The 144,179-nt window shown below is 38.1% G+C and overlaps 3 protein-coding genes across 3 annotated transcripts; all 3 read left to right on the top strand.

The window, feature by feature from the left end:
* The first annotated feature begins 83,259 nt into the window (after positions 1 to 83,259).
* Positions 83,260 to 90,567, top strand: SPON2 (spondin 2). The gene is made up of 6 exons (XM_071447344.1): positions 83,260 to 83,850; positions 84,656 to 84,881; positions 85,245 to 85,468; positions 85,736 to 85,927; positions 86,889 to 87,063; positions 89,072 to 90,567. The coding sequence occupies exons 2-6, from the start codon at positions 84,659 to 84,661 to the stop codon at positions 89,248 to 89,250; spliced, it is 993 nt and encodes a 330-aa protein (XP_071303445.1). The 5' UTR covers positions 83,260 to 83,850; positions 84,656 to 84,658; the 3' UTR covers positions 89,251 to 90,567.
* A 1,914-nt stretch (positions 90,568 to 92,481) lies between these two features.
* On the top strand, positions 92,482 to 100,901 carry LOC139599776 (transmembrane emp24 domain-containing protein 11-like). Its single transcript, XM_071447372.1, has 5 exons — positions 92,482 to 94,459; positions 95,317 to 95,417; positions 96,125 to 96,250; positions 98,330 to 98,476; positions 99,348 to 100,901. The coding sequence occupies exons 1-5, from the start codon at positions 94,330 to 94,332 to the stop codon at positions 99,495 to 99,497; spliced, it is 654 nt and encodes a 217-aa protein (XP_071303473.1). The 5' UTR covers positions 92,482 to 94,329; the 3' UTR covers positions 99,498 to 100,901.
* A 1,254-nt stretch (positions 100,902 to 102,155) lies between these two features.
* Positions 102,156 to 119,273, top strand: RNF212 (ring finger protein 212). Its single transcript, XM_071447374.1, has 12 exons — positions 102,156 to 102,267; positions 103,703 to 103,764; positions 106,377 to 106,451; positions 109,184 to 109,240; positions 111,819 to 111,877; positions 113,277 to 113,338; positions 113,432 to 113,501; positions 114,314 to 114,359; positions 115,104 to 115,167; positions 116,719 to 116,791; positions 117,514 to 117,704; positions 118,919 to 119,273. The coding sequence occupies exons 1-12, from the start codon at positions 102,156 to 102,158 to the stop codon at positions 118,954 to 118,956; spliced, it is 909 nt and encodes a 302-aa protein (XP_071303475.1). The 3' UTR covers positions 118,957 to 119,273.
* The last annotated feature ends 24,906 nt before the right edge of the window (positions 119,274 to 144,179 follow it).

The following is a 144,179-nucleotide window of genomic DNA, read 5'->3' as shown; positions in this document are numbered from 1 at the left end:
ACTGGGCCACAATAAAATTAGTTTTGGAATTCCCCATGCACAAGCACATGTGCATTTTCAGAGTGTTCTTGATATCTCTATCTCTATCTATATATATACATCTATATATATATATATATATATATATATATAATTGAATTTTATGTATATAATTTAATCTCTTATCATTTACCTATCTACATATCTATCAATCATCATAGAGTGGCTCCTCTGGGTGCTTCTTGGGTCAATATTTGTCCTTTTTTTTTCTCCTGGAGGGGCAACCCCAGAATCCTAATGACACAATCAGACACAATTCATAATCAGAACTTTGCTTCAGTGGATGTTGGGAATTTACCTGCCTGCAGTCAGAAACAATAAATACCTCTACAATCTGGACTGGGAAACCAGGCAGCTGGAAGCAGATGGTAATAAAAGAAGAATCAGAAAAGAAGAATCATGAGAAGTGACCTGGAAATCAGGCTTGGGTACACCAGAAAGATTCAAAACTCAGAAACTCATGTAGGAAGAATAAACACCAAATGTTTAAAATCAGGATGTTTCAAAACCCTCTCACTTTTAACCAAGGATGGGATTAATTTTTTTACTAAGAGTGTCCTGGATTCAGTTGTTGTTCTCAAGATAGATGTTGGTTATCATTATTTTGGGATAGGATTAGGGTTCAGCCTGTGCTAGGGCACATGTGGTCAGGACATCTTGCCTCTGAGGGCAGGAAGCAGATAACCAGCTGGTCAGTACAGTACATCTCTCTGCATCTGCTTGATTAATGCAGGATATGGATCTGCCACAGCTTTTGCCTTCAGATCTTGGCACTTCAGTTTACTCATGCTTTCATCCTCAGAGAGCCTAATTTCCCTCCCAGATATGATTTATTTCGCTCTTTTTTTTTCCCCTTAAAAATGCCTCAAAATCCCCCAACAAAACCCAAACAAGCTTAGAAGTAACTGATTACTGGCACCAAACTCATGAACTTTTGCCCCATTCAGGGTTTTCCATTTCCCATTATGTTCACTTTGACTGGAGCCACATGCTGTCCCCATTTCTAAGCTGGCCATTTCCTGCTGGAAAAGGCAGGGAAAGACTCTGCAATGATTGGGAAAGAAATAATAGCTGCATGTCTCTTTGTAACCTCTATGAATATTATATTAATGTATATGCTACAAACATTTGTAAACCCCTGGAATTTTAAAAAGTAAGGCTTGGAAACTCTTGTTTGCATCTGGCACTCACTGTACCATGGACCTCTGGCTTATTGTTATGAAATTATCAAAGCTTCACCTTTCTGTCATGTGATATGAAAAGTCCTTATCAATGGAGCCTGCCCTTTAGCAACTGGATTTTGTCCTGCACCCTGCTACAGACCCATCTCCATATGTTTTATTTCAGTTGGGATAATTACAGATATAAATTTAAGTGTCTGCCCTCTTTTAAAGTTGTTGACTCCTTGTTCCCTCCAACATTTTCATAGCTGTTAGGCACTGTAGAAAATATTTCTTTGGCACTGTTAATAGTGAACTGAAAATATTTGTTAGGCACTGTAGAAAATATTTCTTTGACTCATTTAAGAATTTTTATGGTATAACTGCCTAACATATAGTGAAGACTCTAGGAAAAACTAAACACCTAAATTTACCCTATTTGTCCCAAGTGGTTCTTTCTGTTACACCTCTCTGTTCTGTCCCTTTTTACTTGCTTCCCTCTAAATTGCAGGCTGTTGTGCTGCCTTAAACCTCTCTGCCTATGGGAGTCTTTTTAGGCTGCTGAACATTGTAATTAACCACTTTGGACTTTCCAGGTCTCAGTGCATGTATGCTCTGCTGAAACTCAAGCCCGGGTATGGCAAAGAGAGTTGCAGATGAAGCCATGCTGTTAGCCAACATAATGACATTATTCATCCAACAATGTTCCTTGTTAATGACTCCTGTTTTTACTCCTGCAGTGCAGCAGTCACACACATCTTTTTCCTACACATTTTGGCAAAAACCAGGCATTAACTTTGAGGATCAAGGTCCTTGAGCTTTTTAGGTCGAGAATCCATTTTATGAAAACCATACTAGTTATATGAGTGTGAGTCTCCTAAGGGCTGAGGAATCCCCAATTCACCTTTAAATTTGTGAGCTGTTCCTGGTATTCTTGGGAGGGACTCTTGGCTAATGCAGCTGGGGTGGCCTTGGTTTCCTCCTGGTGGCAGTGGGTGGAGGCTTCATCCTGCGCCACTGACCTGGACCTGAGCTTTGCACAGTGCTGAGGAGATCCACAGCTCCAGAGCAACCAGTCTGGCACCTCTGTGCACCCCAGAACTGAGCTTTATGTGGGGATGGGGACTGTGGATTGCATGCTGCACACCTGGGGAGGGAGGTGGCTTCAGGGGGACATGGGAGATGCTCTGCTGCCATGGCTGAACTGGGCTTTGTTGACACAGCCAGAAATCGTGAGCTGAGACTGGCTGTGTCCCAGCACCTTCTGCAAAAATGTGCTGTATTACACAGGGACTGCAGCAGAATGAGGCAAAGGTGTTGCAAACTGTGATAAAGTACACCCTGTACTCTGGGAAGGAATCTAGCAGTTCCTGCTGAAGGACTCCTGAAATGATCCACCCAGCCAATGGTTGTGATAAAAACAGGCAGATAAGACACTGGTATGTCCTACGAGGTGGCTAAAATATGTATTTAAAAAAATAGAGTGGTGCTGTGCCTGTGCATGAAATACAGGCTTGCTAGGACTTATTAAAGTGCTCAGTGTTTGCTTTTTTGTGCTTTGGTCAAGGCCATGAATCAGTGAATGACTTGGGTTGGACAGCTCAGCCAAAGGCAGCCACAGAGATTTCAATTCTGACAACATCAGCTAAGGAGAAAACCTGAAATGATGCTGGCATTAGTCACAGAAATCTCTGGTGACACACAGCAAGTACATATGAAATTACAGGGGATGTGGAGTAATCAGCACAGATAGGAGGAAGGAGGAGGAAGGTTTCCCCATCTAGGATGGGGAAACCACCAGATGCAAACCCAAAACTGTGATGAGGAGTGCACATCGAGACCTGTATTAAAATTCTCCTCCATCCATTTGTGTGCTGCAAGATGTCTTTTCCCTTGAACGAGCCTGGAGGGGCCATGCAATACCTAAAAGTTCATGATCTGTAGCTGTCAGAAGAGGCTCTGACTTTTAAATAAGCCAGCTGGTGATCAGATGCTGTGACTTGCTATTTATTTTGCAAATCATACTTGCGGACATGTTGCCTTAGCAAAGTCACTGATTGTGACAAATGTGTGTAACAAGTGCAGTCTTCTATTGATTCTCACATTCTATTTTCTGCTTTTGGTGGAAACAGATGGAATTCAATTTTCTCACAATTACTATTAGCCAAGAATAACATCACTTAAATCGGTGCGGGGGAGGTGGAAAGTTGCAACTACAAAAACACACAGCCTAAAAAGCTGGATATTGAAATGAAACTTGCAAATAACCATAAATGATGTTATATCCAGGGCCCAATTCAGAAACACAAATTAAGCATTTTCTGGACTCAAAGCTTTATGTCCTACTGATATTATACATGTCTGCTAAAAAATGGATCATCCAGATTGTTCTTGTGGGTTAGTCCCATGGCATGACTGATGCTTAAAGTGTAAAATCTCAAGACATTCTCTGCTAAAAATAAATGTAGGATAAGGTTGGCTGTAGCTAATCCTAACCTAGGGATATGCAATCCTACAAAATTATTGCTTACCATGCAAAACATTAAAGGCAAATCTTAAGAAATTAAAATAATAGTCTGTCATTAGAAAATAATCATTAAGCACACAATAAATCATCTCCAAATATTCAGGGTGTTTCAGATCAAAACACTGTGAATTTAGAAAAGGTGCATTGTATAGCTAATGCATGAGTACAATAAAAAATCCCCCATTCTGTGAATTGGTTAAGGGTTGTTTGTAAGATTTGAGTGTTTAAGGTTAAGAAATAAAATAATTAAAGATTATTTTCTAAATCACGGATTTACACTAATTCTTTTGCATCATGCTGAACTCTTAGCTGATGTGATCACAGGTATTTTAGTCCCATTTAAAGTATTGCCTCTGGCTTAGTTTAGCAACTAATACTGGCTTTATTTAGCAGCTAATATGGGATTATTAGTTTCCTCCTGGACTTCCTTCAGTCCTTCTCATTGTTACAGGATCTTATCAATTCTCTCAAACTACTGCATTTCTGTTCATAAACACCTTGTAAAGAGGCATTAATAGACAAATCATACAGGTGCTGAGTGGAGCCAGACACCTCTGTGCCAAAAAGGCACCAAGATAAGATGATTATGATGTTCTACTTCAGAGTCTTTAGTATTTCACAGTTCTTCATGTGTTCAGAGCAAAGATAAATGGAAATCAGAGAGCTGGTGTCTGTAGTAAGGTGTCTGAAAAAATAAGAAGGGAGAGTTTTCTCTCTCATCCAGGGAAGACTTGTCCTGTGATGCTGTGATGCCTGTGCCCATTACCCATTTCTGAGGGCAGTTTGCAATATCTAGCTCTGGAGGGCTGAGCAGCTCCAGTTCTGTGCCTATAGACTGGAAGTGGAGCTCCACAGCTTTTTGGAAGTTGTACTTTTACACCTTAATAAGTTCACTGTCAGTTACTGTAAGTATCACTCTAAGTTGACATGGCTGTTTTGGCCAAATTTAGGCAAATATTCATAAAAGCAGCAAATTGTCTCTTCTACCTCTGAAATGATGCCCTGGAAATATTGAGGCGACATGGAATATTTCATTTTGCCTTTTCACATGGCCAAACCAATATTTTTTTCTGTAGGAAACACCAGAGGAGCTTTTGATGAAGGTTTTTCACTAGAGATGTCAAGGCAAAAATCCCCCAAAACCCTGCCATTTTTTTTTAATTAAAAAAAAAAATCTGTGAGTTTTGAAATGCTAATCAAGCTACCTCTGCTCTGATTGCACACCCCTTTGCATGGTTGCTGGCACCAGCACGAAGTGGCTGCACTGGGGATGGGCTGCTGTGGCTGGGGTGGCACTTCAGCCTTCCTGCATCCTCTTTGTGCCAGCAGTGCTTGTGGTGACAAGTTTCCTCTCCTGCAGCAACAGAGACTGTGAAAGGCTGCAGCTTCAGCTGAGATTGTATCTTTGCTCTGCCCACTGGTTTCTGTCACTGGAATGTTTCCTAAGAAATTACTTTGCAGGCTTCAATTTCTGCATCTGATGCATATTAAAATAACTTTCCAGTGCCCTTGTTTAATTTTGTTTAATTCACAGTTCTGAATATTCACTGAAGCCAAATTATGAAACACATTGGTGTCTGGATATTTCCATACCATTTTTTTCATTCTTTTTTTTTTCCTCCACTTGTAGCTTCCAGTTCTAACCTCCCTGTTGGAAGAAGCAAAAAAAAAGGACAAAAGAATTTGAATGTTTCTTTCTGGGATGGTATTTCTAAGCAAAGAGGTAACAGGCTTAGGCTCTATGTACACAAGGCCTGCAAGAATGGAGATGTTAAAACAATTGCAAACCTTACAAACGAGACAAAAGCATAACTCTTTTACTGCTCTTGGCATTGCTTAAATCCACAGAGGAAATTGAAGATTTTTATGATTCTATTAAAATTACTGTTCAACACATTCAAAGGGATGATAGAAAAACATAAAGGGCAGTGTCTCATACGTTAATGTTAAGCTGACAATATCATTTATATTGAAATTTGACTTGACTTTCAAGCACCATTTGAAAGGTTATTGCATGTGAAACTGAATTAAACCACATGGATGAAGTTTGCCCTTTTGTAATTTAAAAGAAGAACTATATTTTTTTTTCTTTCTGTAGGTCCATTCTCAAAAATGAAAAAATCCAGGGTTTTGCCTCACCCTACCTTGCACCAGCACAATCACTAGTTTGTTAGGGGTGGAGAAAACCAAAGCAGGTGAAAAAGGCATCCCCCAAGGGCAGGCTCTGATGCCAGAACTGGCTTATGCCAAAGTGCACATTAACAAGGCAGTTTCACCTTTACACCACAGTGCCTGAAATTAGATATTTCTCCACTCTCTAGTTCCTAAGTCTTATGTTTCCATCCCTGTTTTTATTAGTTTTGGGCTGATGAAATCCTTTCCCATGTCGTCCCAACATTTACCTCTTAGACTGCTCTAGTTATTTGAAGCATAATACCTTGTTTAGCTAAGCTGGCCTGCCACCTACATATGAGCTGGATCAAATAAGCCTGCTTCAGTCACCTCTTTAACTTTTCCAGGAATTCTGTTGAAAACTTACATCCATCTCCCCAAGGGGTGTGTAGTGCACAATCTCTGCAAGCCTATGGAATTTTGGTTAGTAGCTTGGAAATACTAGGATTTGCATGGAAACACTCAAGCAAGTGGGACCCCAGGGGGAAAAAAAAAATCCCAATCCCAGCCACCCTCATCCTCAGATGACCCCAGCAAATGCAGCTTTTAAACAAGGCAAGTGAGTTCAACAGAAACCATCAGGCTTTTCTGAGAATTTCACCACTGCACTCCTGCCAACCCTACCACTCTGGGCATGCATGTAGCAGATTTTCAGGCAGCTGGAAAGCACAGACAAATGGTCACTGTGCTCCAGCCTTGCCTCTGCCCAGCAGCCAGGCACGCCAGCCACCTGAAACTGTGAATATTGGCGTGTTTGTGCCTGCTGCACTCACAGGGAGGCAGGAACACTCCAACTTCAACACAATGCAGAGATGGGACGGAGAGAAATACAGGGATTTATGGTCTCTACAACCTGAATGTTTAATGGAACAGGGAGGAGCTGTCATTATGAAGAATGATTTTTATTAGACTCCGAATGGATTTTCCTAGCTGAGGTGCTTGGCACAAGTGGAGGGAAGATTTGGAAGTGGGAAAGTGTTTCTCAGAGGTTTATTTTTGTGGCTTTACCTATGTAAACTATTTTGCAAGGAAGAGGCCCTGTTTTGGGAAGGAAAAGAGAGCATAGTCAGGAAAAAGTTATAAGAATTAGGTAAAAATCTTCTTTTTCCCCTAAATATGCCCCCCATAATTCAAATGGATTTTTGAGATATATTTGCATATTGGGAGGTACATTCATGAGGTCCCTTCCAGGCCAAACTGTTCTATGATTCCAATTGTGAAAAGAAAATAGAGACAGAACAAATGTATTAAATTGTCTGCTTGTGAGCTCAAATAACCCTGTTGCCACTGCATATTTTTTTAATTTCAAGTGAGTATAAATTCATCTGTCTCTGTTCATCTAAAATTTTTTGCACAGTGAACAGACCTGTCTCCACTTCCACCAAAGTCATGTTTCCTGTGATTCCAAAAGTAAACAAGTTCAGAGGACATGAATGGCAGCAAACAATGTAAACAGGAATTCTCATGCTAAATGTACCCATGTTCTGCTATACTTAGAAGTGGAAGTCAGGCCAGTGTTTGGTGAAGCAAATCTCCTGCAACCAAGAAGGAAGCAGAAAAATAATCAACATATGGGTCGGTCAGTCCACAGAGGAAATCCGAGGTGCAGTTTCACAATGCATTAAGCCCAAAACAATATTGGTTCAAAAGTTCCCTTTCTGCCTGACCTTGACCTTTTGGGAAGGGTTGGAAAGAGGAAAGGGTGTGAGAAAAGGGTGTTTTAAAACCAGATACTCCAGGAAACTGATTTTGCCTTATAAAAATGTGTGCTCATACAATTGGGGAGGTGATACAGAGAGGAAACAAGCCTGGGCATGGAAAGATCTCCATGACAGAGCCATGTGGGCAGAGTTTACTGCCAGAGCCAGACGGGTGTGGAAGCAAATACCAAGAGTAAAACAGCTATTGGCATGTTCTTTAATTTCAGATACCATGCTTAGTGAGAGTAGGTAGAGCCAGGGTTTGTGGACAGCCTCATTTCTGGAGGGATGGCCTGATTGTTTCAAGATGAAACAGTTCTGGTGTCATCTCTGCTTTCTCCTTTCCTGGTGATGTTGCTGTGCAAGGACCATCCACCACGCTCATGTGTTCGTGAGTTGGGGCTTGTAAAGAAACAAAAGGATAAGGAGTAGGTGGCAGCAATTACCACGTAGCTGAAGTTTTACTTATTACTGTTATGGTCAAATCACACTTTGCTATCCAAATTTTTATTGCCTTTAGTTGTGTGTTATTTGTCCCGGATTTTTTGTCTGGCTTACTGCATAGAGCCCGGTGTTGACAGCTGCCCCCGGCATCTCTCGATGCCTCGGTGCAGGTGAGAATAATAACATTCAGCAACACTGACATCTTGTGGCTGATGAGAAATGGCTCAGACACGTCAGAACAGCCCAAACCACCTCTTCGTCCTGCCTTCGTCATCCCCTGAAATACGGTGATGCTCAAAGGGATGAATATCAGAAGTCTGGAAATCGGGAGGTTAAAAGGCAAAACATGTATAAAGGTGCTGATTTTGATTTATTAGCTGGCTGAGCCGTGTGTGTGGATAATCCGGCTGCATGCTAATCCTTTGGGCTAATCTTCTCCATGTGAATGATTCCCTCCAGAGGACAGGGATAGAGCCTGGCATGCCTGACGTGACAAACGAAGCTGTCGCTCCCTGCAGATGATCCTCTTTGTGTTTACCTCCTCCACTGGGAAGCTGGGAGAGAGAATACCTCTGGAGAAGGCCCCAGGAGGAATCTCTCTCATTACCTATTGTTGCTGCCAGAAATAAGACCAGCAAAGCCAGACTCTGAATTCCTGCCTCTCAGCCAGTGGAGATTTTTTGGGAAAAGGGGTGGTAGGAAGTCTGTTTGTATGAAAAGATGTGGAGGAGCAAATCCTGGTTGGCTGGAAGGCTGCAAATATTTCTGCGTGCTTAGAATAATATTATCCCCAACTGCCACATCCTTTTGGACACTTCCAGACCTGTCTTAGGCCACTGAGACTTAAAGATATCCAGTACAAAATAGCCTTACTCTTGACATATGGGCAGAAGGAGAACATCCAGTTTGGACTCCTATGGATGGTGGAATGGTCAGATTTCTTTTTTTTTTTGGTCTAAAGAGAGATGTTTGTGACTCTGCAGCACGTGATGGTCAGCCTTGGACTTTTCAGTTGTAGCAGCTTCTTGGAATGCTTCATTGTTTGCCTGTGTTCCCATTGCTAATGAACATCTGTATCCACTTTATCATCGGAACCCACTGACGAAATTATTACTGAACACTAAATTAAGTGTTATGCAATGGTCTTTTGCAAGTATCTAGAGAGCTTTAATGCTTCCTTGTGGATGGTGGGTCTGGGATTGCAAGGAGTAATGACCATGTGTTCTGCTTACAGCCTGTGCTCCTTGAAATTAAAACAGTTGTCTGATTTGGGGCCCATATTGCATAAAATCTTTTATGAAATCTGGGGGAAGAACTGTAAAATGCCACACATAGCTAGTAGTTGGGACTAATTTGATTAGGAAAATATTAGAAGTCCAAGACTGAAACTGATTCAAGCTTGGGGATCATATTTGCTAATTATCTTGGGAAGTGGAAAATAACATCCGTTTCCTAAGGATTCTGAAATTAATTTGCTTTCCCCCCACCCTGTCCTTGCTCTTGTTTAGTGCTACTTTGATTAACTTTACCTGTGAAAACAAGCAATAGAAGTGAATGATTTTGTGGCTTGTAGTGAAGTGCTTGGCTGCACTGCATTTTGTGCCTTGGCAACTTTCAAGTCAATTTATTAAGTAATCTTAGACCACTGGCATACACAAATGCTGTAGTTTAGTATAAAAATTCCAGCTGAAAATGGTTGTTACCATATATTGGTAACAAAATACCCCTTTACATGCTCTGTTGACTTCAATTAATAATATAAAAGATTATTCTTTTTGTAGGAATAATCTGCAGAGAAATCTGTTATTCAATAAAATTAAAAGTGTGGGAGCTTGCAAGAATCATTCATTCATACTGATTTTTTCCTCTAAAAAACATCTTGTTGTATTGTCTAACTATACTGAAATCTATCACACTGAATCACAGATATTTGTTTCAAAGAATAAAAAGTGCTCAATTCAGTAGAAACTTCAGCAGTATGCTGAGTTAGCACATTTCAAAATTCCAGACAACTTGGTGTGAATTTTGTTTCTTTAGCCCTTGAAAGTATTATTGTGACTTTGAGAGGACAAAGATCTCTACTTCCCTCCTTTCTTGAGCACAATTTTCATACAGAGTTTTCAATATATCTTCTTTTCATTGGTTGCTGGCAAAAAGGAAAGATACACCAGCCTGTAGCAATTGGTCTTACATAAAACAATATCTTCACTTCTTATTTTATGTATAAAAATAACTTTTTTTGCTTATCCGGTGGAGTTTTTGCTTTTTTTTCAGCCCATATTGTAAGAAGGGCTTATAAAATTACTATGCCTTTTTGTGAACAGCAAAGGAAAGGATTTTATGTTTATGACCTCAACTTTGACATTAGCATTTGAAAAAAGGGCACCAAACGGTAAATTATGAGTGAATGGAGGGCTTGCCATGAATTTGAATGGATGCATTGTTTCCAGAGCTGTAAGCAGGGAAAACTGGGATTGCTGTTGAAAATTGCAATATGCCCTTATTTGTTCTTAAATAATTACACTGTACTCACTTGAAGCTTGGTGAAACAGCTGAAGGTACAAACATGGGACATTTTTGGTAAGCTGTAGGCATTTGTAAACTATTTTTCTTCTCATCATCAGGTGAAGAGGAGGGGTCCCTTAGGTTTTCACCCATATTCAGCCATCAGCTCAACCATGTGTTGGTTTACAAGACAACAACAATTCTGCATTGCCCAACAGCCCTACATCACTCACCCCTTGTTGGAGCAACATTGGTGACAGGATTGGACTTGTGTTAGCTTTGACCTCTCCTTGTTTATATCAGTCTACAACTGTCTTTTCCCCTCTCACACTGTATTTTTTACAACATATGGTCTTTCAGCTGTAGGGCTAGAAAGCCAGATGTCCTCTGCTCTTTTGGTCAATACAATCAGTTATGCTGCCAATCACGAGCCCTTTAAACCCTGCTACACGACATTACAGTGAGTTTGTGTTCATATCCTTGGTCTAAACCTATTTACCAGACTCATAATGATGCTCTAAAACAATATCTGTGCCTCGCCCAGTCATACACAAACTGCTGTATTTCAGTTGTTAAGTAATGGACAAGCAATGAAGCAGCTGTTGGAACATCGTGCTGGATTTGTCTCTCTCAAGCTGAATGACAGAATTTGCCAGGTCATTTAATCAATTTCATACTGATTTAAGCTAGATAAAATTAATCATCTTAGCTCATGGATTTGGTAGCTGGAAAGATTGTCTCATCAGCATTGCAATGCCATACTTGAAATAATTTTTGGGTTATAAAGGAAAAAATCCTTTCCAGAGTTCACAGCATAGCAACCCAAACCCTGCTAAGCTGCTGCGTGCAAGACAAGTAAAACTATAATTCTGAAATGACCAATTTGTAAACTAAGAGGCTTTGTGATCAATCAAAATATGAATCTGAATGGCCATTTTTCCTCAAAAGTGAGTTAAAATAATCTAATCAATAGGGATTAGATTATAATCTTGTTAAATAGGGGAAAAAATCCATGCAAGTTTAGAGCTGATAATTTTTTGTGTCTGTTTTTTAATAAACCATCTGGTTTCTGTATTTCACTGGCAACCCGTGCATTGAGAAATTAAAACAAAAAAAAAAAAGGGAACTTTAATTAAGGAAGTTTCATTCTCTGTTTACAATATAAACCAAACTCAATCTAGATTGTATTTACAAGAAGGCATTAAAGCATTTGTAGTGTTTTGAAAGGAGAGTTGCAAACTTTGATTTGCACAGGGGATCATGAAGGTGTGAGGAGAAGGAAGAAAAAGTAGCCTGCCTAATTAGTGTGATTTTGGGAGCCAACATCTGTAGCCTTTCACTGAGCAGGGTTTTCTTTCTGATATAGTAAATTTTGTCCAATTTAAAACTTAAAGAACAGCAATTCAGAACCAATGTGCCCTCACTGAAGATAAAACATGATGCAACATCAAAAGGGGTCAAGACATCGAGGAGGAATGTACTTGTCTAATATTCAAGCACAAGACTACACCCTTAGGTGCCCAACCTCCTTGCTTGTGGTTGGCAGAAGCCACATTTGGGTACTTTGGTTGCCTTTACAGTGAGAATTTGTGGGGATTTGTGTGCCCCAGGGTGACCTCAGTGACAAGTCAGGCAGGCAGGCATGAGTTTCCAAGCCATATATCAGATCTTGGTGTGCTTTTCCCACTTAATTTGATACTTATCCTCAATGTGGACTTCATAAAGTCTGTACTGCCTCCTGCATGCTTCATAAAGTCCAAATCAGGGCCACACTCCAGAACAATGGAGTGTACCTTATAAAGTGCAAATTGGCTATGCAAACTTTATTAAATATAAAACCCTGCTATTAATTTCTAATCACTCCCCAACAATTTCATCATGCTACACGAAAGCATTGTTTTTCATCATGTCCAGCAGCTTAAAATCATTTTTGCTTTCCAATTTCAGCATTTTAATGCTTCATGAGCCAAATAAAACTAGGAAAATGTCAATGAGGTGAGAATACCTCTGTTGTTCAACTCCCTTGGTGAAAGTATTCAAGCACATGGCTTGGTTTACCTCAAACTGTGCAGAGAATTCACATCATGATGTTGGGACTAAATCTACATAGAATTTGAGGCACATAGATTTTGATAAGTTGAATCAGGAGCCAGGATTATTTTTCAAAACATGCAATTCTGTAGTGAGGAGGCAAATGCCTGCTTAAAGATTAACAACACCTGGCACTGGATTCCCAAGAGAATGTAAAACAAATTAAATCTTCCACTCTTAGCACGTTGAAGACACATTTTTGTTGTCCATTGATACTTCTAAATCCTTCCTACAGATATTTTATAGACTTACAGACATTTGCTTGTAACCATGTACAGAAGAATTGCCTTTAGTCTAGAAAGAGAGCCATGCAGTGAAAAGAATTTAACTTAAAAGTGAGCTTTCTCCATCTCAGCAAGTCCTCTAACCCATCTAGCTGTGGAGTAAAAGTGAGAAAAGACACAACTCTTCCAGGCTAATCTTGTGCTAAGCCCATTATGGCAGATACATCTGGAGAGTGCAACCACATGTGGCCTTGAAGCCAAGTTAAAAGGTTGGATTTGTCTCATTTGTCATTGTTGCAAGCTCTCTGCTGAGTTTCTTGGCATTTTCCAGCCTTAGAAAACACTTAAGTGTCTTCAGTAACAAACATTCAGATAAATTTGTAAGTCCTAGAAAAAACTGTGAGTACTTAAAATCTCAGCAGAGAACCAATAGAAACTCCATGCAGTCTGCTAATGCCTTTTTGTAATATATTTGTGTTTAAATTTTATTATTTGTAAGACTGGATGGTGTACGGTGGCACTTGTGATCAGTGAATTGTTGGTGTTTGAGTATCTTCAACTCTCCATAGTTTTGGATTTCCATTCCACAGGACCATTTAATCTGCTCTGGCTATCTGGAGGTGTTTCTTTCAAGTTGGCAACCAGCATCTAAGGCCATTCCTTGCTGTCTGCTGCTTGTCCCTTCTTCCAGTAACCCTTAATTTTTCTGTTTCCTCTGTCTTACTGCTCAGTGTATTCTGTGGCTGTGGCAGCCACACAGACACAGCAGCATTCTTGGGGTGCAGCTCTAGCAGTTGTACTCAACTCTGAGGCCCTGGTTACAAATATATTTGAAGGAGAGGAAAACCTTCAGGTAAAACATCAGGAGAACCTTGAGAACATCATCTTACCTGGATGGTCAAAGGGCTGGAGAACATGCCAGAGATGGCAAAGGGAGATCTTGCTCAACCAAGTTGAGAGTATGGAGAGGACAAATCTGGAGTCCTGTGGCCATGGACTTGAGCTGAAAGAGAAGAAACTGTGATAAGATAAAAGGAGAAGGGTTTTCACCATGAGGTGGATTTTAGAGAGATTTGCAAACACCAGCTTTGGATATATGCAAAACTCAAAAATTATTTTGTATAGGCAGATCTATCTGGACCTGCTCTGAACTCTTTTTTTGGGCTAGTTGATGTCCTTTCAACTCATATAGTTTTCTGTGGTTGTGTAAGGAAAGGAAAATCAGTATTTACCAACTGCAGAATTACACTGAGCACTATACAGAGAAAAGTGTTTTGTAGACTGAAAAGTTTATGCTACAAATGAAAACAAAGTCATGTGTGTGTGTTTGTCTAGGGACTGGGGGTGCACTGAAATGAAGTGATTTGCTGATGTTCCACTGAAATTCTGTAGAATTCATATGCAAGAAGAAAATTTTATCTCAGTCTCATTCTTTCCACTGTTAGGGTTCAGACCATGGTGAGCAGGAAGCATTGTAAGGTTACACAGGATGGAAGGATTGCAAGAGTCAGATGAATATTTGGGTTCTTTCACTTGCAAAAGATATTTTTGGCTATGACATTTTGCAACAGTTAAGGGAAAAGTCCCACTTGCATCAGTGTGATATCCAGATAGACACCCTATCACTGTTACTGGAACCATTTTTTATCAAGATGCAAAAAAAAAAAATTCTTTTTATTTCAGTAATTTCCTCTGATCACTCCAGGCCAGTTCTGGGCAGTGGGCTACCAGTCATTTTTCTGTGAAATCCCTAAATATCCCTATGTTTAAGCAGCTCCAGTGTTACAGAATGTGAGAATAAGTTAGTTTGCAAAAGTTCTTTGAAAAAAGTAGATCTCTATTTTCTCTCAGTGGACCACAAATTAAAATATAGTGAGAATATTGAATAACTAATTTCAAAGGAGATTCACAGTGGCTTGCAAAGGAAGACAAATAAAAAATGACCCCTTTACATATATGATTCATTCTGATTCCTCCACACTCTCTTTAATAATTAGAAGCACGGCTTCACTGATACACTTTACAAAACCATTCTGGGGATTCATGAATTTAAAAGAAAAAAAAAATAAACTAGATGTGAATAATTCATAGTTAAATAGCTCTGGGCCAAGATATGGCTTCAGTATTTTCAAGTATGCAGGTTTTATTATTCTCTTAAAGTATGAATAAAAACAAGGTTGTTTTATCACACTTGGACTAATCAATGATATGCCTGAAGCACAGTTGGCAGTAAATGATCCGTTTTAGTTTAAAACATTATTTAAATCGATGTGTATTGTAAGGGAGTCATAAAAATCTTCAAATTAAAGGGTTTTGAGCCATAAAAATAAGTAATATTTTTAAGGGTTTTTTAAGGCAGTAATGTTTCCAAGTAAATAGGAGATGGGCCAAGCAGTTCCCTCTGAATTACCCTTCATCGGGTTTTCACACCCTATTAAGGTACCCTTCATGAAATATCTTTACATTACACTTCATGATGTAATTTGAATGTATTAGAATTAATTTGCCAATAAACTGCAGGGAAAATATGGAATATGCTACCCCCTAAAGCTTATGAACTCTCTCTGTTTAGCTTGGACCACATACATGAGGGTTTCCAATGCAAAGTTTGCAGGTAAAAAGCGACCCTTGCAACTACAGTGCTTTATTCAGGAGTGAGCTCTTAGCCCAGGGAGGCAGAGCTGTAGGTCTGTACTCTGGAGTCAGGGGTTTTAGTTTGCTCCCTGAATGCAATACACTGGGATACCAGTGAGTCAGTGATGGCTTTGTAGACAACTTCTTGAAAATATTCCTTCACCACCAAAGGCAGGTTCCATGTCTTTTTAAGCTAGCCAACATCCAACACAGTGTGCTGTGGTGCCAGCCCACCCCTGAGTCCTCTTCCTTGTCTAAAGCACGGGTTACCTGCTATAGAAGATCAGGTAGGACACAATGGATCAATTTTAGGCAATGTGAGCTCACTTCATGTCATCAGATGTCTTAGAGATGTGAGGAAAGATTTCCAGGGCAGTGCCTTTTAGGACAGGGATTTTTGCCTTGTCCAGTTTTTTATACAATATTTAAGTTTGCTTTAATACCTGCCACTCTGATGCTGAGGATCTAACAGAGCAGCCAGGGAATCACATGAGAGAGCAGAGGAGAGAGGTTTTGAAGTTTCCTCATTCTTTACTTCCAACTCTCATTCCCATTTGCTGGCAGCTTCTCTGTCTGCAGCTCTAGAGAACTTCTCCTTGCAGATTTTGGTTCAAAGGCAATGAATATTCCATATGTGTCATGTCAGACATGCCATGCTGAGGCTTGGAGTCCATCCACCAGAGGCGAGACTTCCAGAGTTTATTCCCACTGCCTTTGATTACAGGCAATGAGAGTGAATGGAAACACTGACAGCAAGATGTATTTCATAGTGGAAAAACTGGCATGTGTTATCTCACAGTCTTCATAACTACTATTTTCTTTTAAAAAGTTATGTAAAATATATGAGTTAAGTACATCAAGGGGTGAGTTCTTCTAATCTTCAGCATTTTATGCAAGCTAACTGGCAAAACCTCCCCAGCTCAGCAAGAAATCTTCCTCACTAAGTAGAACCAGAACTGGATGTGTCCAAACATTAGGAGGCAAAATTCCATTTTTTAGGACTTCCATTCAGTAGTGGAAAGAAAACAAAGAGATCCTCAGAACCAGGAATATTCTCACAAGATTTCTGAATTATTTACAGACCCAAGAGTTCTGCATCACCAGAATGGAGTTTGAAGCCTGTCTTCTTCCTACAGTACATTTTCTGCAGCTCTCCTTCAGCACAACCAATTCCCACAGGACTGAGGTCTTGCAATATCCTGTTTGTAAATGGAGATAGTGAAGACATGGCAAAGCTTCTTGGCATTTCTTCCTTCTCTGTGCTCAAGAGCCATCTCTGATAGCCTCAAAGCCTAAATTTAGCAGGGCCAAAGTGTTCAGGGCTGAGCTCACCAAACCACAGCAAGCTGACCTGTCTTCCTGCTCTCTGAGGGTGCTGGAATTTCCCAGCTTTGCTGGAAACCTGGCATTTACTACTTGCCCAAGGTCCCCCAGGAGCTGATGGTAGAACTGGCAACTGAAACTCAAAGGAAATTTGATTATGCTGCCTTGGGCAGAACAAAGGGCTGGAAATTCAGAACAGGTTAAAATTTGAGCAGTGAGGTGAGAGACACTTGGCGTCACCCACTCTATTCTTTTCTAGGATGGAATTTTGCCATCATCTGTCATTTCACCAATAGGTTTGAGAAGCTGGAAGGCCAAATTTTACTACATTTGTGCAGGTTTTTTTCCCTCATGCTGAAGGCAGAAAGAGAAGAGAAGGCAGGACATGTATGCAGTGTTTGGAGATGTTGTGAGGGGCTACAAAGTGAGGATCCTGACTTTTAATCAGGCCAGTGGGAAGTTTCAATGAAGTTGCTGCTGTGAGTATCTCCTGGCCAGTCTCACCTTGGTTCTTCTTCAGGTTCCTTCCCCTATCCCCAGTTCTAACCAAGCACTTCCTTATTTTAGGGCTACAGTCCCCTTATCTAGAGGATGCTCTGGAGCATGAGAACGCTTGGTTTGTTTTGGATGATATTTTCCTTAAAAAGAAATGAGTCTGCCCAAAGTAGAGAGCTGATTCTCTTATCCATTTTCTTGTTCCTCTGGTGGAAAAATCTTGGCACTGTCCTGAAGGAATATATTATGTTTCCAGTGAAAGGAAATAATTCCAGTCATTCTCAAGTAATCCCTCTTATCCACTATTGCATTAATACTACAGGTCCTTAAAAAGAAACCCATCTAACTTTTTTTTTTTGCTAAAATGGAGTCACTGAATAAAGAGACAGGAAATTTGAGATTTTTTTTTTTGTTTGCAGGAGAAACTATCTCCTCACACTTGCTGCCAGAAATCCTGAGAAAAATTTCAAACTAATAAATAGCGTTATTCTTATTGAAAATTTTGCAGAAATATTTGGCAGTAAAGAAAGACCAGTCAGATTCTTTAGAGTATAAGGTTTAAAACGGAAAGTCTGACACATTCTTCAGCTATAATAACACAAATGGGATCACTGTAATTTTCAGTTCTGATTATATGTTACAAAATCACTGCCAAACACCCATATATTCACGAGCCTGCAGAAAACAATCTGCAAAAATAAATATGGAGAACTACTGAAGAAAAGTACAGGCAGCTGTGAATGTTGGAAATATAATGATAAATCCAAACCTAAAATCAAGATACTGTTGATAGCTAGTCAGAGGAATTTCACTCATACCCTATCAAATTGAATTTAATCACTGACAATTTCCATTATCTACGAATACAGTTATTTATTTGCAGACATTCTAAGACAAAAAGCTTTTCTAAGATGGGATTAATTTTGAGAAGATAAGTACTAAGCAGGAAAGAAATTAAAGGGGTGTTATATCCAAACTGCATAATATAAACCATGAAAATTCAGACTCAAGGTTACATCAAGGAGAAGAAACCAAGTTCTAAAAATTCATTAGTTTCAGTCACATGAAAATTAATAATTTTCTCATTGGAAAAGAGGTATTTTGTTGACAGTGCAATTCAGAATACTGGGATTAAACCAAGATAAGGAGAGCTGGTTTAGCATGAATGCAGAACAACTGCTAATGATAATATCTATCTATCTATCACTTCCTGATGAAGGAATTGATTGTGAGACTGCAAAATAGAAGTAACAAATCGGCCTTTCCCCATGAGGTTTCATATTCCTTTGTGACTGCTTGTAGTTGGAGTTTGCAAGAGTTTTGCTGAGAGAGAAAAATGAAAACCTGTTAAAAGATGGAGCCCTCACTTCTTTGTGGTCAGAAATGCACAGTAAACTGCTAACACAGATTTCTGTAAATTGGGATAAATATCCTCCCAAATATAACAAGATGAATAACAAAATATAAGGAGAGAAAAATTTTCCAGTGTGAATGGGCAGAAATTAATGGTTTCAAATGCAATAATTACATTATTTTGAGCAAAATTCTCTTTGGATTGTAACTGTCCTTGAGTGCTTGAAGTTTCCTCAAGACAAATTTGCATTTCATATTTTTCTTCAGTCAGCCTGTCATTTCATTTCAGTCTGTATTGGCTTAGCAATGAGCATCCTTAAAAAGAGATAGCTGCAGGAATGTGGGCATAGGAATGTGACTCAGTGTTTAGGACATTGTAATTTTGCTGCTGAACCATTGCCTATGCATTGGTGGCCCTTGTGATCGGAGTAATTAGTAGAAAATAGAGACTCGAAAATTACGGTGAGGACCATATGAGTTATGGTCATCCACCTCTCCCTTTGTGATAGCTGTGGTGAGGTTTGAATTAAAATTATTAATGTCTCTGGGGGGTGATTTTCTATGTGTAGTTCATGCATAGGGTCTGTTTTTCACTAATAGGAATTCCTCTTCCTGAACATTCCTCCAGCCTAAAAGCCCATTTCCAAAATTTCCATTTCTCGTTCCTGCCTGCCTGACTGTGTCTGCTTATGTGAATGCTGTTTGTAGAAACACCAAACACTGAAATCCTTAAGCAAAATATGTGTTTTAATAGCTGCAATTATTGCAGAGCTGTAAACTTTGGTGGGGCTCTGCAGCTGGAAGTTTTCGAATTTTCCAAAGAGTCAAGTTGAATGAAGTTGTGTCTGATGGGTAAAAAGATCTCACTGTTTTACAGGGTAAAAGAGAAGTACCAAGGAAAAAACCCTCATGATTCTGAATTTGAGGACTTGAAAGGTTATGTTGGCATCTAACGAGTTCTCCTTTCTTGTTTCTTTTTGGAAGCAAAATTGGGCTTGTGGCTCCAGCACACTTCATTAAAAAGGCCCTCAGATTCTCACTGGAAGCTGAGGAGCCTGCCAGATGCTAGCATAAAGGCATCTCATTTATTTTAGGAAAAGTGGGTGTTGCTGTTTAATATCATTAGATCTTCACATGGTCTTGCAGAGAATTGCCCAAGGTCATTCAATGCCTGTGGGAAAGTCCTGAGGTGTTTTTGACTCACTTCTTCCCTCTGCAGCACAATGAGCCCAGCAAATCACTGCTGTTTGGGAGACAGAAGGTTATGCAAAGAGAAACTTCCTCCTGAACAAACCCACCAAAAATGAAATAAATGTGCACACAGAACTGGAGAATGATCTCTTTTGGTTTTCCCTGGCTGCTTTTGAGGCTGCAAGTATTTTCATACAAGTAATGAAATTCCAGAAACACCTCCAAGCTTGATTGGCATAGATCCTTTAGTGCCCACTTTTTCAATGCATACAAAAGTACTGGAGAAGCCAGACCTCTCCATAGACCTTTTTAAATAGTAGTTTTGGGGAACCCTCTGTTTTAACTTTTTATCTTGCACATTTTTCAGAAAGAATTGGAGGTGCAAGTGCTTGTTCTGTATCCTTGACCAGTCTGAACCACAAGCACCCTTCCCTCTCTCTACTGTGTCGTGTAACTGATGGAATAGTCTTGTTTCCTGAACATTGGCATCAAATATGTCCTTCCAGTCCTCTTGTAGTGATGATAATACACAGGCTGTCTCTTCTTCCTTTTGGGCAGCAGAGAAGGAAAAGAAAGATTTCAAAGTGAAGAACAGGGGATTTTGTGAGGGGCAGGTGATGCTCCAGAGCCAGGTGCAAGGAAGAAAACTGTGCCTGCAAGAAGGTGGAGGAGGCTCCTCTGCATGGCAGGATACTCATCTGAGCTGATGTGGCTGGAGGGGGCATCTGGCCAGCCTGCTCTGGGGTTGTTTAATGGCTAGTCCATGAATCTGGACTTGAAAGTGATCCTAAGATAGACCTAAACACAGAGGAGATCTTTTCATCCCTGCATCTGTGATTTCATGAGGTCATAAGCAGCTGAACAAGGACAGCACCTTCCATGGAACAGAGTTAAAAGCTTCTGGTTATTAGATCTGGGACATTAAAACAGAGAGCTTAAATTCTGGCTGCACTACTTTTATCTCTTGGTCTGAAAGGAAAAATCTGCTGCTCTCAGAGGCTCCCAAACTGGCATGTCAGCTGGGGCACCAAATTCCTTGGTCTGGCAGCAAAAGTAGCCATGGGAGGGAAGAAATGCCAACATTTAGATCTGGGCAATGTGTGAGCAACCAGTGCTGAACCATTCTGGAGGGAGCAGGGTGTAAAGGTGTGAAAAACTTCCAGACAAGTCTTCCCAAAATACCAGATCTCTGTGATCAATCTCTCATGTGTTGTCTCTACTGCAAACCCAGAAGCAAATGAAAGATGGTGAGGAAAACTCATATGATTTTTAAATTACTATGACATTAAAAACAAAACCAAGTAATTATCTTAAGTTTCTATGAGTTCTAGGATGATGAAGTCTACTATCAGATTATCACCTCAAAAGAGCTGTGTAGTAGAGGGCTGTGTTTGGTGTGATTGGGTTTTGTATTCAGACTCATCCCCCACTGAGTGCAGGAGGGGAGACCAAGGGATCATCTCCAGCTTGGTTATTAACAAATTAAAAAAAAAAAAAAAGGTATGAATTCTGAATAAAAAGATAAAAAAGAGGGGGAAATGTGTTCAATGTGTTCTTTTCATCTTTGAAAAGGAGGAGGGAGATGGTTTAGAGTGGAGTTTCTGAGACAGAAGAAGCAGGCTCAGCTTACCAAGTTAGTTTTGGAGTACAGTCCTGAACAGTAACACTCAGGAAATGAACTTTTGCTGCTTTTGGTCTCAGCTTGCAGAGTTGGATGCTGGGGGAAATCCTAAATGACAGCTAGGGGAGGAGACTGGTTTCTGTGCTCTCTCTCAGTCCTGTTTCCAACTTAATCATCATGCTTCACAGAGATGAAATTTACTCATTTTTAAGCTGCTTGATGGTAAGATTTGTTAGAAATTAATCTCAGAAGTACAAGACATTTTTTTTTTTCTTGTGGGAGTAATGATTTATTACTCCCACAAGAAAAAAAATTATTTATAAGAATAAATCCTTCAGGTGTTTTAGCTCCTGCTGACATCTCCCACCTCACTGCAAGGATCTGTTTGGGGCTGACTTCAGGCACCACAATATGATGGTGCATCTTTCTAACTTTGCAAATATAAGAACATAATTTTGTGTGCTGTGTTACAGCCAGTACCCCCTTAGCAAAGTGCATGTGGTGGGCAGAGACCCTCAAAAACTGGGTAACTTCCAGTAATCATAATTCATACCAGCAGGCATCCAGCAACAGCTGCTGCTGCCATTTTTCTTTCCTTACCCACCAGATTCCTGCTAAAATAAAACTTGTTCTTGGCTAACCTGAGCTCTCTGGATTCTAGCTGCCCTCCAAAGTTGTTCTGAGAGTTGCCCAGTTTAATGTATGACATAGCCTTTATTTAGCTCCTGCCAAAATTTACTATGTTTAATTTTCTGTAAATCACAGTACTGCCTCTGAGTTTTTGGGGACTGTATTTCTTGACACCTTTTCCAAATTTTAGGTCTGCACTGTGGTTCTCTACCAAGAAAAAGAAGACAGATGTTAGATGAAAGCACTCTGGAGGAAAAAAAAATATTGAAAATATGATGTATATCAAAAGATGAGGGAGCATTTAGGAGAGCAACTGGGCATCTGAAGTCAAAAATGATACAATCCTAAAAAAAATCCATCTTCTGTTTTCAGTTATAAAGGAACAAAACTGGTAAATTTCTTTTGAACTTTTTTTGTTTTCCTACTTAGAGGTGCTATGTTTAGGAGAGGAAGGAAGAAGTGATTTTATGTAGCCTCCAGGAAAACGCCATGTTTTTCATACAATACTTTCCTATTCATTCTTGTTTGCATATTTTAAAATATATTTTAGTTTTTGGGCTGCTCATACAAATGATTTAAAAAGAAATATTCTTCAACAAATCTCAGCTGTTTCTGTATTTCCTAACATTTTAAAAAGAAAGGTCTTCTGTCTTGTATATTTACATAAAGCCTGAATTCCAGATTTGGAAGATGTAATAAAAATATGCTTTTCTGGGATTAGTTCTTAGGGAAAGAGAATTCCCCAAGACCAAAAATACCCCAGTAATAAGCATTTGCTCTGTACTGGCACCACTGTGACCTTAAATTATGAGTTTGCCCCCATTTGTAGCCAGTTTCCCCTCTTTAAATGCACTATTAAGTCATTTGTAAATATCATAACTAAATCTGGAAGTGTAATTTAGTGACTCTATTTGAGGATTAAGAGGAAGAATAACATTACTTAGAACCATATGCAATCTTTTCTGCTTTGTTTAATTTAGTTTACTCTATGCAAGCCTTATCTTACAGACATTCTTCACTCCAGCTTACTTGATATATTTGCAATGCTGTTAAAAATGCTATCAAAAAATAGCTAATTTTTTTTCTTTACAAAAAATAAAAAGTATATACTGTGAATTACAAAGCATTAGTGATGTGGAATCACTGTCCCTAGGAAGGGCAGAAAGGAAGAAGGTTTGATTTATATTGTTTTCAGAGGAGATTTAAAATTGCAGGAAGAATGTATTGGACTTTACACTCAGCCATACTGGCTGCCTTTATTAAACACTTGGAGCAACACTCTAGTTTCCTTTACCAAGGATGCCAAAGAATTGAAATTCTCTACTGAATACAGTCTGCATTGTGGTCTTCAGTTCATTGAGGTTTTATTTGCCTTTTTTTTTCAGTGGGACCACCTCACAGATTCTGTGAGTATTTGATGTTTGATTATTGTGCCACACTGGCAGTTGCTGATTAATTTGTATATCTTATTGTTAATTACAAGTCTCACAAGTTTTATTTGTGCTGAACCCACCTTGTGATCCCTTATGGTAGTTGAAGTCACATTTTACTTCCTTCAGACAGAGTGGATGGTGAAAAATTTTTAAAGTTCTGAGCAGCTGCTTTTGAAGTTATCCTGACTCCTTTTTGAATCAAAATGTCTTAATTTTTAGCCTTACTTTTTCTTTTTTTTTTCTTTTTCATGAAAACTTACCATATGGACCGACTGTGCTGTCAACAAACATAATTCTTATATATTTGGAAGGAACATGGGGCAGATTCTTGCCTGGTGCAAACACTCAGAATTCTGTTGATTGTGAAGCCCATTTCAGCCTGGAGGGAAATTCTGCAGAGACCACCTTCACTCATTGCTTGGTGTGGAGACAAGCACACAAAAGGAAGTGTCTGAAAGATTACTCTGGACTGGGCAGAGCAAGGACATCTCCTGAAATAGTGAAGTCTCATGTCATCGACAGCTAGATTTGGAAAATCTGAGTGAGATAAAAGAGAGGCTGAAAATCAGGCGCTGGAGCTCAGCAGAGCTGACACAAAGCTGTTCCCAGCATTCCTTACCTCCCAAACTGCTCCTTCAGTGGTCTAACCCAGTGCCCAAAACCCACAGACCCATAAATCCTCTGGCTCAGCAGGGCTGAGGAACTGAAATAGCTGTGTCTCAGTTACCACAAGGACAGATCGTCAGCCAGCAGCGGCCCCCAACGCAGAAGACAAATTGAATGCAGAGAGACAGAAATTAAAAAGAGAGGACAATGATTCATTGGGGGGAGGAAAGATCAACCATCAAACAACAGCTGTGAGAAAAATGACTGGGAAACATATATGCCACATGCACACACACACACACACACATTGATACATGGGACCAATCAGAGTAGAACATGAAATACGTATAAAAAATAATTTACTAGAAAGTTTCAACCCAATAAAAAGTCCAGGTGATCATTTCCCACAGTAACATCAAACAGAGATTCATTGTCCTAAAATCTTTGATTTTCCATATTATTTCCTGTGTTTTTTCCTTTTAGATCTTCATCTATCCCACACTAAAACCAGCAGGAAGACCCACACTTGGACCTATAGTTCAGTCTAACAGATTTAAGAATGTTTACTTTATTGACAAGGGAAAAAGCATGATGTAGAAAAAGGCCTTGAACTTGTTCTTGAGTGAGGAGTACTGTAATCAGGGTTGTTATGATCTTGCCATGTCTGGAAAACAATTTGAGAATTACTGGTCATTGTGCAATTAGCACTGGTAGTTACACTCTTTAAATGTGGAAAATTGCAGTGGTTGAACTGGAAACAGGACTGCACTCTAAATTATCAGGGTGAAGTATCTGGTGTTCGATATAAAAATTAGTTTTCATTAAATTCAGTGTTAACAATAGAAATTAATTGTTTCACCAGCCACAGGACTGAAGAGCACATTGTCAGGACATGTAATCAACAGCAGCTCTAGCACTGGAACTGGCATATGGGGAGCATTTGTCCACAGGTAATTAGAACTCCATCCAACCCTTGTTGAAATAAACTTCCCATTGATTTTAATAAGAAATGCATTAAAGTCTGGACACCACAGTTCATTGTAATGTGGTATCTTTCCTTTTAAAATTTGGCGCCAGATCAAATTCTCTAATTTGGCTTACGAGTTTGCTACAGGGAATGACCTGACTCGTATTATGTGGTATGACAGCTACAAAACAGCTGCTACCAGCTCTGAAGAATGTGAATTTTATGAGCTGGGAAAACAGTTTTTCATGATGGATTGTTACATTGAAGTAGTTAGGAAGTTCAGGAAACATGGCAAAATTAAATAATAAAAAATAGATAAAAAAAAAATTGCCCCCCAAAAGAGCACTGTAATTCTTTGTTTTCCTACCTGTGCAAGAAAGCAGCAGTTTCAGTGACTGAATAGACACTCTGAGGAAACTTTTCAAAGTGCTCATAATGACATAAAAATTCAAAGAGAAGTCTTTGAAGATTATCATGTTCCTCATCCACATAGCGATTGATATCTCTGAAATCACCAGATAAAGCAGTTATTCTAATCAACAGGGAGATATCTCTTTCATAATCTTTTTTCAGCCCAAGTTTAAAAAATGGCTTATTTTCAGTATAACTACCCATTGTGCAATCCACATCTCTGTGAAGGCAACAACTGAATTTGGGAGTTCTTTGCAGATTTTTTGTAGGATTGGCCACTGTTCCAAACTCACTGCCTAAGCCACTTCTTGTCATACTTGGTGCATGGAAATGAGTATCACTATAAAAAAATGGCTTTTATTTTTTTTTTCCCCAGGCCACCTACAGCTACATCCTTCAGAAAGTCACAGTGTTTCTGCAGCGCTTAAACATCTGCTGTCTGACTGGCACTGGCTGCCTCCATAATTTTATTAATGCCACTGAATATTTTGGCACATTTCCTCTCAGACCATTAAAATGGCAATCGTTGGAGGCAGCAGCCACAAGGATGATCAACAGGAAAGGGTTGCAGTGCAGATGTGTGCAGATGTTGCAAGGGCTTTTTTAGAGGCAGAGGGGAGAAATGGGCACTTGCAGGTTGTGATTCAGCTCACCCTACAGAAGACATCTAAAATAAGGCAGATGAAAAACTGTGCAGTGACATAAAAGGAGCTGAAGCTAACTGCCTTTGATAGAAGGGTTCACACTGCAGATGGATACAGTCAAGTGAGATAAATCTTGTCCTGCTGGAACAATTTTGACCTGGTAGCACTTGGGATCTCCCTGTGATGAAAAACCAAGCATAGCATGGGGTTATTATATAAAATATTGAGTTTCATATTTCTCATTCAGGGAGAAGATTTAAATCACTTTCTTGCATCATGATCTGCTCTAGGTTTGAGTCACCAATAAAATCTCCCTTATTGTAAAAAAGTGCGTTTCTGAGTTAATAAACAAAATGCATTATTAAGTAATCGTTTGTAAAAATTATCCCTGTAAATAAGGCTAACACTATAAATAAGGATATAAATGGAAGTAAGGATAACACTAGCAATTGCTGCTGTTCCTTGAAATAACCTATTTACCAAACCACCAAATAATTTAAACCATTTACCTGCTTTAGGGGCTGAGTAATTCATGCAGAATTAGCAGTTCTATCTTATCTTGGTGTGGGCTGGCTGGTGATGAATATGTTCTTACTTTATAGTCACACTGCAGAATAAAATGCATGCGAGGAGAAATCATTGCTGCTGGCCTGAAGTACCAACAGGGTCTGAAGAAGTGAGTTTAGAGCTGGCTTGGTTGTTTCTGTATTATCCTTTAGTTACAATGAAGTTAGAGGCACCCTGGAAAGAACGGGGTACCTGGGTGTGCTCAGACAGGAAAGGTGTGTGTCTCAAAGATGGACTCTTCATGGAGTGTTTTCAAATGCTGAATGATGGTGTCTGAAAATAATGAAAAAGAAAACAAAAACAAACCCCCCGAAGATAAATACTCTTGAGCCATGAAACTTTCTTGGCAGAAAAGCCTTTTTGCTAACAATCAGGTGCTAGCCAGGCTCTTGTGAAAACCCAGAGTGAACAGATTTGTGATTGCTGGGGATGGTCAGCAAGAACTATGCAAAAATTCTGTCTTTAAATGAAAAGTGGGTGATCACATTCGAGTATGCTGGGATGAAGTGTTTCTTACTCATATACCTGTTGGTGGGCTGGCCTCTGCCTGATTTGAGTAAACTCTAAGAATTAATTACCATCTGTGCTCAGACTGGCTTCCTACTTGAAATTCAAACCATACATAGTTCTCAGATTTATAGGTGGGAGATGAATTTGAGTTTGAGAATGGGCTACAGTCACATTTGGCTGTCATTGCCACTGCAAATGTGCTCCACAACGTGGTTGATGCCCCAGTAGTCACAAGGGTTTGCCAGGGCTTGCCTTTTTCTTGCAGGATTCGGGCTTTCCCTCTGGACATTGCACTGCCACCTGATGAGAAATGGTAGCAGCTAAACGAGCTTTGCAGGGGTTAATGGTATTTTTAATTGACCTGCCTCCTGTCTAGGTGCCTGAGAAGAAAAATGTGCAGGAACTCAAGGGGAATTGAAAGGGTAATCCCAGAGAAGGGAATAGAAAGATCTAATTAATAGATTGTAAAACTAAAAACACTACTGTGGCCATCTGATCCTGTGTAACAGAGGTCGTAGGTCTTCCCTGATTTAATTTATATTTGAACTTTATTTTTCTTTTTAAAAGCTATCCAATGCTCATACAGGAGTTACTAGTGATGGAAAATCTTGCAGACACCTTTAAGCAGTGGCAGTGATTAATTTTCAATGTTTAAGAAAATAAAAAGGAAAAAAAAGAGGCCGAGCTTTATTTTTGGTCTAAATTAGTCTGATTTCACCTTTCATGAATTTCAATTGTGAGTTGCTACAGAACATATTGAGTCAATTTCCATTCTTTTGGTCCTCTTCCAGCAAAAGATATGGTTGTGTTTTCCTTGGAACGTTATTTTAAGGTCATTGAGAAAGAAAATGAGAGAGAGAAAAAAGAAAAGGAAGAAAGGAACTAATGGTCAGTGCCAGTATGAGACTTGGGATTTCTTGCTCTGACACTCTCCACTTCACCCAGCTGACAGGAATGATTCAGAGCCATGTTTTGGAACAGTGTTAAGCATGCACAATGCAGCCAGCATGCAGGGAACACAAAAGCAACTCTGCACACAGGTCCTTGTATTTCTCATGGGTCCAGGCACTTCTGAAGACCCAATAACAATTGAGTTATTGTACAGTACTGAACAGTTCTTTCCCTCTTCCCTCCTCCCTGCAACTTTTAATCTCTCTGCCTCAGCTGCCCAAAGAATATAGAATGGAGAAAAATGCTGCAGGGTTAAACACTACAGGACTGGGAGCTGTCTGCATGCAGGAGGAAAAGCAACCATATGAGCCCCTAAGACAGAAGCAAGGGTTGGTTGGATCACTTCCATATCACACTTAGGATCACAGGATCACAGAACAAGCTGAGTTGGAAGGAACACCCAAGGGTCATCCAGTGCAGCTGCTGGCCCTGCACAGCCCCATCCCCAGGAGTCACCCCCTGTGCCCCAGAGCATTGTCCAGACACCCCCTGAGCTCTGCCAGGCTGGTGCTGTGACCACTGCCCTGGGGAGCCTGCTCAGTGCCCAGCCACCCTCTGGGGGCAGAACCTTTTCCTGATATCCCACACAAACCTCCCCTGACACAGCTTCAGGCCATTCCCTGGCTCCTGTCCCTGTCACCAGAGAGCAGAGATCAGTGTCTGTCCCTCCTGTTCCCCTCACGAGGAATTTGTAACTGCACTGAGGTCTCCTCTCTGTCCCCTCCAGGCTGAACAGACCAAGTGCCCTCAGCCTCTCCTCACACGGCTTCCCCTCAGGGCCCTTCACCATCCTCGTGCCCTCCTTTGGGCACTCTCTGAGGGTTTCATGTTTTTGTTATCTTGTGGCACCCAAAGCTGTCCCAGCACTCGAGGTGAGGCCGCCCCAGCCCCGAGCAGAGCGGGACAATCCCTCCCTTGCCCGGCTGGCCATGCTGGGCCCGATGTCCCCGGCACAGGGATGTCCCCGGCACAGGGATGTCCCCAGCACAGGGATGTCCCCAGCACAGGGATGTCCCTGCTGGCTGGGAACGTGAACTCCACAGCTCTTTCTGAGCTGCTGCAAGCCTCTGCTCAACCATCCACTTGCTCTCTGCAAACCCCAAGGAAGAACATGGCCACAGCCTGCAGATCCTCACCGTGGATTTGGAATCTGCTCTGTGCCAGCAGAAAGGCACTCCTGTGTCCCAGCAGGCTCTGTCCCCTGGCAGGTTCCCCTGACATTCTTCCTGTTGAGGAAAGCTTCTAGCAGCTTATCATCAGGGCAGGCTATGTTTTTTGGCTGGCTGGTGCATATTTGAACTTCAGTTCTCACTCTTGGGACCTGCAACCAAAAATCCCTTCCAGTAGAAATCCCAAGTCTAAAAACAGCAGAACAGATGTGACCATTTTTTTAGTGAATGAGCTCTGGTGTGACTAGATTGTTCCATTCAGGTTTGCTGATTTTCTCTCTTATTCTCTTTGCCTCTTTTTCCCCCTCTTTCTCTTTTTTCCTCTCTCTTTCATTCTTCTGAGTAAAATAACCTTGCTCTTGGATTTGAAGAACTCTTTTCTAAATTCTCTTCAATGAAGCTCCAGTTTGAGAAATAAAGGCTATAATATTCAATAGAGATTTTGTGATTCTGAGAAATACTTCTTTGACTAATCTGACAGTATGATTTCCAATTTAAATACCAGAAATGAAGACATTTGCATGACTGCTAGATGGTAGATATTTTCAGAAAGAAAGAAATTTGATATGAAATATAGGAATTGTTTAGAACAAAATGACCTTAGTATGAATCTGGTAAAAATCCAACATGAATGAGGATTAGAAAGTAAAGTAATTTATTTTTCTTTCTCTTCATTTTTCAGTCTGAAAGGAATGCTGCTTTTATAGGTTTTAACTTAGCTGTTTCATTTATCTGAGTTGTGCTACCATGATAAAAATAAGGAAAAGGATGTTTCAGCTTTTTTTTTGGCCAACTTTTGTTGTGAACAATCTTTGACCATGCAGCAGAACAAACTATTGATTTTTGACTGCTCTAGTTTGTCAAAAACAGTGCATCTCTTCAGTTTCTTATTATATATTTTAAACCCAAATTAAGTTTTGTGGGCCCAACTAACAGTTCCCCATGTACTCAGAGACACCTGAAATCCTTCTTAATTTTCTTAGTCCCTCTTGATTACTGAGGAAAAGGTCTTGTTTTTCTTTAATGGGAGCCTTGCCTGGGAATCAGTTTTAGGATGAAGGTCTGTCTTTTTATTCAGCTCTCAGCTGGAGACCAGTTGACTAATACTGCAAGACAGTATTAATACTTTGCTGTCAGAGCCTGTCAATCCAGAGAAAGCAAGTCTGACTCACTGGAAAATATCCCCATGAGAAAGAGCCTTTCACAACCTCCTATCCCAATGCATGGAAAGATAAATGCTAGGGTTCAGATTTTCCCTCCAGAGACTGTTCTTCAGGAAAAGTCAAAACAGACACATGCTCAAAGTAGGCTCAATAGATTTTACAAGATATGACATAAACGACAAAGAATTTCTAGCAGTGGCTCTCTGCAGACAGATTTATGGAAGATTGAGGGTTTGAGGATTAAACTCTCTGTTGGCTGGTGTGAGACAACCTGATTATTCTGTCCAGCTGGAGAAGAGATGAGTAGCAGGGTCCATCTCAAGAAAATGAATCTATTTAAATGATGCAAAACTGTCTTCATCTGGAAGTGTCAGGGTGACACTGAACATAAACACTCATGGATTGTGGCTTGCATTGATATTCTTAAGTGAACAGAGGCGTGAGGAAAATGGTACCAGGTGTTAAATTCATCACCTCAGAAATGGAACAAAGTGAGCAAAAAATAAATTGAAGGGATGACTGTATAGCAAGGAGCAGGCCTTCAGCAATATGCAAAATGAAAATGAATGCTACATTTAATTCAATTAAATATTTTTTATATAAAGGCATAAATAAAAACCACTGCTGGCTTTTATTTTTCACTTTCACTGGAAGTCACGCAGCCAAACAGATCTCTGCTGGCACCTAGAATATTCATGTGGAGAGGAAGGAGGATGGAAGGAAAGGATGGGAAAAATTATGTGAGTAAAAATAAATGGGGAAAAATCCAGTATAATGGCATTTTAAAAAGATGCAGATGAAATTTAAACTTAGCTTCAGATGACTTGCCTTTTTCGTGTTTTAAATTATTTAAGGAAAACCATCCTGGAAAACAGGAATTAATTCTTTGTACAAATTTCCTAAGTGTCACCTGACAGTATGTTTAAAGTATAATTAACTCATGCACACAGAACCAGAAGATGCTAAGGAGAAACACATTTTCTAAAAAGTCATGCTGAGGGTCATGTCCTGAACATATTTGTACATCTTTTCCTTTGTAGCACAACTGCAGGCAGAACTGACCTAGATCAATATCAGGATGTTAATATTGATAAGTCACGTCTAATTTTTTCTTCTGTGAGTAGCCCTGATGGCTTCAGTGTGGCTGTCAACACTGGTGGAGGGCAGTGAATCTGTTTTCCTTCTCCAAACCATGGAGCTCCCTAAATACAGGTGTGAGCTCTTCTCCCTGATGTTCCCTGTCCTGCAGATTCCCCAGCAGGGACTGCTCCTCCACGGATCATCCTGGAGGGCACCCAAGGGCAGCATCATCGTGTGATGCCATCTGGACACCCTTTTCTCTGGCCTGTTCCCAGGGTGGCAGCACTGAAGGTAATGTGCATGGCCCTGCTGTCCCCGTGCCAGCCTGTCCCTCTCTGTCCCATGTGGGTTTCCATTTGGCAGCTGCCTTTACCCCCTAAGAGATGGAAGAGCTGCAGATTGATGGGAGAGTTGAATTGCTTTTGGACAAGCTTAAAAACTCTTACAGTAACAATGCCTGTCACTGTTTTGGGGGGCTTCGGTGCCTCTAAATACCACTGTACCCCCAGGCATGACCACACTTCTAAGAGGCAGCCTAAATCCCAGAGTTTTCACTCTCTGCTGCTGGGAGAGGAGTGTCCTAATGATGTGTAAAAGGCAGCTGTCCCCAGGTCAACTTTCTCTGCAGCAACAGGGGAAATGTAATGTGCAGGATTTCCTCCATGCACTTATCTGTGGGGAATGATGTGGAACGAAAATAATGAGTAATTTTTCTTTGGAAAATGATTTACTGACAGTAATTAAAATGCTTTGCTGTTACCTACTGCTTTTCATCAATTAACCCCAATATCCATGACGAAAAAACATTGGTATTCTTGTCACCATTTTATAATTCAGATATCAAGGTCTGGGTGTCGTATGGGCAGAAGTCTTTGATTTTTTTTTAGCTGGAGTTTAGGACTGCAGTGCTTCAGACAACTGTGTCCAGCAATATGTAACTAAGGCCAAAGGCAAGACACAAGCTGTTTTAGGTTCATCATAAAAATCTCCAGATTTTCAACTCTTTGCTCATTCCACTCAACCATGCTAGCCCTCTGAAGTGCCAGTGGTGCGGAAGGAAGAGGATGCTTTATGATCCTTGATGACTATAATGTAGCACATAAAGCTCTAGGGTGCTTTCAAACTCACAGTGATCTTGTGGGGTGGAAAATTAATCATGCTGCAGCTACTAGGAGAATATATTTTTTTTGTACATTAGCTGCTTGGGTCTTTTTCCAAACCAGAAGATGATAAAGTGCTTCCCACTGCTGGATGGAGACAAAAGACAGTGTAATCAACACAAGCAGTAAAATAAGCTGAATAAGCTTCTCTGGATTCCTGATTACTAATGTAATTCTTCTACAATCATTTTTGGCTCCAGAAATAAGAACCATTTGCAAAATAAGCAATTTTTTTAAAATGCCGGAGTCAGATTGTTGCAAATGTTGGATCTCAAATCCTGATCTACTCTCTCAAACTTAGCTGCCAATCTTTCCTTACTACAGGATATTGATGTATTAAATGTAAATTTTTGGAAAGTGCATGGAAATTGTTCCCCGTGGTCAACATGTATCAGCAAATGCAACTAAAATAAAATATAGACAGTGGTTTGAGGTTTCTTAAGACTCCTGATATTCCTAATGAAAAAAAAAACCCCTTAGTCAGCTTTCTTTCTTCCACTTTTTTCTTGCAGACTGATTTTGTCTTCTTACAGCAGAGATCTTTCCAAAGACCTTGTTCATATGGGAAATTTTGGGGGATTTTATGATCCTGGATTCACCATGCATAGCATAATTCACAAATGCTGCAGGTCCATACTTGCAGGGTTTATTTTCCAGCTGAAAACTTGCCCTTACATAAATGAGGCCCTCTGAGGTTTCTGACATGGTTGTTGTCTCCTTGTAAGCCCTTTTCACTCCCTGTTCCAGGCTGCAGCATTGGGATTTCAAATGCTCTGAGCAAGGTCAAGCTTTGCATTTTCCACCTTGGTGTCACTGCATCACTGAAGGGATGAGAAAAGGGAAATAGTGTAGTTGTGACAGCAAAAAGAACTCTCTGGTTCTGCAGTGCAGCCACCTTTTCCTCACCTTGCACATCTGTCACCTTCTTGTAACCTGTGGGTCAAAACTCAGGTCAAAGCCTGATACTGAACTTGGAGGGGAAAAGAATTTTTCTTTGAGTAGCAGCAGCCTTCACCTAATCAAGTGCTGTTTCTTAAGACAAGAAAAGAACCAGCTGAAAAACTATTGATATTTACCTGTTCTTTACATTTCAGCAATGGAAGTATTACCCTAATTTAAATCAGGTTTGTACAGTATCTAGTACCTTCTGATTGCAGCTTTTCAGTCTGAAGAAGATGCTGCACATCATCATCCCTCTCCATACTCTGGCACCAGACTACTTCCACTGCAGTCTCCTACAAAGTGGGAAAATTGGAAGTTCCACAAGAATAACTTAAAAATAGAAGGAAATAAATTATCATGAAATGAAAGGAGTGCTGAAAACACACTCAGAAAACCCTGATTTTCATCATTAGGCTTCTCAGCTCTTCCTGTGCAAAGCTGCAGCATTTGCTAGAGTGTGCTGAGAAGCTGTGTGCAAGAGAAAGGTCAAGTATAATTGTGAGGGTTGGCACCTTCTCAAAGATTCCCATGAAATACTTTGTCTTGCAAGTCAGCTGTTTCCTGACAAAATCTGGGCACAAGCCTTGCTAGCCCACTGCTCTACCACAAATTTAATTTGGAAGATCATAAGACAGCTTAGTAAGGTGAAAAAACCCTGAATCATTGTAGTAATAATATTTTATGGTAATTTTTCATTATTTGCAGAATGGTTTAAGTTGGAAGGGACCCTAAAGATCACTTGTACCAAGACCCTGCCATGGGCAGGGACACTTTCACATAGACCAGACTGTTCCAAGCCCTATCTAACCTGACCTTGAACACTTCCAGGGATGAGGAAGCTTCTTTGAGCAATCTGTGCCAGTGCCTCACCATCCTCACTCTCAAGAATATCTTCCTTATAGCCAATCTAAACCTAATTTCTTTCAGTATAAATTCACTACCCCTTGTCCTGTCATTATGGTGCTATGGAAGTCTTGAAATTGCTACTACAGGGCTTATTTTTATCATATATCAGGTCCTGTATACTTTTCAGAAGTAAAAAATGGTCTTTGGAGTTGAGTAAAGATGCTGTAGCTCATTGCCATCACTGAATTTTTAGAAGTAAGCACAGTGTAACTGCAGAGCCTTGTCCATGGCCTTATGGCTGCCTGTGTTTATTGCCATTATTAACTATAAGTGAGTCAAATGGAAGTCTCTGCCCCAGTGCCAGCTTATTTGGGAAACCTCTTTCATTGTGGTATCTGGCCCCCTAAATATTCAGACCCAGCTGGAGCAGTAATACCCTCACTCAACCCTTCATCTGCTCACTGAAACGTGGTGGCTTTGCTAGGTTGGTGTGACCTGAGTCCTCACTGGGGTATATTTCCAGCTGTGTGTCGTTCCTCAGCAGTTTCCAGTTCTCCCTAGGAAGTGGTGTCCCCATTTTCTGGTGTTTCCACAGGAAAGTACATCTCCTTGGACAGTCCTTAGGGAGGGGGGAAGGAACTGCCAATTAGAGTGAAATCCTGGGAGGGTGTGGGGTGTGAAGATGACATTCAATGATATTAGTGCAAGGCATAAGCAAGTGCAGAGGATGGAAGCCTCCAGTGGTGACTTCTGTTGCTCTCCCGACAGATGTTTAAGAAACCCCAAACACAGCAGGTTCCATGGATAGAGCAGAGAGAGTAAAGCTCATGGGGGAGTAAAAAAGCTTTCCTTACCAGACATGGGTCACTGTCTGGACTCATGCAGGATTAAATCCCCTTCCAGATGCAAATCAGTGTTTTCATGCTGCCATTAAGTGGTGCTTCCAGAAGCACAAGGAGCATAGAAGAGATACTGAGCAGCCTGAGGATGGATGCCCAAAGATGAGGATGGATGTTGTGCTGTGGAAAGTTTTTGCTTGAAATGTACCTCACCAGCATCACCCTGATCTTCTCTCTAGTGAACATTTTTACCTGTTTTCCCTCCAGGTATGCACTGAGAAGCACCAACAGTGATGTTGGAATGTGAGGCAGAGAGAAATTTGAGCAGCATCATGTGCTGCTGTTCTCCTGGTCCCATCCCTGTGGCATCTTCTGTCTCTTTCCTGTACTCCATACAGATGCATAGATGTTGAACAGTCTTGGAGATAGGATTGTGGGTTGATGGAGTTTGTCACTAAGGGCTCTGTAGAACAGAAAGGAAGAGACATTGCAGACCATCTTTTTTAATTTCTGCTGTCTCCTGGCGGTGAAGTGAAGTAGATTGCCAGTAAATAACAAGATTCTGCAGCTATTTGTATTTCAGTGACACAGAACTTTTCCTTCAAAGTTGCTTAATATGCCATTTTCTTTCCCCTGCTTTTGCTATGACAGTGTATTGAATTTCTTTTCCTCCCCACTTTCAATTAATGCAAGATGAGTCTTTTTTCAAAGGCCTTGTAGGAGTCAGGCACCCATCTTTCATCAATTTTCCATCTGAGCTGGCACCAAATTTACTTAGACAAGTCTTGAAATCTCACCCGTAGAGTTTGATGGTTAACTAAAGAGTCCTTATTGGAAACTATGATTATTGCAAAGGTTACTGGCAATAAACATCACTTTGTTATGCCTGTGACGTGTGTGCAGTTGATTCATTACAATAATGACACTCTTCACCTAGGTAGCACTTTTCATCTGAACTGAAGGCTCAGAGTCAATATTTCCATTTTCCTGGTGTTTCATATAAATCTCTGCATTTGTCATTGACAAATGAAAGAGCTTCAGAAATGTTTTCCCCATCATTTGTCTCCTGGAACATAAAACAAACAAGGAAACCTCGTGTTGTATCACAAAGAGTAGGAAAAAAAAGAGAGTGTTTTTTTGGCTCAGAGAACTTAGTGATGGCAGATATGATGAAATAGCTGGGGGACACACTGGGCCCCAAATCACTGTGGGGGAAGGCATCAGTGCATGGACCAGGATGCCCTTTGTGGGTCCTGGGACATTGTGTGTGGGCCTTAATAGCACGGCCTGCCCCTCGCCTTTGCAGTGCCCTGGTACACAGATAATGGGGTTTTGCTCGTGTGCTCTCCAGCATTCACTGAAAATCAGCATGTAACAGTGAATCATTGTGACATGATGTTCCTTTTTCAAGCACTGCAAGAGAGAGATTTTCCAGATAGAGTTCAGTTTGTTTTCTTTTATGTGTGATGGGAACCACACTTGGTATTTGCACTGTTTTAACACTTCCCTGCAACCACAGCTGTTCAGGCTTTCATTACTTGTGAATCAAATATGTCTGACACACTCCTTTGTCAGCCAGAATGCAGGTAAAAAAAGTAGTAAGTGCAGGAGAAGTTCTTTGGGTAAAGGTTGGCAGAAGTACTCCTCATGCCACCTATGCTGAGTTTTCCTTTTGCACAGCAAAAGGACAAGATTTTCATTATGGGTTACTCTGTAAATAAAATTAACATATGAGCCTAAACCCTCTTTTTTTTTTCAAGCAATCAGTTCCTAAGGACAGCACATAATTTAATCTGTTTGTTGATGCGTCTAAAGCTGTAAGAACTGCATGTGCTGGAAAGTGCACAGACACACAGTCCAGAGACAAAACCCAAAAGCCTGGGAGGGAGGCAGAGCACTTTGTTTTATCATTAGAAACTGTATAGAAATATAGGTTGCAAATTCTGGAATTAATATGAAAAATGTTTCCCAACATTTCTGGCCAGTTGGGTCTGTTTCCCCTTCTGTCTCTCACTTTCAATGTAAAAAAAGAAAACGTGATGTCACAGAAGTAAAAGCTACAAGAAAACCACACAGTAAAGTAAAAATATAGATAATTAAAAGCATTCCAGTGAATGACTGTTCTGTGGTTTCTGTAATGTGGACCCCATAGGAGGATGCAGTGTGTGAGACTCTGAATGCAGCTACAACTTTGGAGCTCTTTTTCCCTAACTCCAGTGATGTGTCCTCAGGGCAAAAGATATTCTTCCCAGGGATGGTTTAAAAACATTTAATGGAGTTTTTCCATGAGAAGAGATACAAAAAATACCCTTCAATAAAATGAGCATAGAGTTCATGACGGGATGCTCTTACTGAAAAGAGCCTCCAGCAACAACAACAAACACTGGCTGTAGAGTCAGAGATGAATAGAAGCTCTTCAAAAGCCTAGAAAAATAAAATCATTCAAAGACTAATGGGTCATATGAACCTTAGCTGCTTGCCATGAACTTGCATTACATGTCTGATGTTTTAAAAAAACTACTGCTGCTGTTGCACTATTCCATGGTTGTAGATCTCTTCTTCCAGCTATGCTCTGCAGAAATTAGATTTGTTCCTATCTAATCCACACATTGCCATTGCCACACTTACTTCAAGGAAGAAAAGCTGTAAATTCTATAAATTTTCCTCATTTTAGTCACAGTTTTTAGAACAAAAGAAAAGTGCTATAAGAAGACTTGGGTGCTTTCTTGCAAGGTATCAGAAGTGGAGAAGGGACATGGTTTCATGATGGCTTTGGCATTAGTGGGTTAGCAGCTAGATTTGGTGATCTTAGAGGTCTTTTCCATTGATTTCCAATTGATTCTATGATCCTATGCATAAAATGTGTGAATGCACATATAAACACACAAATAATATGGATGTGTAAGGAAATTTGCCTTGATCCTTGCTTTGAGGCCACCCTTATACCTACTGCCTTGCAGCTAAAAGGGCAACTAGAGAAAAATACAGAAAAATGCTTGTTCTGCTTTAGAATAAACTGAGGAGGAAACAACCCAGAGAGTTTATTTTCCCTCTCTGATTTTGGTTACTTTCCTTTGAAATGGAAAATCCTTTGAAAATCAAGCCATGTTTGGAAGTTAAAAAGGGAAAAGGAATATTTCATCTTTTGTAACTGGTGAAAAATAGTGGACTTTGAATGAAAGTTTTGCTGTGAAGGAGAATCATTGTGGGATGGCTGTCCTCTGTGAGATGACTTGTTGGGCTACTGCAGCTTGTTCTGGCAATGACCTACTCAATGAGGCTGGACCAGCAAATGGTCATTTCTGTGGTGCTTTTCTGGGGGGCAGCCATGATGTGTTTAATGCTCTCCTAACATTGTTTTACCCTACTGGATGGCAATTTTTCTGAAAAAATCCAAAGAGCTTATTTTAAAAGCAAGTAGAATTTAGCTTAAATGGAAAGGAAAAATATCTAATGTCCTGGCTTATTCCTTTTGATCCGCCTGGGCATCAAAAGGCACAAAATATAGTTTCTGGCCATATGTTACACACAGAGATTTCTGATGTAAGTGGTGCCTATGACAGGGAAAGGAGTTCATCTGGCTCCATGAAGGCTATTAGAAGTATTGTTGTGCAGATCTATTTTACCTGGAAAGCACATTAGTACATGGGTGGAGATAGCTAGAACTTTTGGAATCAAATATGCAAACAACCACGTTTTATTCGGAACTCATTCTTCTTTTGCACATTGGAATATTTTGAGTTTTCTTAGCACATTGCCCAATTTTTCCAGCATATACTAAACACCCTGCATGAAATGGAAGCTGTCTTTGCCTCTGTCACAAGCACTGGCTTCATGGACATTGGGTGAAAGCTTTGGCCATGGTTGCTTAGATGCATATTGCTCCATTTTTGTTTGTCCTGGTTAGTTCTGTATCTTCTGGTATCTTTCTCTGCTCATCTGAAAAAGATCTTTCCAGCTCAAAACAAGCACTGTTGTGCAACTTCTTGAGAGTTGATCTGTGGTAGTTTGGAGGGGACAGGGAGCAGTTTCACAACATTGACTAGAAACAAACATGCACATCTTTTAGCTTTCTGACCCCTTTATTGGAAAAATTAATCTCATCAGAAAAAATGCACAGTATCTTTTCAAAATAAAACAAATGTTCCTGAGCCTGTTATTTGGTTTGTTTTTTGTTTTTGGAAATGGGTGTTACACACAGAGTTACAGAACTGAAATGTCTTGTCTGATGTCTGATGCTTTCAGAATATTTGGGAGTTGAGGAGAACATATGTGTCTGCTTTGCATAGCAGACAGTTCACAAAATGTTGCATTTATAGTTAGAGAAGAAAATAAAACTCACCAACAGCTCATGTGGATCTTGGTTATGGATTTGCAATAACCTCCAAGACAGTGAATGATTCTGACTTCCTGCAATGCCATTGAACTCTTGTCAGTCCACTCCATTCTGCAACAAATTTTAGGAGTGCAGGAAGTCAGCAGTGGCTCTTCTTGAGCTTTTTGTCATTAAGTTTCCTAGAGGGATACAGAAGTGCAGCAGGATTGAACTCTTGTGACATTTTCCTTGACTTGTGCCATCTTTTGTTCAATATTTGATAATCCTCAGTTTTTATCAGCTACAAGAACTTCCTGTGGCACTTTCACAAATAAGCCACAGTTCAGTTGTAACTGGCAGATGTGGAAACTGTGCAGTCCTTAAGTACTCTTTCTTTTACATTTCTTTGAGATTCTGACTGGCAGACTTTTGTATACAGAGAAAGCTCCAGGTACAATAATCAACATTCTGTGAGTGTGGGTTTCTGAAACAGCTGTTTCTGTGGATAAAGTGTTTGATAAGTTACCAGGGACAGTTTATGGGTGGTGTTTGTGCTCTCTACACGTTGTGCCGTTCAAACAGCCCTTGACTTCCAGCCAACAGATGGGGAAGTCATTAGCCATCAGATTTGAAGAACAGTTGCTTTCTGTGTTTACAAAGTCCTGTACATGATCTGTTTGTTGACAAATTGTAAACTGAATGGGAAATGTCTGATATCTTCTCAATGCAACTTATGTAAGACATTGCAGGAGTCAGCCTGGGGTTAATTTGAAATGCTGCTTGTTTTGTCCAGCACAGGGCTGAGGGCTGCAGCAGCTGACTGAGAGGGGCACAGATATGTGGTGAGAGAACAGGAGCCATCTGGAACAACAGCCCAGGCCACTTTGTGACTGGGACACAAAGTACATCCTCTAAAAGCACATTTCTGAAGTCAATAATCTTAATAGGTGTAAGAATAGCACCCCAGGTACATAAATCTCACTAATCTCTAGTCTAATTTATGCAGTGCTCTGCTCAGACTTGGCAGAGTTGTAGGGATAATAATTTCTCAGAAGGAAATCATTGTGGACAATCTCTAGAATGTGTTCTGATGTGTTATTGACACCAAGTTTGGCATTGCCCTCTTTTTTTTTTTTTCCTCATTGCCTAGATTCCTCAGCACATAAACACATCATCAAATTAATCCCAGCATTAAGGGCTTACATTAGGAATGGTATTGGCTCATTATTTGTAATTTATGAGTAAAGAGTCACCAATAGTTTGCAACATTTCCCTGTGCTGTAATAATGCTTTCCACTTTCTGAACTACAGTCCAGAGGCAGAAGCTGGTTATTGCAGAGCCAATGTCGTGTCAAGGTATGCAATGGGTTGACTTGGTAGAGGTAAATCGGTTCAGATAAGAATAATTTCATTGGGTCCTTCTAGTTATTTACCTACTTTTAGATATAGAACTATTTTCCTATTTTATAAAAAATCCATGAGAGGGGAGAATTTTTTAAAGATTTAAAAAGGTCAGGTAATTTCCAACATGACTCAAACAACTTATTGTTCCACTATAATTTCCTTTGTAATACCCACAGATGTGACTGTCTCAGTCTTTTTCCCTGCCAGGATCTCCAGATCAGGTAATTATTTGTGAAAAACACAACAGAATGGTTGGCTGAGGCAGGTACAGTTGGGAGGCTCAAGCTGTAGGTATCTTACAAAGGGTCATTTCAACACTAAAGAGGTCACACATGGTGCAGCCTGGCTTTGAATCACCACCAAATAACAGAAGTGGAATTTCATCCTGCTCAGCACACTGTCCACACAAAATACCAGGCAGAAAACAGCTTGGAATTTCTCATTGGTTTTAGAATTTTTTTTTCCACATATTTCTGTACCTTCCAATCAAAATATACTGTGAATGCATTGCTGTAAACATGGATTTACCTTCTTCAAATAAACTAGAAAAGATCATTCTTCTGTTTTTCATGGGTGTTACATGTTTGTTCAAAGGAAAGTAAGTCACAACAAAAAGCTCTTCCTTTTTCCCTTGACAGTTTTTTTAGAAGCAGGACCCTGCAACATCTTGGAAAATATCACTGAGCATTACATTCTGAGTACAGTCATATCAAAAGAAATTGGTGGGCATGATAGTCAATTAAAATCCAGAAAGAACTAAAATATTACGAAGGCAGAGATTTATGCATAAAATAATTTTCCATTTATTAAAAACCCACATTTTCTAAATGTGATTGTCTGAAAGTTTGATCCTGATACTTCCCTGCTGAGGTCAATGAGTACTTTTTTACTTGACACATGAGCAAAGCCTCAGTCAGAAATAATCTGTCTTTTCTCTCTCTCTCCATAAATATACAAACACACACTTACCTACCCACATGAAAGGGAGTAAGAGCACAGATATTTAATCATTGCCTTGGACTTTTAGTGACATGACAAAACTTTTGAATATCTTTTTTTCCAGTCAGAGCACAAACCCAGATATGCACACCCCATTTTCCATTCAGTCATGAGCCATCATATGCCTCTGAAAAGTTAGTGCAAAATGCTACCAGCATGAGAAACAAATTTCTAATTTCTTCACATAGGCATGACATTATAAAGCATAAGGAAGTGGAAAAGCAGGCCCTCTGTGTGGACAGAATCAGGTTTCTAGATGCTGTTCCCTCTTGTGCCAAGTTTTTCTTGTTGTATTTCTCAGGTAATTAAGTTTGCTTCTAGGAAGCCTTGTTCCTTTTTCCTCCTGTCCCCTTTTTATAGTGACTGTGCCCTGAAATCCCACCCTACACAGAGACAGGTATCAGGACTGCTACACCTCCCCTACAAGTGAGTGAAAAATGGAGATGTTTGAGATCCATATGAGTTGAATTTCTGGTTTCATGCTCATGACAGCCCCTTAACACAGAGCAAAAGACTTTCTCTGGCTGGTCATAAGTGGTCTCGGGGTTTTGGATCTGTATCTTCAGCACCTCTTCCTTAATGTACCCTGTGGCCACAGGCTGACACAGCACATCCAGTTCTGCAAAAATGAACAGTTGGAGGACCGACTAAGGCAACATTTTTAAGTCAAAAGTGTTTCTTTATTTAATAAAAGAGTGTTACATGGCCATATTTCCAAACTAAACTTCTCACTTCATGAGTATTTCTATCCAAACCGTTGGAGTCAACATTACTTTTCTTATACAGCTTAAACAAACATGCCCTAAAATTATGAGAAGTTTCTGATTTGGACCTATTACTAACTGGACACAATCTGCCACCTTTTTTTTTTTTTTTAATAATTTTTAAATTACTAACTTTGGAAAAATGCTGTTCATGTTTCCTTCCTCCTCCATTTCCTCCTAAACCTCCTGGTTCAAACAGAAGACCCTTCTGCTAATCCTTGTGTTGCTATATAAAGGAATTAGGCCATTTTCTGTGGGCATAAGAGGTATAGGAAATTACTCAGATCTCAGCTCCATGTAGTGCTGAGTGTTTCAGCCATTATCCAGCAAAGCACTTAAGCACATATTTAACTTTCAGCACCTCAGGAGGCTCATTCATATCAATGGGTTTACTCAAGAATTTGTGGGGTTTAGGGCAAGAACTCTCAGCATCCTGCTGAAGGAGGAGATCAGGATGTGAGAAACTAAGGGCAGACTAAGAGCAAAGACCTGCTTATCTCCTGATCCTGGAGGCATTCTGATATTTTATGAGGAAAAGTGTGGGAGCCATGAAGTACAAGCCTAAATAATTTGCTCCTTTTGATTAGGAGTTGTGCAAGGGCTAACGAGGATTATTACTGCTCCTGGGAGACGCTGCTGCACATAAAAAATGGCAACAAAGAGAAGCCTGTGTTTGAATGGCATTGACTTGGAAATACAAAAGGAAAAACTGCAGCTCCACTGAGCAGGGTGGGGTAAAGAATTGAAAAGAATAAAAAAAGTCAACTTCTCTTGACGTGATATTCAACTATATTTTCCCAAGGAAAAATAAAATGTAATTTATACAGACTTTTGAACAAATTGAAACCATATACCGAAAATTGACTTATGTTTTTATGGAAAGAACAGAACACATTTAACAAGCACTACCTAGAGCCAGCAGCCTTTCACTATATAACTTGCAGGGTGTTTTAGTTATACTGAGGTCAGAATGTCTGTTTCCAGCTTTAATCAGCTAATTCAAGATTATATTCAGTCTGAAAAAATCTAAGAAGGTTTTTCTTCTTAGATGGCTTGTTATTTTCCAAATGTGAAATAGAAATAAACCACAATATATCCGTTGATTTTTAAGAAGCTAGATTATATTTATGAATATGAAAATATCCTTGAGTACATTAAAAGAAAAAAGATTAAACTACTTATTTGGGTAAAATCCATGTCTGAATTTTAGAGTTTTGCAAATTCCTTTTTCTTCACCACTGTATTTAAGCCAGATTTTATGTTGTATTTGGTTGCTTTGTATTACAAAGAGATGGTTAAAAAAGAAGGCAGTCCCTTGAAACCATGTGTGGCCAGAGGGGGCTCCTCATTGGAGGATCTGAGCTATATTCTGTCAGTTGTTAGTGGATATTTTTATTGTGTATTTTCAAATATTGGCTCATTGGCAGCAAAAGTGGGAGAGTTAGATGTAGGTGACTTCTGTGGTTTTTTCCATGCTGCTTCTACAAATTGCAGTACTTGTGCCTGCTCCCTTATATGGAAAATGAATTAAAAAAAGAGAAAACTGAATGGATTCTTTGTTTATATGTCAAATGCAATGTGAATTCATAATGGTAAATACATTTTACTTGAGGCAGGCACTGGATGAAATGCAGAAGCAGGGTTTGACATTGGGACTGAAACTGGACCATGTTCCCTTCCTGTGTTGCACTAGGATGAAGAATCACTCAATTTTTGCTTTTGCTATTCCAATGCATCATGATTTGTTTGTACATTCTTGAGCAATAGAGCATTTTCAGCCAGAAGAATGGAGAATGCAACTGGCTCATGAGTGCTGATGACCTCCAGAGAAGCTGAAGGATTGGTTTGAAACGTCCTCAGACAGAGGGGAGAATTTGAGCCAGACTCTTCCATACCCAGGTCAAAGAGAAAGGTCAGGTTTGTACTGGGGGCTGCAGTGTGAGGAGAGGGAGGAGTCATGGTGGGGTAATTTGGACAAAAAACAAGAAAATAGTAATACTGTTTGTCCCCTTGAAGGACATGTGGTGGGACCTATGTTCAGGAGTATTTCTTAACTCAGAGGGTGTTTTTCTGCAGGTTTGGAAAACAGGAAAGATTTAGGATGTGCTCTTAGGCATTGCCTTTTTTTGTTCAGTTCTAGATGGCTCCCACTTCAGAAACTTCACTCTTTTGAATCTCATTTTGAGACGTTTAATACTTCCCTGGCATCACTTTGAGACTCCAGTCACCTAATGCAGGGTTGTGAATGTGGCTTGCCAAAAATTTTAGATATATGATGTTTCATTACTCTAACTCATAAATCATTTTGTGGCTGTAGCTCAAATACACTACTTTTCTCTTTTATGCATGGTGGTTCACTGAGCTGAATGTTATTTAAGAGAAGCAGCATGGGCAGGATACCTCCTAAGAAATAGATTCCATCAAAGTAGCATTTGAGAGTAATGAAGATGTCCAAGAGTGTTTTATATATTGAATTAAGATATGTGTTTGCTCAGGTTAGTCTGAAGGTATCCAGAAGGATCTTCCAGTTGCTTTCTGCAGATCTGAATTTTCATCAAATGTTTGAGTCTTTATGCTGAAGACCCTACATTTTTTATCACCCATTTAGGTATGGAGAGAGTATAACAGCCCTTGCATGTTTAAAACAGTAGCTGAAGCACAACTACAAATGTGCTCCCATTTTCTAAAAATAAGGATTTTGCTGTAACTCAAGGGAGACTGGCCTCACAGCGGCCCCACAGCCATCACTTCATGTGTTTACATTCCCAAACTATTCATGATTATTTCCATCCTGTGACTGGGTGGCAGCCACTTGGCTGGATGTCATTCAAATGCAGGGAGACAATGCAGCTTGGGGAAGCTGGAATTGAGACACCAAAACTGCCCAAAACACCCAAATAGGTAACTTGAGCATCCAATTCTATTAGCAAATTATAATGGCTGGAGCTTGAGATGATGGAAAAAAAAAAATACAGACCAAATTTTCTGCCTTCTAAAATGACACTCTCCTACTTCATGTTAGGTTTTCCCACTTTTTCCCTTTTTCCTTCCCCTTTAAATTCTCCAAGTAGTAAAGCCTTAAAAGGGTCATTGAAGTTAAGCCTTATCAGTCTTATCTTTTGTTCTATTGAATGACTGTACTGTTGAGCCTCATCTCCACAGATAAAACCTTCTACTGCCACAGAGATGATTTATTTTCATCTTTCTTCTGTCTGAAACAATTTTCTTCTGTGAGTTTATTCCCCACCTTTGGAACTTGACCTAAGGTCCATCACACTTAAAATTAATAAAGCCTGGTTCAACATAAACTGTAAATTCTGTCTTGGAAAAAAAAGAAAAAAACCCAACAAAACACAACAGTAAAAGGAAAAAAGACAAAAACCCCACACAGACAAAAAACTATCAAATTGTTCACCCCACAAACAAGAAAATGGCATTATTGCCAGCTTTTATTATGTTACTGTGACTAGTATGATTTTCATTGTCCATGCTCCTAAAAGGAAGGAGATAAACTTGTGTTAAAAGAGATTTATTTATAGTCTTCCTGTTTGCTCAAAAAGTCTCAAAATTTGACCTCAATATGCTCTAAAGACTTTAGCCCAGGAAATGAAGTGTCCTCATGTATATATATTTTTAGATTTCATGGCTTTCAGCTTCACTGCAGGAATTTTGGGGTTTTGCTCAGAGTGTTTGAGTGCTTGAGGTTAGCAGCACTACAATGACTAATAAAATCATGGGTTTTTCTAATCAGCAAAATATAAGATTACATTCAAACTAGAAATCCAAGTGTAAAGGATAAAGACCAGATGTATTTCACATCCTGGTTTTTTTTTTCTTCTCACAAACCATATTTTAAAATACTTCACAGAATTAAAAACACAGAATAAATTCTCATCCCAGCCCCATTTAACTGAGAGCCCAGGGAAATAGAAATTAAAAAGACAAGACATTTAATCACCTCTGAGGTCAGAAATGTGATCAGGGATCATTGAGACATAAAAATAGGGAGAATATGGATGTAATGAAGTTATATGAAATAACATATTAGAAGATGTTCACATTCAACAGTGCCTAGACTCTATAAACAGGGAGAGACCACAGAACTGAGGTCAGAGAAGGTGACAGCTACATCTGTGAGGAAAGCTGCAGGCAGTCAAGGCTGCTGGTTTGAAAAAAAGGCAAATTAAAAAAAATGGGATTGGCAATTGTTACTAGATCATGGGATGCCTCCTTGTGACTGGGGTGATGCAGCCACAGTGTTGTTTGTTAGGCAAAATGAAATCAAAAGCCATTTTGCTCTTGTGAGTGAAGACATGAATCAATGCTGCTACAGCCCAGGGATCCTGTCACTGTCACAGAGCTGAATTCTACAGGACATACCTGGACATGTGGACATGTGAAACACTCTACCCCAAGCAAAATGTAAGAGACAATTCACAAGCTCCAGTCTTGCTGAGGCAGGGGGAGATGACCCTCCTGCCTGCAGGAGCTGAGTTCCCAGGTAAAAGAACCATGGGAGGGGTCAGCAGACTGCACAGCACCAGGGACCTTTCTCAGAGGTTCTGCAGAGGGAATAACCTGAACCCCCAGCAGGGACAGGCAGAATCTGTGTTCATCAGGCTGGGAACTGGAGATTCCCAGGATGCTGAAGGCTCTGAGCTGATGGCTTCTGGCATTGGGTGGGTAACTCATGTCCACTTGCAGATCTGAATATATTCAGTGCCATGACTTCAGATGAGGGACCAGGAGACCCTCAGGACTTGGCTCTTTCCAACAAAGCATCCAAGGATGGAGCAAGGAGGAAGCAGCAAGTGAGAGCAGTAGACGAGTCCTGCTTTAGGGAGGGGGATGGAGGTCCCATCTGATGACCAGACCTGCTGCCCAGGGATGTTTATTGCTGGGAGTTCAGGTCTGGGACATTGTAGAGAGGCTGCCTAGGCTTGAATGGCCCTTGGATTATTATTATTATTTCCTGCTGGTCCTCCAAAGGGGCACCAATGATACTGCCAGGGGAGATCCTGACTGCTTCAAGCATGACTGACTAATCATCTGGAAAGCAGATTTGCAGAAAGAAACCCTGGTAAGAGCTGCATTAGGAAGATCATTGCCAGCAGGTTGAGAAAGGTGATCTTTCCTCTCTGCTCAGCACTGGTGAGACACATCTGGAGTCCAGAGTGCAGCACTGTGCTCCCCAGTAAAGGGAGACCTGGGCATACTGGAGTGAGTTCAGCAAAGGTAAAGAAAAGTTCATTGGGACTGGGACATCAGACACTCAAGAGAGGCTGAATGAGCTGGATTTGTTCAGCTGGAAGAAGAGAAGGCTCACTTGGGTGATCTTTTCAATGTGTATAAATACCTGATGATGATGTAGAGAAGGTGGAACCAGAGTCTTTTCAGTTTTCAGTGCTGCACACAGAAAGGAAGAAAGACCATGGGAACAAACAGAAGTATGAGAAATACCATATAATTCAAATAATGTTCAGGGTTTTGTCAATTGTGAGAGCTGAACACTGGAAAATGTTGTCCACAGAGGTTGTGGAGTCTCCATCTTTGAGAAATTCACCACCAAACTGGACATGGCCCCAAGCAATCTGCTTAAGCTGACCCTGTTTGAGCAGGTTGGACTAGAGGATCTCCAAAGGTCCCTTCCCATCTCAGCTTTTCTGTGCATTTCAGTCCTTGAAAATGACATTGATGATTGCAGCCAAAGATTTGTTGCTTTCCTAGGGTTCAAGGCCAGAAAATTTAGCATAATCTATAATCAACTAATGGAAATTCTTCAGGATCTGCAGGTACAAATAAGAGTTTTCTGGGGTAGATTACTAATTTTTTAATTGGAGAGGGTGATAAAAAGACTTCTTCAGTACATCACCTGATCCCTGTGCTGAAAGAAACTGATGGGAAATTTGATATTGATAGAGAGGAAAGGGAGGGAAAAAGTCGTCAGAGTCTCATGGGGTGATGGAGAGTAAGGATTCTGCTTTGTTTTTAAAGTTTTCTCTAAATCAGAATTCAGGCCAGATGTGTGCAATGTGGAGAGGATCACAGCCTCAGAATGATCCATGGTTTTGTGTCACCAGTGTGGAGGGCCCTGGCTACCACTGCAAAGCATCTGCTTCCTACCCATTCTGTGAAATCTGTGCTATTGCAAGAAAGCCTTAAAAATCCTTCATTTAGTTGTGCTATTTTCCCACAGCCATTGTAACAGGACAAAGTGATTAGAAGAATATTTAATAGCCCTGGTCCCCACTTCTATGGTACTAGCTATGTCTCACCACAAATTTATTTTTATTTTGTACACAGTGGGCTACAGTTTGGCTGAAAATATTTTACACCAGAATTTCTCTTGGATTTCTCATGAATGAGCTGAAGTATTTGAACAACAGAGTGTCTTTTGAGGCAAACATATTTTGTCAATTTTCAGCTGACATATTGTCTCATTCCTTTGCAGACTACTGTCTCATGAAATCTGAAATGCTGTTGCTGATACTGACAGATGCCATAAGAAAGAATCAGTGGATAGACAAGTCATATGGATATGGTGGCTAAAGGGAAAAGAATTGTAAAGGTATTTGCAGTCTATTTAATTCAGTTAATTGGGTTGAGATGAGAAAGGAAAAAAAAAGCTCCAATTGAGTAACCTCATAGCATTTACAGAGCATGTTTCAAAATACTGATACTAGAAACAGACCTGTGCTTGATGAACTCCAGATGATACCACTGATGTTAAAACAGAGAAAAAACCCAGCATTCTCCCTCCTCCTCCTCCTTCTCCTGCCAGAGGTAATCCAGAGATTCTTGCACTGTTAAAGCCATTATGACATATTTTGGAACTAGTCAATACAAAAATTATTCCTCTTCTCTTTCCTATGATGTTTACAAATGTATTTTGCAGTAGCTCTAAGTACAAGGCAGCTAGAAAACTTTCAGCAATTTATATAAATAAATATTGTAGGAAAAATCTTTGAAATAGGAGATCACAAGTGAACACATCTGCTTAACAGAACTGAAAGCACAAAGGTTTGAGACCTTTCCCTCTGTTCTACTAAACAATTTTTTTAAAAACTAAATGCTTTGTTTTAATGTTTTACTCATCAACTTTTTGCATTTTTTTGTATTTTAACACATAGCAAAAAGAATGTGTAGATAAACAAATGTCTAATTTTTCTTGGTAGGAGAAGTATCTTGGCTCTTATTTATTGATGTAGCATAAATGTTATCTTTGTTACCAAGGGTTTCATTTACTTTTGTCTAAATAAAGCCTTTAGGAGAAAATACTTGAAAAAAGATCTTTGGTTCTTTAGTTTCAGTAATGAAAAAAGCTTTTGAAGGTATTGTGGACTAGAAAGTTCAATATAATACCCAAGAATTTTACCTTGCTTTACAAAGAGTGTCTCTTGATCAAAAGGATGGAGCACATGAATTAAGAAGTCTTTTCCATCTTAAAATACAAGGATTCTGCCATTCATTCTATTCATAGCACAGCCTGAAACTCTTTTCATTATTATCCAGTCAGTAATGCTGAAAAAACCCATCCTTAAGCCTAATGATCTTGCTCAAATATTTTTTTTAGCTGAGGAAAAGATGAAATAGACAAAATCAAAGAAAATTCAGACTTCAGTGAAGATTTTCCCCATAGGGGAAATAAAAGAACTATTTTATAATAACTTTTCCTCCTTTTTTTTCATACAAATGTGTCTTTTCTTCAGACAACATGCAAGTGCCAGGCTGTTATAGGGTTTGCTACATCACAGCCTGTGAGGGAGCCAGGGACTGTTACTCATAGGAGGATTTCTCTTCCAAACTGACAATGGCCATGCCCAAACATTGGTGTTTCTGTGCAGAGAAGTGGGCAAACTTCCTTTATCTCCTGAATGTTGTATTGAATATGGAGCTGTGGTGTGGTAACCTGGCTTTAGAGAGTGCCACACTTGGAGAAATGAACATTTACTATGGGCCAGATCAAAAAGACAAGCTTTAGCAACAGATAGAGTTTTAAAACACTTTAAATTTGCTTACTAGAAAAACTGAACAAAGTTTAAAATGTAACTGCAAGAAGATTAGAAGTAATTTTAACCCACTAATGGTAATGGTATGCCTTAGATATTTCAGCATCTCATCTAGTTTGTGAAATTGGCTGCCTTTTGCAATTGGTGTTAAATTTGGAGACTCCTGGTGCTACATTTTCCTTACCAAAATCACTGATGGTAACTGCTCAAGGCACTTCTGTAGTCCAAAATGGAATATATCTGCAAACTGCAATGAATCAGGCAATTTCTCTTTTTGCAATTCTTGTGTTTGATTGTTGGAGATCACATAATATTTCATTGCCTTGCCTTTTCCTTCCCTTCCTCAAGTTTTTCACAGGAAATGTTTCTACTATATCTCCTGATTAGATTATATTTTCAGCTTTATGTCACCATTGTTGTGACAACAGCCTTTTTAAAACACTGATGTCTAATGTTGCAAAATATGTATCAGAAATATGAAAGCTGCACATTTTTAAAGATATGTAAAGTGAATTTTGGACTATATTGTTTAAACACAATTGACCCAAGAATAAAGTTGCCATGATTCCATCAAGTTCCTTTTACTGAGATTGGAAGATTAAGGAACCCCAGAAACTGTTAAATTCCTATTATCTTTTAATACCCATCTAAACTTTAAGGCTCTTACCAAATATATTAATAAGAGGGCTTTTTATTTTCTAGCCTTAAATATTATGCATTAATAACAAGTATCTATAAATAAAAATCTCATTTATATGTTTTTCATGATAGTGCTGTACATCTTTTGGGTATGTGTTACTTCCTATTGTGTCATTATATTGACCCTCAAGGTCTCTGTATTTCCTACTTTTATAGCCTCTTATTTTAGATGGAGAATTGCAGTCAAGAAAATGGTGTTAAGAACTTTTCCTTATGCAATCTATGTCTATATACATCTTTTGATTATGTCCACTAATATCAATATTCTATAAAAAGAGAGGTCAAGATTGAACAATAAAAGATGTTACCTCTTTGGAATATCAAAAAGGCACATATTTTTATTCCAGTTGGGAAGATAAGAAGAGATATAATGATATAGTGTGCTTTGTTGCCCTGTGACAAATACCATGCAAGACTTGTGTATGAATTTTAGCAACGTCTACAATGAATATTTAGATGCTTTAAAATAATTTGGCTAGAGCAAGAATAAGACTAAAAACTGCATCAGATCTCTGTTCATTATTTTTTCTATCCTCTGGATAATCTCTAGCTCAGCTTCAGCCTTCTTGATCAGCCAAAACTGGAAACAGTGCATGTTACTTTATTTCTTTAAGATTAGGTACAGAGGAATAAACTACTGATGCATCCATAAAAAACCAATGTGGCATGAGACATTTATAACAGACATAATTTTGATGCAGAAATCAGTGGGATTTAGTGTGCTTCTATTATGTATAAAACTTGTTTCTTTTACAGTTGACTCAAGGATTCCTGACTTTTTGCAGTCTCCAACTTTCTTTTATTTTGAATTTGAAACTACACTGCAATGCCCTGAAAAAAAAAAAGAGTAGTGGTAAATTGGAAACTGAAGTTGTTTTGGAAATTCAGAAATTTAATTCAGAAAGCTCTAAGTTCAAGAGGGATATATTCTCCTTGCTTCATTTAAAAGAGCTATGGTTAAGAAACTTGCACTAAGTATGTCAGGCATTTGTCCAATTTTCTGCTCCAATAAACACTTATTTATGCAATGTGGAAGAACTGCAGTCAGGAGAAATAAGAATCACACTCTACATAATCATGGTCTTGGTGGAAGAATGTCCACTTCAAACAGTGACTGAAATCATGTAAGGTTTGACTGGATGCACTACAGGTGAAGTGACTCATTCGACAGCAGCTCTTCTATTACCAATCTCACTCTCTACCCCAGAGATGGACTCCAATAAAAAGTTAATCAATTAAACTTATACATTACCAATGAAGTTAAATTTTCAGAAAATCTACAATTCATTGTAAAAAACCACAAAGCAATGCCAAAAGTATTCCTGATGAACTGTTTGGATTGAATGGTGATGTGAAAGGAATTGAGCAAGCACTCAGAAAACCTGGTGAGCTGTAAACCTCTTCAAAGAGTGGCAGAGGATCACAGGATCATAGAATGGTTAAAGTTAGAAAGAACCTTCAAAAATCCAATCCAACCCCTCTGCCATGGGCAGGGACATCTTAAATTAAACCAAGTTGCTCAAAGACCCTTCCAGTCTCACTTTCTGCCTTATATCCAGTGTAAATCTGCCCTCTGTCAGTATAAAACCTCTGACCCTTTTCCTGTCACTACAAATCCTGGTAAAAGTTTTTCTCTTTTTTTTCTTATAAGCCCCTTTTTATTTTAAAAGGTGAGTCTGGAGTCATCTCCAGACTGAACAGCTCCAGCTCTCAGCCTGTCTTCACAGGAAACCTGTTTCTGCCCTCTCACCATTTTCATGGCCCTCCTCTTCACCCCCTTTAACAGATCCTTGTATTTCTTAAACTGGCACTCCAGAAGTGGAGAGAATATTTCCTGTGGGGTCTCATGAGAGCATAACAGAGGAGAATCACCTCCCTCCTGTGACCTGCTGAGCTCACTTCTTTTTTGTGCAGCCCTGGATATGAAAAGTTTTAATGTAAGAGGTGATGGTTCACATGGATTTAATGAGATTTTAGATTGCTTCACTTACAATAGGAACAGGAAAAACAAATCTCTAAGACCAGTATATTATAAGAACAAGAAAAATACCCAAGGCCCTGTGCAAAAGTGGTCCTGGTTGCATTTGTTGTAGCTTACAGATGAGTTGATAGTTTGGATGGAAATAATCTCACTCATCTTCAGCTACCTACATGCCAGGCTAATTTTTACTTTTACAAGGATATTCTTATGTTCATGCTACTCACTAGCAAGTAACTAGCTAGGAAGTAAATGAAGCACTGTGACAGTGCCCAATCTAGCAAAAGCAAACAGAAAAATGTTGTAAATGGAAAAAAATCAGCAATGGAAACCAAGATATGAGGTATTAGGGAAAGTCTCAGATGCCAGGGCATTATTAAGTTCTAGCTAAAATCCTACTTCTACAAGAATGAAAGCAATAGGAAAGCAGGACTGGTGCAAAGTCAAGGAGGGATAAGGACAGGAAAATGATGGAAAATACAAAAAGGGCAAGTCAGCAGTGTGCCATTAATTGGAAACACACCTAAAAGTCCAGAAAAGGCATTTATATAGGACTTTAATTTCAGTCATCTATGTCTATATACATCTGTACTGTAGCTAAAGGGATTTTCCAAAGCTGTTCTCAGTCTAGGCTCCATGTCCACATCAGTGAATTTTGAAGTTTTCCCCCCAGTGTGGATGCAGCACAGGTGACCTGCAGGCCCACTCATCCAATACTCTGTTGGTACCCAACCAGGTAATTCATCGTTCATTCCTCTGCCAGGAATTAGCTGGAAAGTCCCTCATCTTTATTTGATGTGGATCTAAGACGGTACCATTTAACAATACATACCTAATAAGAGTAGAAAGGAATCCTGGCCTCACACCCACAACTGAGGAGCTAAAAAAAGGACTTCTCATCTTCTCATTGATGAGAAGTCCAAAATACACATGCAACCTCAAATACATTAAAAATACTTAGCTAGGGGTAGGACTGTACACAAGCGGTGGCATTCCAGGCAACATGACATTAAAACCAAGTCCAAGTAAAAGGATCAAGACAATGAATTAATACAAAATGAACATTAATACCAACATAATTACATAGATAATAAATATAAAATACAAAGGTTCAAACCATGACAATCAAGGAGGAAAGCAGGTAACCTGAAATACAGGCATGTTTGTCATGGAGCACATTATGTGGAAAACAATGTGCAGAAAGAAAAACTGCCTACTTTTAGAAAATAAAGCACAATGTGTAGAAAAGATAATAATTTTATCCTCTAAAGTTATGCTATCTCAAGAGGGAAGAAGTAACAATCAACAAGGCTGCAAAGATGTCGAGTAAAGGGAAGGAGAACTTCAGTGTAACTTCAGTGTAAGATGAGGAGATGCTGAGGATGAAGTTTTGCAGAAGGTTTCCATTTCTATGGTTGCAGCTCTGCTGTTAGACCAGTAAGTAAATTCAATTGCTACTGGTTTAGGGAGCCAGGTATAATTTAATATCAAGTAAACAGCAACATTAGACTGAAGAAGTGAGGCCAAGTGTTTCTCATTGACAATTAACTCAGAAGCCAGTGGAAAAATGCAGACTCCTGGTGAGAAGCCCATGAACCAACAGAGAAGGAAACCAAGGAAATGGCACACTCAGAGGCAAGATGAAGCTGGAAATATTTCCTCACAGTCTGCAAACCTACAAGAACACAGAATGTCTTCAGTGTCGCAGCTGAGAGATGGATGTAGCTGCCTACAATAGAGGCATCATTTTAACCCTTGAAATTTTCAGCAGAGCTGCCTAGAACTGATGAGAAATCCTCCAACAAAACAGTCAAGTGCTCAACCCCCAAATTTTTTAAGAAAAAAAAAAAGAAACCAGTATCATGACTAAAGTGCTACTATCCTGCAAAATTATTAGATCAAAGGTGTGACTTTAAATGGGAAATTAGAAAAAATACTCATCTAAAACTAAGAGGCCAAAGTTATTGCTAGTAGATACTTAATATGCTTAGGAAATGCACCTGGAATAGTTGAATAATTTGAGTTACAGTCCTATCTCAGGGTTATTAGAAAATGGCTATAAAAAACTACCAAAGTGTGCCTGAATGGTTACAGGACATGCCTTGGAAACTTCTGTGCTGTGAGGTAAGATTGAAAGTTACTCAGAAAAATTCCCTTTTGGTGGAAATATAGCATATGGCAAAGTTTCCAGGACATGGAGAGCAGTGAATCCTGAGATAATGTTATCAACACTGTAATGTCTCTGCAAGGCTGAAAACCACAGCACAGTAGTGGCAACCAGCCAGAGGGCCTCAAAAAAGAAGAGTCTTGGATACCATTTGGCTGTAAAAGTTAACGTCTATTAAGAACTACTGTGATCCCACCAGACACTGAGGACATGAATAATTGGGGGAGTCCCACTAATTTCACCACTGACACAAAATCCTTTGAGGATCATCAGGTTGGAAGGACTGTGATGGCAAAGTCCATGCAGTGTCAATGTGGTTCACACCATCCACATTCCAGTAACTTGTAGTCCCAACAGCTTATCAAAAACATGCGAAAAAAAGAAACACAAGAAGCAATATTTAAAAGGTAATAAAAGAAACCATAAGAAGCCTGGATACACATCAAGAGGTCTTGGTCTGCAGGAGGCAGCTGGAAGTCAACCTTAATTTTACTGGATTAATAGCTAGAGTTGTAAACCTGTTGTAATAAAAATTTTTGTTTAGGTTTTCAATCATTAGTCGTTATGTGATATTTATCAGCCCATGGCCCATAAATTAGGTCAGATGGTTTTTTTCCACCTCCTTTTGCAGAAATAATTATCTATCTTTATTCTAGCAGGAGAAACAGCTGACGGGGCCAGGGAGATTTGTTTGTTTTTTGTTTTGTTTGCTTGTGGTTTTTTTTGGTAAGCCATATTTTCAAAGACTTGAGAAATTTTCCAGAACCTGCTCCAGGATATCCTATTGATATTTCCAATTCCTCAGAGGTTGTAAGAAGAGATTAACTGTTGGACAATATCCACGTGAGAGACCATGAACACTAGAAGTTGACAGCTTTGCAGCATAATAATCCATGGAAATGTCATCTGAAAAGCTGAGATAATGTCTGAAATTTGCCAATGGGCAAGAACAGTGTATCTGGGGATGTAAAAAAGATAGGCTTGAGCTTGATTATAAGAATTCAAGAAAGATGGAATTGAATCTGAATAGAGAGACTTGTGGGTCTTTGGATTAAGTCTCACAGGAGATAAGAACTTGCTGACCTTCAGTTCCTCAATGCTCTTCTGCCCAGACTTCTAGTGTGCTTGAGTGTTTGTTTCTTGACCTTCAGCCCTAGCAAAGCAAAGAGGTTTAGAAATACTTGAATTGGATCAGTTGTTATGATGATCTTTTCATGAATAATTTTTTGGCAAGGTTAGTGTAAATTTGGATGCTATTCATGAGCTGTTAGTATTGCAAGGTACAGAGGAAAAATCACTGATTTTATGAGAGGAGCACATGGCAATGAGCTGTTCTCCTCTGCAGGATGAAGATTTTAATGAGCTGAACATCAGCTATCTTACAAGTCAAGAACTGCAGGACAATATGAAGGAAAACATTATGTAGAATTTCTGTTCCTTGTAATCAATTAGAGATAATTATGGTTAGAAGACAATTCACACATGTAATATATTAGCTGTGCTTTCTTTGGTGTTGGGCACTGAGTTTCTAAAAACATGTCAGTGTAGCTCTGTGTCCTGTCAAACAAAGGCCAGACAGCTCTGTCAGGAATCAGAATTAATGTGGCATCAAGATATGCAGTCTTGTTAATCTGTAGCTTTCTTGAACTAAGTAAATCTGGGATGGGATGCAGTACATCAAGTGAGGACTTCTCAGAGTGGTGAGGTATAGGAGATAATCTTTTATGACCCTATATATGTTCTAACAAATGATTGCTATTATTTTGTGATTGTGTATCATTGATTCCAGTATGCTTTGTGGTTTGTAATAACTCGGCTTTATTTCTGAGGGGCTGCTACCTAACCAGTTCTTCTTCCTCTTGCATTTTCACAGATGACATTTTCTTCTATGGAATACTTTGCTCATATCCTTATTACTTTTTGCAAGCAGAGGTTTCCTCTATTTCCAGTGCCAACATTTCTCTCTTCCAACTCTATGTACTGAGACAATTTTTGGCTCATCTGAAAAGCAGTACCTTCAGGAGTGTTGGGCACTCAGTCACTCTTAAATGGTTATGTGCAGAATAATATACCTTGGAGCTCAAGATATTTAGAGGTTTTGGGTACTTTGTTCTTTTGATACGAATGTAGGCAGTCTGTACTATTTTTCTCTCTTTTGTATTGATGTTTCTGAAAAAGAATCTAAAGCAGAACAGGAAATTTTTCACTCTTTTTCCTTTGGTAATGATGCATTCAATTATGTTCCCGATGATTCATGAGGTTTCTAGTAGTGACGATTATTTATCCTGCACAGCCTCCTCAGGGAACACAGGGTGCCCAAAAGTGTGACTAAGATGGGTTAAATGCCATATGCTCCAGTCAAAGTTAGTTATGTTTCTAGGAAAATCTTTCACTACTTCTGAGCAGTCTGGGGTCTGCTCACAATTGCAGGAAGATCCTCCTGTTCCTCTTAGTCTTCCAGGCTACAACCTCCCAGTTTCCTGTGTCTCTTCCTACCTTCATTCCAGAGTATTCTTCAGGCTTAGTGTGTTCATTTTTCTTCAAGGATTTAGAAATCTGCTTCTCCTTTCTGTGACCTCTTTCTGATCCAGTGTGTTTAGGTGGGATAAGACAAACAGGTCATTACCCACCCTGCTCACCACATCCTCTCTAATACTGTGTAATATTTACTGTACACACAGCAAACTGTGGTCAAAGAAACAAATCAGTAGCATTTCTCACTCAGAGCCTGATGAAGTGCATGTCTTCAATATTGCATTTGGGGGACTCAGAAACTGGTGGGTTATTTTTCATCCAAGCAATAAATTTGTTTTGGAGAAGACTGGTAGCAAGGTGTCAGGTGCTCCATCAGGTGCATCTGGAGCTTCCAGGTGTCAGGAAGAACACTTCAAAGAAATAATACTCTGCCCTCCAGAGGCTTGCCAAATTTTGTCTATGTTTTGTATGTTGTCAGTGCTGCCTGACAGCAAAAATAATTCAGAAAATGTTTAGGTCATCAATGCCACCACACCACAGATATAAGGCAGGTACAGAGACATCTCAGCTCTGTTAAATTCTGAGCACTTCAGTACAAGTCTGGCAGCTGGAATTCCATTAAAAACCAGAGATGTCTAAGGAATGCTAGGGAAAAAACCAAACCAAACCAAACCAAACCAAACCAAATCAAATCAAAACAAAACAAAACAAACCACCTACCAAAAAAAGGTACCTGAATTTTGCAGTGATGACATTTTCAAGCTTCTTAACAAATTATTCCCTTTACTAAGTTCTTCCTTCCAGTTATAACTTGCCAGCCAGCACAGTACCAAAGTACCAAATTGCATGCTCAAAAGCTGATAAGAAGTGTTTCTATTAATTTTATGACACTTGAACAACCCCCAAATTTTATAGTGTTGTGATGCCAGGATCTTGGTGATATTCCTATAGTCTGTGTAGAAGAGGAAGAACCACTGTAATTTCTTTTCTTCTCTAGGAGTATTTAAGAGTTATTTATCTACCCACAAACTTTCTATTGAGGGGAGCAAAGTGTGACTGCAGCACTTCTCCAGGGGAATGGGTTAAGACTTTCAAACTCTGTTGGCATCCCCACGAATTTCCTCCAAATATAATTAAAAAATTTAATTTTTTAAAATCATACATCCAATGTTGAACATATAAATCAAAGTTTATTGTTGCTTGTAACAGAAAGCTTTAAAATAACCTCTCATAGTAATTTGGATGTGGTGTGCATGTATTGAAGACATGACAAGTATTTTGAGAGTGTATTTACTTTTCATGCTGGCTTTCTCAATTATCTTTGCTCTTGAGGGCTGATACAGGGCATTGTAAAATGTTTTAGAGTGATGCACATTACAGACAAACATCAATTGTCATAAAAATTTTGTGGGTTGATGTTTGAAGACTTTAGCAAAAGCTGGGGGGAAAATATATTTTCAGGTCACTGGATGCAGTCAATAGTGCTGAGTCTCATTTCAAGTGACTGAGACATTACCTAAAAATCCCAGAGCATAAGATCTTATTCTGTTCAATCGAAATAAGTTAATTAATGGACTATACCAATTTTTGAGTACACAGAGAACAAAAGGCTCTATTTGGAGAGATTTGTACAGCTAAAAATACTTTTGATGCCCTGCTCAAAGTTTGAGTTGCAATCTTGTGTTTCAGACATAAAGTTTGAATTCTGGTTAGGAAAAAGAAATGTTAATATTTTCAAGGACAAAGAAAAGTTTCTATTCTGGTGACTTTCAATGCTTAAAGTCTTCCTTTTTCTAAAAGAATTTTGCTTTTTCTGTTTTTCTACTACTTAATTAATTTTTTTAAAATTATTCCACATTGTCAGGACCCTGAGGACACCAGTAGGAGCTAATGGTCCTCAGAAGTCTCCTGGAACTTGGGACCTGGGACCTCACCCATGCCCCATCCAAGGGCTCAGGACTCCTCTCCCCATGGGGACCCTTCCCTGCTCCCAGTGCTCAGCCCAAAGCAGTGGCTGGCCCTGCTGCACCCAGGCACCCATATTCACATAACTAAAATCAGAGGAGTAGAGGCTAATTTTGGCTGTAGACCAAACAAATATTCCCCCACTCATTACAGTTCTGGGCTGCTGTGAATCTTAATACCTGTGTTTCTAAAGGATTTTGAAGCTGAATGGTTTAAGATATAAACTGTGGAGTAGATTGATAAGAAAAATGTAGCTTTGAAATATCTTGGCAGTTGGAAAGTAATAGTTGAGCAAATAAATGCTTTACTGGTCTTATATTTAAATTTTTTCCATGAAACATTACCCTGATCATTTGTCTAAGAGATTTCTGAAATAAATCTTACTCTATAGTTGCTCTTCAAACCAATAAGCAAAAATGTCTCTGATTTGGCTAGGTGAAAAGGTTTCATTTTATAAAACCTTTCTGAATATTTACACAGGCTTCATTTAATCATCTGGAGCCATCATTTTTACTAGTAAGATACAGAAAAATGAATTTCTATTAACTTATAAAAAATGTTATTGCTTTCAGAAACAATCTGTGGTGCAATTCTATATTACTGTCACTGTTTAGAGTGTTGTTACTCTTTAGAGAAAAGAACAGAGCATTTATTTATGGTTTCTTTCAAGCCTGGAATCAAATGAAGCCCTGACTTTTCAATGCCCATTGAAGGGGTGCTGACCACTCCACAATTTATAGTCCTGCACCACTGAATCTTCCAGGGAGGAGGGAATTTCCATTTGCATTGTTCAGAATCTGCCTGTACTTGGATTTGTTTCTAGATACCTTTGGAATGCAGGAATACATAGGACACTGTGAGTTTAGGGGAGGAATGTTTAATAGGTGAACAAATAGCTGTGGTTTTAATGCCCATTCACAGCATCACTCTTTTTTGCGTTAAGGACTGGTATTAATCCTTTCATTGTTCATCCTGAAGCTACTGTTTGATTTTAAGCTCACCCTGTCCAGAGCAGACCCTGGAAAAGTGGGGGTCCTGGCATGCAGCCTGATCCATGCAGCCCCAGGGGGATTGGGTTTCAGGGGTTGGATTCAGTATTGGGACAAGCCAGACCCTCCTTTCCACCCTCCCTGAAGCCACACTGCCAAGGCTCTCATTGCAGGCAATGTAATCAATCAACAACAACTTGCCAGCTGCCAGAGGATTACAGTTTTCTTTTGGGAATTCTGCAAATTTTGAGATGCCATCAAAGTATTTTTGCTCTTACAGAATCCAGCATTTCTCATCAGAGGCTCTCAGTGTGACTTGAAGGCACTAATTGAACACAGGTGTATAATGAATTTGAACCAAACACAGTTAAATTTTCGACTTGAATTAGTCCTGTTATAGAATGATATCAGGCTTGTTTCACATAATGTATTTTTCATGAAAAGTATTGAACAATATTGACAATATTTTTGGTCTTTCTGGAAGTAATCTAATACATTTCATGTTGCTTATTTTTCTGTTTATACAGAACCACCATCTAGGAAATTATCTCAAATTTGGAAAGGCACAGGTTCCAAAAGTATAATTGAATATGCTTTATTGAAACTGAGTAAGTGATATTTGACAAAACACAACATGTTCTTTGATATGGAGGGATCTCATACAGCTGGAAATCTTCAGTTTATTGCATGATTACTGCTTGACAATGTTACTTTGTGTTACCAGAATGTTTTTACATATACATATACAATATAAAAAGGTCTACATAAAATACCCAGTAGCTTCTAGCCAAGCTCAGTGAAGTTCAGATCATTGAATTTATGGTGGAAATTACTGTTTTCCAGGTAAGCATGGAACCCCCAAATATGTCACCATGCAGAAACTCCAAGCCCTGTGTGTGCCAGCTGCAGGACAAGATGAGTTCCACAATTTCCTGGTAGAGCAGAACAGTTTGCATTGGAGCTCATGCCATTATAAAATGGGACATTGAAAGCTTGTATTTATTTATGCTGCAAGGAAGACATATAACACAATCACAGTTTTAAAACTGTCAGGGTAGAATTGTTTTTGGAGAAGTTCAGAAACCCAGAAATCAGATATTTAAGTCTCAGCTGGTTACCCCTTAGTTCCCTTTGTTGTCAGTAGGTAGAATCAGAACTGAGCTGTGAGAGACTTTTTTTATATACCCAATTTTAAAAAAATTGAAACAAAGTCTGCTTTTCTAGAAAATCAAAGTGGAAGGGATGCTTTTGGTGATTAACTGAAATATTTGATCCTAACTCTAAAATTATTATGCTAGGATATATGACTAGATTTCCAACTCTCTTGATTTTTATACACTTTCAAAAATTCGTACTTATCACTATCTTATTAAAACAGTTTATGCATACCATGAGACTATTTCCTAGTTCATCATGTTCTGCTGTTTGGGGTTTGTTTGTTTTTCTTTGCTCATTTCTACTTAAGATCTTACTACATGTAAAATTTTGCAAAAGGTTTCTTTTACTGTAGTACCAACTGTCATTACCCATGCCTTGCACTTCAGTAATTGCTTGGATATTTGACAAAAAGATAAAGACTTATCCACTAATTTATAAAATGTACTGTTTAAATTAGATAGAAGCTATGGGGGATATTACACACTTATTCATGGTTTTGGAGCAGGCTTGGGAAGATACAGATTTGGCAAGCATCAGAGTAATTTGAAAAGAGGAAATCACACAAAGTTATCTTGTTCCTTCCCTTTTCTAGTTTCATACAATCCAGGAGATGAGGTTCTTGTCACCAACTGAAACTCCCACTATATGAAATTTAGCTAGTGTTTTAAAATGAGCTTGCAACCTTGTAGAATGGATTTGCCTTTCACTTTTTTCCATTTTATGCTAATAATATTTATGTGTGATCTTCTAAATTCAGCAAAGCTTTAATTTGTTATACAGTCAACTTGGAGAGCAGAATACTTTTATATCAAATAGAACACATTCATATTAAGCTAGAAAATTAGATATTGCACAGCAGTTCCTTTTTGGTAGCCTTGTTCTAAAATATCTCAATCAGAAATTGCCTTTGGATATGTGGGTATTTCTCATATCCAATTGCCTTTGGATATGTGGGTATTATTGGTTTGTGGAAAAAACACTTAACTGAACTTTTCTGTCCTAAAATTCTGTTTTCTCCTTGTCACAGTCATATATGGCAGACAAATCTTGATACAATAAATTTGTTTGGAGCAACCTGGTCTAGTGGAAGGTGTCCCTGCCCATGGCAGGGGTTAGAACCAGCTGATCTTTAAGGTTCCTTCCAACCCAAACCATTCTCTGATTCCACAATGTGAACTTTTCAACCTAGCACCACCCCTAATGAATTATTCCAATATTTTGTCACAATTAAATAATTGTACGAGTTACAAGGTACTGCAGTTTTTAATATATTTAATCATTGCCAGTTTTGTCTCATTGCAACCAGATATGAGCACTACATATCCATATAAGAAGTTATAAATATATGTAAATACACACACATATCTATTTTTATGAATGTGTATATGCAATACAAGCTTCGTAACAGATTTAGTGTTGTTTTCTACATAATTTCACTTGTAACTATGTGTTTAATCACTATCTTTTGAGCAACCTCCAAGTATGATGGAAAAAAATTCATTACTCTGATCAATATTACAGAAATTTTTCCTTTCTGAAATAAAAAAAAATAATTTAGATATGGGGAAGGTATATGAAAACCCAAAAGATTTATTTCACCTAATACCAGTTTGACTATAACAGCAGTAAATTTTCTCTGGAAGAAACTTACGCTTTTTATATTTTATGTCCCTTTAAAGTTCTTCACATTACCTTTAGCTTTGATTAACCTATCTCGTTATATCCCATGTGTGCTTTTTGCCTCCCTGTTGCTCATTCATTTCCCCTACAGATAGATAATGAACATAAAATTAATTCTAATACAGACTGAACACATTAACAGCCTTATGGGCTTTTGTATTAAGATGAAAAAGCTTTAAAATATGTTTTTAATGCAGAGAACAATACAGTAATGAATTTCAATATGCATAACTTGCTTATTCAAAATATTTCTAAAAAGTTACTTATAAAAGTCTTTACTGCTGTAATGTGAAGCTGTAAGCTTCTACATTTTTCAACAGTTAAAAGTCAGTGTAAATGAAGAAATCCATTATTAAAAATTATATAAAGAAGGTCCTTTTATTTGTGCATGTGAATATCTTTTCTGTGCAGGAACACTGGGAGTTCTGAACGGACTGCAAATTTTAATTCTATTATTTTTTCTTTTCCCATTTTTTCTTAATAATTTTGTATTGAAATGCTTATCTGTGTTCACTTCTCCCAGTGAATACTCTTAAGATTGTAAACTTTTCCTAAAGGTCCAATACCTTTCCCTCTACCCCATAAATTACAACTCCATTGCAATGAGTTAGTGCTATAACAAAGACTCACTGGCAATGCAGTGTATTTTAATAGACAAATTACTCTAAATTAAGCTCTAACCATCTGCTCCATTCTCATTTATGGCTCTAAAATGAACGTATTTTAAAATTATATCATTTAAAAATAATGCAAATGATTGAAGTCTGCAGTAAGGCTTCTGCATATTTGTTCATTCAGTGTAGCATAGTTATGGTAATAGTGATGTTTCTTCCTTGCTCCAGGCATGTATGAAGGAGAAAGTGGTTAATGCTTGATACAATAAATTTGCAGTTATTATGACGCATTAAGTATGTCAAAAAAGATATTTTACTCCTAGAGAGTTACACTGAATGTAAATCTCTGTATTGGAGCATCCTGATGGGATACCTGCAGGCAAAGCTTTAGCTAATTCTACAGCTTGTAGGGGGTTAAGGATATCAGAGACATTAAATGCTGACAACTGTAGTTTTAATATGCTGGGGAAATGAAGCTGTTCTATATCACTTTCTGTATTTGTTAACTGTTATGCCACCACCAGGGATCTCACTAGGATTTATAGAGAAAGAACATGCTGATTGCTATTTAGAGGGAAAACAGCAATTTTTTTCTCCAGTAGTAAATTGTGGTACAGACTGATGGAGCAGCAAGGAGGAGAAAAGACATTATATTCTCAAAGGATGGAGCTGGAAGTCCAAGTAAATCCCATTCCCTCTCATTGCCTCTCTGCTTTGTTTGTGTCTTCCATATTTTAAAAATATTGCATTAAATGCTTACATTGATCTCATAAGTGAGATAACTTTACTATTATTTTTGACTTCAAAAAAAGCATCAGCAGTCTAAGAACATTTATCTCTGGCTTCATGTGACTGCAGCACTTACATGGGAGAGCCCTTGTGGAAGGTGCTCAATATTATTCACCATGCAGAGACACCTTTTCTCCTGCCAGACTGGGCAGGTTTCTCATCTTATAGGAACATAAGACAAGATCAGCTGAAATGAAGAAGAGAGTCTGACCTGCAGATTGTGACCATATTCAGTTAAAAGATGGCATCAGTTTTACCAGTTTGCCATTTCAAAGGTAGCAATTTTGACTGGGCTAAATGATTGGACTGCCTGCAGAGACAGAGGGAGGAGTGTCACGGGGCTGTTTCCTCCTTGTGTTTTTAGTGAGGGTGAATTTCCTTTTGGAAGTGTTAGTGTCTGTGGAGAGAGCCTGTTTGAGCCAGATGCTTCCCTGTTCCACAGCTAAAGTTAGACAAGAACACCAAAGTTACCATTCACTCATAGCACTCAGCAATGTCTCCCTTTCAATCATTTAGGGAATGGTATCAATGATTATAAAGGAACATCTGCTGATGGCTTTAGGAGGTATTAAGTTTGGAATGACTAATTTAGTCATATAATTAACAGAAATACGGTTTGTTTGGCAGAATAGGAAAAACACACTATAGAGATACTGATGATAATTGTGAGGGCCAGTAATAGAAATCAAAATGTATCACTTTAGTACATTACATCTCTGAGTCTGTCATTCCAAAGTAAGTGCCTCTTAAAACCAGATGCTCCCCCTGCAATATTTGATATGTGTTTATAATGGATGAACAAAGGAGGTATTATATCTTTTGTTATCACTAAGCACCAAGGTCAAATTCGGTAAGTAAGCAATGATTTCAGAGTTTTAATTATATACAAAATAATTCCGTTTAATTCCTGCAGAAATGTGTCTGTCTCTGGGAGATGTTCTGGAAGGGAGGATTTTAAAATTGGCCATCTTTTTTAATCCTTCAGAAAATATAAATTTTAGTGTATGCATTCTTTTCTTAGCCTAGTAAATATTAGGAACATAATTCAGATCTTCCCTGTTTGACTGAGGGTGTACTGGAAGGACAAGGCATGGGACTTTTCTTCACACTGTAACATAGTAAAACTAACAAAAATGTACCTTCTGTAGAATATTAATCACTGGAATTACAAGATGTATTAATGCAGGATAAAATGTGATTTTACTCTATCTAAATAAAACTTATTGACCTCTTCTTATTGAAGTTATTAAAATTTTTGTTTCCAGAGTCTTCAGAATTTATTTTTCAGTGGTTCATTTATTATTTAACATATGATTTCATTCTATTCCATTCAAATTTATAAACTAAACTTGTAACACTAAGAATTTTCCAATACACAGCTAAGAGCTGTGATTAAGGCTGTTTATCTCTGTTCATACTTTTCCATTCTCCACCCTATTGTTTGTAGTATTTTGTTTTGCCAGGATTTTAAAATGTATTTTACTACATGTCTTCTAATTAGGCAAAAATGTTAAGAAATGAATCTTGCATTTGGAAAAAGAAAGGCAGGAATCTTCCTTTCCCTTACTTTTCAAAACTTTCCTATAGATTTTTTTTTTGGCCTGTTAATTTCATTTTGGAAATCATCTTTTTGTTCAGTCTCACAGAACTCCTGCTTTTGGCAGATTTCTGAGAGTCTGGTACTGTTCCACTCTTCCCAAGAGGAATGGATTCATCAGCAGGGCAAAGGTGAGGAGTTGAGAGTTCACAATAAATGAACATTCTTATATTATTCCATAATCCATACTGTGGATGTCCCTGCTATCTTGATGGAACCTTTTGGTACATGTGTGTACATGTTCAAAAGAATTCTTTTTTTTCCTCTGTGGGAGCTGAATTTCTGCTCATGCAGCTCTCTATCAGAAGATTTTTCCTGGTGAAAAGGAGAAAATAGGTTACAAGGGAAAAAGAGAAAATTCAACTTTCTCAAAATTACTAAAAACGTTATTTTCTAGAATTTAGTTCACTAACATTGATCTAGCTATATAAGTTAATGTGTTAGGGGTTCTTTTGGTATTGTTTTGGGCTTTCTTGGGGTTTTTTTTAGTGAAAATTTTTTACTAGAAGAGAAACCACATTTAATTTTCCTCCTGTCTAAATTTTCCATTTGTATTTAGGAGGTGATAAGTTTGGGGCCATAGTGGCTATTACTGTTCTTTCTATGCCCTTTGAGAGTTCTAACTATGAAATGAAGCCAAAACTGCAGCTGCAGCAGCAAAAATGCACTTTTTAAATGAGAAACATCTTGCTGTTTTCCCCTTCCCCACAGTAAAATTTTGTTTAAGATGAAAAATTAAACATCATGTTACAATTAGGCCACAATCTATTAACACCTAATTTGGTAGAGATAAAATTAAATACAGGAACAGCAGATATTTTAATAGATTTTGTGTTTTGCACATATTATCACACATGCACCATTGTATGCAGAACTATGCATTCAGAAGAAAAAAAATCTTGTGTTTTCAGTAATTTAACTCCTTATTCTACAGTTTTACATTAATATTCTCAATTGAGATCAATTTTATATACAAACATCATCCTGATATGAAATTTTGGTTCTATTTCATGCAACACTTTCTGTAAACAAAAATTAGATCCAGTGTGCAGAATCTAAGCTTTTTTCAGTGTGAGATATCAGCTTCATGTACTTTTAAAATTTTATTAATTCTAGCATTTGTCCTTTGAAGGGGTAATGATTTATTGTGTGTGGAAATTCCACAATACCCTATTTTGCTTTGACAGCTGTATTTATTCCAGTGAGCTAACTAATAGAAATCACAGTTGTTAAGATGGTTTTCTGATGTGTTGACAAAACCCAAATAAACAGCTGAAAATTACACACTTTAGTTTCAAGAAGGAAAAATGGCTTCTTTCTTTTCCTTGACTGCTCTTCAGGTATAGAATACAAGGACTGTCCATTGGAAAGGAAAATTAATCCAGGAAAATCTTTCACTTTAAAATGCATTTTTGTAATAGTTGCTTTTTAGGATTTGTCTGTAATATTTCTAAATTAAAGAGAAAAACCAAAACAGTTGAAGCGAAAATCATTCTATTATTTTCTTAGTTATTGGAATTACTTCCCACAGTGACTTAAGCAATGTGATTAAAGTGACTACTTTTCTTTCATAGTCTGATTTATACAGCAATCTATGATCTGAGATGTAGGAATGTTTAATCTAGCAGTTAAAGGCATAACAAGATATTACTGAAGCCGAAAGCAGAAGTCAGAAACATATAAACTGCCAATTAAATGCAACTTTGGAAAACATAATGAATCTGACCTTATTTTTGAGCATCTTGCTAGATGGAGGGCAATTAATGACTGACATTTCTTCTCATGGGAAGTGACAAACTCATAATCATTTGGAATCTTGAAGTCAAAATTATGTGTCTTTGAAAAGAGCATTCAACAGCTCTGTAAAAAAATTAAGAATGTTAATGTTAGTTTATGGTAAGAAAGAATAATAAATTTCCCACTATGAAATAGCAAGTTTTAGGTCCTTATTATTTAGAAGCTAGAAAATACGATTATAGTGGATTCTTCTGGTCTTAACAGACTGAGGAGCTACAAAAATCTGTTGAAATAATACATGATATGAGTACAAGGAGGAGATAGAATTTTGCAATGAAGGATGACATTGTGGAGGCAGGCTGGTTTAGCAATTAGTGCATGGATTCACAAGTCAGAAATTCTACATTCTATTCCCATACCTGACATTGATTAGCAAGTCACATTAGGACTTATTATCAAAAGTCAGATATGCAGCTGATCATCTAATTAAGATCATCATGCCATTAGCATAAATTCATTTGCAAATCATGTATGCAGAGCTTTAGCCTTTGTTTAACCTTGATCTCTGATATGAAAGCAATCTATGATTCAACCCTCTCGTTCCATAATTTGCGCAGCTCACAATTTTTTGATGTATTTATCCTCATCAGATCCTGTCAAACTGGATATTATTATTTGTCCTTATTTTTAGAAAGTGGAAGTGCATCACAGAAATAGAAGGTTCTGAATTTTGAAGATACTTTAGCATTTAAAGATGCAGATAACCAATTAATGAAATTTTCATAAGTCCCAAAGAAGATCATATCTCTAAGTTCTATATACATTTTAATGACATTTTAAGCACCTAAATTGTGTTTGAATTTGATTTTAAGTCTTGTGAGGGTCTATGAAATCAAAGTCCATTTAAAAACAGTGTCCACATGTGCAAGTAGCACAGACCAATATAAGCAAATTAATAAAATGAAACAGTTTGTAAGAAGGATCTGGCTGTCACACACCTCAGGAGGCTTTTTTGCTGGTCTAGTTCTACTCATGCTTGCCAAAGATCACCTCCTACTCACTTTCATTCCAAAATTCAGTTTGTGTGGGAATCCAAGACCAGTCAGTAAATACAAAAAAAAAATCATTATTAAATGGGAATAATCAGGGAATTTGATTCAAAAGTTGACAACCGAGCTAAAATGTTGATGTAGCCTCACCCTGTGATTCTTAGAAACATAACAACCTAAGAAGTGTAAAAGTAATGGAATTTTGCCCTGAAAAAATAGAGCATATTGATGTCCTTATGTGAAAATTTAGTACTAGTAAGCAGATTTGGTCATCTGAAAAGTATGAAAGGATTGTTTTGGAGTAGCTCACTGAAAACCTGGACAGAAACTGTTAAAACTAACCTTGGAAGAGATATATTTGATTTATGGAAGTCTAGCCAGCGTAACAAAACAAAATACTTAGCACCTGTCCAGTCTGAAAATATTGCTGTATTCTGGGATTATTTGAGTAAGCATTCTCCATTTCTAGGCCAGGCTTATGAGAGAAAGCAATAATTTTCCATCTACTGCACTGCTCTCACACTTTAATGAATTTTCCATATTATGAGAAAATGGAAGAAGAAATGCATCATTTCAATGTTATTAAGTATATCAGTAAAACAAAATTAAACTTTCATGCAATAAGATGAAAGGAGATTAATATTTCAAAGAAAAAAAATGATTGAGAGCTTCATTCATTCTTTTGACTAAATTAATTTTGTGACTCTTACACATTCCAGAGGAATATCATGGGCATATGAGAGGTGCTCTGTAACTGGATATTTCTAACTTAAATATTTTATTTTTTCCAAAATATGAGATGTTGTGCCTGTATATGCAAAAAAACCCCCCAAAACAAACAAACCATAGCAAACAGTTCTTTTGGCAACTGCATATGAGCAGCATTTCCTAAGCTATAGAGATCTCCTCCCTTCTTGTGCTTTGGTAAGGCTGACATACTTAAATAATAAACACACATGAGCAATACTCAAGAGAGGTCAGCAAAAGGATGCTGGAAAAGAAGGAAAGTTCATTGTTACCACAATGGCCTTTTCATGCTCTGAAATATTACATCAGAGTTAAAAATGCAGGATGAAAACAACAGCTATTGAAAACACCCAAATGAACTGAATAGGGTCAGATGCTAGTAACTCAATATAAAAATCTATAAGACAATAAAAAATACTTCTTTTTATCTGGATTTTATGTACTTATGTGTGCTCTTTTTTTTTTTTTTTTATTTTCTAGGACTCCAGTTATGAGGTAGCTACAATAAGTTTCCAGGCTTTTCTTGGCATGTTCCCAAATGAAGAGATGTCTTAATCCACATCCTTTCCCTACCTTTATGTTTGAGTGAAAACTAGAGCCTTCAGGACTTGTACCAAACACTGTGGATGGCTCAAGAGAGTATTTTTTCACTCTAGAAAAGGAAGCTCCTTCTAGAGATTTTCCATATGTCACTACCAAAAGGATTTGTGATATCCTAATAAGCCTGATCACACTCTTCTAGTCTGATGGATAAATTGAAGGAGGTAGGTTTCTAGAACTATACCATTCTCCTTTTCTTTCAATACTGTGTATGCAGACACCTTGGCTGCCTTTTTAGTATGTCTGTGCTAATAATGCATATTCATGTACATTGTTAGTATAGCTTGGTAGATAATTGACAGGGTCCAAACCTAAAATTCCACATTACTCTGCCTTAAAAAGTACTTTGAAAAAATATATCTGTAGTTTTGATTTAAAACTAGTGAGAATACTCACAGTTTAATTAGCTAATTTTATAAGATTTCCTAGAAATTTTTCTCATGGGGTCTCTTTCCCTCCAGTTTTAAATCTGTGAGGGCTTTCAGACTTGGGGGCAAGATTAAGATATTTTTAACCACAGCTGTTTGATTTCCTTGTGTTGCCTCTGCTGCTATGCAGAAAAGAGGATCTCTAGACATCATGGAAATAGAAGGCCACTTAAAAAGAAAGAAGTTTCCTAGTATGCTGATCTATATACTTGTTATCTTGGAAGCTACTTAAAAATTTAAAATTTTAAAGAGAAAATATAAATTTTTTTTTATTCTTTTACCACAGGCTTTTATTGTAATTTCTCTAGAGAAATCCTGTCTCCCTTTATTGAATACTAACAGGTGGGACATATTCTATATTCTCCAGTTTGATCTCTGAAGCCTCTGTCTTGGATTTCTCTTGAGGAATGGGAAGACTGGGAAGTGAAATGAACATGTCTATAGATCCTGGAAACATCTACCTATGGAGTTTTAATTTTATTTTTTGATAAAAGATCCTTATCCTCTCAGAAAGGTATGAAGTTTATGAACAGCTGTTAAAAAGCAAAGGGTGGATTTGGAAATCTGTTTCATTAAAGGCTGATAGAAGCTGATAAATATCCTAAATGCTCTCAATGGCTCCAGAATGGCAGTACCACAGTGGGTTTTAGTGAAAAATCACACATGTGGCATATGGAAATTCTCTGTAGAAAAATACATTAATCTTTGACATTTTGGGCATGAATGACTTGGTGTCTGCCAAGATATTTCCTACAATGGATTAAAAATACTAGGTCTGAATGGATCTTAAAGGTCAGTTCAGAAAGAATTTACAATGTACCTGAAGGAAACATGAACAAGGAAAAAACCCTTTCCACCAGGAAGGCTGTAAAGACATGATGTGTCTGCTTTGTGTGTTGAGTGCCTAAGATAACAACAGACAGGAACCTGAAGCAGTGAGGAGTAGGGATGGACCAGCTTCACTCAGGCCATGGTGAATCCCAGCAGAGGAAAGATCTCTCATGTTAATCAAAGTTGAAGCTGATAAACTACAGAAAATGGGATTTGGAATTCCTCAGTTTTGTGCAGATTATCCTAACTGATACAGTTCTGGAAATCTTACAGAGACCATGGAGGCTTTTGAGCTTACAAAAAAGATAAGGGATGCTTATATAACAGAGCCATTCTTATTACCAAAAGGCTTCAACTCCTGTTCTTTTTTATTTTCTCTCCCAACATCCAACAGATTTTTCTGGCACATCCCAGACATTGTTCCTCCTGCAGGTGAGAACTTTAACTCAAAATTCCTTCATTCCTTCAAAATGCTATACATTTGGTAATAGCCACCTCTTTCACTGAGTTTTTCTGAAGTAGAAACTTTCTGAAGTTTGTTTTCCATGTGCACAGATTAGACTCAATCTTGTATTTCATTATTTTAGGAGGCAGTCAGATGCCATGACAACAGGTAGTGCCTTGAGCTGGACAGAAAATTAGTCAATAGCTGTGAGAGGTGACTAAAAGATCAGACAAGAGGTAGGCATATTTTAATTATTTCGTAAGATCTATCCATCTGCTCTTTTCTGTACTGCCTAATACCAATTGTCATATCCTTATTCTGGACTATGACAGTGCAATCCACACTCTGAAAGATGAGGATGAGCAGAAGCCTGAACCACTCTGGCTCCTGTATTTGCATCCTGTCTCCCCAGAAACCAGGGCCTAGGGAGGGTTCATCAATCCAGGTCTCTTACTCAAGGTGGGAAAATGAAAAGGATGCACATCTGAGCCAGAAAACCAGGAAAGACTTTGCAGTTTGGGTGGAAGCACTATAGACTGCCTCCAATTTTGACTGCTTTTTGCTTGATAGATGAAAAAACTGAGTTTTTTTTTTCTTTTCTTTCTTCTTTGTGGTTGTTGGGTTTTTTTTTTTTCTTCTTGCTTTGTTTGAAAGGGTGTGACAGAACAGCAGAAGGGCTGCCTCTGCTTTTCCGGGCTGTGGCAGCTTGGGTCAGGTGGACTGTGGGGAGGAACATGAGGAGATTACAGTGTCTGCACACACATGGAAAGACTCCTGACAAAGCACATGTCTTGCTTGTTGCAAAGGAGCAGATCCAGGGCCAAGCCCCAGAGGTCAAGGAGAGGATACATTCCTAGAGACCCAGAGGGAGACTCTGAAGGTTGCTGCAACCCAGGAAGCAGTGCAAGCTGCTGGGCTCCAGAGCATCTGGAAGGAGAGCTCATTCTGAAAGGAAATGGAATGCAGGGGGAAGATTTGTTTTCCCAACTTTTGTTTATTGCATCATAAGACCTGCATTTGGTGTATTTATTGATGGGATGTCTGTGCTGTAACAAAACATCAAAGTTAGAATTACTTTAGTGGTTTGGGGGTGTTCATTCTGCAGATAAAATTGGTCCTACCTCAAGGTTCAGACCTCCTCAGAGTCCCATCAAAACCCCATCAAGGCAAAAGTTTTTATATTTGCTTTCTGGGACTGAGGGCCTCTCTTCCTAATTCAGAAAAGACTAAAGAAACATTAGTAAATTATGGCTGGTGTAATTTATTTGGCCAGTCCTGCTGGTAGAAGGAGACAAATAGCTGTTATAATGGACTAGACACCATGGAAAAATAAGCTTGGTGTTTAATCTCTTGAAGCTGATCTAATTAGTGATGACAATTTGTCTTAGCTAGTACAAGAGATTTAAGAGCTGTGTGTAATGCTGGTTTTGTTTCCTTCAATTTTTGACTGCTTTTCTATCTCTAGATGCTGAATTCAAACATTTCAGTTTTCCAAAAAAGCATTTATCATATAATACACACTGTAAACAACATATATTTTCTATTCTATTTAAAATGTAATTTATCAATAAAATATGTGGTTCAAAATTCCAAACTCAAGGATATGTGGGGTCCCATACAATTAACCAAGTTCTCTGCTGTCCTATATATCCTCAAGCTATCCTAGTGCAATCCAGGAAGATAAATGCATAAACTATAGGGCCAAACCATCAACAAAAAATATGATCCCCCTGTAAACTGAGCATAAAGAATTATGCTTTTTTTTTACCCTCTTGATTTCCTGTTTTGGTATAATTTTAGTGTCACTGAACGTGACTTGAAATCCAAATATCAAATACTTTGTACAAGCAAACCTAAATCCTGTCTGCATCACCTTTATAGAGCAAATCTTAACCATACTTTGCTTTGGTTATATCTGTTGGATTACATTATCTAGCTGAGGAGCTAATGGATTGGGGTAAGAGATTAATGGTTGGCAACAAGTATAATTCCAAGGGCCTGACTTGCTGTATGTGATGGGACTTTCTTGATATATTCAACAAAGAAGGTGTGCAAAGAATTTGATACTGTGAAATGATGGGATTCCTGTGATAATAATCTGAGATTTGTGATGTAATGTGCATATAACATAACATTACTTTCAGAAATCACTATGAATTTTGGAGAAGATTTTACAAACTATTGTTTTGAGAAATATATTATTTTATTTTATTTTATTTTATTTTATTTTATTTTATTTTATTTTATTTTATTTTATTTTATTATTGTGGGGAAAAGCCATGCACTGCTTTTACCATTGCAAACATTTGTAAAAGTAGCACCTCATAATAAGAATCAGGAAAGATCTACTTGCCTGCAGATGCAATGAAATGACTGCTTGTATTTATATCAGTTCTTATAAGACTGGGATAATTATTAAAGGAAAAATATCTGTATTTTTTCTGGGGATGATCAAAGTCTTCCAAATAGTGAACATGAAAATGAGGAGATGTGACAGAAAAGAAATATGCTAAACAGAGTATTGGTAACTATCAAAGTCTGGTTGAAAGAAATCATAGAGAAAGAATTCAGGACTTTGGGAAAAGGCAGAGGATCCACACTTGAAAAAGGTAAAAGCCTTTTCTTTATATCATAACTACAGAGTGCTATAAACATATTGCACTTGATGAAACAGGGTGCTGTTGGCAAATTTCTGACAATATTTACTCAGTGGAGTGGCCAACAAGGCAAACAAGGACTCGGTACTGGCAGGTGATGTAGGGGGTGGGAAGAGCCATGGATGCACCTTGGGAGGTGCAGTCTGCCAAGGAGGAAGAGTCCAGCATGGAATGTGGTGTGGCACTGGAGCTGGTGGCAACCTCCACCCTTGGTGCTTTCCATGAGCTGCAAAGCCCTGACCCAGCCAGACACAGGCTCAGCTGGCCTGCCCCACTTAGGTGACAGCTCTGCTTGGGATAAGAGCCTGCACAAGAGATCCCAGAGGTCCCTACCAACAGGTGTTTCTACTATTCTAGAAAAGAAATTGATCTATATTATTGAATATGTGTTGAATGGAATTCAACGCATATTCAATAATATAAAATATTCACAAAATATTTAGGAATCAATTCACTCCTTACGGAGTATTGGGCCTGATGTTTAGCTGAGTAAATCAATGCTTTTAGTTTTCTGGTTTTGATTCTTCTGGCTTTTTCTATTTCAGCAATTCTAGAGAAAGTTAGGAATATGAAAAGTGTTGTATAGGGCTATTACTGCACATATAGAACACTAAATGTGGGGTCTGGGAAAGAAAAGTGTGAAGAAGATTGTTGAAGTCCTTCCCCAGTTCTGTGCTAGTTTACCCTTAGTTTTAAGGGAAACTGTAACATTTTAATGTACTTTTCCCCTTTTTTCTAATCATCCATTTTATTCATAATTATGAAATGTTGTCCAAACAACTCCTAGAACAGTTCCTTAGAATCCATAACTAATAATATATCAGCAAACTGCACTGTCACTTTGAAGGACAGCTTAGGACAAGAAGTGAAGAATAATATCTTTCCTTAATTGAATCTGTAAAGGGAATTCATGGTGGTTAATTAAAATGTGGTCTGGGCAATGACTTTTCTGTTGACAAAAGGAATTACAATATGAGCTTTACATCTTTTAAAAGAATAGGTCAGATTCAGATTATGTTCACATTGACATAATTGTAGAGTATTTCTATTGATGCTAATTCATATTTATACCAGTGCTTCAGAATTAAAAATCCATTCAAGCACTTCTAGCAATACAGTGTGTCCTAGAATGGTGCTTGACACTGATTTAGTTTTAGAAGCAAAAGAAGTAAATGAGCAGCAAAGCTTCCTGAGATATAAATTGATATCAATTTATCCCAAATTTGCAGTTAAGGCAGAGTACAATGGAGAAAACTTAAACTTATCATCTTGTTGTAAAGTACATTTTTCATAGTAATAATTGATAAATAAAATTCACACTCAGGCAATTAGAATAATTAATAATGCAGAGATTTGAAACAGCAGTAAAAATTGCAAGAAATCATATAACCCTTCATTTAACCAGATGCTTTCTTCAGTTTCAAAACAGCAAACTCTTTTTTTTTTTTAATATAATTTCACTTTCTTCAGTTCTGGCAAAATACTGATTTAGAAAATATTTGTTCTTACAGTTTGTGTTCCCCTGAGTTTTGTTGAGAACCAAAGGGCAAATAGAACATTTTATTTCGTTCAGTATTTCTGGGGAAGAGCAAGTTTTTGGTTGTAGACAAGTGATATTGGCCTGTGGTCAGAAACAATAATGTCTTACATTTAATAGTCTTGCTTCTTCTGCTCTGCAATACTTTTAATACTTTTTGTGCTCTTGGGTATGTATGCCCTGAAAGCTGCTTCTTTCCTGTTAGAGTTGGTAATTCTTTTGAAAGTTTCTTTCTGTGCATTGGGGCATATGTATAGACAAGTAAAAAACCCATTTCTATATGCAGTACAATGTATCTATGAAAACCTCCCAGCCCAAAGGGTTTACATGAGGATGGCTGGCAGCATAATGATAGGAGGATTGTTAATTAAGAACATCCATTTGATATGAATTGGTTTCACACCATTTATAAAAGATTGAAATAAACCAGCCTGGTTACTTTTTGTGAGGAGGTCACAAAAGACTTGAGGTTTCCCACAATAAAATTGTGCTTGGGCATGCATTTAGTTCTCTACACTCATATTTGTGCTTCAGCCAGAGAGCCTCCACAAGCACATCATCACCTCTATGGAAGCTGCTGTCATAGAGCAATGTGCATACGAAGGGGTTTTCCCCGGAACCCAAAGAAACACAAGTGTGTTTTATCACCCTGTTTGTGAATGCAAATATACCACTTCTCAGTCAATTAATTCTCTCCATATTCTCCATGCTCATTTAACTTCAGTATGTTGAGTATTGGTTTGTTCTACTTCAGGGAATTCTGCCCTGTCACTGTCATATTTTCTGGAAAAATCCCTTTGCCCAGGATTCTTCTCCTGGAAAGCTGAGAAGCCTCAGAGAAAAAAGAAAACAATAATTATCTGATTTGCTTCTCCTGTGTTTTGCTCCTTTGGAATGTGTTTGGAGATTGTTTACCAACAGGTGGTTGTTTCATTGGTTTCATGTGAATTGTTTTGACCAATCAGTGCCAAGCTGTGTTGAGACTCTGGAAAGAGTCTCGAGTTTTCATTATTATATTTTTAGCCTTCTGTAAGTATCCTTTCTGTATTCTTTAGTATAGTTTAGTATAGTATTCTCTAATATAATATAGTATAATAAAATAATAAATTAGCCTTCTAAGAACATGGAGTCAGATTCATCATTCCTTCCTGCCACGGGGCACCCTGCAAATACAATACTGCACTGAATTCCATTCTGTGGGGTAGAGAATCCCTATCATCAGCCCTACATCCTCTTCCTTTACAAACCTTAGTTTTACAATTACATTCTCTTTATTAGGAAAGATAAATCTCATATGTGGAGAGAACCTTTGAAATTATTAGACAGGTGAGAATTTCTTGCCACTACCTGAAGCATTGAAGTGATATCAGAAACAAATTTTCTTCAAAATATAAGATCATAGGATAGTTCAGGTTACAAGGGACTTCAGGAGGTGTCTCATCCAATCTCCTGCTCAAAGCAGGGTCAGCTTTGAGACTCGATCAGGCTGCTCATGGCTTTGTCCTGTCCCACCTTAAAGCCCCCAAGGAGGGAGACTGCCCTGCATCCTTGGACCAACTGCTCCACCACTTGACCGCTTGATGTTACAATGGTGAAAACATTTTTCCTTACATCCAGTTTGAACCTCTCTTGCCTCAATATATGCCAATTGTCCCTTAGCCTCCCAATGTCCACCACTGTGAAGCATCCAGGCAGCAACTGACAGGACAAGAGAACACAGTCTTAGGCTATGAAAAGGGAAATTTAGGTTGATGTTAGGAAAAAGTTTTTACTGAAAGAGTGATAAAGTACTGGAATTGTCTACCCAGTGAGATGGTAGAGTCATCATCCCTGGAAGTTTTTAAAAAAAAGATTGGATGTGGCACTCACTAAATGTTTTAGTTGAGGTGTTAAGGCATGGGTTGGATTCAATGATCTTAAAGGTCTCTTCCAGTGATTCTGTGATCTTGATGACCTCCTTAGAGGCACTGGGAGGCTACTATCAGGCTGCCTTGATCACCTCTTCTCCAGGCTGAATAAAATTTCCTGTGAGCTGACTGGAGTTTATCAATATCTGTCTTGTTTGGAGGTTAGGTGAGGTCACAAAACTGGATAAAACACTCTAGATGAGGTCTCATGCAACACTGCAAATGCTTGTAGTCTCTACTATAAGATATTCTAATGCCCTTGAATGACATAAACTATTATATACAAGCTGTCATTAAATTGGAAATTCCTAGTTTTTCTTAGTGTCATTAGATCCTATTCATAACCAAGCTAAGGAATGAAGACAGAATTATACATGTAAGCAGAAGGTTTTACTGATTTTCCTATACAATTTCCATGGCAGAAGGTAAATTATTACACCTTGGTCCCAAAAATGTGGTACCACTCTGACAGTGGATACAACTCCTCATTCTAATGCCACCCTTATTCTGCACTGACTCCTCACAAGTCTTGGGGTGGGAAAAAGATACTGTGCTGTGGTGGCAATTAATGGATCTTTTACTGAACTAGACCTGTGTGCAAACTGTGATGTATGGATGAGTTCCCAGAAAAGACCATTTTATTCAGTACCCCATTATTCATATGAATTAAAGATGTAACCCTAATAACTCCACAGCTATCATTCAGTAGAGTTAAGATCTTTGAAAAAAATACAAGATAAATCATCAAAACTGACTGTGAAGCAGGACATACTATTAGAAAGAGTGGCATTGATGGTGGTTACTTCAGAAATATAATTTGGTGGCCTTCTACAATATTGCCACAGAGATAAAGGACTGACATTTCTACAAGTCAAAGAAAGCATCAAATTGTTCTTAGAAGGTCAACACCTTGAAAAGTAGCTTTGTAAGGTTTAAATATTTTTCCAGTGGAAATTCAACAGCAAACAAGAAGTGCAAATGTTAATAGCACAAGCTCATTTCGCTTTAGAAATGAATTGAAAGATAATAGGATTGGACTTGATGGAAGATGTAATCCACATTTTTCACAAAATGAGAATTAATTTTTATTATTTTGATTATGCTGCTGTAGTTTTGCCCTGTTCTCCATAGCCAGTTTTCAGTTCTCTTAAACCTTTGCATTTACAGCTCCTATTTAATGCTTTCTTTTGTAAAAGCTCCCAAACACCACAATTTCTCCATCATAAAACATTCTGCTGCTTGCCACTCTGCTCCTGAGGTTTTACAACTTAGAGCTCAGAGGGTTTTGACTGAATGCAAACCTTTGGCATTGCTGAGTGTCCATAATTATATGTGTCTCCATGGTAACCACAGGAGAGAAAGTATAGCTGTATAATCCTTCTTAAGTAATACACTGTTATGTTTTTCTTGGTAGACAAAGAGATTCTAGCTAGTCATGAGCATGTTAAGCAGTCTGTGAATATCAAAGTTGCACATATATTCCTTATCAGCAGAATGGAAATTGTTTTAGCAAAACTGTGAAATGTGTGTTGATACCTTAGGAATATAAGCACAAAATTTTAGGAGCTTCTGTTTTGAGTAAATCTGGGCAAACTAACTTCAGATTAATCATTTTGGTAAATTTTCCTTCCTCTTAATCTCACAGTTTAATAGAAAAGTCATAACTAATCATGGCAATCTGGTTGCTTGCCAGAAAAGGGGCTAAATTATTCCCTGACTAATCAAAATGGAATTTACATTCTTTTAATGTGCTATATTCCTGTGTGATAGCCTGAACTTGCTCATTTAAATGTTTCAGTACAGTGTAAATGATTCCAGAGCCAACATGAAATTGATGATACTGCTGTATTTTTAAGTAAGTTTTTTTTTTTTGTTTCTCATTTCTTTAATTATTTTGGACAACGTAATGACTGACATTTAAAAACCAAAAGTATCTAAACACCATTTTTGTTTTATACTTTCCAGCTTTCATCCTCTGAATCTGGGTAAAGACTGCAGGAACTGTAAAACTGTTGTCATATTGACAAGAAACAGCAGAAGTTGCACACTTCTGCAAGCAAAATTTAACCCAAGGCACACTTTGGAACTAATGCTAAAATGCTTAAATAAAACAAGTTTTGTATGACTAATCCCTCCAGCATTCAGGGTCTGTAGAGGTACCTATGTGGATAGAAAATAGGTGTACCAGAAGAGGCACAAACTTCAAGAAAAATAGATATTTTGTTGAAAAAGAAAAAACACATTTATGAACAGGCAATTTTTTTCTAAAGGGAAACTCTTTTTCCAGTTTTCCATGAGTTCTCAGCATATTCCTAATGGAACATAAAAACTGAAGAAGGAATGCAAGCATAGGTTATGATCCCACAGCATTTTTTTCTCCTACTGCTGGCCCACAGAAATTTTTCATCTGTGGTTCCCAGCCATGAAAGTAATCCATTGAGTGGAAATTTTCTTTTTTTCTGTTCTTTGTTTTCCTTCCCATCTATGAGACACATTTGGTGTTTTGATGTCCTTCACAATGTCAGAGACTGATTATGCTTAGCACAGTTTCTATTTAAAAAAATAGGACAGTGAGTCTTCAAGTTAGGATTTTCTGACAACATTACTCTGCATGTTTTTTTCTTCTTTTTTTTCCTCTCTTCACTCAGCCTTAGGGGGTGGGGGGTAGGGAGACAAGATAATTAAATAAATTAACAGTATTTTCCCCAATGATTTCATTATGAATTCAACAAGGATAAGAATGAGGCTCTAGGTCCTGAAGAACTTAATCATGAGAAATCTGTCATACTAAAACCCTCATTGTAAACAGGGAAAGGTCCAGTGCCAAGTTCTGCAGCCTGCAAGTATTGTCCCATTCCTGGGTACATTCACAACACGTAGTCATGGAACCAGAATAATCTAGGCTGTGATGTGCCTTTTGCCAGCAATTTATCTTTGGAAGGAAGAGGCTATTTTGATAAATTAAATATTTCTGTGCCAGACGCAGAGCTAGTTGCTTTGTTCTCATTTTGTGTTGTCCTGGCAGTGCCACAGTAGGTTTCAGTATGTGAACTTCACTGGCTCAGTAATTGTGATGACAGACAACAAAACCTACTGAAGTTTAAGGCTATTTAATAATAAATAGCAAGCCTTGAGTAGTTTTAACAATACACTTAGCAATATACTTTCAAATTTGTGGGAAATTTGTGTAGTTCTAGCAGGCTGCATGGGCTGGATGTCATTAAATTAAAATCTCTAAGAAACCTGTGGATCTGGAATTCTGTGCGTAGGAGGGAGTGAGCTGGATGTAATTCAAGTATCATTCTTCAACAAATACTCAAAGAACGTGTACAAAAGTATCTATGAAGGCTCTGTGCTCTTTTTCTTAGTGGACTCTAGCTCCTGGAAGAGAAATCAAGTATGGAAAACACACCATTAACATAGGATGGAGGAAGAGACCTTGGGAATAAAGGGCATGTCCATGCCCAGATGCCTTAACCTGCTACAGGATTCCCACATCTACCCAGACACAGAAGAATTGTGGCTATGGGTGCTGTAGCCATCTATGCTGCAACTTGCAATAGATTCCATGTTTTCAGCAGAATAATTGATAGAAATTCCATCCAGACATCCCAGTTTATTCACCTCCTGGCTTGGATTTACCACGGGGTGGGAGGGAAGTTTCCAGTTGAAGTGCCACAAAGCTCAGACATGTTTGGTGGACAAGAGTGTGTCACTAGAGCTGTGTGGTGTGTGCTTAACCTGTGATGCCCTGGGAGCTGCATCTGGAAAATAACTGGGTTTGTTTGGGTCTTTTCCCATATGCTGCACCATCATGTTAGAGATCTGGGGAAGTACTTAAGTGACATTCCTCACAATTTCTAAAGAAAACTCTATGAAATATTATTTTCATGGTTCACTGTAAGATTTTCAATTGCTGATTAGCCATAATAGCATTTGTTAACATTACAGGTTTGGCACAAAGCCCTCTGTTTTCCCTTATTTGAAAAGTGGCTGGGAAAATAAATAAAGATTAAACATTATTTTTTAATTGGGTCACTCTATGATGCTTATTTTTTCATAAACAATTTAAAAGTTTTTAATGATGTAGGTATATGTACTGTACTATAGAGGATGTATGATCTAACTGTAATAATGAGATTTTTATTTGGGGTTTTTTACTCTGAAGACAGCTAAGAAAAATCTCCGAGCTTCCCAAAACCACTCTTTCCAAAGAAACCACAATGTTACAGAGCCCTTTCATCATCCAGCATACAGTACTGTACACACAAAAATATACACTGTACTACTTTAAATTAATTCATATTTGCAGGAGACACAGTCTGTGTGAGTATGTGCAATTATGAAATGTAACTTTTTTTTCCTCTTGACATTTTTAGCTGCCTCACCCCTTTTATTTGAACACATACATATGGTGTGTGAGAGTGAGCAAGCTCTCTGTAAATGTTTGGAAGGAGCATCTGTCAGACAATAAAACTTACAAGAAAACATGTTTCTCATTTAAAGAGTATTCACTAGAACTATTTCAGGGTTGGAATCAGTTCATTTGTATAGCTTGGAGGCATTAATAAGAGCAAAGAACTGCAAAGGCACCAGAAAACTCAAACTGTTACTAAGAATCCAAGGTATTTTTAAAAAGCATTTTGTCTTTTTGGCATCTCTGTCTTCTGATAAGGAATCTGAACCAGCTGACAGACAGGAAACCTCTGCTAGTCCATCCAGAGGGATTGCAAACAAGAAGATGGCACGATTTTTGCAAACCTGGAAAGTCTAAAGATTGCAATAATTGTTGGACCGAAGGGACCCTCTTCAGGCATAAATAGCAAGACTCCTACTGTCTTCTCTTGCAGACCAACTCAGCTGCCAGCAAAAGCAGGTGCTCTCCCCCTACCAGTGCTCCAGAGGAATATTTAGTGAGTATTCAGAGATATTTTTACAAATTAATGTATTACTAGTGATTTACTTAAGATTGTATAGTTTTCTCAAAGGACAAAGACATTTAAAAATCAGTTTTAAGGCTGTTATTTTAAACAATTGGTGGAGTTCAACAGTCTGATGCAATTACTATGTTAATTTAAAAACAAAATTTGCACAACCTATGACAGTAACTGTAAAAAAAAAATACTGATTTTTTAAAACTGTGTAGTTTAAACAATCTAAAGGAATTACAATGTTTTGTATTCACATTATGACAGCAAAGTAATTTATATAAATATGAAATCTATTTGACTTTAAATGTTATGCTATAAAACAGCCTTTGTAGAACACAAATTTAAAATAAATCATTTCTTTTGGCAAAGTAACCTGCAATTTAATCTTTAGAAGAATAAATATACCACTAATGTTTTCCACAGAAACAGTTGCTACTCTAATTAAATCAAGATGTGACTCTAATCAGATTTCAAAAGAAAATCAGAAACAGATTTTTCTCTGAGGTAGTACTATGGACAAGGATAAGATATTTTTATTTTCATTTTCATTAGAAAAAATTGTCCCAGGTAAAGTTACAGGTTTGTAGTATATACCATGGAAATAACAAATCTGAAAGCATTATAGTAATGTTTTCAGAAGCATAGCAATTTTTAGTGTTCCAGATATCTGCTTTCTCTTTGGCTACAACTTATGCCACATTACATTTTATTAGGTAACTGCTATTAATTTTTGAGTTTAGAGTGACTAATATGGCTAACACTTTTTTTCTTTCTTTTCGTGTGGAAGGGAATGGAAAACCTGATGTTTGTCTACTGGTCCTGTAAAGTGATCTGGACAGTTCTTGTAACAATACTGGGCTATGCCAGCAGCCTGCCGGTGGGGGAGGATGCTCTTTGCACAGCAGAGGAACTTGCTAAGTACAGGATAATCTTCACAGGGAAATGGAGTCAGACTGCTTTCCCTAAGCAGTATCCACTCTACAGGCCCCCAGCACAGTGGTCATCCTTGCTAGGTAAGTGAAGTATGCACAGTACTAAGAGCAGATAAACCTCTTGACCTCTGTGGTCTCTTTTTCCTTAATAGTTATGTAAGATAAGTAATGAAAAAGGAAAAAAAAAAAAAAAAAGCCAAAGTTATTAACAATGAAATGCAGATATTGAAGTATCCACAATGTTCTCAAAAATCTCCAACTGTTTTCAATTGACTTCTGTTTTCAATTGGCTGCAGCTGAAAGAAGCAGTGATAAGCCAAATGTTTTAGTGTTCACTCAATTTTATACACATTTTTTTAACCTCAGAAATAAAACAGAGAAAATGAAGAAATAGGGACATTCTAAATCAGACTTTTATGTCATGCCATGTATTCACTCAAATAGGTGTTACTCATAGTTCTGACTACAGCATGTGGAAAAAAAATGAATATGCCAGCAATGGTGTACGTGATTTTGCTGAAAAGGGTGAAGCATGGGCATTAATGAAAGAAATAGAAGAAGCTGGAGAGAAAATTCAGAGTGTACACGGAATCTTCTCTGCTCCTGCAATTTCCAGTGGTACAGGACAAACCTCAACTGAATTAGAAGCGCATCCAAGACATCCCTTAGTAAGTAAATGTACATAGTAATTTCAAAAGTTTATTTTATGTTACCAACAACCAAAATTAAATATTTGAGTTCTCACTTGTAGAAACAACATCATGAAAAAAATTACTAAAAAGCATGTCAAATTGCAGGGAGCACTGTACAGCTTCTATGAAATAGAAGAGCAAAATGACATTATTTCAAAAACTTTGAGTGAAAATTACTAAAAGCAGGACTGGAGCATTCCAAAGCAAGTGATGCAATCCTGATGGATCATTTTGTTTCATTAGGTTTCATTCGTTGTACGAATTGTTCCCAGCCCTGACTGGTTTGTGGGCATTGACAGCCTAAATCTCTGTGAAGGAGACCACTGGATGGATGAAGTGTCAGTAGATCTATTCCCATATGATGCTGGAACTGACAGTGGATTCACATTTTCCTCCCCAAACTTTGCCACTATTCCACAGGACACAGTTACAGAGGTAGGTGCATGGACATAGTTTAGCACTTCATACTGAAACGTTTTGAGTCTTCCCTTCAAAAGATAACTCATCTAAAATAGTGAAACTGATTTCAGTATTTGAGAGAGCTGATGCTCTCTATATGTGGATTTATTACACAGCTGATAAACCTACTGCTTTTGTTTACATTCTGAATCTTTGAAATTTATTAGGTAAATGTAAATGGTTTATGAGAATTTGTCTTTACATTTTCTGGAAAAGCTGACAATTTTTGTAGATGATATTTAACAATCCTTAAAGTGCCAGGAAAATGAAAATACCAAAGTCCTGACATCAGCAAATGTGAATCTAACCAGGAAAATTCTTAGTAGTGAATACTGCTGTGAGGAGGAGTTTTCAGTTGAAAGCACTGCTGAAACCTGAAACTGCAACATTTGAGGGAAAGGACCTAAAGGAAAGCAGAGAACTTCACTGTGGTGACATGGCTTTCAATCTCTATTGCTTATTTCATCCTCTCTATGCCCCATACTTTGCTTTCGCCATTTAAGAGAGGTGGTAAATGAAGGATTTTGATTCAAATTGTTTGAATACTATAAGTATTCATTTAATCCTTTCTTAAAGGTGAGTTTTTCTAGCAACAAATGCTGTGCTGATGAGTAATGAAGAAAGGAAGAGAGAAGCATTTGGCCTCTAATATCCATATGACAGCTCCTGTAGCACACCTAATATTATTGTTTAATACTCATGTATTCTTCTTGTAATAACATCCAGTTCCTTCTGTCAAAACTTTTCACACATTACTGGACCTCCTACCACAGTCCTGTATCCAGTCAAGTACCCTGCATTAAAAATTCTGGGCTGACCAGCATAGTTATGTGAACTATGTGTTCATAGAAACTGGTTGTATGCAAATTGTGATTTACAAACACGATTTTACAGTTACCTTCTTAGTTTTTTTAATGTTCCCCTTTTTATTTCACAGATTACTTGTTCCTCTCCAAGTCACCCAGCAAACTCATTTTATTATCCCAAACTCAAAATTTTGCCACCAATTGCTCAAGTAACAATGGTGAAAATAAAGAAAAGCCAGCTAGGTCTTTCTGCACCTTTTATTAATCTTCCAGCTAAAAGCAATGAAATAATAGACACTGTCTCAGGTAAGTGATTAGTAGATGTTCTCAATTCTGTTATTTCCATTCACTCAGAAGTATGTGAAATCTGGCAGGTGATGTGGATGAAACAGGTGATCAGACAGAATATTCTGCTATCTGCATAGGAATAGTTCCAGACTCACAAATGGGAAATAAAACAAGCCAGTCAACATAAAAGAGAATTCCTGAAAGAATAAGTAGGGGATTGCATATTTCAGTTGTGGTTCAAAGGACTGGGCTATATCCAGAGTAAGAGCTACCCAAGCCTTTGTATCAGTGTAGCTCAGTGAATTTTATAAGAAACAAATGACACTCAATCAGAATCAGCATTCCCAAACTCTTTGCAAGTTTGACGTAAATATTCATCCTTAAGGTTTTACATGACAATGAATCCAAGAACCACTATTGCTGTCTCTTTCTGGGTCAGAGCTTGGCAGTTATGTGCAATAAAATTTATATAATTCGATTTATTTGGACATATTTTCAATAGAAACCTAAATCCTAAAATAAAATGAAAGTTCTCTCTCATTTTCATTTTCTCAAAAATGTTAGCTAATAATCTTGAATAGATAGGAAGACAGGCAAACTACTGACTCAAGTCAATCATAAGGGTGATTTTCAAATCTCTGAATTAAAATACATATATTGTTAGCAAAATATTTGCTCCAAGGGACCAATGTATTCCCAAAAGAGTTGCCATGTTCCAGAAGCTTCTCCAGACTGTCTGGAGATGGCACATCTCTAGCACTCTGCTGGTCACCTTACAACCACTAAAATACAGCTTATTCTCTGCTCAGTTCATGTGTTATTTGTAATTTAATAAATGTACTTATCAATTTATAGTGGTTTAATGTATTCCTATTAGTAAACAATACATATGCAAAGTGGGTGTTACACATCTCATTTACAGTTATATGTTCTTCCCAAAAGATTTGAAAGGAATATTTGGCACTATTCATGATATAAATTTAACACTGCCTTTAAACTATAGTATTTAAAATATAATCACAAATCCCACTTTCTTGTGTATGAACCAGTATATTAAACCAGTTTAAAAACTTATTCAATCAAAAGGGCAGATTTAATTACCAGAGGTCAAGCAGTGTCCCTCATTCCCTCTAGAGACATAAGAATGAGTGATGGCAGCAGAACTGGTGAGTTCCCTGTGATGCCAGAAATTTATACCAGGTGTCCCACATTTAGTGTGGCATTAAAGGATGGGCTTGTGCACACCTCTTTTACCCACAAATGCTGTAACAGGCAGTTTGGATGCCACTTCCTGTGACAAGCAGTATTTTAATTTTTATGATTTTTACTTTAGATGGAAGCATACATTATGGATAGCACTTCAGAGTTTCTAACTTCTTTTCCTGCACTCAATGAAAATTATATTGAAATGCTTTCAGCATTAGAAAGCTTCTAGTGACAGAATATCCTTATTGGCAAAGGGAAGAATAGTGTACACACCAAAAAATAGCAAGATGATTTAATGATAAAAAATGGGACTTTATTTCTGAAGCAAATTGGAACAAAAGTAAAATGGAGTTTGATATGAACAACTCTAGGAACAATAGCTGCCTGCAAAGAAATATAAATATACCTAAATATACCAGAGAAAAAGCTTTAATCTCAGTGTTTTAGTTAGTCATGAAAAGGAAAATTAGTTATAAAAATTGACAGTAATGTTTTTAATTCAATCTTTTGAGTACAATCATTTTAAGCATAATTTTCTTTTAAGGAATTCTGTATTTTTATTCAAGACATAATATGCTTCAGAACTGATATAATACCTCAGACAGGCTCTAGACTGCAATAACAATAACACCAATAAGTTTAGGAGCTGAAACCAGATTTTTTTTTAAATTTATGAGACAACACTGATTTGATGGATATCACATGTATTTTGCATCAGAAAGGATGCTGTTTGATGATCATTCCTTAATGCTTTTCCAGCTGTGTATTTGACTTAAGTACAACTTGATGTAAAGTGCACTCTTTGCTGTGTGTGTTGCAGAAACACCCCTGGACTGTGAGGTTTCACAATGGTCCTCCTGGGGGCTCTGCAGAGGGGTCTGCAGAGAAACAGGGACCAAGATCAGAACTCGTTTTGTACTTCTTCAGCCTGCCAATAATGGAATGCCTTGTCCAAACCTGGATGAAGAAACAGGATGTGAACCAGAAAATTGTGTCTGAAATAAAGAAAAGATAATAATTAAGATAATTTAAAAGTAGGATAAGTTTAAATCTAAACTACATGTCAATCAATGTTCTTTATCATTTGGATACGCTGCACTATTTTGCTGAAAAGCTGCATTAGAGTGGGTTTGAAAGTTATTATTTAATATCAAGATTTTGGGGGGTTAAATTCCTAAGATTTAGTAGGACGACAGTACTGGATAATTTAAAGAACAAAAACCCCCAAATAAATCCTTCCTCCAAATACACTGTAAGTTCTTGGAGTACCCTCTAGTGGCAGAAAAGAAGCAATTTGGAAAGATCGTACTTCACATTTTTACTTCACAGTAAAAATCTTTCAATCACGAAGTCTAAACTAATAACCTCCTTAAATATTGTAATTTGTTTATCTACACCTATTTATACCTAGAAAATAGTTTTTCCTTCTAAATTATGTTTTTATAATTTATTGGCATTTTTGTCATCTTTCTAACCTTGCTTAATGTGCATTTCCTCAGAAACTACTTACAAAAGTCAGAGTGACCAGATGTTTGCAGTGTGGTTAAGACAATAATGGAACTGAGTAAACTTGTCTTGAGACTTTTGAATATATGAAAATGTCTTTTTATTTTTCTTTCTCAAAAGTGAGAAGAATAACTGCCATGAGGACATTCAGCCAACAAAATTACTAGGAAAAAATCTGAAGTGTGGATAGTAGTAGAAAACATCTGAGCTGAATTAAAAGTGTTAGCTGAGATTCAAAAGCTGATTGTTGGTGTGTGTCCCTCATTAGACAACTTTAATCTCAAAGTTAACACTGTTGAGCATAACATAAATTATATAATTAACCTTATATATGCAGTAAATGTGTCCATGTTTCTTTATATGTGTTTGCTGCTATTTGTGTATATATTACCTAAAATTGAGGTATGCACAACTCTAACAAAACACATGTCAGAAACTGTTCCTGACTGCAAGTTTTAATGCTCAAATAACTTATAAAATGAATGCAACATCTGCCTTATGAAGAGCTGTGACTACCAACTAGGAAAAGAATTTTGGAATAATACTTATTCAATAAAATAAGTTTTAAGTCAGCTCACAAAACTTTTACAGCATACTGCAATTTTACAAATATACAGCACAGGTACTGAACAGGAGAGTTGATTTGAATAGGTTCCTTCTGGAATATACCAAATACAAGATGATTTCTCTTGTCCTTAAAGGAGCACACTGTATTCTCCATAGGGTTAAATATTTCTCTGTATTTTTTTTTTTTTCCAGGAGAGATATCTTGTAAAGATACAAATAAATTTGAAACTTTATCAGACGAAACTTCACTGGTCCTGCAAATGATAAATACACAATTGTTAGAACTAAGTGTAGGAATTTCTGCTCTTCTCTCATTCTTCAGATTCCCACTGTTTGTTCAAAATTGTTCACTTACACAAGTTGTTCAATCACAAAATTGCACACTTGCTATTTTTTAAGTTCCCTCTATTTCCACTCTATAATGGGAGTAGTGTTACTACACTATTCTGTGTTTAGTTAAAGGTTAGTATTTTTCTTTCTTCTTTTTATTAGTTGTAACCATTCTATGTTTTCTGTTACACTTATTTACTACCTGTTTACACATTTATCATCATATCAGAAAACATAAGCATATATTGTAGTATATATTTAAATATTCTCAGAGGGTAGGAGTTTATTTCAAATTGATCGTCAAGAGACAAATTAAGCTCAATAAAGTTTTTGGGCAGATATCAGATGCAATTCTAAATTATGCCTTAGGAAAAACAAGCTCAAAACCTACAAGGTATCCCTTGAGGTACTTTCCTGGAAATTCTCTAAACACTACGGTTTTTCTTCTTCACATGCCCAGAATAAATACAGGCCCAGACCCAGTAAAAGAATACCTGCATTTGTATTAACACACATGCCATGAACCTGGGATTTCACTCCTACAGGATTTAATTTGAGTGGAGGATTCCCAGTGTTTGCTCAAACTCCTGGAGACCAAAGTTTTCCAAAGTACACTGAAGGAGAAAGGATGAGATAAGGACAAGGAGTAGAAAGAGAATATGTAACCAGCACACCTCAGAAAACTCCAGTCAGTGATACATAAATTTACTATTTTAGGGTGTTTACATACATGAATATTCACTGCATCTTCCTTCAAGAACAGAAGCTTCCTATGCAGCCAGTTACCAGGATATGGGGATTTTTGTAAGCTGTAAATTCAGGAGACCACGGTAAATATATTCTTTAAGGATGCCCCTGTGCATTGCTTGGCCATAAATATAATTCCAGGTATTCCCTTTGGAAACCACAGGGATGGAGCCATTACTTGGCAAGACTGTGGATTCAGTGAATGAAATGCATTCTAGTGATGGAGCACATTTCTGATAGCATTTATCTATTAAACTGATTCATGAGGAACATTATCCCTACACAGATATTGCTAGGACTTCGTAGCTTCAGCAGCCTTGGAATTCCCTTAAAGATTTTGGGACCAGGAAGAAACACAGAGAAGCTCTTCCTTCCTTTTTCCTTGTATCTCATGTTACAGATGGTTGGCAACCAAGATGCTGAGGTCCAAAATACATGAGATTTAAGGAAGGAAATAGGCAAATTAATTTCTGGGTTAAGCTAATCTCAGAAAGCACTTTGGAAAGAAGCTTGAAATGGATTTGTAAAGACAATTCTTTTCAAGAATATCTCACAGAAAAAATCAGCTTTGATGCCTTGGCAGATGTTCTTGCAGAATGAAAGATGTGGTTAATGTTAAAATGTAACAACAAAAAAGTCACCACAGAATTAAACTGTGGTCCTACAAAAATAAGCAACACGAAATTAAATTCCTATAATGGAATAAGTGTGAAAACAAAATATCTGAGACTATCTGATGCTATTTAAGGCAAAAAGCTTCATTTCATTATATTCCCAGTCCCATTTAATTGAAGTACATTGGGAATAACTGATCTGTCATGAATGATCCAACATAATAAAGTAACTCAGACTATTCCATGACAATATTTAACACTTCCAAGAAATAAATCTAACACTCAATACAGCAATTCTGGTATCAGCCAGATGTTGTTCAATGGGATTTTTGCAGTATGCAGAAGTTCTGTCTGTGACAATTTACAGAACTTTGAATGCCTGAGACAAATTACAGCATTTTTACAGAATGCCTGAGACAAATTTACAGAACTCTGAATGCCTGAGACAAAAGAAAGCTCTCAGTATGCTGCACAACAACCTGATTACTTGGAGACTAAATTATTTTTGTTTGCTTGAAGTCCAGCAGCCCTACTGGACTGCTGGACTTCAAGCAAATAAAAATAAGTACAGAAAGTACAGAAGTTTAGCCAGCATTCACCAGCCAAAAGTACAGAAGAAATGTGTCCCTTCCAATGGGTGTGGGCAGAGTCAAGGATTAAGTGGTGTCACCTTGTATATCTTGTGTTCTACCACTGGAACTCAGAACTTCAGAAGCCACAAGTACTCAACAAAAAGCTAAAAAGATGATAGGTCAAGTAGCTCACAGCCTACAGACAAACCAATATTTCCTGCAGGTATGAGTATGGCATGGGAATTTATGCAGGTGCATGACAGTCAACATCACCTGTGGCAGAGGGGCAAAAGTCCAATATTATGAGATGAGATCCTGTATAATCAAAAATTATTTCTGATGCATAAGTGCTGAAGTAGTAAAGGAGTCCTAACATCCCCCCTGACATTCCTAAGGATTCAACAGCCATGAGATGCAATTTTTATCCCTCTATCCATATGGGGTCAAAGCAGTAATGTGTAAGGAATCAGTTCTCTTTGCCTGAGAACCTTTCAATATGGGGATGCTGATGGGTGATTTTTGGAGGTGAACTAATACTTGTGCTAAAACTTCCATGAAGATACTGCATGCTGTGAAATGGAGTGAACCCAGGATGGTCCTAAACCTGTGCCAGTGCTACACAGACATTCCTTTATTGAGACAACTTCATAGATGGCAGGTGCAGTGAAGGGTAATAAACATGAATCACTCTTCCTTTTGCAGATGTGAAATAATCCAGTAGGAGTTTACCCCAAAATTTTTATTTAGGTTACAGATATTGAAGATGAAGGGTTGTGCACCCTTCTTCCTTGACACAAGAAAAATATGTGCTCTTGTGCAATTGGGATAACATCAATTTTACGAGGAAAGATGGGTCCTCCTGACTGGAAATTATTCCAGAGGTGGGTCCTCCCTGCTGGAAATGACCATTCAGACCCACCTTTCAGCCAGAGTGATCTCCACTTATCGGACAAGGAACGTTTAAGTGATAAATGAGTTTGCCATCAGACATACACATTGGTCAATATTAGTACAAAGAATAAAAATAAGAACCTCAATGACTGTTTGATTTACACCATAACTTTCTTCAGAGAAGGTATTAGGAAGTATCTAAGAAATAGTCATTCCTATATTAAAAATCTTATTCTGAAAATGTTCATGTTGTTATTTTCCCCTGCAATAACATTTTCACTGATGTTATTTGATTATTTAATGGATTATTTGATTATTCAAGTTCTTTCAACTTCTTTAGAGTTCTCTTATGTAGTGCCAGTCGGTTTTAATCAGGTGCCTACATTTGTACAATGATTTAGGATGGAAATTAAAAGTTTGCTTAATAAAAGAGGAGTGAAGCTCTGGAATAATCAGCCAGAATTGATGGGAAATAATAACTTCATTTAAGTGGAAAACGAGCAGTTTATGGAAAGAGGTAGCCAATGCAGTTGCCTACAGTAATCTAGGGAACTGATCTCAAGCACCTGAGAGGCCCTTTCAGCTTCATGCTCTTCTAAATATATAAAATAAATTTTAATCTAGATGCTGGGAAAGAAGAAAGAATTTTAAAGGTGTCTTTTCTGTGTTATCTCATTCTCCAGAACATGCTGTAGTTATTTATAAATGTGTAACCACCAGCTGCCTTTTCTCACAGTTTTTTTTCCTCTCAAAAATACTCTGATAAGCAGCAAACAAGGAACAACCACAGGACTACAGGCATTTGTATGTAACTATCTTCAAAAGCAGTACAGCAGGGATATATAAAAAACATGAAAAGCAAATTAATAGGATTTCTTATGAACTTCTGGATTTCTTTTTCACTTGCTTTGTATTTTCACATTGGAGAAAGAGAAGAGAAATGCATAATTGAAGATATTCCCAGTGACACCCTGGTAGTCGGTAGGTACCTGTCAATGCTTTATGATGATCTAACCCAGGCAGTAACAAAGATAACTGGAAATGTAACAGCAATTTCTGTGACTGATGAATATGGTAAAAAACCAGAAAAGGGCACTCTGAAAAGAACTCCCTGCAGCAGGGATTAGGTTTAAAGTCCTCAAACATTGTGTGTATACATCACACAAAGAAAAGCAGGTTTTCAGAGTGCTTTACTGACTAAACAGAGAAAAAGAATGTTTTTTAATTCTACAGCTGTGGAATTGCTGCTTCCATGTGTGCTTCTGCATGTTCTGACTGATGTACTCATTCATATCAGGATTTCTGTAACATGGTTTTCCCATATGAATGGGAAAGTTACTTTTTGGATAAGTGCTGGTCTGAAAAGAGACAATTCACGATGCACTGAAGTTTCATTTCTCCTCTGATACAAGAAGCACATTAAATTAATTGACAAGACTGTAAATGTAAGATTTCAAGGGGATAGTAAAAAAATAATACAAATGAATCTTTTTTTTTTAAATAATATGATAAGAGTGAAAGACAATCCATAAAATGTAATTTGAGTACAGCACATTATGCTTTTGGACGTCTCAGTGTGCCTTCTAGAGGCTAATCTTCCCAGAGCATTAGGAGTAATTAGAAAGTTTTTCTTGTTAATTAACCCTTTTTTGTAGTACTTTAGAACATTTTCTACTGTAGTAAAAATTTATTGCATTTCACTCTGTTATGAAGTACCCCTGAACAATATTAATCATAAACACATTAAATACATACATACATTTTTCCTGAAAAAGCATCAAAGATGTTTAATGTTAAGCTCTGTTTTACTTAACAGATTTATCTCTGTTTTTATTCAGGGAATCACAAAGTACAACGCTGGGATTTACATATGCGTGACTTTCTTGATTCTGCTCCTGGTTTGGGAATGTTTGTGACTGTCACAAGCCCTACTAGTGAGGTAAAAATGCTTTATGAAAATTTCTCTACAATTTATGACTTGACTTCTGGCACTGGCAGGCAGCACTATCTAAAAATAAAAGACACTTCTGAGGAAGAAGTAAATCTACAATCTACCAGCTAGTTCAGCATTCAGCTGAAAGATAAAAGTAAAAATAATTACAATAGTTGATAAATATGTGTAAGGACAATTTTTGAATTACTACCAGATCTGGGAAACAGTGTCAATAAGAAGAATTAGTGACATCTGAGAAAACAAGTTAAATGAAAAATAAAACCCCAAAATTGTTTAATGAAGTAAGCTGGTACAGAATCCACTTGAGCAGCAGGAAGGTGTGCTGATGACAAACAAAACCCAAAGTCAAGGTCACCAAGGCTGCTCTAGCCCTCATGCAGAGCAGCTGCCTGAAGTGTGAGCTTTTTCAGCAGTGGACAACTTATTTCCCTGCCTAGGCAAGGTGTCAGCTTTCAGACTTTGAATGCTTTAGAGAGTATTGGCTTTTGTACATTGCAAAATTCTGTATTATTTTCATGTTCACTGTGAGGTAAAATGTTTCGTTTTCTTTAAATGAGTTCTGAAATTTGGATGAATTTAATGATGTCAGCAGCTTAACTGATTCCTTTTTGCATTCAATTCACAGTCCTTTTTTTAAATTTATTTATTGGTAGTTATAAGTTACAAACCCAATGCATATATCTAAATTGCAGGTACTGTTGTCAAAACTGTATGGGCCACAAGGGACCTTTACATTTACATCCTTCATCTCTGGGGAGCATATCATCTGTTTCCAGTCTAACTCCACAAGATTTGCAGTGATTGCAGGAAGTAAACTGGTAGGTGTATTTCCTAAACAGTCTTTGTTGTAACAGTATAAATCATTACCAATAGCTGGATTAGAAGCTGGTCTAACTTCTACCAGATAATTCAACGTTTTTTAGAGATTAAGGAAAGCAAACATAGAATTATGCAGATAAAAAGACAAAAAGACTCTTCTCATATTTAAAAAGTCAGCATTCAAGAGGCAGGACTAAGGATAGAGAGATTTAATGTTTGTAATGTGCTTTGAATGCTAAAGATTCTGATCATTAAGAACAACTAATTTGGACCAAAAAGACAAATATGTAAGATTGACTAACACAATCATTTGACATAAAGATATTTCATGTATTCACTAACTTAGATTGGATGGCCAATGAAAATGTGACATTTTAGTTTTTGAAAGATATTCAAATGAAGAATATGTCAGCATATTTGTTATTGTCTACTCCCAGAAAAGTTGGTTTTAATGCAGATTTGTGGGGGAAAAAAAGACATCAGAGGTGATAGCATGGCTCTAAAAATTTTTTTCTTGCAGAAAAATAAAATTTATAAATACTGTTTTGAAATTTTATCAATTTGCTGCTTCCCAAAACCAGGGGAGAATTACTCTCTAGAACAGTTTGGGGCTTTTTCTCTTCAGCTGACAGCAAAAGTGTTAAATAACCAGTTAAATAACCAAATATCATCTTCTAAATGAGTTAAGGTAAGCTAAATCTCATCCTAGCTGTGCACTTCAGAAACATGTAGATAACACAGAAATAACAATACTGGAGTAGGATTATTACACTGGAATAACAAGATGTTCTTACAGACCGATTTATAGAAATTAATGGAAATTTAATCATATACATTGCAAAAGCAATTAGCTCTAATCATCAAAAAATTGTGAGAGAGAGTTAGGGGGATAAAGCTTTGGTTGGTCACAGTTAACTATGCACCATGAATGTGATTCTGAGGATGTGCAGGTATTTTATCTGGAGTAAATGGGGGTGTATTAGCATTATTTTACATGATACATGCACCATGTAGACTTCTGACCATCCTATATAAAAGATACCAAGAGATGCAGGGAAGGAGAACACTAATATCACAATTATTAAATAATGTTTGTTTGTAAACACAGAGATAAAAAAGGAACATACTGTCCTTTTTAATTATATCTGGAGGAAAAAAGGTCACAAAAGGAAAAACATTCTTTAGTGAAGATAAATCTTTAACTGTTCTTTGTAAGAATTATATGGTTATCCGAACTCTTTCAAACAAAAGTAAAGAAATCAATGGACCACAAGGTTGTGAGATGGATTTCTACCTTCTTTCAAGACAACTGAAAGAAAATACACTCTTCATTTATGGCTGATCTCTGAGCAGACCTAACTTCTATTATGGTAATATCAGTTTCTAGGGTTTTGAAGATTATTTGTTTGGCTAAAACCTTTTTATTTTCTCTTAGGCATTAACTGGCTTCTAGGAGAAGTTTCCCCCACTAGTTTTAGTAGAATTTTTCATGCATGCCAAAATAAGTTGCATAACATTGCAAATTCCATTCTTCTCTCTTCTTTCCATGGTACTATTGCTTGGCTGGCTTGAGGCATTTTTGCTATACATCATACAACAGCCTGAAGGATATTAGGAGACATTCCAACTTGGATAAATAATGTGAAGAAAACAGTTATGTGAGGGAACCTAGAACTGTATTTGTAAAAAGACTCCAACAGTACTATTAAAAATAGTAATTTCTGCAATATCAGGATGAACAGGATGAAATGTGAAATATAATGAGCAGTCTTTTTTTTTTTAAACTACTTTGGACAAAGGCAACATTTAATGGTGGTTGAATCAAAACTAGCATAAAATAGTGCCCGAAAATTAGTAAAGATTGTAAATTTGTATAACTAATTTAAAAATAAAATTAAGAAACACTTCAAATTTTCCACCTGACTCCAAATTTAGGAGGAATTCTAATTTTTATAAGCAATTAAAACTATTTTCCTGCAATGATCTTAAGGGGAAATTTTCCATTGTTTAATTTTTATTCTAAGGAACTTTGAAAAAACAGAAGATACATTAATGAGAACATTTTTTTCTTTTTGCAGCGCATCCATTTGGACATCAGAGTTGGAGAACATTTTTTGGATGAATCCGGTATTCAAGCCAAAGACAAAGTGAATGAAGTTAATATCAGACTAGAGAATCTAATTGAGCAAATTCATCATGTAACCAGAGAACAAGAGTATGAAAGAGTATGTATGTCCCCTAATGTAAATGTTAAAAAATACTGTACATTGGCTTATTGATTTATGAAGTATTATGAGGTTTATTATCCAATTGCAGGGCTGTTTTTAACTAACTCATAAAAATCTATAGATATTTAACCAAAATAGTCTCCATTACCTTGCAAAATATTTTTAAGTGGTTACATAAGACTATTAATCACTGTGGGCTCATGCTTGCAGCAGCAGGTGTTATTTTCTAGCAGCAGGTGTTATTTTAAAGCAGGATTTTCCAAGCAGAGTTTTCTTGGTCAGACTCAGCCACAGCAGCCGAGCTTTTGGTAGGTACCATTGTGGGTGATGCTGTTATTTCCACACTGCCCTGGGCACACAAACTCCATTGAGTGGGAAGGAAATGACTGAGTGTGTATTTATATATCCCCATGAAGTGTACATTTATGTATCCCTTCTTCAAAAAAGTGTACACCCAGTCACTTTTCCATATGCACACAGATAGACTGAGAAATGTATCCACTCGTTACCCAGTTTGAAATGGATCAACTTGTTACCCAAAACCAGAAATTTGGCTGCAAAAGGGCTCTTGACAGCAAATTATATAAACCTAAACAGGTTAAAATCTGTACTGATGGAACATGTTTAGCACAATGCATCTTCTGTGAACAGGGGAAGCTCTGTTTACCTTCCTGCTTCAGGATGCAGTGTGCCTGCTTCTCAGTTTTGATTTGTGCAATATCCACCATACAGATAAGTACAAACCTTCATTTTTATCCACATGGAAAAATGTTTTTGTTCACCACTATGCAGAAGAGGGATGCCTTTCTGGTTACCATGAAACACAGATGGCAAAAGGTAATAATTATGCTTTTCCTTTATTCTCTAGGAGCGTGAAGAAAAATTTCGGAAAACAAGCGAAGAAACCAACAGCAATATTTTGTGGTGGGCTATAGTACAAACACTAATCCTCATCTCTGTTGGAATCTGGCAAATCAAATCTCTCAGAGATTTCTTCATATCTAAGAAGCTTGTTTAAGTTCTATAAAGTCAATGCACAGATTCAAAAATTGCTCACCATGTAACACTGAACATCCAAAGAAAAAGAAACCCTGCACCTATGAGAAAATTGCTTGTGTAGAACTCTCAACCTTCTCTCATCTTCTGCTCTAACTCTGGTTTCTCCAGCAAGGTCACAATGTCTGGCATCCCCTCACATTTTGCTCCTTGAATCCCATCTTTTGTCATTTTCTTTCCCCATCTATGGATGTAAAGCTAAATATAGAAGAGTCAGTGACTAAGGCAGAATTTAAGTTCAGTATTTAATGAAGGATATTTAATTTAGGTTAAATCTAAAAGAAAGTTTCCTAAGATTTTAAATTACTCTGCTTGCTGAGTAATCTTATTTGGCACTACCATGAACAGTTCAGCACTTCAGACTGACTAGGATTCAGATAGTAAACAGAGAAATAATTACATCCCTGTGGTGCTTAATTGGGTGAGAGTGTCTTGAACTCAATCTATATGTGTGTGTAACACCTAAATATAATTGTGAATGCTTTCTTGTAAAATATTCAGAGTTTGAACCGATCAGTGGTGGCAGCAATTATCATAGAAGAGAGAGACCCAGACAAGCAATTTGGAATTATACTTACTTTTTCTTCCAGAAAAGCCCTTAACATTAGGTTATGGAATTGATGATGATCAGATGCCTCCCACAGTTGTTTACATAAATTACAGTCTTTATGAAATATGCCAAAGAAACCCAAATTATTGGGTTTCTTGGTAAACAATGCCAATTTTATTTTAATTCATTCCTGCACTAAATGTTTCTGTGTTGAGAATTTTTATAATTTTAATTATTTAGCAACTTTATTATGACTGCCTATAGCAATTACCATTTCTTGACTTAATTTTCCATTACTTATTGCAGCTTGGTTGCATATACCTTTATGCCCTAATTTAGCTAGTTTATGTACAAATAGCAGTGTAACTACAGTATCATACAATGACAAGTCAAAGGCTGTGGTTAAAATTCCAGATAATTAGTTTGACAAAGCAGCAGTAGTAGAAGGAGTTGGAGGTGAGTACATACAAAGACATGGAAGTTTCTAGAGCACTGTGATAGCAGAATATTGTGGTTTGTTTTCCTACTCATCTTTTCAGACCCTTTGCTGGTTTAAAAGGTAGTGAAAGGTGAAATATCTGTAGACCAGTTACTGTTCTAAAGGCACGGCTTTCTTTCTTTTTTCTATCTTCCCACCTGTTGTTTTCTTTAGCAAGGAAATAACATTTTCCTTTAAGTCTACTTATATTTCCAGCATGGGAGTTAAAAGACAGCTGGTAGTATGTGAAAATCAATAAAATTGATATAAAGTAGAGACAAAAAGCAATGTTCCAGGGACCAAATCAATCCAAATAAAATCTCATAAAACTACTCACTGCATTGTGCCCTATATTTAAAAATTTGGATACTTCAGAGGTGCCACTTGGAATGACCAGTAAGTAAGTGTTATTAAATTAACTTCTCTAGAGCACTCACTCACAACATGTCTTGTAATAACATCTCTGGTGGTGGGTAAGAAGGAAATATGTGTTAAAACCATATGGTATATGAAATCCAAGAAGAAAGTAATAAAGTGTTGTGACAAGGTTGTGGTTCAGACTTTAGCTGATATTTAGTGTAAGGCTCCTAACCACATCCCAGTGACAAACATAACTCATTTCACTTACAATACACTCCAGCTGGTAATCCAGGACAAGCAACATTTCAGAATTCATAAAAGAGCTGATCATGTTTCATCATATTAATTAGGTCTATACTCAAAGAGTATAGACTTGGGAGTCTTGAATATAACTTGTGATTGCTTAGTTCTTTACTACTACTATTGGTACTATTATTAAAAATAATAATAATCATCATCATCATATTATCATCATCATCTTTGCTTTTAGGAAATGTTTTCAGTCTTCTTCAAGATTTTTAATTAACTTCATAACGCACGAGCTGACTCACAGCTCTTTTGGGAAGCACTTTGGGGGCAGAAGCCTTTGTGACATTAAAAGCTTCCTCTGCAGTTTGTGGCTCTGTCATATCCAGAGCTATAGCCTGCACTGCAACTAAGTTAGTAGGGAACTTCCTGCCCAAAATTTTCATCACTGGACACTAGCAATCCATGGGGTCATTTTTGTCTAAGAAATGAACATTAAATCTCCTCCCTTGCTCTTATTCCACAACAGAAGATGCCACGGCAAACCTGTGACAGCGAATTAACAAACTTCTTGGATTCTTGCATTTAAAAGAGCGAAATCCACAATTATTTTCTCTGCTTTTCTTTTTTTCCCCTCCATCCGCTGGCCCGAGAGGAGCGAGCAGGGCGGGGCTCCTGCTGAAGGTCCTGCCCGGAGCTCTGTGGGTGCAGCTCTGTTTCCCACGTCGGGGGACGGGAGGGCGAATCTCTCAGAGCGCCGTCTGTTCGGCACCGCTCCACTTTGATAGTGAGAGGCCAGAAAAAACAAATTTTATTGGAGTGCGCGTGAGGATCAAGCTCTGCCGCCCCGAGGCCCCGCGGCGGGAAGGGCGCGGGCCGCGCTGCCCTCAGGGCCGCCTCAGCGGGCGGGACATGGTGGGGACGCCCCCGGGGGTCGGCCTGAGGACGAGCGGCGGTGCCGCCGGCCCGTCCCGCCCCGCTGCGCCATGGCCGTGCGCATCTTCTGCAACTCCTGCCTGTGCGAGCCCCGCAGCCCCACGCCGCGGTTCTGCCTCACCAACTGCGGCCACGTTTTCTGTGAGGTTTGCCTGCAGAAAGGTAATAATGGCTGCTGGGGCGCGCCCGGCGGGGCGGGCTGTGCTGCCTGTACACATCCGCTCAAACATTGCTATTTCTCACCCGCCGTGGAAAAAAAACCCAAACCCTGAGCACTTCTTCGAATGTTACTGATAAGCCTTTCCAGTCCTTGCTGTTGATTCGCTTTGAACAGTAATACTGTGTCCACCTCCAGGTGGATGTGGATTTGAGAGCGAGCCTTGGGCACACGACAGCGATGGAGGCTCTAATAAAACTGGATTCTGGATGCTTATGATCCATAATTTTGTAAAAAAAAACCCCCACAAATAGATGGCCTTCTGTTCTGACTCATTTGGGAAAAATAGTGCTTTTTCCTTAATGAAAGAGCAATTGAAAAAACGTAGGATTTGTTTAGGGTAGGTTTTGGAAGTAGTTTTAATAAGTTTTGAGGATCAGTATTGTTCCTGAAGACGTTCAGCAGCATGAGGGAAGATTGGAGGTGATGTTTTGAAGCTCTTGTGTTATGTACAATTCCAGAGTTCTATTCTGGGACTCACGTGAAGCTTGGTTTTTGTAAGGGCACATGGAAGAAATGATCAATCTGTATTCCATAACTAAAAGCTTTTGACTAAATGTTTTCACAGTGTTGCTACTAAGGATAGAGGATCATAAAATGCAGCCTTTGCAGCTTGCAGGCCCCTAGAACATGAACAACATTTTTCCTCTCTGCTCTTAATATTGTTTGGCAGAAAAATATATGAGGGATTGTGTATCTTTTTGCTGTGAATTCAGTAGTAAGGAGGTTTAAAATGTATTTAAAGATGTTTACAAACACTGATCCTTAGAATCTTCAGAAAGGTAGTAGCTAGTAGAATTATAAATTATAAATATTGAAATAATGTGCCTTTGCTATAGATATTTTCTAATATGTTTGCAGATAAAGAGTCTAGAAGTCATAAAGTTTTTTAAAGTGATTTTATTGTTTTCTCACTGGAGGAATTCAAAAGGCAAAATTACTAATTTCTTGACATTTGGGTTTCATATATTTTGTTGGGACAACCCAACTGTGCCCCAGTCTAAAAAGCCATATATCAGATTGACTGTAAGTCATTAGTGCACTTAAGCATACATTTAATTAAACCAAGCAAGTAGTCCTATTTAAATCAAGGAAACTAAAAGTCACCTGCATTCTGTGACACTAATGATATTCATAAAATCATTTACATGAACGCTTATTTAGAGGAGTAAGACCTGATGACATTCACATATATTTTTCCTGCACAACTCAGTGTAATGGTTATAGAATCAAATTCTTTATTCATGTTTATTCATATTTCTTGTGTAACCTACAGATTTCTTCCACAAGCTCAAGAGGTTTAGGCATCACATTATATTTACAATGTATTCAATATATTTTCAGTTTGATCTATATTTTAAATGTGTCTTTACCTTACAGGCAAAAAAGATGAATGTCTGGTCTGTAGGAGGGCTTGTCGTACCTTAGTCCTTTCAAAAGAGGTAAATCAAGGTTTACTTTTGTTGCATTACATTAATCTGTGTTTTCCTTAACAGCTAAACTATTTGCATTAAAAAGTGCTTCCTTTTTTGATTTTGCCAATTGTGACATGAATATTTACTGATAATAGGTTGTTAAACTAAGATACTTAGGCACTAGACAGCTCTATTTTTGTTGTAAATATTCCTGTAAATTAAAGCCTATGGAAACTTTGGTTTTCAGGTACTGCTAGACTGTAAACCATTCTAAACTTCTCAAGAAATATGGCTGGTTACTGTGTAGCATCAGTGACTACTTTCAAAATGGGGAAAAATTGTTATTGATTTTGGCATTCGTACATCACAGAAAATGAACTGTAATGAATTATTTCATGCAATGGACTGAAAGCCTGCCTGATGGCTCAGCTGTGTTTTCAAGTGGATTAGGTTTTTTCCCCATTTTCTCTTAACTATTTTCCTTGTGGCTGTGTGATTAAGAAATCTTGTTGGGAATTTTGTTATTCACTGGAGAATTAAGAGCTTTTAATTCCCTTTCTTGATTAATCATTAGGAATCTTTAATTTTGCATTTCTCCCAGGAGCAATCTTCTCTTTAGCTGATTTCATAAATAGGTTGTGAAAACATTCATATTTTTGTAGACTGATGCCTACCTAAGAGCCAATGCCTTATAAGGATAAAAGAGAAACGCTAAAAACATTTAATAAAATTCAGTACAGCTAAACATGAAGGCCTCCTAGGAATCTTGCACATTGAAGAAGACAATGTTGCTAAGAAAAATTGTAACAAAACAACAAAATGCAATTATAATACAAAGGAACAATGCACACAGTAAACAAATATGAAAAAAAAAGACCAGAAAGCCCTTCATAAAAATTCTAAAGGGCATATTTTAATATGCTTTCAATATCAACATATTCATGCTGCAAACATTGTTATTAATTTCAGTCAAAGAATAATTTAAGTTGTTGAGGACCTCTGAAGGTCATCTTGTTCAACACCTTGCTCCAAACAATGTTGATTTTTAAGTTACATCTGTCTTAAATTGCATCATTTCAGCAGAACTTGATAATTTACTTCAAAAGCACAGAAGGAATATAAAAATGCAATGATTGGGATACTAACAAAAATATTAGATGTTTCATTAGAACCTGCCACTGCTCTGGAGGGCTTGAGGGAAGCAAATTACCATATTCTTTAAAAAAGACATTAATGATGATTGCTTATCCTTGATTAAGAACAGATAAAATGATTGGAATGATAATTAAAGATGCATATAAAAAAGTCATGGCTCTATAATTCAGGAACCCGAGTGGAAATATACCTGGTAAGCTTTATGAGCTTGATGCTATGGAAGAATTCCCAATGAGAGGAGGTCCTATAAATGTGTTAGAAGTCCTAATTAAATTGTATGTTGGGGTAATCAGCATGTACACATTAAATATTCTCATCTTTACAGTAATGCATTCTTGTCACCTTTATGTCTTCCTTCTGTGTCTCATGATCCCCACTTGCTCTTCCCCAGAGGATGGTTAAGTGTTACAATAAATCAGGTTCTGGCTGTTCAGTATTTCAGAATATCAAAGGAACATCTGCTACTCCTCCATGCAGCAGATAAAATATAAACAGAGTTACACAAATCTTTATTTGAAAGAGTTTTTATATCAACATGAAGCTGGTTGGGTTTTATTTTTTTCAAATCTGATGAGTACTTAAACCAAGATCATTGCTTTGATAGAACCCTAAATGGATTGCAAGAGCTTGGTTCCTATGAATGTATTTCATTTAAAGAAGCTGAATATATTTTTATTAATATCTTAAGTTTTCAAGATGGAATATTATTGTATTGCTTATATTTTCTTTACTGAAATACAATAGGTAGATTAACTGTGCTGCCTGCATTTCTCCGTCTGTCAGCTGGAAATTTTTGAATCTTTAGCTGATGTCAACCAAATTGAAAATTGCAGAGGAAGTCCCAAATACAATTACTTACCTTCTGTGAGTTCTGTAAGAGTTAGTAGCTGGGGAAAGCAAGAAAAAGCAGTTTTCCTAAAGCATGCACAGCTCTGATTAAAAGACACAAGTCATAAAATATTTTAAAAATTCAACAATTAGGTAAAGGCTCTTTCCTTATTCTGGGATAATATTCTGCTGCCCAGTGGGCAGGGAGAGACAAAGGGATCCCAGTCAGCATTGGAACTCTTCTGAAAAAAGGACTTTGAAACAAAACTGATTGTGGAGTGCATCCCAGGTGGCTGGGAAGGGTGAGAACAAAAAAGCCTGGAAAGGGGCTGCCAGAAACGTGGCTGTTGGTGTGAATGCAATGCCTTGCAAGGGCCACAGATCCTCCTTGAATGTCCTGTGGACACTGGTACTATCTTAATCACTATAAGTATATATGTGGGTAATATATTTAAACAAAATCCCAGTGTTTTCCAGATGGTTGATAAGGCCATTAAAGAAAACTAGGCTTATTTTCAATTTCTGCATTATCCTTCTCTAATCTGTCAATTTTTTTATTTATATTCATCAGTCAATTTAAGAAACACTTTACAAAAGACTTTAATATGACTTGCTAATAAAAATGCTAACCTTGGTATATTTTCATTTCTTCATAGACAAGTGCTGATATTCAATCACTGTTCATGCCAGTAGACGTGTTAAGCAAGAAATATTCAAAAGAAATATCACAGGTGAATCTGCCTTTAAACTTTTTAACTCTATAAAATAATCAGCAGCTCCTACTGATTTTTATGTGAATGGGAAAAGTGAATGAGTGAATGCTTGAAAAATTAATGTATGCCCATTACCATCTTTACTTCCTTAATTCCACAGTTTCTGAGTTCTTAAGGAGACATAAATTATTCATTATGGTCACTGCTTATGTTTTCAAACTCTCTCTAAGGACCACTAGTCTGGTTATTTTAATGGTGTAAAATCACTTTCAATGCCATGCAGTGAAAAATTAGATCTTCCAGAAGCTCAAACGTGCCCAGATAGTGTGCCTTAATTATAGCAATAAAAAGTTACACAGTGAAAACCTGAGCTGGACACAGTCCTGAGCTGACTGTGCTCTCTCTCCCTTCTAATTTTTTTTTTTTTTTTTGACAAAACACACCTCTTTTTTTTCCTTCCCCAGATAGATGCAGTAAATGATTCCAAGGTCATTTTCATTCCTGCTTTTTGGGAATTCCAGATAGGATTACTTTTGTCAGGCTTAGTTTCAAGTCAAGAACTTCAGTAGCTGTCTGGGTTAAATGAATGCATAAAAATTCCCTTTTTGCCTTAATTTTCTGCATCTCTTCAGCTTGGCTTTGGGACTCTGTGTCCTTGTCCCTCTCCCTGTGCATTTCAGTGGCAGTTTCAGCCTCTCCAGCAGTACATTGTCCCTGGGCCCAGCCACAGCCCTCGCTGGCTGTTCTCATCTCCTTGGGCTGGGACTTGCTGACCTTTGGGTGATCTTCCTGATCCAGCAGAACAATAACCCAGGGGTTAAATACTAAACAATACAACAATAACCTGTTTTCTTCAGCAATGGTCATGGATTCACATTTGTGCTACCCCAGGCTTCACAGACTTTTCCAAAGCTGAGCTTGGCCATTTCCTGAGCAGTGTTCCTCCTCAGATGTAGAAGGTACACAAGGTAAAGATGAACCCTTCCTCTGTCCTTCCATACCCACATTTTAACAGCAGGATCAGCAGTTAGTCCATAAACTGAACAAATGCAGGGAACCTGCACATCAAATCACATGGGGATACAAACTTCCATATAGTGCCAAAGGAAGGAAAAAAGAGGGCTCAATCTTTCCAGGCTGAGGTAGGTTTTCTGTAGCCTGAGATAACCTGTTGGGAACATATTGAAGTGTAGTGAAGGCATTGGGGTATGTTCAGAACTTGTCCCAGTATCAAAAGATGTAAGAGCAATTTATCTAATCTCTTATCTAATATCTTGTCACTTTGGTGGGTGCTAGGAAAGCATGAGAGCAAAGCTGGATGTAGTGATACATCCTCAGAGGAGCCTCCCAGCTTTCCACAAGTCATGGCACAGGGATTTCTCAAAGTGGGATTGGTCTTCTGCGTTCAGAAGCTTTGGTGGATATTTTTCCCCACATAATTGCAAGGTTGTTTCCTGAATTTTAGCATCTACCTCATATTATGGAAGGGTGATCCACAGGTTTTTCACTGGATGATGATTATTTCATTTTTCAGGTTTTAACCTCTTAGTTTCATTTCTTACTCTTGAATTTGATTCTTGAGGAAAAAGTATCCATTCTCATGCACTATGTCTATGCTAATCAGTAGTTTTAGACTGCTGATGCATCCCTTTTTCAACTGTTTTTCAGCCATGAAGATTCATATTCTATGTGGTCATTCTTTTACTGAAGTTCTTGCATACCTCTCATTAATCTGAACTGTTTTCAGACCTACTCTGTCCTTTCTGAGATGTTTAGCAGACTCAGGATATAGGAACATGCATTTTTTAAAGGAGAATGATGATGTCCCCTATTCCATTTTAAACTACTGGTAAGATCTGATTTACTTTTTGACTGGTACTGAGCACTAAACTGACAAATTCAGGTTTCTCCTAGACCAAAGAACTCATTTCTGCATGAGTGGAGACAGCTCAGAGCCATCATTTTCTAAGTGAACATTTCTTCCATCAGTTCTTCCAAAGACACGCTGATCCTTTGATGAGTGTTCATGGGAATCTCCCAGGTCCTTCCACAGGGAATAAAATAACCATTTAACTTGGATACTCCTCTATGGGTTTATATTCTCAGAGTGTTTCTTCTTGGTTGTCTGAATTCCTACAGATTTTCTGGCAGTTTTCTTACATGTGGGAAGAAAGATTTATTAGAAGTTACTGCCTATGTTAATTTGTTCCTCAAGCTCTTGTCTTGCCTACCTTGTCATTTTTACTTTTAACTTGTCATGGTTTATGATCCTCATGTGGACACAAGAAGTGCTTACACATCACCAGACAGTGTGTCTAACAATTATTTTTTAATTAACAGGGTATTTTTACAAGGCATATTATAATTGCCAGTAAGACAGATTACTTTTTATGTTGCCATTAATTTTATGTGTTTGCTTAGCACTGATGAATAAGAAACACTGCAGCTAAACTGGCTTTCTAATGTCTTTACCTTTTTATTGAACATAGTGTTACTTAAGTGAAATAAATCTACCAGCTCTTCTGTAGGTCATATTGGATTAAATTAACTTTATAAGATTTTGTCTATCAGTGATAATAACTTACATTACTTTGGGATTTTTTTTAAAGAGGATTAAAAAAAAAGATATGTTAACTGCCTGTAAAAGACAGAAAACTTTGAATACTGTGAAGTAGTTATTTTCCATCACTTCTTTGCTGAGGTGCATAAATGGATTATGTGCAGCTTGATATAACTATATTTATTTTTAGGTATCAGAATTTCAAGAAAAATATCGTAAGCGTTTATTAAAACACCAGAAACAAAAGGTAACCCTAATTGTGATTTTCTAGATTTTTGTTTATGTTTGCCTTGTTACTTTGGTTTATTTTTAGAAACAATAGTAATCCATTATGGGAATACTTAAAATAATTTATCAGGATTGACTCATTACTATCATTATAAATGATAGTATATACCAGTTCTTAATTGTTTAAAGTCTGTGAGGACTCTATTAATTCTGCTTACTGTTTCTAATAAAATATTCTAGTTGTGAGGTGGTTAAGATTAAATGGAGAATCAAAGGACAGGGAGGAAACCAATTCACTGTCTGGAGGGGAAAGTGGAACAGGTGGGGAGAGAGAGGTGCTAGAAGATAAGCACAGAGGAAAAGAAGACTAGGGGTGACAAGATAAATGAGAAGCTTGAGCAATGGGGAACAAGACTAAGGGCTAATACCCTGAATTTGGGCTAGCTCAGTGTGAAGGACAGGATTAATTATTCTGTGGAGAGCAGGTACTGCATTTGTGGCTGTGCTTCTTCCTTTGTAGGTTGGAAGGCAGATTCTTTTTCATTTTTCAGCTACTTCTAAATATTTTATTAAATAGTTGGATATTTCTTTTATTTCTAAAGACATGGGATGTTGCTTAAAGCTACTTGGCAGTATTGGTGACTTGACCTGTTAGTGGGTGCCCCATGTATGAAGTGACAGAGAAAAAGCTCATGTAGATGCCCAGCTGGCATTTCATGTGTGAGGAGAGTTTCTGGTATGACTGCCATGGATAGAAAGCTTGGAAATTAGGTGTTCTGTGGCCCATGCTTTCTTCTTCTCCATGAATGCATTTTGGGATCACTCACAGTGTGCTGTGTTTTGTGTAGGTCTTTTAGGGTCCTGTCCTTCTGCTTTCAAAGCCAGACCAGGGAGGAATCCTGATTTCATCCCCCTTCTAATCTATTGTACCAACTTCAGATGGTAAAACTGAAACCTGTAGACAAAGTAAAGCAAATATCTTAATAGAATTCAGCATGAATTGAGATGTTATCTCCAAAGAAGCTGTGGAGAGTTTTGATACTTTGTGATGGTAATTTTTTAAGTTTACTGCTGAGACATTCACTCAGCAGTGTTTGTGAAGTATTCAGGGATGGTGCTTGACCTAAGGAAGGTGTCCAGGTGACAGTACCAAAACAGTTGAAAACACAGTTGGTTGCTGCTTCAATGGCACACTGTTTTGGGTGGGTTTGTTGTTGTTTTGCCCATTCTGTGGATTGTTAGTATGTTAAAACTGCTTGCATTGGATCAGGGTCAGGAGAGGCTGGTTGTATTGAACACCATTCCAGTTTCTCATGCTTGGCTGTCTTGTTGCAGGTCCCTTTCCTTATTTCTAGTTTGTCATCTTTGTCACTGTCAACCAACAAGGTCTCATGGTCTTCATTAATCTGCTTGGCTGTTTCTGTGAGTTGTGCAAGGTATTAGGGTGCAGGTGGTGGTGGCCACTTGCTGTCCATGTTCCTGGCAGGTCTAGATGTCCTGTTATGCTAGGATCCCAAAATACTGAAAATCAAATAGTTGCTCATGTTCTTTAAGGTACTTTGGTCTTAAAATTACCCAGTCCTACAGAGCAACAGAGTAAAGTACATTCTTCCTGACTGGCTCCTTTCTTAATCAAACCTAGCTCTCATTAAGAAGGAAGAAAAAAACAGAATACCAAAAACCAGATCTTACATAAATTACATTTTTTCTCTAATCTGTTTTGCAGAGTTTTTCATCTGCAAAAAGAGCATAATATCTCCCACAAACAGTATGATTTTATAAATCAGGTAATTTTATTAAAGGATTCAAATAATAGTTTGAGAAGCATGAAAAATTAACAAGCAAATTCATAATTTGCCTTCAAATCAAAATATGAACAGTGTGAAGGATTAAGGTCACATAATGGAAATTAGGGATAAAACATAGATGCAGTATTGAGGCTATTGAGTAAATTTTTACATCCTTCATAAAATATAATATATGTTCACATAATGAAAGACTGTAAAAAATACACCTACTAGGGAGCTGCCCTAGTCTTCTTGACCTTAATATTCTTCCATTTTGCCAGCTCATAACATTTTTAATGGAGATATTTCTGGTTGTGTCTCTTAACAGAGTAGAAAAAACTTTTCACTTAGGCTTACTACAAATAGATACTGAAGTGAGCTGAATACATTTTGAATCTGAAATGAGAAATATGAGAACAATGTATTTTGTACATTTATTGGTAGCTTTTTTAGATAACTCTATATTAGTCATAACAAAGCTTTTATATCAGATATGAAAAATAGGAAGCAAAAGAAAACTGTTTTTAAGCACTTTTCCTAGTATTCATTTATCCAGTATTACCAGCATACTTAAGAAAAGGTAATCAAACAAAGTCTTTAACTGCCAAAAAAGCAGATCTCTTCCAGACTGACTGTTTAATGGGTCCATAACACAGCCATAACAGCTCCAATAAATCTGAAATTGCAGTGATGTCTTAAGATTAAAACCAATAGAAAGCAGCCTTTCAACACTTTAGAATGCTAGCTGGATGAAAATGAAGCTGTATATCACACAAACAGACTTTGTTTAAATCTCTGATTATCTCACAGATAGCAAAGCTGGAAGAGTCTCTCAAGAAAGTAACACAACAAATTCAACAGTTACAATGGTAAGAGGTTTAATGCAGAAAAAGTAAATGCAATCAGACAACAGTAATTTTAATTTATAAAGGAATAAAAATTCATGTTTTGTTTGCCTTCCTCGTGTTTTTACAGAAATAAATGTATAGTGATTTCTGACATCAGATCCATTTTATTCACAGTAATCAATCCTGTCAGGAAGAAATCCTTTTATTTTACAACACAATTCCATAGTTAACTCTAAAAATGAACTTTTAATAAAGTCTGTCATATAGATATTCAGTTTTAATTTTTTATTTGCAGTTACATTACCATGTCTGTGTATTTTGCAATGGACTTTATAGCATCAGCTTGGAAAATATTATGATGCCTTTCCTGGTATCTTAGCCCATTTATAAAGTTACCAGAGTTTTGTAACATGGTTCTCATTGTTTCTATTTCCAGTAAAAATTAAATTCTTATCTCATCTTGAATTACTCTCTTTTCTCAATGTTTCAAAGTGGTAGCCAAGAAGTCACTCATCCCTCTGCTAAATGACTGATATATCTTCATCTTTTCATCTTACTTACTTCCAGCATAAAGCCAAAATTGTTATTTAAATATCCTTAATAAGCCAGTTCCTGAAACCAGCATTTTAGTTACACAGATTTGATCTTTAATTGTTCTTTATTCCTTTTCTGTGCTTTTTAGTATAGACTTTTCCTTGACTCTTAAATGCACATAATACTGTATTTTACTCTCCCAGGCTGCTTGGTGTAATGTAACAAAAAGAAAAAACCAGTATAAAGGAAACTCTGTATGTGGTGGATTATTGCGGTTTATATATTTTTATTGATTTTATGCCTCCATTTTCTTGTCTGCATCTCAAATGAATAGCATCTTGGTTATATCAATTACAAAGTTCTTACTGAATTTTAGATTTTTTTTTTGAGTTCTACCTAGCAAGAAGTGTCCTAGGGCCTCTTTTTGCTTGCCTAGTAAACATATTCCTCCTATTTATGATTCTTGCCAAAGGTACCAGATTTGCAAAGTTATTGTTGAATAGCATGAAAATGCCAACATTTCATTTGATAACTAGATTTCTTAAAGTTTGGTAAATACATAATTTCATGAAATTAAATGAATTTTGTGCTTATAGTTAATGGTTGTATTTTAACATCTGTTGTTCTCCAAAGTACTCTGCCATAATATTGTGCTAAATTTGATATTGTTGGGTATATAATGAGCACTGCAAATATTATGATGTAAAGATCAAGTTCATAGATTTACCAAATAAATTCTTACTTTGCTTCATGGCAAATGGTGTCATGTTAAAACCTGCTCCTGATGGATAAATGCTTTGATTTTTTCCTTTATTGACCAGTTAGACATGTTAACTAATCAAACCAGCTTTCAGGTTATATCTGTTGTTTCTTCTTTCCCCTGTAGTATGAAACCTCCTGAAAACACCACAGCACTGCCGTTTGCCAGTACGAGCAGAAATCCATCCAGTAAGAAGTGTTGGTTTAAAATGCTAACTATAGAATAGCTGTCACTGGACAGGTATAGCTGTGTTCTAATATTAAATTTCTTAATGACTTCAGTTCCTTCAAGAAAACAGAATGTTTATTCTTCATATTCTCTTCATTCGAGTCGTCCTTCCACTTCTGAAACGTGGGTACAAACTTGTTAATTTTCAATGAAAACCTTAACTAAAATTTATACAGAAAGTAAACTTTTTGTAGTGATTTTAAAATATTTTTTTGATTTTTTTTGTGTGTTTTGTTTTTGCAAACTGTTGAAATATGAAAGAACTGAGGAAAGTCTTACATGTTCAAGTGTCCATTACAGTTGTATGGATGGTGGTTACTGGAAAGAAATCTAAGGCATGATGCACCTTATTCCAAAGAACTTTGGGATGCATAGCTACATAGATGAATGCACAGATAGACAGATTAGTGAGACACTCTCCATTTACCATAGAGAAAATCTAAATTTATTGTACAGACACCTATATGTACACTGTAGTGATCTCAGGATAGATGGGATGAGCCACTCCACTAAGGCTCATTTAATTTTAAGTAAAATGAATATACAGTTTGCTGAAGCTAAAATATTTCTCTGCCTTTGACTGTGACTTCCTTTTCTACAAAAAAAACCCAGAGATTCAGACTGCCCTTGTTGTGGATACAAATGAAAAATACATAAATATGCATATTTATTCAGACAAATAGAAGAATATCAATGCTAATCATAAAATAACTTACTCTGTAAATGTCTAAACCAAAGCTCAGAATCAGTGAATAGATTTTTCTTACTGCTAGTGAGTTCTGGAATAAGTCCTAAATACTTATGTGTCTTATGCATTATGTATTATGCTTTTCCATTACTGGTCAAATTTAACATTAGAATCTTAACATGATTCCAGTCTTTATAATGAAAATGTTATTTTTATTACAATGTCATACTTTGACCTTTCTTGCAAGGATGGAGGCAATGGAGATTGATCCTGTACCTTCACCAATGAGGAAAGTAAGTGGGTTTTTTTAAAAACTTGTTTATGTATAGTTACACACATATATCCTTTTGATTTCTCTTACTCTGTTAGTGCTGCAAAAAATAGGATTCATCCCCCATCCCATTCAAAACCATTCTGATGTGCATGATGATTTCAGATATGCTTGATGCAGGATAGAAATCAGATGCACCCCAAAAGAAACCAAAAGCAAATAAATCACAACATTAATTTCTGGAATTATGTTCTCCACTAAACTTGTGATGCCAAAGTAGATGGCAAATTCTTAAAATCCCAATATTACAAAAATGTCAGTGGTCTGAAAGCACCATTCAGATACCTGAGTACTCTGATACCTGAGTAGGGAATTGCAGGTTTTGAGGATACTGCTAACATGAGAATGAAGGCAGGAGCTTTTCATGGTGTTGATATCCTGGTTAGGAGAGGTAACATCCAGGAGCAGCTGCTAGCTTGCAAATGGAATGTCAGTACAGAAAACAGTGAGAGTGTCTGATAACACTTTTTGTCTGAATGTGATAGGTTATATAATAAAGCTAAAATACAAATATTTCCCAACTGCCCATAGATCTTTAAAAATAGTAAAAACCTAATTCTTAGGTTTTGCATTTTAGTGCTATGAACAAAACTGACAGCAGAGAGTTCTGAAATCTGCCGGCTCTGTAGACCTTAAAAATATCTTAAAATGTCTTAGTAATTAATATGCTTATTACACTGTGGTTAATGACTTGCTGTTCATTTAGCTGGAGACACCAACTGGTCCAACAAGATTATCAGTCATAACTCCTCCACAGGGTGGACGTATGGGTGAGTAAAAGTAAACTTTGTAACTGAGTAACATTTCTGTTGTATTAGGAGGATGAATAAATTAAAATCCATACCTTAGCAATTTAATAAAAAAATTTGAATTGTGTTGAGGTGTGAGGAATTTACCATGTGGACTTCAATCCAGCAGCTGGGAAATGGTTAAAATGAAGTATGAAATGTTTTTCTAGTACATACCTCTTCTGCTCAGTAAATAATTACTTGTAACCAAACCAATTTTTGCTGAAACAACAGTTGCAAAGGAAACACTGTAACTATATGTGTGATTGAACAGAACAGAAATACTTGCAATATGCATTGTTGACCCTCTGTTAAGCTTCATAATTTTGTCTATTTGGGGTTAACAGAGAGTAACATTGTCCACAATGTCATATAAATATTACATGAAGAAAAGGGGAGAAATTAAATAGAAGTTAAAAAAATATTTAATAACAGAAGTGAGGTAGTTGAGATCAAGAATTTCTTCAAAAAGGTGATAATTTTTTTCACCTTATCACTGTTACAGGGTATAAGACATTTTACCTGCCACTACTTTTTTCCATTCCTTCATACCCTGAGCTTGGGTAACACTCAGATGTAAATAAGACATGAGTAAAAGCCTACTGGAACTGGTGCAGCCTCTTGAGAACTGTTTACTTGTGAGGACTTCCCCAGAATTCCTGATGCTTTGCAGGCCTACTGTCTGTGTGTCTCTCCCATTTTTGGTTTTACATTCAGCATGTTTCTGCAGCAGTCTGTGCTCAGGCAGGCTTTCACCTGGCTTCAGCAGTTCATAGACTCCATCTGCAGCCACATAAAGAACTTTTAGCACTCTTGTGTTTTTACATGCTGTAAGTGTCCCGAAACAAAGACAAATGCAATTGCAATGGAAGAGGAAAAATTGCTTTTTCTATGTTATGTCTGATTTATATGCTCAGATCCTTCCTAAATCCATGGTTGCCTATAAATTTAAGCATAACAAGATAAAGAGAGCTGAGGTTAACTGGTTTTTTTTATTGTGTCTAAATATAAATAGATATTTATTAGACAGTAAAATTTTATGTAGAACAGTTATGTGTTCAGCAGATTTTAGAACTTTCACATAAAGTTTTGCAGTGGACAAGGCTGAGGGAGTCAAAGTTTATGTGCAAAAGTAAGGGTAAGTGGAAACAATGATTGAATGGTGCACTAAGGAAAGTTTCCTTCTCAGAGGTGGAGGGGGCAAAAAAAGATCAGCTGAAGAACTGGGGCACTTCAGCACAGCTGTCTTGATAGTCTAATAATAGTCTAATAAATGAAAGAAGGTGAAAGAAACCACCATGTGTTTAACTGGAACAAGATTTGCAGGGATGGTGCAATATGATGTTTTTGTGACAGCTGAGCTCTCTCACTGACTATTGTAATTGTGCACCATTTTTAGTTCTTGAATGAATCAATCATGAATTTCTCCCAAATCATGCAATAAAAGTACTAATCTTTGTTTCCAAAGTTATCTCTTTTAAGTAAAATGTGTAATTCATGTTGGTCCTGTTTTCAAAAATCTGATTCCAACAGGGAGTGTATCCTACAGGACTTCTCAGATAGCTCTAATAAAGCCAAGGCAGAGTAGTGGAACAGGATCTACAAGGTAATTCAATACTTTTTCAAGAGGTTACCATCTCCTGCAAGAGAGTGAAATGTCCCCTCTGGCCTTTATTAATCTGTTTGTTCAGAGGTTATATTCTAGATCTGAAGAAGTGTTACTGTGCAGCCTGGCTATCATCTACATGAATGTTTGATTTTGGGGGAAAGTTTTATTTTGAAATCACATTTTTCAAAACTATGCAGTTATAATCTGTGCTTCTGTAGCTATTGGCATCTGCAGTCATGGTATTCCTATAAAAAGGGGTAATTTTATAATGAAGAAGTTTAACAATGTCTCTGCTGTATCATTCTTATAAAAATCAGAGATGAAAGCACAATATCTGCACAAGGGCTGTTCTCTGAATAACCTGAACTTTTCATGCAGCCTGCAACAGGTGTTTCTGGTTTTTTATTTAAACATTGAAAATGTCTTAAACTGTGAGAATTACTAACATCAATAACTTTAAATTGTTCCAAAAAATTAAACTCTTGTTCTTTATAATCATTAAGCCAAATATATCTTCCTAGCAGAAATTTAAATATGTGTAACAAAGCACTTCTTTTCCACCTCTGATTCTATAATTGTTTTGTCAGTCTGCTTTTTGAAATATGTAAAAATATTCAGTAAGTAAAATACCTAGACAACAAATTGAAGTAATTTTGAAATCTTTTGTATTGTTACAGAAGTAGCCTCAAATCACATGCATGAATTAATTTCATTAACAGATCCACCCCTGTGGTGAGATTACCACATAGTTCTTGTCCATCATCATCTGGATCCCAAAGCAGTCAAAGGGGATCGTGGGCTAATTCTGATTTCAGAACCCCTCAGCTGTATCCATTTACATCACCTTCCCCACAGCTGCCTCTGTCCAGGCAGCCAATCACCATCTCTGGCCTACTGCAAAGACAACAAGGCAAGTATATTTATAAACTAGCATTTAATGCTTCCTGAAAAAAATTTTAACATAGCAGCTTAAGTAAATGAACCAAAATAAAAATGGTATTTCAGAATTGGAAGTAGGCTTTCAGCAAAATATGAAAGATGTTGGTGTTTATGATTGTATTTTGCCTTGGTTTTATGTGTGGGAGGGTATCTGCTGTGAAAATGTGTTCTTGCTTCCCTTCAGAATTAGATTTTAACAGAGATTTAAATCTGATAATGTCCAAGTTTTCTGTCTCAGCTGCACATTTCTTAAAGATCTGCCTATCAAGACATCCATGTAAATGTCCACAGATCACAGTAAAAAGGGAGATAGTCCAGGGTGTTATTGTTGAGTGCAACATAAAACTAGAAAAAGCAGCTGCATAAACATGAGCCCAAGGCGGGGTGGATCTGGGTAGGAGTTGCACTGGGGCAGATTAATTAATAAAATCACAGAATCAGAATCATGGAATCATAGAACAGCCCTGGTCAGAAGGCACCTTGAATGGTCCAGCCCCTTTTGGGAAAGAGAAACTAGATGAGATCAGGTAGCACCCTGACCAATCACATCTTGCAAACCTAATTCTCCTTATTGTTGAGTTTGCATCACCATTGAAGTATTTTTTTAACTTATATTAAAAAGATAATTCATCTCTAAAGCACCTTTAGTCCATACTAATAAATGTGACCTTCCTACATCAGTAGTTTTGAGTTCATGAAACCAAAATAAAAATATTTTAAGAAATGAAGACTTATAGCTTGCAAAAGCTTACATCACAATTGTTTTAATTGTGAGATTTCTGGAGGGTAATACAGTATGTGAAATAATGCATGAACCTGATAGGATCTCTAGATAATCTAGGAGAAATTAATGTTATAAAAAAGTAGCTGTATTGAACATTAGTAATAGATGCCATTTGGCTATATGATTGCAATTAACTTCAGTTCATATACAGAATAATGCTTTGGAGATTCACTTGTGTAGCTAAAATTGGAATATGGCAAAAATGCTTTTATGGAAATCTGGAGGAGCACATTTACATTCATGAAAATGGCAATGGAATAGTTTTCATCAGTTGTGTAGGTTGTTTTTTTTAATTTTTGATTTACTTTTCCTTATATAAATTCCCCAAATAATTTACAAGAATGAAGCTTTACTTTAGTTTTACCATTTTTTTTTCATTTGTACCTGTATTTTTATTCTAGGATCAACTAATTTAGGAGGACGTTCAGCAGAGAGATGAGCAAATATCTGTGAATTGTTTTGGTTAAGAAGCATTTGGAGAGGCACTGCATAGTCTCTGGATATCAAAGTATTTGTAACTTCCATAATATGTCAAATTGGCATAAACCAGCAAATTGTTTCAGCATGAATACTGTATTTAAAATATCACTGATCTTTCTGATTAATATCTACTGAAATTTTAGATGGGAGTACAAAATTTTCTTTTTTTTGAAATTGTGACTTCAAATACATTGCATAAATGAAAGTCCTTCATTACCTAAGTGTTAAGACAAAATCTCATTATATGTTGAATGAGCATTTTTTGCTGTGAGTGCATTGAGCTGCAGGATAAATAATTGTGCCTGTACAGTATTATAGATAGACTTCAATCCTAAAAAAAAGCAATTTCTTTATGGATTTTTGATTACAGAATTCCAAAGTTTGGTTCATACTCAATGCATCTCCTTTTGTTTGCACTCTTGAAAATGGGTGAGTTTTAAGGGATATAACATTTTAGCAGGCTCTGCTGAGCTCAGAACACAGTATCTGTTCCATGCTTGTGAACCTTACTTGATTTAGGTAGCAAGGATTTCTTCCCAAAATGGAATTAAATGGGGGAACTGGAATGAAGAGACAAAACACAGTGAAGACTGCTTTTACTTTTACACAGGAATAGCAACTGGAGACTCTGAATGAAGGGTGCCAGAATTTTCTTTTCTGAGAATAACTCTGAAATTCATATGCTCTCCATATGTGGCACAATTTTGGTTATGACTGAGTCATCAAATGCCTTTGTTTTGTTTTGACCCTAACTTTACCTGGACTATTTTAAGTATAATAAAACTAGAAGCTGGTGTGTTTTTTTGAGATAAAGTTCCCTGAATATATGATAAATTTATTTTGAGTTGAAATGTTTTACTTTTCATATCACAAGTGGATGTGAGAGAGAAAACTGAATTAAAGGTTCAGGAGTTGAGATGAGAACTGGAAGAGATCATTCACCAAATACCATCATGGGCAAACCACATTCAACTTGAGGATATTAATTGAATTTATTACTAAGAAAATCACAGCAGGATAGTGAGAAGTAAAATAAATCTTAAGAAAACTTTTCCCCCCACCCTTCTCTCCTTCCTGAGAAGTGCATGGAGTCAGAGATAGGGAGTTACAATCAGTTCATCACAGGTTTCTTCCACTGCTCAGGGAGAAGGGTCCTTGCCCTGCTCCAGCATGGGAATTTTCAATTCACATTTGCCTTATTTCAATGTATAGCTACCTTTACTGTTTTTTTACCATGGGAAACTTGGTGGGTCTTCTCCTTCTCAGTATTCTTATAGTTCAGAGTTTAGCTGAGATCTCAAAGTCAACTTCCTTCCAAACAAAGTTCCAGTCAAAAGATTTAATTTTACAGTGCCACAGACATGTTGAAGTAAAGGTGTGTAGTGAAACTCTTAAAGAAATTCAACTCTCCTTTAGTTGCAGATGAGCTTCAATAGCTTGAAAAGTGAGACTGGTAAAAAATTATTGCAAGATTCGGCATTATTTGTGTGCCAGTGGTTTTCTGTTTGTTTGCATCCCAAGAAGGGATTCTCTCTAATCTCTGTTTCATCACACTGCAGAGTTGTCATCCAAGTCTGTGAAGTCATACTGTAGCTTTTACAATTGCTGGAAGATGCATTCTGCAGTCAGGTGGATACTTTGCTTTTATTGGTTTTGTTTCTCTTCCATCCCACTCCACAAACCCTCATTAATTGCAGAATTGAGCTTCATGAAGCTGAAAATTTGTGTGTATAAATGGGCCCTGTCTGAAAGAATTTGTGTAGGAAAGAGTCATATATGCTAGATCTACAACAGTCAATAACAAAGAATCACTCTGTCACTCAGAGATGTGAATATTCATAGAGAACAGAATGATTCTTGTTTCTTGCTCACCACAGTGGTTTCCTCAAATTCAGTAACCATCTTCATGGTTCAGGTAATCATCAGTTTACCTTTTCTGTGGTGAAAGCTGGATAAAGATAGACTGTGTTTTGTAGCTGTAGGCTGAGAACTTGGAATGTCATATCAATAAAGAAAAGAAATGTAGTATGGAAATAGATATTTATTTTACTGCTGCTTTGAACTACTTGGTAGTGCCTGGTAGTATCTTCTACTTAACATGTATTACCTAATCTATTTGAGCCCAAAGTCTAATCCTGAAGAAAAAAAAATCTAGCAACCTCATTTGCAGAAATATTACAACTTTACAATATTACAATCCTGTATCACTCTCTTAGCATCTCTCTTCACAGACTTTTTCTTGCTTTTGCGAGGAATTGGTCCTTATGTGGAAGGAAATTTGCAGTGCGCTGAGGATACAGCAGAGGGTGCTGGGCTCCCTCTAAAGAAATTCACTCATCACTGCTCTTTGGCTAAGGGGACTGCAATCCAGTCTGTGGCCTTTCCGGGATGGAACTTCCATGGAAAGCTGCAGACGGTGACAGACGGGAAGAGCGAGGCTGTGATGTAGAGTCCGAATGTGAAACATCGGAAAAGCACCCGGGAGTGAACAGCAAATATGAGGGACTACATAAGGTCACTGGAAGTCAAAACTAGCTCAGATACAGGAGTCTTCAGGGATGTGAAAGGTGAAAATGGAAGCAGGGCTCAGTCATGCTAGGGAGGGTAAGCAGTAGTGGTCTGAAGGAGTAAATTATTTATTAATTTTGTAAATTTCTGAACAGTGGACCTTGGCAATGCGCAGTGGATATTCAAGACTTCAGCGTTAAGAAGCAGCAGCTGAAGCTATGCTGTGTAACTTTGAGAAACAGCCTGAACTGACCTCCAGTTCTTAGTTTCTCTCTGCAGCTTTCTGGCCTTAAGGCATAAGAGGGCACTAATTTATCTTTTTCAGTTTTCTGGGAGAGAACACGAGTATATATTTCACTACAAGGGTGTTTTATGCACACACCAACAATAGCAGAGGATTTTATTACGAGACAGAATTGTGCTATTCATGCAATGGGGTCAGCACTCAGGCTGAAGGTATCCTCTTGTTTGCATTATCATTGCCAACTTCAGCTTCATTTCACAGTCATCACATCTCCCTCACAAGGTGATGCTTATGCCATATAAGGCAGCATCATGTCTATTTATTCCTGTGTGACACAAAGGAAGTCTGTTACAGACAAATGCTTGGTCTGTTAGACATAATACCTGATACTTGCCAAGGAGCATTTTCTACAATTGTGCCAATTAAAATGTGAAATTGCTACCACTTATTTTTGAACTCTCTTGTTCTGGCAGTCAGGAAAGAATGCCATAACTCATCAGGATGCAGCGCTGTTGGTTTATCTATGATAGCCCTATTTTCCCTCTAGAATTTAACCTGCTCCTGACCTGAGGAAATGCAATTTGATAATTCTCTCCTTCTGTGGTCTCTGTGTCAAAAATGCCAACATGCTTCAGTCTGGAGATCAGCTTTGTGTGCCTTTGGAGCACATGCTGTTTCTCATGGTCCATTGTGCCAGAGTCCTTCTGCAAATCTCTTTTGTGCAGATAAAAACTGCTTTGCAAATAGGAGGACACTGCTTATGTCCACTGTAGTGTTTGGGATTCTTCCACATTGTGCCTTTAGGATTGCTGGGTATCCCACCAACTCCAGAAAGACTTAGCACTGCTGTGATCTGCATCACAGGAACCACTGACTGCTACAGCATGTTGCAGGGAAACCTGCCTTTTGTAACAACAGGATTGACTTGCTGAGTGTCTCCATGAGAAGGTTCTGCCCTGAGGAGCCTTTGTCTCATGTGTCATGTGAGCTTTGGGCAACTCTTCCCTTGGTTATGTCTAAAGCTCTGATAATCTTTCCCTAGAAATGGTATTAAATATTTGTCCTGAACTTTAATACTAAAGTAGTGCCAGGGACTAGTGTGCCAGCTGGGTGTCTGGTATCTGGAGGGATGGGGAAAGAACATTTTTGGAACAAAATGGAAAATTTGTGTGGTGACAAGGTGGGGAAGGACATGACTTTGTGAAATGTGAAAAGCTTTTCAATGTTAGGAGTCAGTGAAAAAGCTCTGTTAGCAAGTCACTCAGTTTGCCACCAGCAAAACAGGAAAAATCTTTCTGTTCTGCAAGTGGAGAGGGTTGCTTTCCTTTTTGACACATGGGACATGGGGAAGGTCCCTTGCAGCCCTCTGACCTTGCTGCCATAGAACTATTCAGAAGCCACCAAATCTAGAAATGATTGACTGTTCTACATCATGGTCCACCTTACAAAACTCTAAAACCAGGCCCTGGTGCTGTCAAGGCCCACATATAAAAAAACTCTGCAGAAATTGAGCAATGCTGAGAGGTTCCAGGTTCCTCCTTGCACTCTGGAGGATCACCCCACACTGGCAATATTTTGTCCTAACCAACCCAGGGCCTCCCAGATAAAGGCACACAACACATTTCTGATCAGGGCAGTCTCCACAACAAGATCAAGGGCTGTCTATCCCCATGTTAAGGCATCTGGAGGAAAAAACACAAAAGAGAGGAGGAAATCAGTCCCACTAGACATTCCTAAAAGCTTTTTCTGGCCCCTGCCTTAACCGAGCACACATTTTAGCCATGTTTCACATCCTTGCCTAGCTCAGTGTTGAGCCAAACAGAAGCTGACTTTGGAGATGGTCTAAGTACATCTGTGTCTTTATGCATTTGGCTGTGCAGAACACGGTAAAACAAATAATATTTCAGCAATCTCTAGCTCCTCTGAGCTCAACCACTTTGAAACAGGCAGGACAGAGCTCCAAGAGTTACTGTGGGTGACGACAGGCAAGGCTTGGTGTGATGGGAGTGAGGAACAGATGGGCCATTTGGGATTACCCAGACTAGTTTCAACTATGTTCTTGACCTAGGTCTGCACACAGGACCCAGGCTGGGAGGAGTCAGCTCTTAGGAGGTCACCTCCTGTTATGCTGTCACCTGTAACATGGGAACATTATAAATCAGGATGGTGCAGGGGAGAGGAAGAAAAACCTGGCTAAGAGATGGAGGACAGGATAAAGGAAGGAAGAACAAGAGCAGTCAGGAGTATCAAGGAATGTTTTCAATGTAAACTACATCCTTCTAGTCTTGCTCCTTGTGTGTACTCAGATGTTCTTTTGTGTTCTCCTTTTTGCTGTTGCCCATACAATATTAGCAGTAGAAGGTGTTTAAAGCAGAGAGAGACTGGAATGCCTAAATAAGAGTTGTTTAAATGCCCCTGGTCAAGACTTTGTTATTCTGTGTTCTGGTATCATTCTTGGCATAGATATGCAGACCTGGTTTGCCTTACTCATTTCTTTCATTGTAAGCTCTGAAATGGGCATTTTTATGTATTTGTGTATCTTTCTATTAGAACCTCTGCAGTTCTAATAGAAACTTCTAATCTTTCTATTAGAACCTCTGCAGTTCCTAGTAATATTAGGTCATTTAGAAATGATGCAGTTTTTCTAAGAAATAAATAGATAAATGAATAAGAAACAAGGCAAATAACCTTTATAATGTAGAGGACTTGAATTTTCCGTAAGTGCACTACAGTTACTGTTTCTACTGACAGCATTTCACAGCTTACCAGTAGAGTCTATGGGGTGTGTGGGTAAAAATAACAGAGCCTAGCCATGTTACAGCCCCACACATTAAATCTTTGAATAAAAAAATAAAAATAGACCTCTAGTTTGCCTGTGTGAAATTACCAAGTTGCATTACTAGCATGAATGTTAAAAGCTTCTAGCCCAGCATACGGTAAATACATTAGTGCTATATTCCAGAAATCATCATTTTCCCAAGCTATAGTTCTTGCTGACATATGTGGTAGAAAGGCTAGTTCTGCCAACTGTCTGCTTCCTTCATATCCTCTGATTTTGGTGCAAGTTTAAAGCAATATTCTTAATAGCCTCAGTGTAGTACTTTGAAAAATTGCAATGCCATCTATCTGTGTGGAAAGTCACATATCAATGACATTTGGTTGGCACAGTGGGTTTGGAGAAAAATGGCAAAGAAAACAGTTGGCACTGAGTTTTGAGGGAAAAAAATCAGAAATTGTGAGTCTGTATGCCATAAACTCAAGTTTTATTTGCTCATATATCACTTCGTCAGGGTTTTCAATGGTTCTTGTGGAAAATGTGTTGCTGAAATATAAAGAAGATTTTACATATAATAAGGATTTTCCCTTTAACCTAATTGGTGTTTTCCCAACCTATGCCATACCCAATATGCTGGGTAGTACAACATCACCCTCCTAAAAGAACTACATGAGCCCTCAAAGTAATTTTTTCTGATAAAAAGACCATCCATGCACATTTTGCACAATTGTGTGAGACAGGAGGAGGTATGTTTGCACAGGTTGGATGACTGCTACTCTGCCATGGGTGCACAGGAAGCTGTATCTTCATGTATTCTTGTCAAAATTGATAGCATGGTTGTAGATTTAGGGGAAAGCTGCTGTATATTTCCAGTTTAACTCAACTGGAAGCTGGCAAACCACAGTCCCTCCCTTTCACACCATAAATCAGAGACAGCTAATAATAATTTATGCTAAGGCATCAGTCTGCTGAAGCCTTTTTGCACACTGGAAGGGGCAGCAGCCTCTTGGGGTTCAGAAATGAGCTCAGAGTGTCTGCTGGGCTGGAATTGGCAGCTGCTGGCAGCCTCTGTAGGAGGGTGTGGAGGGGACAGAAAGTCGCCTCTGTGCTGACTGGGGAAGCCTCTTTGGAGTCCTTGCACGGTGGTGGCCCTGCAGTTCCCTTGCAGAACACTCAGAGTGGCTTTCCTACAGGCTGTGATTAATCATTGTAACACTTCAGCAGTGAAATCTCTTCCTTGCATCCTGGCTCTGTAGCTCAGACCAAGGAGTGATTTCATAGGTATTTTTCATGTGTGCAAACATTTTATTGCCTCCTTCAAGCCCTTTTTCTTGGAGGCAATCTTGGTTTCAAACTACTGTTCCCTTAAAACTCTTACCTTGATTGTTGATGATGGGGCTGCAAATATTACCACTAAAGAGGAAAGCTGTAAAATAAATGTCACCAACAGACACAGACTGTAAAGCATACACACATTGAAAACCTTCCTGTTGTTTGCAATGGTAATGCCTGCAGTGTTCCTTGAGAATCAGTTGAGAAAGATATAAATCAGAAAGTAGCTCCTGACAATATGATGGGGTAAGTGAAAATTTTCAACATGGATTGTTAATATGGCAACAGAATGTTTGAAGGGACAAAAAAATGTTTGAGGGAAGGGAATAGCTCCTGTAAGACTCAGCTGTGCCTGTCAGAACGTTAAAAGAGTCTCAGTTTTTGTTAGGCAGTAAACTGGAATCCCCGCTGTGCTTCACTTAGTTTCCAAAATTCATAATTGCAGCCTGTTTCCAAAAAATTAATTAGCTTATGAGTAAGGAAAAAAAAAAAAGCACAGACATTTGCATGGAATGCTTTAGAGCTTTCTCGGGGTATGCTAATATATGTTTTATTTTACCTAATTGCTGTTCACCAGTTCTGAACTTTTTGAATACACCATATGTGATGGGACATACTGCATAGTCACATTTAATGAAATATTGCTGTACTAGCTGTATTTTCCCCAACTTTATGAAGTGTTTAATCCACATTCTTTATACCCTAAGATAGTGAAAACTGTGACTCTCCAGAGAATACAAATATCTTACATCTTTCTTTTAAGCAGTGATAAGCAGATCCTGAAGGAACACATCAAGCACACATAAAGGAACACATCAAGCACACACAGCACACATAAAGCCAGGTCAGTGGGCACAGGGCAGATTTTGTTATCACAGAGCATCCAGCAGTGAATTCACTCCAGCAGAGACAGCAAACAGCTTGTGAGCCACTGGTCTCCCACTCACAGCCCAAAACCACAGCCAAGCAGGGCAGAAGTGACTCATGAGCCCAACCATCTGAGCCAAGATGGGAATTTTATTTTTTTTAATATTCCCAAGTGGGAATTTTATTCTTTGGGAAGCCTTTTGGGCAGGGGAGCCTTGGATACAACTATTTGCTGCCAACAGTCACTTTTAAAATGGAGAGACAAGTCTCTTTTATACTGAAGGGTGAGAAAACATTTCTGTGGAAGTCAGGCAGGGGTGAAAAGCTGCCAGCCACACTCAGAGTTCCTGCCCACATCCAGGTTTTGGTGATGTAAAAAAAGGGATACATGCACGTGTTTTGCAACACATTTCCTAAGTAGCCAGACTTCTCACAATCAGGTCATTATAACTGGGAAGGCAACAAATACAAAGGTTTTCTCAGCAATTAGTATGGGTTATGTGTGAATTCCTTTCTGTAAACCAGATAGTATTTCTTTGGCAATACCAAATGTATCTTTGACTTCTGATTATTTAACCTAATAATTATTTTTTAAGAGAACAAAAATAATACGACTCACTTTAACGTTACAATTTATTTAGAGAAGTCATACCAAAAATAGGCCATACTAAATATGTGCTATTTGCCAAACTATGTAAATACATAGTAGCTGCATATACCCATTCTTGGGGTCCCAGTTATGCCTTGTTATGCTGCTCTGACATAAATATTTATGTGACGTGTAACTCTGATATTTTTAACAGAGGTCTCCATGATTTTTCAGTAAACATTATGTACAAACTGGGAGGAGAGGAACAGCACTTATTATTTCACCAGTGATGGAGAAACACCAGCTGGATGCAACAGTGTTCAGGCGTGTAAAAATCCACACCAGTGCAGCTCAGTCATATCAGACACGCAAGAATCCACTTCACCATCAAGGCTCCTTTGCTGTGAGCGGCCTGAGACCTCTAATTAGCTGTGAACTCTCTCTGAACTTTTCCTTGAGCTTAGTGCTACATTGTGTAGCCTTCCTAGTGTCTAATAAGGGTGAAATCACGCTGCAGCACTAATCTAATTCAGGTAAAAACAAACAAAGCATGAGATGGTCGCCTGCTGGAGGCCAGCCTTTTATTAGTTCCTGTGCTCAAAGTGGTGCTTTGTCCCTTTAATCCAAAATAGCCCTTTTTCTCCAGCACTTGGTTTAAAAACAAGCAGCAAATGATTTGTGGTAGTGATCTGGGACATTAGATGTGTGCAGGCCCCATGCCTAGAACCAGCCCTGCTCCAGAGGGTTTTCAGCAGGAGAACTGGTTTGCAGTGAAAAGAAGTGAGTTTTTCTAAGATTGATGATTTTCTTAACATTCATATCCATTGAAAAATATATAAATATATGTAGGTTTTTATATTTTTTCTTTGTTAAAAAACCCAAAAAACAACAACAAAAAAAAACACGAAAAAAACTGTCACAAACCCAAAATGTTTTACCTGAAATAATAGATTCTTATTCAGAGGACAGGTAAATAAGTATCCTTGTTGCCTCCTCTCTTATCCCTTTCTTTGTGGGAGAGCAAGTGGAGCTAAAAGAGCCAGGATGTGACATAGCAAAACCTGGGCAAAGAGCTATTCAGCCTGCTGCAGGGTCCTAAGCAGGGTCAATACAGGCACACCTGCTCTCCCAGTTTCCAGGGAGCTGAGGTGGCATTTTCTCATCTGGTGGAGTTCTCTTTTCCTTCTAAGGATGTTCATATAACATAAATAGGGAAATGGATCCAACCATTTGTTTTCAGAGGCAAAGAAAAACATGTTGCTTCTACATCCAAGAAACCGTGGTAGGATCAAATTAAACCAACATAAGTGAAAAATAAAAATAGGTTTTTATTAATATAAATCTGTTTTCTAGACTAATCTTTATATATAATCAGGTGTTAAACTTACCCAATCCATGGGCCTGTTTCTGTGCACCACAATGTGAGTTCTTAGGATCTGAAGTGGAATAACCAAGGAATTTACTTAATTTTCATTGCTAATGAATGAATGAATGAATAAATGAATGAATGAATGAAATCCTGTGAAACTTCCAATATCCAGTACAGCAGAACAGAACCAGTGTGAAACCAGGTTACCAAAATCCTCCCCAAAATCCTTTACACAGCACAAAAGATGAATGTGCAGCCTGGTGCAAATCTGAATACAGCTTGGAAAGCCTGCAATGAATGGGAACAGCATTTCCTTGTGGCAGTGGGAGAGATAACAGGATTGAGTGGATGTGGAAGCAAAAGGCACTCTGAGTAATGAACTGCTGAATGAGAGTGGAGTCCAGATTGCAGTCCATACCTTATGGCTATCAGCAAGCAATACAGTGAGTGGAAATGGGCTCTGAAAAACATATTCAATCAGGGAAATTGCCCCGCCTGCAGCTCATTAACAGGATTAAGTCCTGATACAAAGTGACAGTCAGTATTATTTGTGTAGGCAAAAAGCTTGCTCCCCTTTGTAGTTTTTGGCATATCCAGCTGGCTTTAACAATATGGATCTGAGACAGCTAGTGTAGCTTTAATGTTAAATTAGCCAGGGTTAAAAGCTTGCCAAGGCCAGGCAGGAACAAAGTGTTCTTTTTTGCAAAGCTGGCACATGGGGCCGGTTTCATTTCAGTAGCACCCAGGTGGTAGCTACTCCATTTCCCACATCCAGCCTTTCTCCAGGTATTGGATGTCATTCTGTCACCAGAGCTCCACATTGCTGCACCATGAGGAAGATCAGGCTCCCTGGGATGAGCAAACCCTGAACCCAAAAAGATCAACTCATTGTCTAGAGCAGACTCACTCTGCTGAAACCTGATGTCTGTTCTGGAGTCTAAACGAGAGATAAAGGCTCAAATCCTCAGCTGGTAAAAATTAGTGCAGCTACTGTGAACTTCTGGAGCTGCTGCAGTTGCATTTCTGGTGAGGCAGCTGGAGCGTGGTTGTTCCAGCTCCCAAGAAACCAGCTCTGGAGAGGCAGCTCATGCCCCAGAGCTTCCTAAATAGGGATGGTGGTCTGGATTTAACTTAAAAAAAAAAAGACTATTACAGCAGTTATTAAATTGCTGTTTTAAAATCAAACAGATTGTGGTTTATCTCTCTTTTTATATTTGGAGGCTAAGTCTGTGTTTATGGATGCTAGACAGCAGAGGTTTTGTCAATGTATTTAGGGGAATTATTTGGGCATTCCCATACAGCAGCACAGACTCCAAAGCAGGGGAATGTGCTGTTCCTAGAAATCAGTAGTTTCCTTTCTAAGTGCAACTACTGCATGATGTTCCCTTGCCCTTGTTGCAGGCACCCCACTACCACACTGCCCAAGCCATCACAAACCTCTTCTTCTATTTTCACCAAGAAAATAGTATGAATCTAAAAAAAAAAAAATTAAAAAAAATATATTACATTTCCCATTCTCCATAATTATTTGCTATGTTTCTTTTCCAGAGCTCAATCAAATGCCTAGGCCTGGGGAGTTAGGAAGAAATTTTCTCTGGAGTTTACCCTAAATCTGCTCATTTGCACCATTTTTTTCCCTGGCAGCTGGTGTAGGAGCCTGGAGTGCTTCTCTCACAGTGCTTATGCCCTTGGGACCGTCCATCCCAGTGATGCTTTAGGTGATCTGGGTTCAAGAACTGCAGTTTACTGTGTTTAAGAGAAACCAACACTAAACCCTATAACATTCTGCCCTGTCAGAACATGAGACATGCTAATATCTTAAATAAAATGTGAAATACAGTTGGTGATTTAAAATAATTGAAGTACTGTGGACTTTGGCATTAAGGGGGCAGAAAATGATGGAAAAGTTTGCTCTTGTCACAGCTTAGTGAAATCTTAATGATTAAGGATCAGGCATGCAAGATAAAAGAAATAGTGTTGAAAAAAGAAGATTGATATCTTTAAAAAGTTTGATTGAAAAGCAGAATATGTGGCTCAAGCTGTACCAAAGCTTTACAAAAGAGTCTTGTTTGTGCCTATTGTTCTAGCACTGAAAATAAATGGCCAATATAACTGTGTAAGGCACTGGAATCTGTCATCACTTATGGCCAGAACAAGGCTATGGATAATGGACTGTAATGCAATATAAGTAGCACTGCCATGAAACCAGAGTAATTTAATTTAGATCAGAGGATTCAGTTTGTGTGGTATAGACTTATGAATATAATAATTCTTAGCCATGACAGATTATCCTGCCAATGTACTGCAGCACTCTGGGCTTTTACAGAAATGCCAGCCTCAGCTGCACTTTTTTTTTTTTAGTCTTTGCCCAGTGATATGTATTAAATTTGTGGTATATATGAGCCACTAAAGACCAAATTGAAATCCCTAAATCCAGTATAGTCTCAGAGATCATAACATAAGCTGAAAACAACAAGAAAAAATGGTACCATTAACTCAGAGGATGTAGGTGATCATAAGTGGTTTTTTGAACAAGTAAGAAATAAATTTATGAGAGGCCTAAGGAACTGGGAAGAATTATCCCTATTGCAGGACAATGTCTGCATCCAGCCAAGGAAACTAACATCTTGCTTATAGTAAACTATATTTTAAAATGTTGGAGAATAGTGATTCCACACATATTTTTTCTTATGCATGGGAAACAAGCCAGAAACCAGGAAAATTAGTTTCTCCATCCACTAGAAATGTCTTATTCCAGATCTTACAGGTATTAAACAGCCTACAGCTTTTCTTCTTTTGCTTTCCTTAGCTCTATTTTTTGTTAACATTTTGTTAGAGATTGTCTGTCCATCTCCTTTTGTGTGAGGATGATCTCATACCATCAAAAATGAGATTAAATTATTCATCTTTTTAGGTTCAAATATCCCAAGAGGAAGGATGTGTGTTGCCAGCCATGGCAGATAGTGCTGGTTGTTGCTCATGAGCTCACATCATCCCTACCTAAACACCTCCACCTTTGCCTTCCATGATCTTCAGGGAGTTTTGAAGCACAAGATGTGAAGAGCTGTCCTTCATCAGTTGGACTCACTGATCTAAAGGGTCTTTTCCAACCAAACAATTGATTCTAAGATTTTTAGATTACTTTAGGCTGCAGGTCAGCTGTACTTCAATGCACCTCCACAGTCCTGGCTCTGACCAGGGCAGGGATCTTGGTGGATCTTGCTCTGATTCCCTTTCAATCCATGTGACAGCATCCCAAAGGTTAGGAAATGAGGTCCAGCTGAGGGAGGTGGAATTAGGAGGTGGGGAGTGGGAATTTATACCAGCAGAACTGCCTGTATGGGAGCTGAGATGTAACTGGAGCTCAGCCTCAGGATCAGAGCCCAAGAACTGCTGCAGGTTCCTGCAGTTCACTCTCTGCCCTGGTTACTCCAATTGCTCAGTGTGTAGACAGAGACATCACAAAATGCAAGCTGACATTTCTCTGCAGTGGCTTTCTCTGGAGTGTCAAATCAATTAATGATTTTAAGTTTTGCCTTGAAGTAACAGACACCAATGCCCATGTCCATGTTCTATCGTTACAATTGTCCAAGGTTTTATAACTGCATAAAATAAGTGGAAAAAAGGATCCTGAGAGAGAATGCATAGAAAAGAAGCCAGTTGGATTTATTTAGCTACTTCATGTTGGATCATTGAATAGAAACTTGATAGTAGCACAGGAACATAGTAACATCTTTTAACTTGTTTCTATTCCACCTATTTTAAGTTCACAGCAATTCAGAAAACAGACACTGTGACCCACAAGTGTAGTTAGTTTTCAGCTTCTAATGCATATGTGAAGAAAGCATTTGTCTGCTTAGCCAAGGTTCACTTGCATTCATGGCATATGGAGCTGAACCATTCCTGGTTTCTCTTCTGGCCAAAAACACATTGGATCAAACTTATATCTGGTGCAAGAATGCTGATTTCAGTTACTTCAGCAGTGAATAAGACCCATAGCTTATTTTTAGGCCAGATAATGATCCCAGTAAAACAATACTGATGACTGTAAGTTTGGCTCACATTAATAGATTAAATGTGGGTAGATGCAAACAGATGGCATCAGTTGCTTTGTCGCTTCCTGGCAGAACTGGTCTCATTAAAACAGCAATTTTGCTGAAGCTTTTGTGGCTGTGATTAAAGTTGCCAAAACTTTTAAATAGGCAGAGTTTCAAAGTGATAGCTGGGATGGTTTCCAAATGTATCTGGCATAGTACAGCACTCCACATTAGACTTGTAAAGCTGGATGTTTTTGAGGATAAAGGAGATCTTTAATTTACCCAACAGGCTGTTTTATAATTCCATATGTCATCTGCTGTATTTGTAAGAATGTTTGTTTCCCTCCAAAGAAAACATTCGGTGGGATGCAGTGAAGGATTATTTAGTAAACAGTTGCTGGATGGCTGCAGTAGCACTGATACCTCTTCTCTGAGCTTTGTCAGAAAGGGAACAGGGTGAAAACATTTGCACAAATGATAATTCACAAATGATTGTGGGTGAGGGGAGAGTTTGGAAGCTCAGGTGCCACGTTCTCCACTGCACAGCAAAGGCAGAAGTGACAAATACCAGCTCGTCATACTCAAACTGCAATTTGCTGTTTTGCACTGGGAGGTGGTGCTGCTGGCAGGAAGAGCAGCACTGCTCTGGGGTTGAATTCATGGATATTTGCAAAAGTTTTGGTATCTATTCTCCAAAGGAAGGGTGGCTTTCAGTACTGCTCTGGTGCTACAGGAAATGCCTCATCCACAGAGCTCCAGTACAACCATGAGCAAACCATTCAACCTTTCTATCCCCTATTTTTTTCACTGTCAAGGTGGTTTTTTTTTTGGTTTGGTTTTTTTTTTTTTAATGGGGAAGGAAAAGAATATAAAATTGTCTGAAGATTAATTGCTGAAGAATGCTAAGAAACCTACCTGCTAGTATCTGTCAAAGGGATGGATGTAAGGGAAGGGGAGAGTAGAACTGGTCTGACATTTCTGAGTTGAGGCCAGAGCTGGAAGATATTACATTAGCAGAAAATATTTTGTCTACTTGTAGTTTTCATAGAATTATAGAGTTGTTGAAGTTGGAAAAGACCTTTAAGATCATCAAGTCCACTTGTCAGCCTAGTACCAGCATTAAGCCATGTACTCAAACACCATACCCTCATGCCTTTTGTCACACTTCCAGGGATGGTGACTCCACCACTTCCCTGAGGAGACTGTTCCAATGCTCAACATTTCTGTGATTTTTTTTCCTAATATCCAAGGTAAACCTCATCTGCTGCAATCTGAGGCCATTTCCTCTCATTTTGTCACTTGTTACCTGGGAGAAGAGGAGAACAATCCCCACCTGGCTACAAACTCCTGACAGGGCGACCATAAAGTGTCCCCTGAACTGCCTTTTCTCCAGGCAAGTTAAAAAGAAAGGGGCTGCTTTTTGCTGGTAATTAGCAAGCTAAGAATTGGATCTAATGGTGGGAGACACTGAACGAAAACTCAGATGAATCTGATGAGTGGAAAACATATATGACATTTGGAAAAATTAACCCAGCATTTTATAGGTCTCAAATATATAGCAATCATTTTCACTCCCCAGGTTCCAAGAATATTACAAACAGGCCACATAGAAAAAACCTGAAGTTTGATATAAAGTATCTGGCTTTGGGAAGGAGATTATGTTTGCACATGTGCTGGTCTATTGTAGTTAATGATATGTGAGAAATGTAGTTTTAATGGGTTCGCATATTATTTATTATGGGAGCAGAACATCATAAATTTGATAACCAGATCCTACTAATTTGCCAAAATATGTAAGAAACACAGTGGCATAATTGTGTTTGTACTGTATTCACTTGTGTGAAGTAGTTTAATTTACATTCATGGGAAATTTCCATTCAAAGGCAAATAATGCAACAGTACGTTCTTCTGTGCATACTTCTATGAGATCTTACATGAATATACAAAATTCTACTACAAAATACGGGTATCTCCTGCAAAAAAAAGGGACTATTTTACAATTACAAATTATAAACTGCTTGTCACTTATTACTTTGGCAAGTCTCTGAAAGAAGAGTTTTGAACATTTTGAACATCAGCAAGTTAACAGGAAAATATTGTCCCAGTAATAAAAGTAGAAATTAACTAAAAATCTAATGAAAATCTTTTCCTCTGATTTATTAACTCAGGTCCTGGAGAGATAAAGATCAGTCTGTGAGATATAATTCTGCACCATTGCACTGTTTGACTCATCTCTAAGCCAGAAGTCAAGAGCAGCTCAGCATGAGGGAGCTTCTAAGCACTCTGTGAAACTTTCCTGTCTTTTAAAATCAGAGACTGATTCTAACTATACTGTGAAAGGAACCAGTAGTGTTGGTGAAAGGTAGATTGCTACTGAAATGACACATTCCCACCACACTGTGTTTTTATTACAAATACAAAATCCTTCATGATTGGCAAAACCAGTTTTAAAGTGAAAGCAAGAATCCCATTCAAAGTGGTGTAATGAACTGTCAGTAACAGATACTCTCAAGAGATTATTTTTTAGAGATTATTAATTGTATTATTAATTTTTAGATATTATTATTTTAGCTCTTTTCAGGAAGATCTGGAAGGAGAAGGGGACGGAGGAAGGAAATAAATCAATCTGTGCAAATCTTGTTATTTCCACACTATGAGTGATTCTTCCATCTGACTCCTTCCTACTTTTGCAAAGGAAGTTGAAAATTGTTGGACTTGGATATGCAGTTTAAGACAAAACCCTGGTATCTACAGGAAAGGCCTCCTGCTCCCCTCAGGAGGGATATTATTTCCTTTCACTCCCTCAAAGCAATGTAACTGGTTTACTGGATGTGAGCTGCACAAAGCAGTGGCATGCAGGGTGTTTTCCCCAGGACAGGAACACATTTTAATGGGACAGTGCATAATCCCTCTCACTACTCATGAATCCCCAGCTCTTTTTCCATGACTGATTTTCACGAGCAGCCACAGTGGCTTCCCCTTTTGTCCACACGAGGAATTTGCAGCATTTTCTCTCTGAGAAGGAAATCAGCTAGATTGAGGTGATTCAGGGAACTCTGGTGTAGGTGCAATCAGCCACTTCCAGGTTTCAAGGAGGTGGAAGAGTTGGTTTTGTTCCTTAAAAACCTGCCTCCAGCAGCAATGCAGCTCTGAGATGTGGCTCCAGCTAACTGGCACAGAAGGAGCTGTGTGAAGCCCTGGGCTCAGTCCAGAGAAGGTGACAGGTTGCAGGGTGGGGATGATCTGCTCATCTTCTCATTGAGCTTTCCTGAAGGTTATGCACTGGATGAAAGCCACACAGAACAATCTGAAGGTTTTTAAGAGATCATAGATGAGACATAATTTCCTTTTTGGCTCCAAAGTCTATGAAAGTTTTGGGATCTGCCATCTCTGAGGGATGCATGGAAAAAAGGATGAGAAACATGGTAAAAAATTCTCAAAAGTCACTGGAAATAGTAAGCCCTGCCACAACATTTGAACACCTGAAGGACTCCTCTGAATATTAAGGCTTAAATCCTTGCTACCCTCTTTGTTCACAAAAATATGGATGTCTATTTCCAGACTTGTGAATGCCAGTTTGTCATGGGTCTTAAACAACTGTAAAGTCTATTCCATGTGAAAGTATGAATTGAGAATTAGTAGAAAGAAGGATTTAGTTCTGCCAATAACTGCAAATAAAAAATAGATCAGAAAGGAGACAAAGAGAAGCTGAAACACCATTTTCAGTGCTCCTCCAGGCCTTAAGAATCCCTCAGTTAAGGAAACCTGTGATTCCCTTAGGCTTTAACAGCAAATGTCCCTTGATCTTAGTGGTGTTTTGTTAAGCTGCTGTTTTAAACATATAGCATTCCAGGAAAAAGAGTGGTCCCATAACCAGGCTTTCTTACATCCTCATTCCTAGAAAACACAATGGTTCATTTGACACATGGTTGTACTTACCAGCTGCTCTTTTACACTGCTTTTATTGACTGCATTTTGAAATGATTGACTTCAGAATAAGCTTCTGTGTTCTTCCTCCTTGCAAACGGAGAAGTTAAAGCCTGTGCAAGTAGATTCAATATTTAAACTCTTTCTTATCTGATTTTGTCCCTCAAAAGCCATATGTCAGCTAATGCTCAATAGGTGATATTGGTTTATCTCAGTAATGGGCTGCCTGGAGTGCAGGGTGGGAGCAGCAGGGACTGCTGCCTGCCAGTGGCCTTTCAGAGCTGTTAACAGACAGTTACAGAAGGGATGGGCTGCGTCTCCTCCTTCCTCTGACCAGGCTAACCCATGGCTTGCCAAACAAACACAAACAAGGCATTGTAGTCTGCCCGAAATAAAAACATTTGCTAATGGGGAAATAAAGCCCTCAGTGGAAAAATGAGACTCAGAAACAGCAGTCAACTGTATAAAAGCTTTAATCCATCACTCTTGTGGTGTGACAGGGTGCCAGGTCAAAGAGACAGGTGGGATATATGTTGTTTGGAAATGCCATCCCTCCAGTGACTTGCTGTTTTCTGCTGAACAAAAACCAACTTTACTTCCCCCCCTGCCAAGCCCCCCTGTTTTGTAAGTATATCAGTCAGAAACTTGCATGATTTTTTGACACGGTTTTGCCTTTGAAGAAGAGTGGGGAGTAAAGAAAATTCCATCTTGTAGAGTTACAGCAGAGCAATTTCTCTTCGCTTCAGCTTAAAATGGAGAGGCAAGCAGTGGCCAACTCAAGGAAGCCACAGCTGGTCCAAATCAGCTCCCACCACTGGTACAGCAAGGGACAGATGCACTGGGCCAGTCCAGCTGCTCTGCACTGCTGTTCCAGGCATCCTAAAGCTTGTATTTTTAAGCTAGCAGAGGTGTTGTGCATCACTGCTGCATTATAAAGCCACTAGTGTGCACCACTGAATAGGAAATCCACCTATTCAAAACACCTAGACACTTAGTTTATTCAGAGAAATCCCTGCCTTGAGCAGCATTTCTCTTTATGAGGATTCCTGACTAGGTGGATTGACTTTCACAGGAAGTGAAACATTTTTTCCAGATCCACTTCCATTTACGTCTGTGCAGGGGAGAGGGAATTCAAAGCAACCTTGCAATAATGTGCACACTGAGCCCTTGTTCTTACAAAGGGCCTTATACATGCTGGGAGGAGTCTGAAGAGCTAGAAATGGATGTAATTCCTCTCCAAATTGCCAGAACTGTGCAAAGGGCCTCCTGAGTGGGAATAAAATTCGGGGCATAGCTGACAAAATTGTGCTTCAAGATGGTCCTTCCCAGAAGCCCTCGTTCCTCTGGAAGCACCAGAACAGGGGAGCTTGGAAGAGAATCAAGAGGGCAAAGAAGGGAGAAGAAAAGAAACATTTTATAGATCAATATCCCTGTCAAAGGCAAATATTTTCTCCTGTTTTGTCTGGCACAGTGAATTTTGGAGGGGATATTTTTAGAATACGCTACATGAATTTTTGATTAGCTTAAGAGATTTATTTTCTGCCAAAACAAAGGGATCATATTTCTCTAACCAGAATGTGGCACTTACTCTGAGGACAGCCAAATCTTGCACATAATCATTGAGGTCATATGCAAATAAAAGGCACCATACTTCGTGCAAATTCCCATTTTAGCTATTCTTACAATATTTCTCATTTATAATAGTGTAACTATTTTATGAAAAGCTCTCTGGGACCAGTCTATTAAACTGTAACCAGCCTGTTTTCCTTCAGCTCCTGCTGAGGAGCTGCCTTCAAGGAGTATTTTGAGATGTAAAAATTAAGAAAAAGAAATTAAAATGCGTTTTAGCGGCTTGAACTCATCATTTAACTGCAGTAATATCTGTAATATCTTGTTCATTTGCTGCTGCCATGGTCCAGCAGTGATGGTGCCAATGGGGTGGGAAATGTGGGAGGAGGTCCCTGTGCTCATTCTTCTTGTCCTTCAAGTGACCAAACACTATCATGTGCTGCAAAAAATGGGGAGCACAGCCTGCTAATCCCTCAGTACAGCCACTGCATTTCTGTACTCACTGCTTCATCACTCCCACTCCCTCCTTCCTCTCCTCTCCTCTCCTCTCCTCTCCTCTCCTCTCCTCTCCTCTCCTCTCCTCTCCTCTCCTCTCCTCTCCTCTCCTCTCCTCTCCTCTCCTCTCCTCTCCTCTCCTCTCCTCTCCTCTCCTCTCCTCTCCTCTCCTCTCCTCTCCTCTCCCCAGGCCTTCATTGAATTTCCCTTTTTTGTCTTTTCTCTGCAGAAAACATTTGCCTGGCAGGATGAAAGGCTCATGGGCACTGTCCCATGTGCTCCTGCCTGAGGAGGCCAAGGCAGGGGCTGCTGCACTATAATATATGTATTATAATATATATATTTCTACATTACTATAATATTTCTCACATGTGACTACTGTAATCAGGGTATGGCATGTAACACCTACAGAATATTCCAAATCCACTGTTGGTCTAAAAGGCATTAATATCAGGTCTGAGGACATTCAGGTTATTGTTCCTGCTGACTTCCTTCTGCAGCCATACATTACAAAGTTGCCCACTGTTCTTCTGAGCTCTCTTGTTCTGGTCACTTACTGACAACATGCAAAGGAAAGTACTGCCATGGGGAAAATAAACCCATCTTCCTTGTATCATTTTAAGCAAATGATTGCCTGTTTTAAACCTGTACCCAAGATCTCTCTCTTTTTTTTTTTTCTTTTTTTTCCTGGACATAATAGGTGAGAGCAGTGGGAAGATTTTGAACACTTGGCCTTGTAGTATGGATGTTCTGTCCCTTCCTTTCTGTGCAAAATCTTGTAAAAGTTTTTAGGCCACCTGCTATCTCTGTTTCACCTTTTAGATGCTATTTCCACCATCCCCACTTTGGAATTATCTTTCCACCTGTACCACTCTGCTGCCTTGGGTCTTGCAAAATTGCAGACTTGTTTAAGACTCACTTTCCTCCCAGAGTTGAACCTGGTCCTTTTTCTTTATCTGAATGACAGAGCTCAGCAAATTATTTTTCATGTCAGCCTGCACAGGCTGCCAGCTGTTCCAGTCATCACTGGCCTTCTGTTTCAACAGAACTGACAATAAAGAAGTTCTGGCTATTCCACTGCAATTGATAAAAATCTTTATTTCATGGGTAACAGTAAGAAAACTGCCAGATGAAGTCAAACACTTCCAGGAGAGTGATAAGAAGCCCTGTCTGAGTGGCTGGAATGACAGACCCACATTCTTCATGAGACAGATAAAACCTGTTGTGCCAGGGCCATCTGGAAACTGCTCAAAATCACCAGCCCTGGTGCAAGACCTTCCTCCCTCATCCCCATCCCTCCTCACACACACAATTGTCATGGAATGTGGCAGGAATTGTTTTGTACAGATGTGGTAAACACTTCTGTCATGCTCTGTGAGCAGTTTGTGGCTTGTTTTCCTGACATGATCTGACAGCAAAGACAGCTGGACCCTCTCCTTGGAGCACACCCTCTATCCCTGATCATGGAATGGAATGGAATGGAATGGAATGGAATGGAATGGAATGGAATAGAATGGAATAGAATGGAATAGAATGGAATGGAATAGACTGTTTCTCTTGGAAGGGACCTACAATGACCATCTAGTGCAACCTCCTGACCTATTCAGGGCTGAGCAAAAGTTTAAGCAAATCATTAAGAGCACTGTCCAAATGCCTCCTAAACACTGACAGTTTCAGGGCATGCACTGTCATTTTCTGTCTCACCCCCTTTCTGTTTTTCTTGCTTCCCAGACAGAGACAGTGTGGAGATCTGAGAGGATCTTTATTACCTTCCCCTAAGTGCAGCCGTTTTGCCCAAGGGACCAGGAATGAAGGGACAAAGGTTTTCCTTGTGTGCAGCAGCAGACAGCCACATCCTACTGATGGGAGATTACAGATTACCCCTTCCACCCTGGTAATAAATTCTGAGTGTCAGCTGGATGGAGAGAGCACCTGAACATGATAGTGGCACATGGTGCTAGCACAGGGCCCTGGAGCCTCCTGATACACATGTCCAGTGTGTTTGTAGCCATCAGATCCCATACTTGTGTCACTCACTTACTTTGTGATAAGTATGATAATGGAGGAAATGATAATGAAATGATAATGAAGGAAAAAGACCCTCACCCTGTGCAAGGTTCCCTTTCACTCCCTCTCCACATCTGCATGCAGGCACTGCCTGATTTCAGCTTGTAATAGATACCAAATTGTCTAAATGAATCCTCACTACAAAGCCACTCTCTGACTTCTGTTTCTCAAGCATCTCCTTCCTTTACTGACTGCCATCAGAACTGCTCTTTGTCCAAAAGGAAAGAAACAAGAATTGATGTTACACAAGTCAGACACAAGCACTGGCGTAGAAGCAGAACATTATTTACTAACCCAAGGAGTGAAAAATGTTTATGTTTGAACCTGTGGTTAAATTCTTTAGTGAAGTTTGGTACAAAATTACACCCTCAAAGCAGAATGTTTATGTTTTCCACAGAAAGGCTTTAAAACTCTATGACATTGTGTTGTTTTTCAGTGTCACCATGATATTTTCTGAAAAATCCCTTCACCAGGATTTCTTCTCCTGGGAAGCTGAGAAGCCTCAGAAAAGAATGAAAACAATAATTATCTGATTGTTTGGGAATGTGTTCTGGAGATTGTTTACCAACAGGTGCATCTTTGATTGGTTCCATGTGAATTGTTTTTAATTAATGACCAATCACAGCCAGCTGTGTCGGACTCTGAGGAGTCAGTCACGAGTTTTCATTCTCATTCTTGTTAAGCCTTCTGTCTTTCTCTTTCCTTGGTATAGTTTTAGTATAGCATTTCTTTTAATATAATATAACATCATAATATAATAAATCAGCCTTCTGAGAACATGGAGTCAAATTCTCATCTCTCACCTCGTCCTGGGGACTGCACAACAGCACATTGCAGAATAATTTCTGTGGAATATTTTCCCTTTTTAGCCCTATTTAGTTCTAAAACTCTTTGGTGTAACTATTAGGACTCCTGAGTGACTCCAGGACTGCTGCTGAGCCTCTTTGAGGCCATGTCAAAGTGGGTCTCTGGATGCAGGTTGTCACTGCTCTACCTCAAACGAGATGGGAATATCACAGTGTGGATTCACCTGTGGCTGTTCCTGGGCTGTTTCTAAATACCTGAACATAGATTTTATTCTCTAGAGACCTTCACAATGCTACTGCCACAGAAAGGTAACTCTAAACATCACAGATGTCCTCCAAGAAAGAAAACTCTGGTTTTCTCTTCATTTTCTGTGATGTCTCAGTGCTGTTTTTTCCTTGAACAGAATGGCTCAAGAGGCTCTAGAAGGATACAAAACACAGCTTTCTGTCCAGCTGATTAGCTATATCTCCTCTTCTTTACAGAGGAGATATAGCTAATAGACAGAGGTAGGGGATTCCTTGGCTTCAAAATAAGCTGATCAAATTCCAGTTTTCAGAATTACAAGCCACTGCAGTATTTCTCTAGAGCATCAAACTTTCATGATCTGAAATAATTAACCCTCCACATTTTGCCAACCTTTCCTTCTAGGAAGAAGAGCTTGACAGGAAGGTGCTAACTCCTCTGTCTCCTTTATAGGATCAGAGTCCATCTCCATTTTCCATTGTCCCTGATGACTTCTCCAGCCTCATACAGCTGACATTTCCAATAAATGTGACTAATAACTAAATTAATTGTCTGAATTTTCTTCCTTATGGAAGGTTGGAAGGTTTTCTTCTAGGTCTATATCCATTCTCTGAGTTGTTCCTTATCCAGTTTCAGGTGGGTTTTAGAAGTTCCCTTTGACTGGGTATTGCAGGCCCCACACTCTGTGTAGTAATCTTTCTAGGTGCTTTGGGCTGGTTCAATGTGTGGAGATATATATAAATATAATTTTTTACTTTGACCAAAAAATAGCACCCAAAATACAAATATTTTTTTATAGATTGATTGTTTTCTCAGGGAAGTGCCTCTCATTTCCTAAGGATGGAGATTTGTCCCAGTCACATTTTTTTTTTCTGTTTTTGGAACTGTTTTCTTTCAAAATTAGTGTGCCTGACATGTGTGCTATTTGCAATTCATTTATTATCCTATGAAAGCCATTCCTCCAGTTTATTATTATTGTTTCCCTCCTTGTTGCTCACAGACACCCCTTTGTAGAGTGTATATAATAGGTTTTGGCAAAACTCTGAGTTTTTCTTTTTTTAAAGTTAATTCTGTTATTTAGTCTTTTTCAGAGACACTCCCAAATTTACTGCCATTTTGGCTGGATGAGGTGATGCTGATTAGCAGGGATTGGTGTAATGTTCCTGCTCCTCCATTTCTGCATATTTGGTGTGACATGACCTCTCCATCTTTTGTCTTGCAAAAGATCTCTTATTCCCCGAGCTTCTTTCTTGGGGTAGGAAAATGGGATATTCCTTCCCATGAGCTCTTCAGCAGATGTCATTTCATGGAAGTTCTCATTTGAGGCAGGGAAAGTCACATTTTTGTGACATTTGTCACATTTTTGTGGTGTTACATCCAGGTTTAGGTACTGATGTGGTTCCTGAGATGGTGAGGAGCTCTTGCTTTCTGCTTTCAGAAAACCAAATTGGGAGCTCTGAGGTAGGTCTGGTGCTGACCCCCTGGTACCTGCCTGTCCTCATGCCTTCTGCACAGTTACAGCCCTTTGGGAGGGTGAAATGTGGCAAAACTTCCTTGTAAAGCAAAGATTCAAGAATCCATTTACAAAGAAACTACTGGAAAGACTTAGAAAAATCACCATTGCCCTAAAGGTCTGGGCAATTTTTTTTTTCCATGGGATAATTTATTAAAAAATGCAATTTAATTGGGCAAAAATAACTTTGATATTTCAGCTAAATTCATAAATTAATTGCAATTGGTTAATATTTGGGGAAATATTTTCAGCTAAATTCATCAAAGAATTGCACTTGATTTTATTTGAGGAATTATTTTCAACACACAGGCTTTCTGATGAAGTGAATAGTTTCATCCCAAATATAAAACATACATTTGCTTAGGTGAAATTTAACCTAAACCTGCCTATTGCTCCCCTCTGACTCTCTAGGAAACTTAAGTGAGTAGCTCAGGTGTAGATATTGACTGTGAAGGTGTCTGTGGTTGCAGGGATAAATCCCAGTCAGGCAATGGGAAAATAGGTCCCTTTTGTTTAGCTGCACATAACAAGATTCCAGGAGCTTACACGTTTTGTTGAAAAAAGTCACAGGAAGAGACAGGTTGGGAGAGACAAGGTTAAAAAAGTTATTTAGGGTCATTTGGCAGCTTAATGGCAGAGCTGAGAATGGAGCAAGGTCAATGGCTCACTCTCCAAGCCCAATTTCATCCCCTAATTATTTAGGAAGTCTCTTGGTGTTGGGCATGACTGAGAGAGGGGAAAGGCAGCCCCACTGCAGGGGGCTGAGCACAGAGGAGACAGGGTGCATGACAGCATCAAAGAGGTGAATGGCTTCATGGAGTTCTTTTGGCCCATTATTT

Source organism: Agelaius tricolor, unplaced genomic scaffold, assembly GCF_023055355.1.
Source record: "Agelaius tricolor isolate 1412-34295 unplaced genomic scaffold, bAgeTri1.0.p SCAF_24, whole genome shotgun sequence".
NCBI lineage: Eukaryota > Metazoa > Chordata > Aves > Passeriformes > Icteridae > Agelaius > Agelaius tricolor.
Note: the sequence above shows the minus strand (reverse complement) of the source record. Positions and strands in the feature narration are given on the sequence as shown.

Bases quoted from the DNA above. Each gene is read 5' to 3' on its own strand.
- RNF212 (XM_071447374.1), top strand. From the start codon at position 102,156: ATGGCCGTGCGCATCTTCTGCAACTCCTGCCTGTGCGAGCCCCGCAGC. The intron at 102,268-103,702 runs GTAATAATGGCT...TTTACCTTACAG, and splicing joins TGAGGTTTGCCTGCAGAAAG to GCAAAAAAGATGAATGTCTG. The intron at 114,360-115,103 runs GTAAGTGGGTTT...CTGTTCATTTAG, and splicing joins TACCTTCACCAATGAGGAAA to CTGGAGACACCAACTGGTCC.
- LOC139599776 (XM_071447372.1), top strand. From the start codon at position 94,330: ATGAAAAGCAAATTAATAGGATTTCTTATGAACTTCTGGATTTCTTTT. The intron at 94,460-95,316 runs GTAGGTACCTGT...GTTTTTATTCAG, and splicing joins CAGTGACACCCTGGTAGTCG to GGAATCACAAAGTACAACGC. The intron at 95,418-96,124 runs GTAAAAATGCTT...TCTAAATTGCAG, and splicing joins TCACAAGCCCTACTAGTGAG to GTACTGTTGTCAAAACTGTA.
- SPON2 (XM_071447344.1), top strand. From the start codon at position 84,659: ATGGAAAACCTGATGTTTGTCTACTGGTCCTGTAAAGTGATCTGGACA. The intron at 85,928-86,888 runs GTAGGTGCATGG...TTTATTTCACAG, and splicing joins CACAGGACACAGTTACAGAG to ATTACTTGTTCCTCTCCAAG. The intron at 87,064-89,071 runs GTAAGTGATTAG...TGTGTGTTGCAG, and splicing joins AATAATAGACACTGTCTCAG to AAACACCCCTGGACTGTGAG.